The sequence below is a fragment of the Neolamprologus brichardi genome, chromosome 15 (genome assembly GCF_056152115.1).
Source record: "Neolamprologus brichardi isolate AB-2024 chromosome 15, ASM5615211v1, whole genome shotgun sequence".
NCBI classification, from domain to species: domain Eukaryota; kingdom Metazoa; phylum Chordata; class Actinopteri; order Cichliformes; family Cichlidae; genus Neolamprologus; species Neolamprologus brichardi.
In genome coordinates, this window is record NC_142118.1 from 13,382,279 (window position 1) to 13,518,588 (window position 136,310).

Sequence of the window (136,310 nt, forward strand, 5' to 3'; positions counted from 1 at the left end):
GGGACTGTTGTAGAGGGCTGCACCAAAAAGATTAACTCAGGTTTTCAAATGAATTCAAACTATTTCTAGGTCTTTAATTACCTGATAGCCTCTAGTGAAGAATTTCTGCCACTCCTCTTCATCGTGCGCTTTGAGTATTCTCAGATTTGGAAATGTAAAAAAACACAGTGGAAAGTTGATTGTCACTGAGAGGGGGTCTGTTTCTGGATTTGTTAAACTTCATTATTTCATGCATTTATTACTTCTGGGCTCAACACCTCTAATTCGGGTTTTTCTAAATGTTTCTTAAAAAGCCCTCAATTGATCAAGAATACTGTAGTGAGAGTAAAAAGAGACTAGAAAGGGACTAGACGGAGGGACCATATTTATCCCATATCAGCTTCTTGTCACTGGCTACCTGTTAAATCCAGAATTTGATTTAAACTTCTTGGCGATAGTCAGAAATAAAAGCTCCCTTTTAACAGGAAGAAACATGCAGCCACTATATGTGATTTCTTGTCTGAAAATACCGGCTAACTGTTTGCTAAGCAGTAGTGAAAATGTGAAAATGGAACGTAAAGTGCAAACAGAAATCTTTGATGTAAAGTTGCACATTTTGAGACATGTTGATAACTCTAATGGCAACCAATTTCACCTCGCAATGCCCTGCAACCATTGAGGCAATACAGGAAACCTAGAAACTTGTAGTTGCTAACAGGTTTCTAGATGCACCCTTATTATTTATGGACCCTTCAACTATGTTATAAGTTTCAATGTTGCAAACTTTGTCCACCAAAGAGCTGCAACATCCCAGTTGGCAGCAGATGTTTAAAACACCTCAAAGACAATTACCAGCTGATCCAAGCAGGTCCAGGAGAAGTGTGTCAGTATATCAGTCAATATACCAGATTTTTAAATTGCTAAATATCTGTGTTCAGTGTATCAGTTTTCAAAATCCTATATGAAGCATATATAACACATGGCCCTATAATTATCTTAATATTTCAGCTTTTTGGTTTTCATGCTAATAATGCAGAAATTCTTGCACATGGGAATATTTTATATCTTTTTTCTATATTCCGTAGTATGTGATAGATTTTGTCCTACCGCAGGGGTGGGCACCTCCAGGCCTCAAGGGCCGGTGTTCTGCAGGTTTTAGATCTCACCCTGGGTCAACACACCTGTATCACATGATTAGTTCATTACCAAGCCTCTGGAGAACTTCAGGACATGTTGAGGAGGTAATTTAACCATTTGAATCAGCTGTGATGGATCAAGGACACATCTAAAACCTGCAGGACACCGGCCCTTGAGGCCTGGAGTTGCCCACCCCTGTCCTACACGAATGGTTACCGATTATATGGACTGCAACATTCCATTACTCAAATTTTAGATTCAGCTACAGATGAGGACAGAATTGTCCACCCCTCCCCCCATTCTTTTTGCTGGATAACAATCTGCAGTCAATTGTTCTAGTTTTTAACAAATCTCACACACGTCTCCAGAGCAGTCCAAGCCCCTTCTTCTTTGGCGAATCTCTCAAACTACTCCAGATTTGATGGTATTCTGACATGAACTTTGATCTTCTGTTCACCCCACAGATTCTTATTAAATGTGCCTTCTGCACCACAAACAGGACTGTGGACCCTATTCGAACATCACATTTTGGAACCTTTAAATCCCTGCTTTAAAGATGGACATACAGTGGCCCTGAGAGGCCAAACGGACTGCAACTAAAGAAAACACCAGCAATAAGAAAAACGCTGCAAAAGCACACAAAACAAAAACAGAAATAGGAAAAACGACAACGGAATTAGGAAAAAAGAAAACACAAATAGGAAAAAGGAAAACAGAAACAGAAAAAAACTGGTTTCCAGAAGCACAAGGGAAGTGTTTCTGGGGAGACAATAACCCGACGGACCAGTTGCAGGAACCAAAATATGCTAAGAATTGCGCTGGGAGACACTTAAAAGAAGAGGAGGATCTATGGAGGAAAGAAAAGATGAGAGGTAAGTGTGTTAGCCTAACTATTAGCCTAAAAATACGTCATCAGTATTATATGAATCATAATAAAACACACCTACCATATTTTGGGTTCCTGCAACTGGTCCGTCGGGTTATTGTCTCCCCAGAAACACTTCCCTTGTGTTTTTTTTCCTATTTCTGCTTTCGTTTTTCCTATTTCTATTTGTTTTTTCCTATTTCCGTTGTCGTTTTTCCTATTTTTCAAAATATTCCCAGTTTATGTAAGTTAAAGGATATAAATAACAGCAGTAAGCAACCAGTTGTTGATGACATAAATAACCTATGTGTTAATGAGAGCAATGATAATAAAAGCTGACAACACAATCTTTGCCCACTACATCTTTATGAACAATGAGTTCTTCCTGCCTACTGTCACCGGTGTGCCTCTGAGGATTGCAATCTCTGGTACTTTTACACCCGGTATCAAGGTTGGACTGAAGATTACTCGTGACATGGTAATGCTCCATAAATATGTTTATATGTCACCTGTCATTTTTTCACCACATCATCACAGGTGTTAAATTCTGTTCCTGTTTCCATATAGATTAAAGAGACTTTCATGCCCTCTGCTGAGTTTGTAACTCAGATGGGTTCTCACACCCCTGAATATGTCAACCCTGGATTAGAAATGCAAACGAATGTTTTCCATGACAGTGGCCTCCATGCCAAGATCACCAGAGCAGTCATGAAATATAACAGAAGGAGGCATGTTATCACTGCTGACATCCAGATCCCTGACTACAATGTGGAGGCTGGAGTTAGGCTGGGTGTTGTAGATGAAAACACAAAGGGCAGAGGAACTCACTCCATCTCTCTTGATTTTATAAACAAAAATGTTTCTCAGTGCGCTCTGGTTGGTCGTGCCAAGTAAGAAAGCAGATTTTCCTGCCAGAGACACTATTCCTGAATACTTAAGTGCATGGTAAATATTTAAACAATCTAATCTTTATACCTCAACAACATAAACAATGCTTATTTCCCTATGTCTTTTGGAGGAAAGCCAACTTAAGAACTTAACTCCCCACCAGCTTTGACCACTCCAGACCTGTCTCTAAACCAGTATGGACTGGAAATCTCCTCAATGAAGATTCCCATCCCAGAGATTGTTATTCCTGAGAGCTTCACTGTGTCTATTCCTCTGTTTGGTAGAGCTGAGGTTTCAACAGATGAAAAACAACTTAATGACAAAGAGGCCTCTGTGGCTTTTGGCTAAGTTGGACATTAAAATAACCTCCCCAAATAAAATCCCAAAGCTTGAAGCTACACACTGATACATTTAAAATTAACTTGTAGTTAAAATGAGGAGCTGTTTTTATTTGAAGGATTTATTTGCGGTTTGTGACTTTGTTTCTTTTATAATGTTTTGGTAATGTACTTTAAATATCTACTAATAGATTTTGGTTGTATAAACTGTAACACTAATAACTCGAAAAAACTTGCTGCTGAGCTAAAGAGGCTCTTTTCATCCGTTGACTTAAAAGCTTATATTGAGGAACTAGTGAACTACGTTCTTAGAGAGATTCACACTGACACTGATTTCATTCGGAAAGTAATTCAGGGTCTTGACATTGTGAGTAAGATCAACATAAATTCCAAAATGAGAAAATGCTCAAGCAGTCTGAAAAATTGAATATTGACAGAATTATCAATTATGTAGTTTTATGAATGCCTTTAAGGATATCAACATGTGGAAACCACTAAGTATTGTTTTCATGTTCAACCTTGAGGCCAACTTTATTGCATTGTGTGTGCATTCATTTGAAAATCAGGGCCCCTCTGTTGGTCCTCTATGGGCTCTTGCTCTCTGGGGGGTCTCCTCCATGCTTGCTTCATGTCCTGGGGGCCAGGGCTATGGCTCCCGACAGTAGTGTGTGTTCACAGACACAGACTATATCTTTCTTGGCTGCTGCCTCAAAGCATACATTGCATTTTCAGCCTTGTGCTTAGTAGCTGCTTAGTAGCATTCAGTATTTATTATTTATTGTTTCTTATACTTATCTAGGTTGTTGCTGTGATCTCCCTACTGTGTTGTTCTCTTTTTGCTTGTTCTTTTTTTTCTTCCAGCGCATGAAGTATTTTTACTTGGTTATTTCTCACCTCTGCATATGAAGGTAGATCCAAGGAGAACCAACATCTTCTAACCATATCTCCTTATGTCTGGAAAGTTCTTATCTGTGAAGGAAGGATAAAAATGCAACAGTGATACTGACTTGAAGGATATTCTGGAACTCAAAGAAACCTACAGATGCACAAATGTAATGTCTATTTTCAACCAGAGGGGGTCACTTGAACCTTTTCTTCACAAAATATGTAAAAACAGTGCTACAAGGCTGTGATAGCTCATATGTTGTTGAATTAATGAGAACCAAAAATAAACTGGGCATTTGTCTTTTCATGGGTATGAGGTAGCATGCCGCGATACTCATTGTAAAAAACATAGTTAACTTATATATTAGTCACTCACAACATTTTTTTTAATTCTTAACATATTTTGGTAATTGAATTTTGTGTTAGAGTGAAAAAAATACATTTTAGATCTAAATAGGTAACATGAAAAGCTTGAAGCTCACAGGGTTGTTGATTTTTCTCAAATATATTTTACTCGTGTGAAAAAGAAAGTATACCTTCTTGTTCTTCAGTGTTCAGGTTGTACATATCAGGACATAATAAAAAAATTATCTGGTCAGGTCAGGTTATCAGGTTCTAAAATAACTGAAACACAATCACAAAAGAACAACAACAGAGAATTATTAAACTGTTTCATTATTTATTTAACAAAAATTAAGTCAAAATTAAAAAAAAAAAAAAACATGAAAAACTAAGTATACCCTTACTGCTCCCATAGGAGGGTAGGTATCAGCCCAGTGCTGCTAATCAAATACATTTAATTAACTGATTGTCAGCAAGTGTGAGCACCTCTATAAAAGCAGATGTTCGGGCAGTTTGCCTTCTGGTGTGTTAACACAGAGCCTTGTAGGAAAGACGTGGTCAGTAATCTTAAAGAAGCAATTGCTGCTGCCGATTAATCTGGCTAGGCTTATAATGTTATTTCTAAACAATCTAAAGTGCATCATTCTGCAGTGAGAAAGATTATTCACGTTCAAAACTGCTGTGTGGACATCCCAACAAATTGCAATGCAATAATCAGAGAAACTGCAAGAAAAAAACCAGGGGCTCTATTTTAATCTCTACAGGCCACAGTTAGCATCTTAAATGTTCAAGTTTACAACAGCAAAATTTAAAAAAGACTGTGGCTTTTTTTAGAAAGCTTCCCAGGAGAAATATTCTTCATACCAGAAAAGAACATTCAAGAATCAAGATGGCAACACAGCTCAGGTGTAAAAGGTTGTACCTGAACAAATCACAAGATTTCTGGAATAATATGTTTTGGGCAAACAAGACCAACATGAAGATGTTTGGTCATAAAGCACCACGTTTAGTAAAAATCAAACAGCAGATTTGTACCAGCAGATCAAATCCACTGTCAAACATGGGGGTGGATGAGGGATGATTTGAGTCCTTTATATACCCAAGTATTCTAGAGTCGAATGTGAGGCTATCCAGCCTACAGCTAAAGCTTGGTTGAAACTAGATCAAACAGGTCAATGATCCCAAGCACGACAGCAAATCTCCAACAGAATGACTAAAAAAAGAAAAGAACGAGGTGTTGCATTGGTCCAGTCAAAGTCCAGACCTCAACCTGACTAAAATGCTGTGGTGAGACCTTAAGAGAGCTGTACATAAATCAATGCCCACAATCCTCAATGAACTGAAGCAACATTATAAGTAGGCGAAAATTCTTCCGCAATGATGTAAGAGACTTATAATGTCATACGCAAAATGATTACTTCAGTTTATTGCTGCTAAAGGTTGCTCGAAAGCTACTGAATTATGGGGTGTACTTAGATTTTTGCACTTTTTGGCTTAATTTTTGTTAAATTCACAATTACACTGTGTAACATGTCTTGAGGTTTTTGTTCATCTGAGATCGGATTTAGATAACTGCTGAGGACCGTATGATTTTTGTTTTGTCCTCTTATACAAACTTTACAATTAAAAGAGGATATACCTTCTTTTTTCATATGTTTGTAATTAACAGAAACATAGTCTCTGTATTTATTTCATCACCGATGTACAAGACATTTTTTATATAAAATTAGCGTAAACAAGTCGTGGCAAACCAAGCACAGCTTCACCTCTGATAAAACTTTGAGGACCATTGCCAGAAACTGAAACCTTTGATCCATGACTGCCCTTCCATAGCAGTACAGGAACATGTTATCAAGTTCCTGAAGATAGTATAAGTTACTCGTCAGTGAGACCTAGGTCAGTGTTTTCCCAGTGCTCTCCTTAAACAGGACAGTAAGTTTCCAGATGCTAAACAAATCAAGCCTCTTCTTGACCATAAACACGTGAACAAACATTGTGAAATTTACACAAGCATTACATTATGCAACATTTTGCAATAAATTAAACATCTAGTAAACAATAGCTGCAATTGTTCATCATCTGGTGGGTTTAACATGTCTGTTGCACATCCCTATTTGGTTTTGTAAGACACATCCAAAGCCACCTTCCACAAGTTCAGTCTTGACCAAGGCAGAGAAACCTCAGATGCTCTCCTAAAGCTGCAACATCTGTAATATTCTTGTCTCTCAAGCTAAAGCAAGCTATAAAAACAAATATTGGATAACTGCTATTACCATGACTCAAATCCCTTTTGTTCAAACATACACGCAGTAGCTGTTCAGTCGCAGTGTGTGCGTGTGTGTTTGTTTTTTCTATTTTAGTTTGCTGCTTTCACTGTCTTACAGTGTTGTACACAGGTTTTTACATTTTTATTTTCCGTGTTAAACACATCAAGTTCACTTATAACTAAACGTAATATTTAAATAAAAATGCCTGGTTGGTGTTTGAAACCCAACTACACTGTATATAAAATGCTTGCCAAAGAAACACACAGACATTACTTAATAGTGACCAGCACTGTGTTGTTCATCAGCTGACAGGAATCAACATGTCTGCATTGCTTTACTTTGATTCACCTGTTGCACATCTTGATACAGTGTTGCAGAGGCCACCCAGAGCTTTTGTCTTTTGCTGCAGCTGCTCCAAAGTTGTGGAATGATCTGCCCTTGCACGTTAGGCAGGCCTCTTCTCTTTCTAAGTTTAAGACTCTTCTTAAAACGTATTTATTCGATGAAGCCTTTGGCACTGTTTAAGGGGGTTGACTCAGTTTGTTTTAACATGTTTTATTTTATTTCATTTATTTTGTTATTTATTTTGCTTTATTGTATTTGTTTATTTTGATTTTATTTTTACTTTGCTTATGCTATTTGTATATGTACAGCACTTTGTGAACCCTGGTTTTATGTTAAAGTGCTTTATAAATAAAGCAGGTATGGTACGGTATGGTAGTTCAGACCAAGTCAAAGAAACTGTAAAGATTTCTTCCTAAAGCTGGTTTATCTGCCACTATGTTGATTTTAAACTCTGACATAAGCGTGGCAAGCTACTTTATAGGCCCAGTACTAATGATGTCCAGTACTAAGAGATGCATTGGTCGTTTCAGCTTCATTGCTAGAGTCATGATTAGATTTATTTAAATGTACTTAAAATAACTTTTAAAACATTTTAAAGCAAGGATCATGCCAAAAATCATTCCATTCTCAGAAAGTACGCTTTAAACCTGAGTAATTAGGTTGATTTATTGTGCCTTTGAGGCAGTGATACATGAGCCAGTGTGATGAAACTTTCATCTGTTTTAAATCCTATAAAATGCGTTCAGTTTACAAGGCATAAAGCTTTGAAAGGAAGTTAAGAATTAAAGAAACCTGAGATCTGAGTCTTATTTGGTCTCTGCATTAGTTTTTAATCCAAGGATTTTGAAACGTAGTTCTTTTCTTGTTGCTTCAGAGAATTGTCTGACTTTTCCAGTTCACAATGATGAGTACAATATTCATCTTGTTATGCAAAAAAAACCCAAAAACATTTGTAAGTTATTTTAAGGCAGAATGACTAGCATGAAAATAAAGCACAGGGACGAGGTTAATTTGAGTGTAAAACTGAAACATGTTGTTTTACTGTCATTCTAAATGGTTAATGAGTTGGCACATTTGAGGGTGGTATACTCTTACCTGTGATTACACTTTGCTAGGACCCCTGTTTACCTTTAGATCTACCCTAATTCTTTCTGGCATAGATTCAACAAACTGCTGAAAACCTTCCTCTAAAGTTTTGCTCCATGTTGACATGATAACATTACACAGTTGCCGCAAAATTGTTAGTTGCACAACCATGTTGCACCATTCCACCATCCCACGATGCTCTACTGGATTGAGATTGAATGCAGTGAACTCATTGTCAATACTCTAGTAGCCTGTGGTAGGCAAACAATCCTCAGCTGGTGTGAAGGGGCACCACCACCTGAACACTTCATACAAAGCAGGATGATTTTTCCAATCTTTCCAATTTTGGTTAGTGCATATGAGCTGTAGCCTCACTTTCCTGCTCTTAGTTGTGTATTGGCTCATAATCTTTTATACTAAGTTATGTTCCTGATGTGTTGTCCATCAAATTCAAACTGAGCTCATATTTTTCTTAAATGGTATCATTTCTAAGTCAAACATTTCATATGTCGTCTGTGTTCAATTGTGGATAAAATGTGTGGTTTATGGTATTTTAATATCATTGAATTCTGTTTTTATGTACACAACAACCCAACTTGTGGAGAAATTATAGTATATTTTATTAATTTTAATATTTATCATGAAAATATATCAGAATTAAGGTTAAAGACAGTAAATCTTTAGTTATCCATTTGGTTATTGTGTTACATTTGACAGAAAATGCAAGATATTTCTATCTGCTTTGACTCTTCTCTGTATTTCAGTTATGTCATTATCACTCATGCCGGATCAACAACATACTATCACTACAGTATCAGAGGGGATTTTTCTGAGTGGATCTAAAGCAATGAAGTGTCTCCTTCCAACTAAAAACTGTAAGAGGACAGATATCATTCACGCCATGATCTCAGTCTTAAATCATATGTGTTAATTTTGTCTCCTTAATGACTTATATATACATGTTTGTTTACTGCTTTGTGGTTTTTAGCATTAATACTTTATACCTATTAACTAAATGTCCAGCACTGCCATTTCCCTCTTTTATCCACTAAACATCTGGTTCAAATGTATTAATCAGAGGTAATATGTTCACAATGGTTTTGATGAACAAAGGCGAGCACTTAAACCTGTTTAACCTTATTGATTTTGTAAGTTCTCCTTGTTTTCGGAGCTCAGCAGAAGATCAGCATCTCAGACTGAACTTTGACTTGAGCCCAAATGAAACAGGAGACAAACATCTTTTTTTATATTTATTTAGGAAACTTTCTTTATATTTAAAGTGATCATTTCATTTTTTTTTTCCTGATCAAATATTTAACCATAATACTGCGAGTGATTAAAATACATAAAAAAGCCAAGTAAAAAGGTTCAATGTATATTTCATATTACTCTTTTAAAAAGCCCACATTTTTCCATTAAACTAACTAATGATTGGTCACCTCATATCATCTTGTTCACTGCAACTGGCCTGTTGCTAAATTAGATGATCTGCTGTGTGGCAACTTGACTTTAGTCCAAAGATAGAATGGTAAAAAAAAAAAGATTTTACAATTTTTGTTATTATAGAGGTTTCTCCTTTTTCTCTGACATTAAAATGGAATCATTAATAGCAGAGGCAAAAGAAACAGCCATGTTAATAGGAGGTGTCGGTGAAAGGGCTTGTTTAAATAGCATTTTTAGTATTAGTCCCAAGAATTCACCATTTTCTCCTATATTCCCACCTATTAAGTCCACCTAGTCCATATAGTCTACATACTGTACTGTAATCCATTTGCACAGTGCTGATGTTACTCTTGTGCAACATCAGCTAGTCTCCTTGTGTCTGATTGACTTATCTTGAGTTCAGTTCTCCTGTAAGTCTTATCTAGAAGATTTCACAGGCTTTTCTTAGGAGGTGAAAGGTTAGCCATAAATACTGAGACACCACTGCTGAGATTTATTTGCATCCAGTCTGGTTCCCACTGGGAGTGACTAAAGCTCCAGGGGGCTCTGGCCTACAGGAAGCTATGAAACCTTGCCAAAGTTACATCTTTCACCCTGTTATTCTGAATGCACCACAACAAATGAGAAATCAAAGGGCAGGTTTATGGATTACTGGACCTTTAGCGATCTGAGAGGCACTGGTTATCATTCATTTAGCAGCTTCTGCACTTTACTACTTCAGGCCATTTGTCATATTATAATAATTACATTTTGCATGTGTTGCTGTGGGACATATTGCATAGTGCATATTGCAGTATAAGTAATTTCAGTCAAATTAGAATTAGCTAAAACTAAACTCTTCTTATTTTGTGAATAAACAGTTTAATACGCCATGTTTGAGGTTTAAGGCTATTACAAGACTACAAGAGTCTAGGGTGGATCCTAAAATGATGTTACACCCAAATGCAAGACATAACTATTGGAGTTGGGCTGAATATTTCCTGTTCAGGAAGATATGTTTTGAGTTTTCCATTCAGGTATTTCAGGTATTCCAACTTCTTCTGGACCAATCTCTTTGAAATCGAAATTCAGCGTCCTCCCACCATACCAAATCCCACTGATAGTGGAAACAGCTTATAAAAAGGGATGCAAGTTGAATTTGAGTGAAATAGCTTCAAGGTTTCATTTTAATTTTATTCTATAAGTGAAATTACTCATTATAATCACTTTCACTATGTATTTTTTCCCTGGATGTCCAAGTGCCACCCTAGAGATCCCTGCAGATGCACTGTACTTCTGATGACTGGTTAGGCCCATTAGAGTCCTATCTACCATGTGCATGTCATAAAGCACCTAATGCTTTGAGACGTGCTTTAATATATGCTGATAACTAACTTTAAGCAGGAGCACACCAGCAGCAGGCGATATAGGTTCACATACTTGAGCCATCTATAAGGCAAAGGTGAGGCGTTCGCATACTTGCAGTACATCATAGTGCCACATTTGTGTTATAAGCTATATTTTGAATCGTATGAACGTTCATGCAGTCATAAGTTTGAAACAAAGAAATGATACTCAGAAAATCTTTATTAATCCCAAAGGAAATTCTGTAAAATCAAAACTGAAACCTTTCTCAGTTTGAACTGATTGCCTCTTAGAATAATGGCACACAGCGTTGAAATGAAAGTCAATAAAATCCTGATACTACCAAATGTTTTTGTGACCTGAGCTTTGAATGCAACATACAAAGTTATTGATCCATGATGATTAGTACTTACACAACACTGATGATGGTTATTAAAAATGTTAGCTAGCAAGACTATATTAATGTTGTATTAAAATATAATGATATATGATAACACATAAACATTAGTATTATCCTAGTACCACAAAATCTATGTTGTACTGCACTATATTACTTACTAACACATAAAGTAGTACAGCACTAAATAATAAATTATCTGCTAGATATAAATTGTCGGGGGGTGGTGTTTTTTGGTTTTTTAACAATAAGCATTAGCATTCTATATTAATGACCTCAGGATGATCTCAAACCAGAAATAATAAAACAACAGTCATTTAAAATAATCACTGGCCACCCCCACCCAGTGCTGACAGACAGTCTTTTTACCTTTGACCTGCCACAAGGACTGCTCAGACTTTGGAACCAGGGCAACACATTTGCAAGTCCCTGCAATCACATACAGTATGTCTTGAAAGCTATAAAAGCCAAAAGGCGAAGGCACAAGAATTAGTCTTCAGAGAAAGAGGGGGACTCTTCTTACCTTAAGGCTTCCAGGAGCTCAACCCATGATGTTGGGTTACAAGCTCTGCCTTGTGCTGTTTCTGGGCACATGCACACTAGCCCGTGAGTACAATATTTTTTTCTATTTAAAGGCAGTGGACTTGGACCTGTATGTGACTTAAATCTGTTTGTTAAATGTTAAAAATATGTAACGAATGCTTTTTTTTTTTTTAGCTTTGTGAAAAGTTGGCAACTTGCTCTGAAATGGAACACATATTTCAAAAATTTGAGATGGTGATATTTGATACTCTTTATGTCTCTTATGTTTTTAAAATAGAGCAAAACAAATGTGTAACTATTTAATTAGACTTCAACATATAAAAATTTACAGTAAATATTGTTAGTTTGTGTTAAGTGTTTTGCAAGGCATTGACAAATAAAATTACTAATTTTTTTTATTAGTAGTATTTATTAATGTATTTAACGTGCAGCTTAAACGTTTACCAAACAAAAATCCCCAGTTTCCCCCCGGGTTGGAGACTCAAATTCCTTAGGGCTTACATAAGACAGCGTATTTGGCATAAAATCTGCCAAATCAAATGCGCAGAGACTCACGCTTGGAATAAGAGAGCAGCCAAAAGTGGCATAATTACTGTATTCAATCATTTGCAATTGTGTTGTTGCACTGTAATGGCAGCTTGTGCGTTTGTTTGGGGTTTTTTTGTTTTTCAGAGCAAGATGTTGGAAGTGTTGAGGAACCATCTCCAGCCTGCTTTTGTGAGTGTCTTTGTTGTCATTGTTTAAAAGTAAATATTTTACAATGTGTAATTTAATATTATAAAGCGGGAAAATCAAAATGGGAAGCTTGAAATATTTAATTTCCATTATACCTAGAACGTATATAGAGAACTACGCATTAAACATTTAGCTTCAGTTCCATAAGTCCTGGATGTAAAGCTTTGGTTTGAGTGGAGTTAGCCTTGAAGTTTTTATTTTAGTTTAGCATTTGATAAACTGGCTGTTGTTGTTCTAACTATTGCTGTAAATGCTTTAAATACTTTTCAGTGGCCAAAAGATACAGGCACTTCAGAAGATTTGTGTATGACTACGAAGCTGAGACCTTTAACACTGTGAATGGAGCTACAGACAATAAAAGCGGCCCCAAAGTCTCCTGCACAGTAAGTCTTCGAGCTTAGATCATTGCTGGGGGAAAGAAAACAGCAATCTCATGACCCTGAATGTAAAACAAGAAGTCCAAACAAACTGTTTATTCTGCTGCACAGGTTGAGGTTGATGTGCCCCAGACCTGTAGCTTCATCCTCCGCACAACAGACTGCTCTCTGAGCGAGGTTGTTGGCGTTGACGATGAGGGGAATCCACTGTATCGTCCTGCTGCTGGAGCTGAGGCTTTCAAAGCTGCCATGGAGAAGTGAGTCATCTTGTTTGTAGGAAAGATTTATATATTTCGTTAATTGCTCTCAGAAATTAGGATCCAGGGTAAATGAGGAAATCAAAGAGTGACCTGAATTGCAGGCTGTAAATGATGATCTGTCCACGTCAACAGAAACACTCTAAAGATCACAGTCGAAGGACAGACAGATGTCAGGCTGTACCCTGAGGACAATGAGCCCGTCAACATCCTCAACATCAAGAGAGGAATTGTCTCAGCTCTCATGGTGCCTGGGATGGAAGAGGAGAAGAACAATGAAATGGTAGCTCCCCTCACTTGTTTATTACTTGATTTCTTCTTTTTTGGGAATATTTTCATAGCTTCATAGTTGGCAATTAAATCACGCCAAGTAGAGCCTGATTCAGTTTGTTGTTTAGTCATGTACAGATAAGTTGCACAAGGTGCAGATAAGCTGGCCCAGTCAGAGGAGATAAATACACTGTTGTAACAGCATGTTCCAACAATGACAATTTTCAGCAACAGGTCAAAGTCCTAGATAACTTTATCTTGTTATTGACATGCGCTGCGCTCATAATGGAGGTAATCTTTAAGAATGATTGATTACCTGATTTAAGAGATAAGTTAAAGGAAGGAAAGCACGTCCATAGGTCCAGTTCTTACAGCTTGAATATTGAATTGTTTTGAACATCCTAATCATTTCCAGCCCACCGTGCACGGAGCGTGCTCCACCGACTTCACCATCAACAACAAACAGGACATTGCTACTGATGTGACAGTCAGCAGGGATCTGTCCAGATGTGACTGGTTCACTGCCCGCAGACAGGACACCAGTCCCCTGGCTCTCGTCTCTGGCATGGTAAGAGTTCAACAAAAATCTGACACTGCCATCACAAACTCAGGCCAAGAGTCAAAATATCAGCACTCAATCATCAGGAAAAAAATATGGTCTGATTACATTATTAAATGAACCCAAGCTATATTTTCATAGTATAAAACCACAAAGCAAACATCCATCCCTTTTTCTTCCAATGTCAAGCCACAAAGTACATCTACATTTCCAAGCATTCTACATTCTCCAAACTTCTGACAAAACATTAATTTTTTATTTATTTATTTATTTATTTATTTATTGCCTGTCAGAAAACCGGCCTGTCCAAGCTGATCAGGAGCACTCAGAGCTGTAACTACAGGTTTGACAACCAGAAGAAACACATGACCAGTGGAACCTGCACAGAGAAACACATCTTCCTGCCCCTGTCCCATGAGTAAGTTTTATTTTGACTATTTTTCATGAATAATTTTGTGAATTCTCTTTGAAATCTAACACACATTTGGGGATTTCTCTCTTCTGAAAAAAGAAACCAATATGGAATTTCTGCTATGGTGAAGCAGACTGTGACTCTGAGAGTGACTGCCAAGATCAATGACAGAATCTTTGATCACAGTGAGTGCTTCTGTTGTGTGAAAACAAATTTTGTAAAAATGGGGGGGAAAAAACAATATAAATATTTTATGTGTGTCACTAACATCTAGATTCTAATAGATTTTCCACTGCTTGTGATTTATTTCTGTACAGATGAGGACAATATTTGGAACTTGGCCATGGATGTTGTTGACGACAAATCCCCAGTGCAAACCATGGATGCTGTCGCTGCCACGATGCAGAAGCTGAACTCTCTGTCAGAAACCAACGAGGGCGAGAAGCGCGCCGGCCTTTTCCGCCAGCTGGTGTCAGAGTTTCGTGGCCTGAAGGGGGACATCCTGGACTCGGCTATTGTTGAGATGACAGACATTTCACCCTCTCTGACGTGGCAAGCTCTGGCTCAGTGTGGTACACCAGAATGCACTAGCGCCATGCTCAAGCTTCTCAGGACCTTTCATGAAGATGCTGTTGAGGTTGATGCTGTTGTCTACGCCCTGGGGCTGCTGCCCAACCCTTCACAGCAGATGGTGAAAGACTTGCTGGCAATGGCTCAGTACAAGCAGAGCAAACCCATCATGTATGCTTTGAGCAATGCAGCCAGGAAGTAAGTGAACATAAATATATGACATTCTGAAGGACGCTCTCCTCGATGCAGTAACACTGAATTGTGGTACCTGTTGTAAATTAATACATAATCCCTAATGTCTATCTTTATCCTCTAGACTGTATAAATCTGAGGGAGTCACTCCAGAGATCACAGCTGTCTACAACTATATTGCTTCTCTTCTGGGTGCAGACTGCCCTGGTGACAAAGACCTGACTTTCCTGACTTTAAGGGTAGGTAACAAGACGTGAATAAGAATACATTTTCATTCAAGAAAACTTTATTATATCGAGACAATACAGAGGGGAAAAAACACTGATCCCACATTTCCTAAGGACAAAGATAAAAAAGTTTTAAGGGGAACATTTAATTGCATGATTTATGATTTGGTTTAATATTCTGTCCAGGTTGTTGGCAACATGGGAGACGCAATGGAGGCCACCGATCCTGCTATTAAGACCACCCTGCTCAAGTGCATGAGACAGCCCGCAACCACTTTGTCCGTGCAGCTGGCCGCCATCCAGGCTTTCAGGCGCATGTCTGTGACAGATGAGGTAACTAACCACATTCCTCTTCTACATGAGCAGTCTCCTTGCTTCCCGGTTTTATAGTGGAGACAAACTGCAGCTACAAAGACCATTAAGTCACTGTTTTTTCAAATTGTTTTCCTGTCCAGATTCGTGCCAACCTCCAGAGGGTCAGCCAGTATCCCAAGGGCGCTGTGCAGAAACGTCTGGCAGCTTATCTGACACTGATGAGAAACCCCGAGGACAGTGACATTGAGGTGGTGATGAAGCTGCTTACCCAAGAGCAGAACGAGCAGATCAGGGCTTTTGTGTCCTCCCACATCTACAACATCATTTCCTCAACTGATTCAGAGACCAAAAAGTAAGAATAAAGCATTTTTCAGCTTAATGTGTTGTTCTATACATATATTTCGCCGATTTGGGCACCCATCTATTTACACTCAGCTAATAGTTTTACTTTTAATCTTCACTCCAGGCTCGGGGAGAAAATAATGGATGCCCTGCAGGACACAGAAGTTTCTACACACAGCGACTACACCACAAAATCTCGCAACTATGAGCTGGGAATGGCACATGAGAGCATGGCGGCCAAAATTCAAGGCAATGTCATTTTCGATCCCAGCAGCACGTTGCCAAGAGAAGTCTTGCTGGAAACTACCCTGAATGCTTTTGGTTACAGCATGGATATTTGGGAGGTATGTACAGTGCTTCTCACGCACAATTATTTATGCCATTTTTACACCTTTAACACTGAACTTTATTCATGGGGATTAATTTTATTTGATGGGACCTAACCCCAACAACTCCTGGTTCATTTTTGTATTCATATTATTATTATTTTTTTTTGGCAGGTTGGCATGGAAGGAAAAGGCTTTGAGCCAACCATTGAGGCTCTGTTTGGCAAGAATGGATTCTTCCCTGACACAGTGTCCAAGGCTCTGTACTGGGCTGAAGAACAGATGTCACCAAAGATCAAGGAAGTTCTGGAGAAATGGGTTGCTCCACTGAAAATAGAGGGGCAAAAGGTATATCACTCGCATAACTGTTTCTGTTAAACACTCTTATTCTTAGTGAACGTATCATTGTCACTCACACCAACGTATTTAACATGTTGGTCCCTTTTTCTTAAGGCTCCTGAAAACCTTGCAACAGAAATTGTCCGCAACCTCAACAAGCTGGTAAAAGACCTGCAGAACCGAGAGTCCCCAGAGGTCATGGCCTACCTGAGGCTAATGGGAGCTGAGCTTGGCTACATCAAGAGCAATGAACTGAAGTCTATTGCTGAAAATGCATTGATGTATGCAGACATTTTCATGAGGATAATACCAACAAAGGTAGTGTTCTGCAGTCATTAATATAGTGTCTATATAGATTTTTTTTCTTTGCAGCTGAAAAACTCTATTTGTTAACTGTATTTCTCCCTGTCAGGTCATGTCTAACCTGATTTCAAGCACTCGCAATGAGATTTTTGCCCATTACATCTTCATGGACAACAAATTCATGATGTCAACAGCATCTGGCTTGCCTCTGACATTTGCTCTGTCTGGCACCTTTGCTCCTGGTGCAAAAGGAGGTCTTCGCATGACTCCAAACATGGTAAAGTATTTAACCTGTGTTTAGCACCATACTAAAACAGCAATTGTTATTACAATGTTGCTGTTTTAATTGTTTGTTTCTGTGACATGTACGTAGAATTCTCAGTAATATTAATCCTGACTGTTGGTCATTTTTTCCCCACGCACTTCAATTTTTCTGTGATCCCCTTTGTTTCCAGGAGCTGGTGTTCATGCCCGCAATTGGAATTGAGTTCATGACTCAGATGGGAATCCATGTGCCTGAATTTGTTGTCTCTTCAGTTGAGATGCACACCAACATGTACCATGAGAGCTCTTTCAATGCCAAGATCACCATGGAGCAAAACCAAGTCAAACTTTCCATCCCTGCTCCACAGGGCACCATGAAATTCTTGAGAATCAGGTAAAAAAAAAAAAAAAAATCTGATAACTTACTTTGTGTAATACAAGTAAATGGTATTAATTGATATTGATTGAATAATTATAAAGAACACTACCAACAGGGAGCGTATTGCATTTCATATATTATGTATGCTTAATAATGTTGTTAGAAGTTGTAAAGTAATTTTGCTGTTCTTTGTTTGAAATAGCAACAAAGTTATGATTGTGGGTGCTGGACACGCTACAGTGATCCCACACAGACTAGCCGACTCCAGCTGCAGCCCACTCTTCTCTGGAGTCAAATACTGCACAAAAACAGTTCATGGTGACGCTCCTGGCAAGACGGCTGCTCCTTACTTCCCTCTGAACGGAGAGACTGAGTAAGATGTTCTTTAAAAAGTCAGGTTTTGCTTTGTTTCTTTGTTAAATAAGAAATGGAAATGCCTTAAATATGATCATGTAACATATTTCCATTTAATGCTGAATATTGTTTAGTATATTGTGGTACAGTTGAAAAGAAGATGGTTAAATACAGATAAGAATAGGTCAAGAATAGGTCAAGATTAAAAGATTTTAGCTCATCTCAGATGGTGGTTTTAGCTGGATATATGCACATGAGATTATAGATTTTATAGCTGCACAGTACCAAATTGCATTACAAGAAATAAAAATGTACTAAAGACTTTATTTTTACCCAAGGTTTGCTCTGGACATCGAGCCTACTAAAGAGGTCTCTGAGTACACAGCCAGTATCACCTATGGCGAAGAAAAGGACGGACGCCACAAGGTTAATTCTGTGAAGATGACCCTGAGAGCCGAAGGTATGAATATTGCTTTTTTTTAATCAAGAATTTTATTACATGTGCTGCCTCTTTCTTTTCTTTTCTTTTTCTTTTTTTGAGTTATACAGATAAGTGATTAACCTTTTTCTGACTCTGTGACGTCAGGTGCTCAGCCTACTGAGGCTACAGTCACCATGAAATACAACAGGAACAGAAATGTCTTCAGCACTCAGATCGACATACCTGACTTTGATGTTGAGGCGGGCGTCAAGCTCGGCATGACGGATAGCAATGCCAGAGGCAAATCTATTACTCTCGAGATCTCCAACAAGAACGTGCCTCAACTCACTCTGACTGGCCGTGCCAAGTGAGTAAACCCAGCAAAATATTTTCCTAAACTGTTCAATTACTTTACTATAATTACAGTGACCTCATTGCAGAAATTAACTGTTTTTTTATTATTAATTATAGGCTTCAGGCTATGACTGATGGCATGCTGCAGCTTCAGCTGTTAGTCCCCTCACTCAAGACAGATGCCACAGTCACTGCTACCATGAGCAAAGCCGACGGACTCACCATGGAGATCAGAAGTGATGTCAAGCTCCCAGAGATCTCCTCCATTCAGGCAGTCACCTTCAAATATGGTAATTTTGCTCAAGAAGAGTGGCAATGGAGCTCAAAGAATGGTCATATCAGGCACAGTTTAAAACACTGTGTTTTTACTGTCACAGGCGAAGAGCAGGCTGAGGTTCAGCTGACGTCCAACATGAATGCTGAAACAAAAGTCCCAGTGCATTACGCTAAGGTCATCCAGGCCTGGCTGAGGAAGACTGCAGAGGATGTTATGGACCAGCAGGTTATCAAGACTGATATGAAACTACGACACATCGTCAACAAAGGAATTGAGGTAAAAAGAATTTTATACTAACTGAATGTTTATTTCGTAGTTTTTAGTTTGTCCAGACTGAATCATAAGAAATATGATGTGTTTTAATCAGGCCAGCAATATCTGGATGGACAAAGTCTCAGCTGATTGTCTCTATATGGCGAGACTGAGGAACAGCTTAGCTATGATGGAAATGCCATCTGTGCCTGAAAACCTGTTCATGAACCTGTAAGTGAAGCAAAAACATTAACTAGTATCTTCATAATTGTTATTATAATGAAAAACTTTCAAACCTTATACTGAATAAATACAACATTTTAACATGTTCCCTACTTTCACCATTTCAACAGTGAAAGCACACTGAGATACCAGTTCAACCAGGACCGTCTGACTATCACCATCCCAGTTCCTTTTGGGGGCAAATCATCTGAGGAGCTGAGGATACCTCAAATGGTCACCACTCCACACATTTCCATGCCGAAGTTGGGCATAGATTTTGCCTCACGAGGAATCCAAATCCCAACTTTTAACATCCCATCTGACTATGATCTCACCCTGCCTCTGATGGGCATGGTGGAAATGGCTGCCAAGGTCGACACCAACTATTATAAGTGGGAGGCAACAGCGTCTGCTGGTAACAACACTGCAGAGTCTCCTAACTATGTGGCCAAATTCAACATTGTGGCTGACAGTCCGATCCAATTCCTCTCATTTTCAGCTGAGGGTAATTCTTTATTCTTTATTCTTATAAACTATACATTTGTTATTGAACAGTGCAGAAAAAACATAGACGCTGATACGAATTGTTAATTTTTTTTATTTGTCTGTTCTAAAGGAGCAACCAAAATCACTGACACGGAAGCGGAAACTATGGAATTCACTCTTGATGGTTCCCTGAAACACATGCTGATCATCACAGGTTTTAATGTTCAGGAAACCATTGCAGTCACAGACAGTTTGATGTCAACTGGCCGCTACAACGTGCATGCTTTTTCCCCTGAGGGTCTGGACACCTCCCTGACTATTACTACCCAGATGACCCTTGACTCTAAAAAGGTTTTTGGAAATGTTAACACAAATGGAAGTGTCACTGTTGGACTCATGACCGCTTCCACCACCTATCTCTACACCTTCTCGGTCGACCCAGCGAAGAAAGAAGCAATAATGCAGAGTTCACTGAATGTGAAGTCTGAAGACCTGAAGCTTGAAAACAAGATGAAGGCATCTTATGCAGAGGAAGAGCTTCTGTTTGACTCTAACACTAAAGTGAACAGTGACCCCATCGTGCACAACACTAAAATTAACCTTAGGTACAAGGATCTCAAGCTTACCATCCAGTCCAGCTCTGAGACACAGGCTGATGAGAGGATGCTTCGGAGCCAGATAGAGTTTGCTGCCTCTAGAGGACAGGCCAGTCTCAGAATAGAGAATCTAGCCGATGATACAAGCAACCGTATCTACTCACTGCTTACCGGTTCCCTTAATCCCTCTGGCATGGAGGTCAACACTGAGGCCTCCATGAACATCTTTTCAAGCATCGCCTCTCACAAGGCCGCCTTTTCCCTGAACACCAATGGCCTGACCACCAGCTGTACAACAACCGCCCAGCACAGTCCATTCACATTTGAGAATATTTTCCATGGTACAGTTGACACTTCAAGTGCCACCATGTCTCTCACAACAAAAGGAGGCATTAAAGAAAACAAAGCAGAGCTCACCATTGGAGGCAAGATTGCAACCACAGAAGTCTACTTTAACAGCAACTTTGAGGCTAACCTCTTTGATATTAACAGCAGGAACAGAGTGAACTTCAGAGTGAATGAAGATGGCTTGACTCTCTCTAACAACATGGTTGGATCTTTCAAGGAGATGAGGACTGAAAACACAAACGCACTGTCTCTTACACTGAGATCTTTTACCCTGCAGTCCAAGACTGACAACTTGCTTGACAGCAGCAACTCTTACAAGCATGACATCACAGTCAACATGGGCCGTTCTGCTGCCTCAGTTATTGTGAAAAATGACCTGAAGATAATGGAGGTTAGCTTCGTGAATGATGCCCAGTTCAAGGCAGAGCCCTACAACCTGGAGCTGACTGGAACAGTGATGGGAGCTTTCTCAGAGGAAGAGCTCAAACACACCTATGAAATCAAGTTTATTGACATGGTCCTGTCTGCAAAGTATAACACCAACGGTAAACTCCTGGGAACTCAAATGACGCATACCACTGATATCGAGGTTGCTGGCCTGACCATGAAGTTCAACAATGTGGCTAACTTCAACTCCCCATCTCTTCATCTGGACAGCAAAGTTGCAACTGTGGCTGCACCCTTCACCCTGAACATTGATTCCATTTTCAATTCAAATGGTGCAGTGAATCTGTATGGAAAGCAGAGTGGCGAATTATACAGCAAATTCCTCCTGAGAGCAGAACCCATGCTTTTCACACAGTCATTTGAGTACAGAGCTTCAACCACACATGAACTAGAAGGCAGACCAACCATTACAACAAATATGGACAACAAGTTCAGCAGCATGCTGAGCCTCCAAGAGCAAAGTGTCGCACTGAAGGTGACATCTAAAGTAAATGAGCACGCCTTTGAACAGGAAATGAGTGCCTACAACAATGCAGAAAGAATGGGTGTTGAAATGGCAGGAGCAGTCTCCACTCCCCTCTTCAGTGAGTCCATTCAAAATTATGCCATCTCTGGATTTGTGAAATATGACAAGAGCAGTGACAGTCACTCTCTCCAGATCCCATTTATTGAGCATCTGCCTGCATTCGTTGAAAAGATGAAGAGCACAGTGATGGTACTGATGGACAACAGCATTGAGATGCTAAAAGACATCAACAACAGGTATGAGATCAGTGCCAAGTTCCAGCTCAAGATGGCAGAACTAAAGGAGGCCATTAACAACTTTGACTTCAACCTGTTTATCCAAGACCTGAGAAAATTCATCAGCTCAATGGAAAACTTCATCACCAACCTGACACCCAAGCTCCCAACTGAAAAAGTCATTAACATACTGAAATCTATCAAAGACACCATAATGGTTTGGATGAAGAAACATGACATTGCGAACAAGTTCCAAGTGATTTATACCAAAATTGAAGAGATTCTCTCCAGCTTTGAAGTTGAAAAAATGATTGGAGCCTTCATGGATGAGATTGTTAAAATGATGAAGCAGTATCAGGTTAGAGAAAAGATTCAGCATGCATTTGATTCTCTCAGGTCAATTGACATTCAGCCTGTGATGAAAAACATAATGGTACCTGTTCAGGAGCTGTTGAATGAGCTATATGCCTTTGACTTCAAACAGCTAATTGATGACATGAGCAACTATTTCATCAGAATGATCCAGAAAGTAAGGTCCTTTGATTATGACACCCTCACCATGGAGCTGAAAGAGAAAGTGGCAGAAATGAGCAAGATCCCCTGTTTTGGAAAACTTTATGGAGAGTTCAGAGTTAATTCACCTCATTATAAACTCACAACCACTGCTGACCTGGAGAACACCACAACAATTTCTGACACACCAGAGTTCAAAATGAACCTCATCTCAAAGACTACATCTACTTTGCGAATCCTTGACTTCACTGTGGAAGCCAGTGCACATTTATCTGTGCCCAAGATGAGTCATTTGTCCATCTCTGAGCTCATCAAGGTTGATCAGTCGTCTTTTGAACTTGACCACAAGGGTCAAATGACCTTCTATGGTCTGACAGCTGAAGCTTCTGCTGATACTATTGCAGCAGCAAAAACCGAGCTCTACTCTGCAACCCTTGTTAACAATGCAGTCTTCAACATGGAAAATGGAATTTCAACCACCGCAGTCACTACGTACGTACATGACCTCAACATGCCTGCCCTTAACATCTTTAGTGAAATGGAGATTAAAGAAAATGTAGTTTTCCTGCTTAAAGATGGCTCCATCCAACTGACCTTTAACAATGTGGCCAGAGAAAAATATGCAATTCGGGACTTCTCAGATGAGGCACGCCACAAGAGCGACTTGTCAGTGGTCATGGATTTCCATAAAGCCAAAGTGAGTTTCACTGGAACAACAGACAGCAACTTTCTGAAAACGAATCAGAATGTTGGTGCTGAAATATGCATTTTCAGCCACGTAGTTGTTGATGCCAAGGCTGAGACTGAAACACCTTTCATTAAAAACAGCGTTGCAGAACTCAAATTCGAGGCAAAGGTTGAAGACATGAAAATTGATTTCTCTGCCTCTCACAGCGCACAGCTGGTTGGTCAGGTTGAAGGAACTCTCTCAAACTCAGCCCTTGCTCTGGTCACACCTAATGAGCTTAAGCTTGATACCAAGAACACAGCAAATACCAAAATTGCCCTTCCATTAAAGCTGTCTGGAAAGATAGATCTCCAGAATGACATTGCTTTCACCGTGAACACCGAAGTGCAGCAGGCTAGTTGGACAGGTCTGGCTAGATTCAACCAGTACAAATACTCCCATTACTTTGCTGTGGACAACAGAGAAACAGAAATTAACCTGTATTCCCAAATCAAAGGAGATGCCAATCTTGATGTATTGAAGCAGCCTATCACCATTCCTGAAATTACCTTGCCATTTGTTGACATGAAGACACCAAAAGTGGAAGACTACTCACTGTGGGAAGACACTGGTCTGGGCAATCTACTAATCACAACACAGCAAACATTTGATATGAGCTCCAAGCTGAAGTACACTAAGAACCATGAGTTGATCGCCATTAACATCAATATGGATCCAGTCATCAATGCGTTTAACACCAATTTCAAGACACTGCACAAGAAAATGATGAATGGCAAGGATAAGGCTGCTGCCATACTCGCTACATCATATGACAAAGCAAAGGAAGAGTATGAAAAATATAGCACTGAGTTGCCTAAAACTATTACTGTCCCTGCCTATAAGGTTCCCATGATGAACATTGAGACATCAACATTCACAATTCCCCTGCCTGACTTCACCCTCATCACAATGCCCACTCTGCGTGTGCCCTCTGCCCTGCGCAGGGTAACTCTTCCAAAAATCACCCTGCCCAAAATTCAGAGCATCAAGATCCCAGTTATGGGTGATATGACCTATGAGATCTCCATGAAGACACCAATGATCACTCTCAAGACTAACGCAAGCATCCTAAAGCAGGACAGCATCACCATCAAACTAGATGCTTCTTCAACATCTGAATTTGAGATCCTGAATGGAATGATTGAGGGCAAAACCAATGTGAACATGATGGGTGGATTTAAAATGGCCTCTCTCCTCAATGTGAAACATTCAATGCTAGAGGGACATCATGACAGCACCATCTTCCTAACTACTGAAAATGTAGCTATCACCATCACAAACACAGCAAAGGTCAACATTCTTGACCTGGCCATGGAAATCTATGAGGAGATTACTGGAAATCCAGAAGAAGGCCTTATTGTCTCAGTTTCCAATCCATCTGCAGGACTCATTGCAGTTCAGATGCAGGCTAAGCGACCGGCACAAGTGAAAGCAAGACTCTATGGTCGTTACCCGGTAAGATAATAGCCTACTATCGATGCACTTTCTAATAAAAGCTGTTTTTTTTTTCAACCTAAATGATGTATTATTTAAATAATTAACCTATTGGTTTTCATGTGTCCTGTTTAGTCTGAGCCATCCACAGACATTGATATCTTGGGTCTGAAGATGTCTGTGATCAACTCTGAGAAGCTGAACCTTCAAACAACCTGGAATATGGAAATACCATACGAGATGATGCTCGGAGCGAAGAAACAAGTGCCTGCGGTCATGGAAATAGTGTCTGAATCTGCTGTCATAACATACAAGGCGGTCAACAAACAAGTTAGAAGACTCGAAGGTTCCTTTGCACAGGCTAAAAAGCAGGGTAATGTGATGTTCAAGAGGGCTATTAACAGTCTTGATTCAGTAAAATCTTGCAAGATTGTGACCACTGTCACAGATAATACTGTTTTAATCCTCGAAAACTACCAGAAGAAAGTTGAAAAGTTCCTTGATGCTGTTGTTAAATTTCTGAGAGAGACTAGGTTCCAGATTCCCGGCTATAAAGAGAAGCTGTCTGGGCTTGAGGTCTATCAGAAATGTACTTCTTTTGTTGCTGATGTATCTGAAGAAGCAATCCATAAGATTCCAGAGTACCTTTCTTCCATGTTTGCAACGGCACTTGATTCTTTCCAAGCCACCGAATTCACCTTCCCAGGTTCTAATCGCATTGTCAGCGGAAAGGAAATTCTTGATGATATGTTGGTAGCTTTAAAGAAAATCCAGGGCCAAGTGGTTGTTACTGTGAGAAAATTTAGAGATATCCGGCTGGAGGACATTGTAAAGAAATTATCAGCAATCATGCAGTTTACCATCCAACAGAGTGAGAAGCTTCTCCAAACTCTGAAATCCCAGAATCTGGAGACACTTTCTGACTTTGTGAGTACTGCATACAACGATGCCATGAACTCTCCTGTTCTGGCTGGTGTTATCAAGCCGGTTGAAGAGGTCTGCAGAGTTGTTATGGAATATCTAAAAGCTGTGACTGCTAAACTCCAAAATATTTTGGCTGACATATCTAGTAAACAACTCACAGCTGACATCCAGTCCTGGATTAATTCAATGGTGAAAGGCGGTAATACTCTGCACAACAATGCCATTACATCCCTGAAGGAAAAAAGCAAAAATGTTGAAAAATATGTTAGAGTAAGTGACCAAAAAGTAGAGGTTGACATCCCTTTGCCATTTGTTGCCAAATTCAACTAAGCAACCATAGCTAACAATGATATAGGATTGACTTTCTGTGTTTTGTAACCAACGGTGCAATAGTGAATCTGTTTTCATAACAGCAAACCAAACTGAGCAATAAAAATTATGCCTGTATAATGCTTGTTCCTTTACTAGTTTTCAAATTGATAAATTTGTTTATTATTTCACAGCAGACGCCCAGTGCTCCCTTTATGTCTTGTACTATTTAAAACAAAAACACTGTCTGAGTATCAATAAATACAGTTTGTACTGCATTCATGTCTGTGCATTCTTTACATAAAGTTTAACATGACTGGTTAAAAAGATTGGAAGCTAATGGACTATAAATATTTCTTCATGTAGTTTTATGTTTTCCTGTACAGATTTAAAACAATAAAAAGCTTATCCTCTGGTCTAATTTTAGATCGGACACAAATAGTTTCTGTGATACACACACACACATTTCTTATAATAAAACAATCACAATAAATATAGAAACAGAGTCACTTTGACCTGCCCCTTTGGAATAATGGCATTATTTTGTCTGGGGACAGCTACAGGCTATGTGTCATCATGAGAAGTGGTGAAATAAGTATACAGCTTATTGACTCGTGTAACGTGATAAATAAGTCATTAGAAGTATAAACAAACTTAAATCTTTAAAGGGTTTGCAAATAATATGAGAACGAGTAAACTATGAGACTGTTAAAAGTAAACATATTCATAATAATGGGAACACGACTCAGTACACTGTATACAGTGCTTAACAAATTTATCAGACTGTCTGTCATAAAAACAAGAAAATGCAAAAAAAAAATTTTAATCTATCAAAAATATATTTATAACTAAAACAAATGATGCTGTTATTTATTATTTATTAGGCAAATGAAAAACTGAATCCAATGTTTTCTTACCCAAATATGAACAAGTACACTGGACTTCACTGAGAACTCAAATATGAACCAAACATAACATTCAAACACTAAAATGGAATTTTCTATTCAGGAATGTTTGTAAATAACTGGAGTAAAAATAATAATAATGCGCTTTAAATATTTTTTCAGCTTTTCTGTAAAATGGTAAAAGTGGAAATTCATGGATAACAACAATAATTATATTTTAGCAGTTAAAATATTTATTTTTAACATATTGTAATATTAACAAAAAAGATTTTTACAATTACCAGTACTGTTAATTTTGGGCATTTGGGTCATAAATCTGTATAGTGGGGCATAATTATTCATTTTCGTATTAAAGAGCAGGTATTTTGAACTAGCATAAATTTCTTTCAGCAAAACATACAAAAGTAAGATAACTGCAAATACACAAGTACATTAGATTTACTCTTGTTTCAAAGGCCTGAATCAAAGTGATGGTTCAGTGGATCCTAATTAAAGCAAATAAAGAAAGAAATACTAATAGAGTGAATTTTCTAAATTTACCAGCAGGTTCCAACTATTTTATCAGTATACATAATGTTTCTTTGTACGATCAAAGGAAAGAAAGCTGTGTGTCAGGAAAATGCGACAAGAGTGGAAAAGTGCAGTCAGTGAAACACATTGATTTTTTTTTATTGACTTTCCCAGAACAGTACCACTTGTTCCCTTACATTCTGTTTTTTTTCCCCTCACAAAATTTCCACTCTTTTAATTGTACCATTCTTCCACAGAAAGCATTGTGTAATTACACCAATGGCATCAAATAAACTCTTACAAAGAGATAGGTTTGGCATATTCCACAATTTCCTTTTGTGTGAGGAGACGCAAACTGTACCGTCTTATCACAAATACTAACCTAAAATCATTGCAAATCAGAGGCACATGAGGGGGACCGGTGTGGGAAATTAACCAGTCCAGCACAATGCATTCCTGTGCTGTATGTCAGCAAAAAAAAAAAAAAAAAAGACAGCAACAGACAGCAGACAGGAGGAATGTGACTTTTAAATGCCACTGTAACTTCGGCTGGATTTTTTTTTTTTTACAACAAAACAAAAAAAAAAAAAAGTATTTTTAAACACAGATGTGCCTGCAGCGCAGTTTCTTAGTAAAACACAGACAAAGTAAGTGTTTAAAGCAAAAAATCCATATTTTTTTGTTTCCAAAAACAAGTAAAAGAGCAAAACATGAACAGTAAGAGTTTCACCCTTAACAACAGTCTCTGTAACTAATGTTCACAGTCATATGAACACACACTCCCACCATCATGCAAGAGGACAGTTACACAACACTTGAAAAACACTGAAAAAAAAACAAACAAAAAAAACTATCTTAATCCTTTTCACAAGAATGAAAAAAAAAGTCAGCTCAAAATACACTGATTTTAGCTTTCAGTAACATTTTTTGACAACATAAATTTAAGGTACATTCACTGTCATAATGGAAGACATTGAGATTTTAAGAAAAAGGGAAAAAAGAAAAAACTTTCTCTTTCTCAACTGTATTTAATTCAGTTTAACAGCTCTATAATCATTAGTACTTCACATTTACCGTTTTCTCATGTTTTAATAATCAAAGGGAAGCCCTTTAGTTTAAGAGTGTGTCACTATTACATAAGTGTTCTACTAATAGAATTGCATGAAACACTTCCAATAAAGTGTTGCCATCAGATGGCTTAATCCCACATGAGCGTGTGCTGTTGGGTCATAAACAGCAGTTTCATGACACTTTGAGAAAACGCCCTTCACCGAGCAAGGCCATCACATGCCACACCGTCTCAAGTGTTTAATTGTCTCTGGGAAATATCCTCCGTGCCACTCTAAATGAAGCTGTGCCCAAACAGAAAATTTCAAGCTGTTTTTCCCCCAATGTGTTTGAAAGAACAGAGACAGCTGGATGGAAATGGGATTATATACTACTGTATGTGCTTGAAAAGATGCTGTTCTGATGTGCTGTACAGAAATATATGTACAGAGGACAATGTGTTTGTATAAATTAGTCAAAATGAGTTAAAACTTGTGTAAAAGCATGCTTAGCAACATAAAAAACTAAAGTTGTAAAACGTGACTCCCACTTAATACTAACAGAGTTTCTGCCTGAAAACCTGCAAAACTACAGGACATTGTGGTTAGCCCTTTTCAAGACTGGTCCAGGTGTAGTCTTGTAAACCTTGAATCAAACCTAACCTGCTGCATAATTTGAAGGGAAAAAAGACATTTAATACTGTGGAATCAAAATTATACGTTATTTTTTAGCCGTGCTCCGAACTAACAAACTCTAAAAACATAAATAACCAATCACAACCTTGATCTATGAAATGTCTTTGCAAAAGTGCCCTAAAATATCACAAAGAAAAACCAAAAACAACAAGTTGGCAATGACTTGTAGTTTTAACAAGCTTTCTTTCTATGCGTTGCTGTAGCATCCTGGTCTTGTGCAAGATCAAACTTCAATTACCTCATATTAAAAATAACAGTGCATTTGTTCTTTTTGCTTTGCTTGTTACACAGTATAACCTTGGCAATAAGGCTTGTGGCCTATGCAAACTTTAAAACACAAAAAAAGAGAGCAGAGTCATCTCGACTCTCCAGCAGGCCTTCTCGTCTACACGAGAAGATGCAGAAGGGGATTGAAAAGTCGCCCACTGAAATCAAACGCTTTGTGATTTTTTTCAGTCAGACTGGGCTCATGTGACCCCAAAAAGAACACGCCAACATGCCATAACCAGTGTATTTCCCCCCCACCCCCCTCATTACACCCGCCATCAGATGATATTCGTGTGTGTTCCAATCAGCTCCGTTTGCAGTCATCGGTTTTGGTTCAAGCAAAGGCATCCGACTTCGAGGGAGTGTCTGAACAATGGTCACTGCCCTCACATGTCCAGACACGGACCCCAACGCAGGAAACGTCTGTTCTTGCGCGTCCCAGTAGCCCCCCGCCCAAGCCAGAGTCAGTTCACATCAAAACACAGCATTTGAAACAGCCACCTCGGGTTGTTTGTCGTTTCTGTAAAGCTGCCCGTGTTGCCGTTTCAAATACTTCCCAGATCCCCTCCTTGGTTTTAGCTGAGCACTCCAAATAGTCATATGCGCCAATGCGCGTGGCCATGGCCCGGCCATCCTCTGTTTTCACTGGCTCCAGCTTCAACCGAGACAGCTCATTCTTCACGTTCTCGTCGTTGCGGAGATCCCTCTTGTTGGCCACTAATATGATGGGTACGTTCGGGCAAAAGTGTTTCACTTCAGGGACCCACTTTTCAGGGATGTTTTCCAACGAGTCCGGGCTGTCCACCGAGAAGCACATCAGAATGACGTCGGTGTCCGGATAGGAGAGCGGCCGCAGCCGGTCGTAGTCCTCTTGTCCGGCTGTGTCCCACAAAGCCAGCTGGACTTGCTTGTTATCCACTTCTATGTCCGCCACGTACGTCTCAAACACAGTCGGGACATACACTTCTGGAAACTCGTCTTTGCTGAATACTATCAGTAGACATGTTTTCCCACATGCACCGTCGCCCACCACGACAAGTTTCTTTCGTATGTCTGCCATTGCTGCCTCTCCCAGTTCTCGCTCTCAAACGCGGCTCAGTCCAAAGTCGGCAGTTGTAAATGTTTAGTCGTGTCAACTCCAGTAGCTTTCAAACTCTAAGCAGATACTGGTCAAACTCGTCCCTCAAGTCAGTCCTTTCCACTAACTCCGGAGCCTTTTGCCACAAACTACAGCAATCTCTTTATAAAGCGTAAGGCGTTTTCCTAAATATAGCAATCCAATCGGAAATGGGGAGGTGAGATCACCGTCTGTAAAGGAAAAGGTGATTGGGTCCCGTCGGGTTTTTCTCGCGTTGGAGGAGGGAGGGGTCACTGACCACGAGGATCCACCCGACTGAGAATCAGGCGAAATCAACTAAAATCACAGCACGATGACGATAAATATACACGTACTTCTTCTTTGAAACCTCCCTTTCAAATAAGCTTCCCGGACATATTGCCTTGCTACTTTTATTACTGAGTCAGCATTGTTGTTCACAAAATGACATGAGCCGGCTGTCTAATGAGGATTCATTCAAACTAAGCCAGTTTATCCTATGAAATGTGAGAGTGATTTTGGGTGGGGAAGTGTCTCTGAGACTAATTTCTATGATACCACATATTAGGTTGCCTAACACAGGGGGTTTGGTGCTCAAAAGGCACGATGGGAAGGCAAATTGACACTGACATTGTTATACGCATGTCTACGTAGTTCACGCTATTTACAGGGAGGGGGCACTAGCGTAGAGAAACTGTTAGCTTTGACTACCAAGCTTTGCTAAATCACCGCTCTCTCTCCAAGGAAACAAAACAATATAGAATCGGGTTGACGGCGTGCAACAAGCACAGATCCTCTCTCGACACGACAACGCGTGAGTATGCCCTCACATCTGTTCACAACCGAATCCAAAGCTGTGTAAGGGGACTGCTTTGGAAGCGGTTGCCGCCGTGCGAGTATTTCCCCTTTTGTTTAGCGGTTAAGGCCCCTCTGTTTGGAACTTGAAGGGGGGCCATGTTGTTTAGCCACTGAGTGTTTGGCTGATGTTTTAGCTAACAACAGCAACATGGCTATTAGCGTTTGTTAGCTCTCGGAGATGGCCGTAACGTGTTGTGTACAGTGAATATCGGATAATAAGTCGAGAAAATGTGTTCTATTAAACATGCAAAGCCACCCGCTGACTATAAAACAGCAGTGAATTAAGCAAATTTCTTTGATGTCTCACCAATAATAAACACAACGGGCCCTTTGCGGTTAGCACTAGCTAGTTAGCTCCAGAGAACCAATGGTTAGCTTTAATCATGTTCGATTTCCACTAGCAGAAATACATGAGGGGGTGGAAGTAAACAATCAAAAGAAGCGAGGCAACAAACCACAAAGCAAACACAATCTAATAAATAAATAAACATTTACGCAAATCCCAGCTGAAAGTCGTTAAGGTAGCTTCCTTATTATTAGAGCGGCTTGCTTGCTGCTGGCTAGGCTAGCTAGCCAAGCTGCTAATTGGTGTGCCACAATGAACAGTTTCAAATTTGAATACGTTGTTGCAAGCTCGTTACATCATCTCAGAAATCAGTCGTGGCTATCGCTGAATATTTGCATTTATTCGTGTATGTCTGTGTGGTAGCCGAAGCTTTATTGCTGGTATCCCCAGTCTTATGGTCACCAGCTAGTATTTGGCTAACGACAACGTTACCGAGCGGTGTTGCTCTTATAAGCCACCAACATCGATGTCAGTCGCTTGTTTTGTTCTTGGCCCGATCTTTTTAATTTAACAAAACATTACTAACCTGTTGTAGCACAAATAGTTAAGCAGAATTAGACAACGATATCCCTGGCGTGTTGTTAGCAGCTCGGGAATTAGTCTTGTCCCAGCGAGGAAAATTAAAAGCATTAGTTATCATTATATTATTCTTTTGGATGATTCTTTAATGGGATTTAAAAGCTGATTTTTGTCTGAAAGCTCAAGGAGGATTTAATAAGTCCACGATGGTCGCATTATAATAGCATGGGCTTTCATAAAAGCCAATTATGATGCCGTAAACACCACATTGTAATGGGTGCTACATTACATTGTATAATGAAATTAAAATCATATCTGAGCCATTTATATCCTAGTGTTTCTTATTGGTCATTTATATGTAATTATACAGGACACACAGAGAGACTATATCCTCTAATAAGATTTCTTTCAATTTTATGCAAGTGAAATTAAAATAAGAAAATATACATTCCAGTGAGTAAATCTTACTTTGTCTGTTTGTTTTGTTTTTTAGGCTTTCCCGTGGAATGAGCATTCCATGCAGCATCCTAGGTATGAATGACGTGGCCTGGCAGGAGACGAGAGGTGGGATGCTGCATGCAAATGGTGCTCCTGAGTCTGGGGGTGTCCGAGTTCATGGCGGAGGGCCCCTAGCCACAGTTGGCGGAGCTGGTCAGGCTCCTGGAGGGCCACACATACAGGGCATGGACAGGGTTCCTAACCCTACCCCAGGTACCCCACAGCCTCCGCTGAGCGGGAGGTCTCAGGATGACGCCACAGTAGGATACTTCTTTCAGAGGCAGCCTGGGGAGCAGCTTGTAAGTTGCACACCTAGCAAGCATCGCTGGCCTACTGGGGATGCCAATCATGTCGATCAGGTAAAGAGTTGGTTTGTTTTTTGTTTTATTGAGCTAAGGCATGCGGTGATGTGCAGTTTAGTATAATTACCAGACAGAACAAGTCCTCAATTTTCACTGATTATTATATTGGTATAAACAGCAAGTAAACAATCTGTTGTTTATTATTTAAATGTAGTACTTTGTCATTATTGGAGTTACAGACAGGTCTATCCACAGCCGTTTGCCCAGTCAAACGTGAGGTGAAGGTTGGAGTGCAGATTTCAGAGATCACCAGTCTGTTACTACAAGTATTAAAAAGCCATAGCACTGCTTCTGATTTACAACAGACATCAGCAAGATTATAGTTTTGGCCATTGTGTCAGCACAACAGGGGTGTGAGTCTCACCATGTTGACTGAGCCAGAGTTGTAATAGAAAGTGTGGTTATTAAATAATGAAATAAATGCTGCAATTAAACTTTAATGAAGAAAGCTTGTCTTTTAATTCTGTTCCCCTTCAAATTATTCCCCTTCTGCACCTACAGACTGCTGCACTCGGGGCTTTCAGTGATCAAAGCAGCGTAGTAAGTCTTCTTCCATTAGTGGTCTAAGAGGCTTCATGGTTTTATTCTACACTGTTGGATCAGACTTGGAGGTGCTTCTCTAAAACGCAAATGTGATTTTGAAGGAAAATAAATAAAGTTGCGTGGTAGTTGGATCAGATTAATAAGGAGTATTGACATGTAGTTGGCCAGAAATGGCTTCACTAGGACAGCTCAGCATACTGATATGGATGGAGATATTTTCCCACAGCTGTGGCTTCTTTTTTGCTGACCATATATTGAGAAATGTCTATAATCTGTCTGTAGTAATGTTAAGCCAATGGTGCACTGGAAACCAATCCTCTTTTAATTTCAAAACCTGTCTTTGTGTTGTCATTTAATAGCCACACCTCACATCCTGTCTCAACAGTAGTTTAAGCTGCTCTGCAGCTTTTTTTGTTGCTACATACAAAGCCCCGTCTCGTGTTTAGGTTATTTAATTTTTTTTTTCTTTCAAACTTCATTCAAACTATTCTGTTTCATGCAAGCAAGTCATTGTGCCCTGCAGAAGAGCGAGTGTAACCGCCTCTCTTTATAAATCATGTGTAGTCTGTGCAAATGTTTTTTTGTGTTTAGCTCTGCATAGGTCCTAGTCTAAAAATGTTTTTTTTTTAAAAGGTCCTTCTCAGATTTTTATTTTCAGTTTTCCTTAACACATCATGTATAGTGGGACGGGGGGCGGTCATGCAATAACCAAAGCTAAATGATCATGTCAGATACCTTAACATAAGTCGAACAGTCAGGACTAATTGCTTTGGGATTTCATGTAAGAGAACTTTATTAAACAACAGTCTCTTATTGGCTTAACGGCATATTCAAAATGCTGTGTAAGTCATAATTCATGTCTGGCTTATTTCACAAAACCGGAATGTTACGTAATGTAAAAACAATTGCACAGATTAAAGAATAAATGTTAGGTTTTTGTTATGAATGTTTATGTATTCTATTGAATTGTCACATATTCTTACAACAAGCACTCTTTAGCATTGCAGGTACAATTTTACAGTTTTGTTAAATCAGTGCTGTTTAATTTAAAATGTTCATGAAAAACCTTTTTTCCTTTTTTAAATCTGTCTCAGGTCCGTGCAGTGGATGAAATGAACTATGATTTTCAAGCTCTTGCTTTGGAGTCGAGGGGGATGGGAGAGGTAAGAACAGTTTTTGTCTGCATATCGTTCATTCTCCTCACTCTTATACAGTTTTCTGTGATTATTATTTAATTATTTTATTCTTTCCCCGCCGCTCTAGTAGAGCAGGGCGATATGACCAAAAATATTTATCATGATATACATTTGAAAATTTGCGATAACAATATAACTGACGATATAATTGACACTAGACAAAATACTTTACAACTCCACAACTTTATTAGTGCAAAAAATCCCATCAATGTATTTTCACTTAAACAAGCAGCTGTTTTTTATGTGCATTAAAGTTATATATAAATGTAACAGTGCAAATTCCTTGCTGACAGTTTAACCAAAAGGCATTTCCAGTGGAAATTGGCTGACATATCCTCAGCATAACCATGTATAATATCCACAAAACTTAAAAAGAGGTTATATACACACACAATACGGTAATATTATGTTGAAGCACAGTACGTATCACTCCGCGAGGCGCCTGCCTAATGCCGTAATGCTCTGACAATCCATCAAGCGGTGCGGGTTCGTAGCTTAGCAAAGTCGTACTAAAACATTTGACAGATTTTTGAGCGCCGTGTATGACAAAATCGTTTTGAGGTCAGTAAACACAACCAGAATTCATACATAAGGCACACGGGATAATAAGGGGCACTGTCGATTTTCAGAAAAATCAAAGGATTGATTTTAAGTGTGCCGTATTTTCCAAACAACACGGTAATAACGACGGCCCGCTAGCATGCTCTACCAAAAATAGTGCTTTGTTGTGTATCTGACAGACGAAAGCTAAACCAGTTTCACACCACTGAAGTTGCAGCATTTTTACAAACCAATTCTGGTTCATCTGTTTTATTCAACGATCCACTTTCGCTCATTCTCATTCTTTACATACGCCATGTGCGTATGTAAACATAAGCACTGCGCATGCGCATTTAACCCATATTCTATTGCGATATTTCATTTTCCTATCGTTGCCCAAAATTACACCGGTATTACTGTGAACGGTATGATATAGCCCAGCCCTACGCTCTAGAATTGAAAAGTGACTGTACACATCCGTAGGTTGCTATTTTACAGAGGCCAGATTTAAGTATGTCTATCTTCAGTCCTGTGAAACATGTCTAGAGAAACTATAGAAATGCTGAACTATTTTTAAAGCATCAATGTTTGCACCACCACCACCGAGTCTTTAAAATACAGATTTATTGTAAACTAGTTCATCTTACCTTTGATTGAAATCCATTAAACCCTCACCTGTCCCTGTCTTATTGTCAGCAAGCATATGCACAATACAGAAACAACTGAACAACACTAAATGTTTGTTTTCCTAATAAAGGGTTTTCTGAAAGCTTTTTGACTTAACGCTATTACAAATCATTTTTTATAAACGATAAACACCTTGTGCTCCTCTCTGCTACACTGACGTAGTTACATTTTCTCATATTTTATGTCTCAGACCCCCCACCCCCCAGGCTGCTGCATGTAAATCTATGTGCAGTCCTCTACAGTGATGGTAAAACTGTGTTGTATAGGAGTGTTTTTCTCATTTTATGAAACAAGAAGACTAAAATAGCCGGTTCACTTAAGCAAATAAATTGTTCACTTGGTGTTTGGTTAAAGCATCAGTTGCAGCATTGACTTTCTTACTAATGAAAAATCTTGTTAACAATGGTCATAAAACTTGGCACGGCTTTCCTAGAAATCTTTAAGCTCAACCAGCCTTTTTTCCTGGCAGTGTGGATTGGGTCATTGACTTGTTTGCCTCGCCGGTGCACTCTAGGGGGAAAAAAGATTCCAGTTAGAATTTAATCTGTTTTAAGAGGAGTCTGAAGCAGAAAACCTGTACGGATTCTTTAGAAAAGCATTATTGAACTGACTTGAAGTTAACCGAGAGTTGCTCAGGTCTTGAGTGTAATAGCCCCAATTATAGGTAGTTGGTGTCTATAATGGGTAATTAGGTCCAACTTACACTAAATAATTAACATTTGAATCCTATGTCAATAAAAAATTCTTATGAATTGGTAGTCAGTCACTCCCCATGTCTGTATACAAATACAGTCTAAACCGTTATTGCAGCTTGTTCAATTAAGTGATTTTTCCTGATATCTTCCAATTATGCCAATTAATTATTAGTGAGTTTAACTTGGCCTCAAAACATTCTGTTCTCAAACATCTCATTCACATACGGAGTCGAAAATACGTCTCCCTTTGCATTCGCAGTTTGGAATCATAAATGCAAATGCTTTTCTACACCATTCAGAAACGCTGTTCATGTTTTTTCTTAGCTTTTGCCAGCAAAAAAGCTCTGGGATTCTGATGAGCTGGCCAAAGATGGCAGGAAAGGAATGCTTCTTGGAGAAGAGTGGAGAGACAATGCATGGGGATCATCTCGTGAGTGTCTTTTAAAATTTGTCTTTTCTCTAATTAATTAATTATTACATATGTAGTTAAGATATCTGTTCCAGTCATGTGTTTGGGAATGGAATATCTCAGTTTTCACAGGTGCCTGCCAGCTATAACGTTTTAATATAAATACTATTAGAACAATATAAATACAGTGGCAAGAAAAAGTAAGTGAACCCTTTGGAATTTGTCTTAAAATCAGGTCAGATCTTCATCTGAGTTACAATTATAAACAAACCAGGTTTTTTTTCTGCTTTTTTTTTTTTGTTGAAATTGCGCACACACACAATTATTTTTACATATATCATGGTGCATTTTTAGTTCTCCTTTTTTTTTTTTTTTTTTTTTTTTATTGTCCAAAGGCTATGTTAGAAAATGGTAAACATCTCCCTTCACGAATACCATCTGTAAATCATTCCTAGTTAGGACAGCAAGGACTGATTTAGACTTCTGCAGTGAGTGTTTGTAGAGCCTGTGGTGTAGCCTGTGTAAGTGCCTGACTTCATTGGCGGCATTTACGCTTGTGCAAAATACATTCTGTGCGGATTACCTCGTGGTTATGTCCTGGTCATTTGTATGCGGAGTCATCCAATAGAAACCAATAAAATGGTGGGGCTTTTTGTCCCGTCTTTAATTCCCACTCAAGTTTTTTTTTTTTTTTTTTTTTTTTTTCCCCCACTTGCTGCATTCCCTCACATCTATTCTGATAGGTTCAACAACCTGCCTGCAGGAATTTGCAGACATTTGTGAATCCTTACATTGATGCTATGATCATTATTCCTTATATTGAAGTGATGACAGTTATTCTCTCACTGTAGAAACTACAGCAAAAAAGCAGCTGGACATGCACTGGAAGAATCGGCAGTACTGAACAGGCCAATCACAATTGTTGCAGGCTGCGTGGACATGATGGGTAGTTAAATCGCTGGTTAGAACGCCACTGCTGTCCATAAAACCTTGCCTGATATTTGCTAAAGGAGTACTTTGATCCTTCACAGCACTACTGCAGTACTGAATGATGTAGCTAAACTGCAAAGTAAAGCCTGTGCTTCCTTTGCCTGAGTTCAAATTATGCTTCATTTATCTCATTTGTCCCTTTTACCCAACATTTATCTGATTGGTTGTCCCTCGTAAACGGAAGGTTAGAACAGCAGGTGAGTGGAGCTGCTGAGCTTGCAGCCAGATATGTGTGCATGAGATGACCATATTAAGCACATCTGCTCTAAGGCTACGTTCACACTGCAGGCGAAAGCGCATCAAATCCGATTTTTTTTTTTTTACCCTATGCGACCCATATCCGATCATGCTATGACAGTGTGAACGGCACAAATCCGATATTTTCAAATCCGATCTGGGTCACTTTCGTATGTGGTACTGAATCCGATACATATCCGATGTTTTAGAAAGCGACTGCTGTGTGAATGGTCAAGTCGCATTAAATCCGTCTTTTACGTCACTGACGTCTTTTACTTGTGACACAAGACAGACGCCGATTATCAGCGCCAGAGAAGCGCCAGAGAAGCGCCAGAGAAGCGCCCGAGAAGACATCGTGAACGCTTCCTGGCCATCCGGTGAAACTGCTGGGAAGACAACGTTGGAGAAACGTGAACATTTTATTTGTACTGTATAATCTGCAGATTCTGACAGAAATCTGCAACTATCCTTTGAAGCACCGCTCCTCTAAAACAGCAATAAGGATAATTATTAGGTTATCTACATTATTATGTAAATAACAAAATAACTTAAAGCAAAAATTGGGAAACGTGAAGTCCGAAGTCTTTATATTAAGGGCCATCAGTCAAATAATATTGTTTGCTCTGGGTCTAAACAGAGCGCGTTGTGTGTGTGTGTGTGACATCTTCTTTTGCGCATGTGGGCCGCTTTGAGCGTTCACACTAGAGCGCGTTTGCTGCCGCATTTTATTTGTAGTGTGAACGAGCAGACACAAAAAAAGGATTTGATCAAAAAATTGGAATTGAGCATTAAGACCTGCAGTGTGAACGTAGCCTAAGTGACCTCACACAGAGCTAAGAGTAGGGAAAAAAATGAAATTAACCATTTAGAACAGTCTGAATCCTGAGCGTATGGCATTAAGGGATTACTTACTAACCGTAGCTGATTATTTGAAATAGCCATGTTTATTATGAGCATTGACCATTGTGCCCATTCACATATGGCTGAAAATGAGCTAAAGTATAATGGGGTCCTTTTACAAGAAGAAGGTCTAACGGTTCAGCCAGAGCCCAGTTTCTTAATCTAATAGAGGTGCTGAAGAATGACCTCGAGGATAATTCACGCCAGAGATTCATTTCTGACAACATGGCTGAAGTGAGACGATTCTAGAAGAATGACTCAAACTTCCTCCTGATTGTGGCTGCAGAAAACCTTTGAGATCACTGCTGCCACAGGAGGTTCAGTCACTTGTCAAATCCAAGGGTTCCCTTACTTTTTCTACCAGCAATCGAAAGTTTTAAGAAAGACATAAGAGATTGTTTGGGTCAAACATCACGTTTGTGTTTACTTGTGACTCAGATGTATGCTCAGGTGGCAGAGCAGGTCAGCCACTAATCAGAAGGTCAGTGGTTCGATCCCAGGCTGCCTCCTGGCTGGATGCCAAATATCCTTGGGCAAGATACTAACCCCATGTTTGCCTACTGGTGGTGGTCAGAGGGCCCGGTGGCGCCTGTGTCCGGCAGCCTCGCCTCTGTCAGTGTGCCCCAGGGCAGCTGTGGCTACAATGTAGCTTGCCATCGCCAGTGTGTGTGTGAATGGGTGAATGACTGAATGTAGTGTAAAGCGCTTTGGGGTCCTTAAGGACTAGAAAAGCGCTATACAAATGCAAATACAAATTTGATCTTCATTTAGATGAAGATCAAATCAGATTTTCTGACCAGTGAACGCAGAAGAACATGTAATTCCACGGGTTCACTTCGCTTGCCACTGTATTTGATTACGACTTTTCGTTCAGATCATTCAGTGTCTCAGCCAATCATGGTGCAGCGACGGCCAGGCCAGGGTTTCCATGGCAATGGTGATGCCAATTCTGTGCTTTCACCTCGCTCAGAAGGCGGAGGTCTCGGCGTGAGCATGGTGGAGTACGTCCTGAGTTCGTCCCCTGGTGACAAGATGGATGGCCGCTACAGGAATGGAGGCTATGTAAGCCGAACTCTTGCATCTCATCGATCTTACCAAAAGTGGAGATTGCATTTCTTTGTCTAAATGTTTTTCTGTCTTTCGTATTTACACAGGGTGCAGGAGATGCTGACCAAGATGGGAGAGAGAAAAGTGATGCGCAAGAGAAGGTGTCGCCTTTTGAAGACGACAAAAGCCCCGAGATGAAGGTGGGAGAGGAGAGTGATCCTACTAAAGCCAATGGAAGAGGTCTGCTGAACGGCATGGACAGAGACTGTAAAGACTTCAAGTAGGTTTTCCTTTTACAGTGATACAAGTTAACCAGTAGAAAATGGAAAAAAAAAAAGTTATTTCTAATATAGTATATATAGCTTTTCAGTTAAAAACTAAATCTAAAATACCAGACTGTGTAAATATGAACATTTATAAGTTGATTTGAGGGTTTTTAGACTTTTGTTTCGCCCCAAAATAACAGTTGTGTATAAATATGGCGGTCCGTTTTAAACGTAACTTGTTTTTTTTTGTTCTTTTAGCCCAACTCCTGGAAGCCGTCAAGCTTCTCCCACTGAGGCTGTGGAGAGGATGGGTCCCAGTCAGACAGGTTTGGAGATGATGGGGCAGCACCACCACCCTCATGCTCTCCAACAGCAGAACCCCTCCCAAAACAAGGTCCAAGCTGAGGATTTCCAGAACCAGGAGGCCCAGAACATGGGCGGTATGGAGCAGCAAGCTGGTGTGGAGTCCTTACAATTTGACTATGCTGGTAATCAGATTCAGGTGGACTCTTCAGGGACTCCAGTTGGATTGTTTGACTACAACTCTCAGCAGCAGGTCTGTTAAATGCACAAAGTCTGTTTGGTAGTTTGCTCTGCAGGTTGTGAGCAGTTTGTTGATTTTTATTTATTTATTTTTTTGCAGTTGTTCCAGAGGTCTAATCCATTGACTGTTCAACAGCTCACTGCAGCTCAGCAGCAACAATATGCACTGGCTGCAGCCCAGCAGCAGCATCTTGGTGAGACAGATTCTTTTGCAGTATTGTTTAACTGCTTTGTCTCTCAGGTTGTCTCTGTTTGAGTTGCATAGACTTTTGAATGAGAATTATATTGCTGTTCTTCCTCATATTACTCAGCTGGCCTTGCTCCTGCATTTGTGCCAAACCCTTACATCATTAATGCTGCCCCACCTGGAGCTGATCCCTACACTGCTGCTGGGTTGGCAGCAGCAGCAACGCTTGCAGGTGATCACATGGCACATGTTCATCCGCAAGTTCTCATTGAAATCCAACAGATCATTATTATTTTATTTTTCTTTTACTCTTGATTATCTGCTGCCCAGATCCAATAACTTATATAACTTCAGAAGTGTTTTTTTTCTCTCTCCCCTCCTCCAGGCCCCACAGTTGTTCCACCACAGTACTACGGCGTCCCTTGGGGTGTGTACCCAGCTAATCTTTTCCAGCAGCAGCCTGCATCTACTGCCAATCACTCGGCCAATCAGCAAGCATCCAGTCAAGGGCCAGGGCCAGGGCAACCACAGGTAGGAATAATTTCTCTAACCAGTATTAATTCCCTACTTCATTGGCCTCGTATGATTGTATGAAAAATGTGCTTCAGGATTTGGTTTCAGTCATCTGTCTGTGACCAGTTATCGTGTGCAGAATGTTTATGATGACCCTGAAAATGAGTCATCCATGAAGACCTGCTGTTAAAATTTAGAAAAGTTAAAAGTGGGCGGGGCTTCTGCGATCCATCAGTTGTGCATTTGATTCAGAACTGTCCTGGAGTTGGTTGTTTATGTTTCCAAGCAACTCGTGACGTCTGATCAAACCACACAGTCGTGGTAAAACACGTTAGCTATACTTTAGCTGTTCCTCATTTAGTCACTTGTTTATTTTTTGTTGTGACGACCAGTTGAGATTGCTTCCCTTTCAGTACAAAGCCAGTAACAGTATTTTTAACCGTTTCTGCCAGGTGATGCGCACTGGAACCAACCAGCGACCTCTTACACCTGGGCAAGGCCAGCAAAGCCAGCAGGAATCCTTAGCTGCAGCAGCTGCTGCAAACCCTGCGTTGGCATACACAGGAATGCCTGGTTGGTCTACCATTTCATACTTATGCTATACTGCAATTTAGCCAAAGACACTCACAACCAAATACATCTTTTTTCCTTTATTGGTTCACATTAAGTGTACACAGTGTGTGAGTAGTAGTAGTTACAAAATACTGAAACAGTGTTTCTAACAACACTCCAAGTATGTTGTGTAGTAGTAGTAAACTGTAATTACTAACTCTCCTCTTTGTGTGTCTTGTTTCTTCCTCAGGTTATCAGGTTTTGGCCCCTGCAGCTTACTATGACCAGACTGGAGCTTTGGTAATGGGCCCTGGTGCCCGCACCGGTCTGGGTGGGCCTGTTCGTCTAGTCCAAACCCCACTTCTCATCAACCATGCAGCGGCGCAAGCTGGTAAGAATTTTTTAAAACATTTGTTTTAATTAAGGAATTCTTTCCTCTCTGGTGTCACCAACTGTTTGCTCAGAGGGGATCTGTGGATGGTTTGTTGTAGGGTTTTTACATTGCATTCAAGTGCCTTGGGGTAACTGTTGTGATTTGGCACTATATAACTCAAATTTAGCTAATCTAATTGCATTAGAGATGATTATTTGGAATTCGGTGACTGTATTTTATCTGATTCAAATCTCAAAAAAGATCACTCTCCATCTCCTGTGGACTATGTCTCCTATTTTGTCCACTGACACATTCTTCAAAAAACCAAATGTGACGTTGATCAGATAAGCAGATCACATAGTTTGGTTTAAATCTGGTCTGTTCGCAGTGTTTGTCTCCTGCAGTTACCACTGCTGTCTCCACTCTGCGTGTGGTGAGAACACACACTGAGCAATGTTTCATTTGGCTATTTTAGTGAATAAATTCATTACTTTAATACGTTCCCAAGCCTCTTACCCCGAGTTTAATCACCACACATAAGCAGTAACCTTTAAATATAGGTGGAAAAAATGATTCAGCCAACAAGTCCCAGCTTCTACAAAGTGTGTTCACGCTGATGGTTTAAAATGCAAAAGTGGCTCTCCCAAAAATAGCTGAATATGTTTATGTTTAATTCTGCTTTTTATTATTTGTTTATATTTGAGCTTGTCATTTGTGTTTATCTATTGTAAAATGACTTCACCCACTTAGCAGTTCTCTAGCAATCTGCCAGATCTGCTGTTTTGAGTAGGCACAGTTGCATGCGCACATGTAGCGATCTGATTTGTATAGATGTCCTCTTCTCAAAATGATAACTTAATGAGTGCTTCTGTATGGTGTGTTGTGCAAATGATATGTGTGTGTATTATTAATAGAGATGGGATTTTTTTTTTTCTTCTTAGATATGCCTACTATAATGTCTGTCCCGCACACCCACTTCTTTCTATTCTTACTTGATTAGTACCACTCATGTGACCTTTCCTCACCTTTGACCTCTCACAACAACCTCTCTTCATCAGCAGCAGCAGTGTCTGCATCTGGCTCCGGTAACAACATGTCTGGTCCTCCAGCCAATGGACTGTACCGCTCCATGCCTCAGCCTCAACCTCAGCCGCAGCAGCAGCAGGCTCCTCCACCCAGCAGCGGCCTGCCCTCCAGCTCATTCTACGGATCTGGATCAGTCCCCAACACCTCTCAGAGCAGCTCTCTTTTCTCTCACACCTCCGCTGCCCCACCACCCCCAAGCTCCTCCCTGGGCTTCAGCAGCACCGGCGGATCTCTTGGCGTTGGCCTGGGCTCTGCTCTTGGGGGTTTTGGCTCTTCTGGTCAGTGGCTAAACAACGTGCTGCTTGGAGAGAAAAATGGTCTTGTGTTAAATTTAAGTTTTGTGTTCTAAAAGTGCTTTGATTATGATTTTTCAGTATCCAGCTCGACCAGTAGCAGTGTATCCCGCAGGGATTCCCTGTTGGCAAGTTCTGACCTATACAAACGAGGTGGCAGCAGTTTAACTCCCATTGGGCAGCCGTTTTATAACAGCCTGGGTTACTCCTCTTCACCCAGCCCCATTGGCCTTACACCAGGTCATTCCCCACTCACTCCTCCACCATCTTTGCCCTCTTCCCATGGATCCTCTTCCAGCCTTCACCTAGGTAAGCCTAAAGAAGGGATGTTTACCTTTTGGTCGAATGTTGCTTTTGCGGTAGAAAATAAAGAAGCATTTGAGCCTGTTCTTAAGTGAGGATGTGACTTAAATAGAATAGAACTTTAAGTTGTCATCCCCTGTTAGGGGCACCCTCAGTGAAATTGATGCTTGTAAATGAAATATTAAAAACTGTCTTATTTAATCCTAGGTGGCCTGACAAATGGCAGTGGCCGTTACATTTCTGCAGCTCCCGGAGCTGAGGCCAAATACCGGAGCACAGGCGGCACGTCCAGTCTGTTCAATTCCAGCAGCCAGTTGTTCCCTCCCTCACGGCCCCGCTACAGCCGCTCTGATGTCATGCCATCTGGACGCAGCCGCCTATTGGAAGACTTCAGGAACAACCGTTTTCCAAACCTCCAGCTCCGTGACTTGCCTGGACACATGGTGGAGTTCTCTCAAGACCAGCACGGATCCAGGTGATGGACCTAATTTAATGCTTGAAAATGCCACCGCAAAATTAAATATATAGGCTTTTGGGAAATAATGAATTTCTTTTAGGTCTCGTAAATTTAAGCCTTAGCCAAAAAAGAAAACATGCAAAAAACTGCATTGCAGTGTTACACTTTTTATAATGAGTCCACTCTTTGAAGTGTCTTTTTAATCGTTCCCTGCTTTCTCCAATCTAGATTTATCCAGCAGAAGCTAGAGAGGGCCACTCCTGCTGAGAGACAGATGGTGTTTGGAGAGATTTTGCAAGCAGCATACCAACTGATGACTGATGTATTTGGGAATTATGTCATCCAAAAGTTCTTTGAGGTTGGGAGTGTTAAAGTTCATCCATGTGTCTTTTGAGTAACTGCACAGTATAAACTAAACTCAGTTCCATTTATAATAAATTACTCTCATATTGTAATAGATTCCGGTATATATAATATATTTTTTATGTTGTCTCAGTTTGGAAGTGCAGAACAGAAACTTGCTTTAGCGACCCGTATCCGCGGACACGTTCTTCCCCTGGCATTGCAGATGTATGGTTGCAGGGTCATTCAGAAAGCCCTGGAGTCAATTTCCTCAGACCAGCAGGTAATTGTAAGTGAGATTTCACTTCTTTATAACAGTTTTATTTTCTATTGAAAAGCATTTTGTTCGTCCTTCATATTAAATACTTTGATTTAAACGGTCTTTTTTACGATATAATTTGATATCATTTTTCTTCCATTTAGAGCGACATTGTCCGTGAGCTTGATGGCCATGTGCTGAAGTGTGTGAAAGACCAGAATGGGAACCATGTGGTACAGAAGTGCATTGAATGTGTCCAGCCTCAGGCTCTTCAGTTCATTATTGATGCCTTCCAGGGACAGGTGGGTTTTTTTTTTTTTTTTTTTTTTTTTAGTTTTTGTTGTTTTTGTTTTTTAGAATAGCTGCCATATAATAAGCTGCTTTATAACGTAACTACCTTTCAGTATGGTTTATTTTTTGTAGACTCATGTGAGCTGTAGGGTTGCATTAATATCTAAATCCTCTGATGTTCTTTCACTACATGGTACAATAAGCACTGTTTTTATTTTCTAGGTTTTTGTACTTTCCACACACCCCTATGGCTGCAGAGTTATCCAAAGGATCTTGGAGCACTGCACCCAGGAGCAAACTCTGCCCATCCTGGAAGAGCTTCATCAGCACTCTGAACAGCTGGGCCAGGTGTGCACATCAGTTTCCTCTCTGTCCCATTTTAAACTTCACGCTGACTACCTTATTTTTGCTAGCTGCGACTGATCGTTGTTGACATTTATCATTTTATGTCACGTATTTGCATGCGTCCTTCATGTTTGAACATTTCATATTTTTAGCCTGTCATTGTTCCTGTGTAGTTGTGGTCTGCTAAGTGTAAGGATGAATGTAATTGTGCTGTTAGCTGACATTACATCTGACATATGTGATTATTTAAACATCCACCCTGCCCCCCTCACTTATTCCATCTAGAAATATCAAGGCGTTTCATTGGAGATGACACCCAAAACATATTATACAGTGTCCCGTGATGCACTGTTCAAGGTCAGAGCAATTTGCCTCTATCGCGGATGTCCCTGTGCTCACTTCCTTTTTCCCTCTTTATTTTTTTTTAATCTTTTCTTCTGTAAAGAATCTAATTTAACATTTAGACTCCCAACCCTTATGGTCCTTTCCTAACCCACTGAGCTGCCTGTTCTTCCTTTTTCCTCCCTTCTTGCTTTATGCCAGAGGATTTAGGGACATGCTAATCTGCTGTCTGATGATCCCTCTTTTGCCTGCAGCATTTTTTGATCAGTCTGTTTTTCCCTTTTTTTTTTTTAAATTCTCATTTAGCTAAAATTATAATTGTTTGATTCAAATCTAGGAGTTTGAAACTCTTTTATAACCAAATAGTTCACAAATGGTGTTTTAAAACCAACATAATGCAAGTTCATGTTAAAACAGATTGACAGAAAATGGTTTGGGAGGCAAATACTTCAAATTTAAAGGTGGAGATCGCATTACCTACTCAACAAATTACCACTTTAACAAGCTTGGCAGTTGAGTGGCGTTATTTGTTGTTTGGTCAGTTCATTTTTTTTGTCTCCATCTTGCCGCACTAAAATTACACCCGTAACTGTCTATCACCCGTTTCTGAAGGGGCAAAGATGCTATTGGTTGTGTTGCCTGGTCAGCAACACAAACCAGCAGCATCTGTTTTGTCTGACCTTCCGCAGTGATGACGTAAGGGTATTCGAAATACTACAAATGGGGGTGTCGCTCATTCATCGGCCAATCATTGTAGAGTTGCATGATTACCCTATCAATCGAGGCCAATGGGGGGGAAAAGTAGTGCATGAGTATCAATCATGTTCAGTTGTATCTCACAGTTTGTTTGTTTTTTGTTGTTGTGATTAATCTTGTTGGGATGACTTTGCCTTGTCCTTACACCTCTGTTGCCTCCTGCAGGATCAGTACGGTAACTACGTCATTCAGCATGTTTTGGAGCATGGCAGACCAGAAGATAAGAGCAAGATAGTGGCAGAGGTGCGCGGGAAGGTTCTTGTCCTGAGCCAGCATAAATTTGCAAGGTAAGCTAAGCAGTCTGTATGGATTAAGAGTGGGCTGTATATTGTTTGCGGATTTTGACATTAACTGGGCAGACGGTGAATATTCTAAAGTTCATTTCGTTTGAAATGATTGTGAAAATAAATAAATATTCTGTTGTGGGAGGGAAAGCACTCACATTACTGTCAATATTAGAGCAGCTGTGTTTCTTCACACCTCTGCTGGTGTGAGGACAGAGATGTGAGTGATTTGCACTAGCATAACTAAGGAACATAAGTTGATGCATATCATCTGAAGATCAGTCGATACGCTGTTGTTGTTCTGCTACATCTTTCGAGTGTTTACATTTGTAAAAACCGGTCAATAGTAGGTTTATAACATGCAGGTTAACGACTCACGTTTGGGCCTGATAAGAGATAATTTAGGCAGTTCATAACCTAGATCTTTCTTGAGTCGAGTAGGATGGGAATGCTGAATTTTAGGTTTCTTTGTTTTCAAAGCAGAGATTGTCCAGAGCAAGTGTCCATTTGCTTAGCTTTGAGTAAATTCTTTTGTAATATATAGGCGGTGGCATGATTTTACAGTGGTTACTGCTATCACCTCACAACAAGAATGTTCGTAGTTTGAATCTCCGGTTTGGCTCAGGCCTCGCTGTATGGAGTTTGTAAGTTCACCCTGTGCTTACATGGGTTTCCTCGAGCTTCCTCTCACACTCTGAAGATATTCATTTTAGGCAGGTGCAGTGCTTGAAGTGTATAGCATAAAATTATGATTGAATGCTTCGTTAAGATGAGATATGCAGTGAAGTGCCTTGAGTGGTCCATAAGAATAGAAAAGTGCTTTCTTAATACGAGTACATTAGGCAAGTAGATATTTTAAAAGACAAGTCTATGTTGAACTAAATGTGTCTGCACGAGTTGTTATGGCGGTCATATTGGTTTTTGCGCTTGTGGATGTGATCTGTTTGTCAGTGAGCAAACATGACTTTAGGCCGACTTTGGACCTTTAATTTATTTAAGTTTGAGTTATTTACCGTATTTCCCAGACTACAAAGCGCACCTGAATATTAGCCGCACAAGTTAAAATCAGGGGAAAATCCTGTTTTGTACATACATTAGCCGTACCTGACTAAAAGCCGCAGGTGTTTCAATGTTGACTTATCATATGTAAGAGAATATGCACAAAGCGAATTGTCAGGAAAGAGATGGCTGTTTGGAGACATACCCCTTTTATTAATATTTTGAAAAACAAGTTATGGGTACATATTTGCATAACTTTTTAGGTATATGTACAAGCAGTGGTAATTACAAGTACGAAACATGTACTGTGCTTCATAAATGAGTAACAAATGTAGTAGTACATAACAATAACCTACAGCACACCAGAAAAATAGATTCGGCCTACCTTTTAGGCTCAGGTGCAGTGACACGGCTTTAACAAGAAGAAAAGTCAGTCATTCACCACCATCTTTCTCTTCTTCCTGCGCACTAAAACCACAAGTCCTCTTCTCCAGTGTCGGAAACGAACAGGCTCAGGATGGCTTCGTCATCCACTCTCAGCTTCTCTCCTTCGTTGTCACTTTCAAAACCAAAGAAATCCTCGTTGTCAGTGTCAGAGTCGAACACCCTCTGAAGGGCCGTGGCGGTGTCCTCCTCTCCATCATGCAGCAGTCCAGCCCTTCGAAATCCGTTGGTGATCGTGGATGTTTTCACACTTTTACACGCTGTCAGAATCCACTGGTGGAGTTGGGCATAACTTGCTTTTCGCAAGTTTATCGCCGCTCATCATCCACGCCTCCCGCTGAACGCGTAGCGCTACTTTGAAGTTTGTTTTTCGCGGCACTACGTTGCCTGGCGGACAGACATGTGACCAACATACCACTCTTGAACCCCGATCCTTCCGCCAGGCAACGTAGTGCCGTACAACAGCGGAACAAACAAAACAAATCCTCTTATGATATCACAAAAATCATGGACAATCCATAGAAAAGCCGCACCTGACTAAAAGCCGCAGGGTTCAAAGCTTGTGCAAAAAGTAGCGGCTTATAGCCCGACAATTACGGTAATTACATGACTCACAATAATTGTGAATATGTGGGACAAAGGATGGAGGCAGATGATCCACTGTGGGGATCTTTAAAGGGAGATGCCAAAAGATGAGGACAAATCCTCTACTGGGAGCCAGTACCACAAAACGACTTCCACGTTCAGTTCCTGTAGTTAAACAAAAGTGGTTATCTACTTGTTTCGTAATACAAGGTTTTCCAGTCTTGCTACCATTAAAAATGGTGGTGTGTGCAGCCAATTTGTAAAAATACACGTCTGCTGGCAGCAGAGTGGTATATTTTATACATTTAATAGATGAGCTGTAATATTAGGAAAAAATAAGATGCTCACAAACTTAACATAACTGCTGCAATTAAACAGCACTATACAAGTGTGTGAGTGTTTGACGGGAAAAATGATCCTTGTAACTTTAGAAAAGCGCTGTAAGAATGTGTAAATGACTAATATCCTCTGTAGTGTAACATGGAACAGTCGGTAAGACTGTCTCAGTGGGCCATCATTGCATATGTTTAGAGTTTTGTGTTTCATAAAGTTCTTTGGAAAAAGTGGATTTCAAATCAATAAATGTTCTCAGCTTTAGGAATAAATTGCTGTGTAACTCTAAAATTGATCCTGTTAGCCAACAGGAAAAAAAAATTAAGCTGGGAATAGTGGTCCCCTCTCCTAAAAACCTGTCTCTGGTAGATTGTAAGCTGATAGACAAAGGGCTTAGACCAGGGATGGGCAATTCCAGGCCCCGAGGGCCGGTGTCCTGCAGGTTTTAGATCTCACCTTGTGTTATTGGGATGGTCCAGTGGAGGAGGATTATCTGGAATTTTTTATAGTCAGTAGGTGGTAATGTTGTACATGTTGTTTTCTTATCAAACATAACCTGTTCCTGCACGTGTCAGGTGTAAAACTAGGTCATAGTAATCCTCCTTTATATTTCCCAAATTCAAGTTTACCCCATTAACAACCAGCCCTTGCCTCACAGTTGGGGTCAGCAAAACCTTAAACTAATTGAGCTGTTTGAACACTTGTCCAGTCCACTGTGCCTAATAATTACAGTTTGCTAACACACATGCATACATACCAGGTGATGCCAAAAACAAAAGAAAATGATTCTATATGCTGGCATCTCTCTGCTTCCATCTGTTCAGTTATAAACTTGAGTAACAGTAGCTTATTTTTCCCTCAGTAATGTGGTGGAGAAGTGTGTGATCCACTCCTCGCGTGCAGAGAGAGCTCTGCTGATAGATGAAGTGTGCTGCCAGAAAGACGGGCCCCACAGCGCCTTGTACACCATGATGAAAGACCAGTACGCCAACTACGTTGTCCAAAGAATGATCGACATGGCAGAACCTGCTCAGCGTAAAATCATCATGCACAAGGTGAGTCGCCTACTAAATGTGCTCATGTTAGCGTTAATGATAGTGGGTGGATCGTAGTCCATTTGATCCAGTGAATTCTATCAGTGTTCTGTAAGGTTTAGCAAAGCTTAAAAACTCTAATCTGTTTATGTCCATAGTTTCTGACAAGTGGTCAAATCGACTTGGCTGGTAAAAGTTTAACTGTTAAGTTTTATCAGTGGTATCCAGGGCGTTGCACAGCTCATTCAGATCATGAAACAGCCCAAGTTAAAACAAGTGCCTGCATTGGTGCTTTCAAGGACCCTTGATATGTGAAATATGACCAGAAAGACCTGTTTTTAGTCATGTTATCAGTGCCATTATGTGTACAGCGATTGTATTTTGCATGAAAACAAAGTAATAACTAGGGCGTGCACTTCCATATCCATCTGCCAGCATTGTGTCCATTGTTTACATATTTTACATTACTCTTTTTGTACATCAGTGCAGGCTTTTGTCAAGGCGCTTGTGTTGACATCAAACTAGTTAGTGCTGTTTTTGTTTTTTTAAGAACAGTATAGCGTGGGTGTCAAACATTTGTCAAAATATCTGCATTCTTTCTGCTGGCCAACAGGGGGCGACTCCTGTGGTTCCAAAAATAAGAAATTTTTGTAGACTACTGCAAGAAAATCACTTAACTCATTCACTAACCCTTTTACATACACAATCTCCATCAGCAGTTTCAAGACTTACTTAATGTAACATGATATGCATTTTGTAAATTATGCTACCCATAATTAAAAAGCATGCTCATTCTTTACCCCTACTTCCAAATTTAAAATCATTTGAGCTTCTTCAGATTTTAAATGCATTTATCTTCTTCTCTTCTTTATTTAGATCCGGCCTCACATTGCCACTTTGCGTAAGTACACCTATGGGAAGCACATTCTAGCCAAGCTAGAGAAGTACTACATGAAGAGTGGATCTGAACTGGGTCCAATCGGCGGTCCCGCGAATGGTCTGATGTAGTCACGTACACATCCCAGGTCCCCTGAACAAGTGGAGGAGTAGGAGCCCCAAACCCCCCCGTTCTGTCTGAGATGTGCTCCTTAGCCATAGGGGTTAGCCTTTGACGCCCTCTGTTATCCCATCATTTGGGGGGGCAAGTTACCAAAAAAACAAGACAAGTCAACTTCACCTAAGAACGCTGTGACAACTGACCCCTGCCACTCTGCCACCCCTGGTGCAGGTCCCCAGCATGGCCCCCAGGGGGCGCACAGTCAGCAGGCTGTTTATTCTTTTTGTTTTTCTTTTGTTTTCCTTCTTTTTTTTTTCTTTTTTTTTCCCTGGGTAAAGCACAAGCCCATTGTTAATGATGTAATTGATGTATTTGACTGGTTTTCATATTATCTTGTACATTTAGTTTTTTACCTTGTAAATTCTCTGTAGAAAAAGAAATTATTACACATTTGCTGAAATTTACAGTTCTTACAATTAACACCAGCAAGTGACTTTATAAAGGCTAAACTGAGTGATCCTTTTAAAACACGATTCCATTTGTTTTTGTAAACAGACAGCTGTTCTTATTAAGCTTAGGCAATTTATTATAATATTTGTATATTATCCCACACACAGTTTAAAAAAAAAAAAGAAAGAAAAAGGAAAAAAAAGTGTTTTCCCATGCCAAAGCAGCTGATGGATTAGTTTTCAATAGCATCACATAGTATGGATGGACAGAAATCCTTCCATCCACAAGCGAGTACTATGCGTCACGTGCCACAGTCACCCAGAGGTCTTTGAGGCCGCTTTGCCAGCTCGGGGTTTGGAGATTGGTGCTTTACTCTAGGGTAGCGTTTGCCAGTGGTGTTTTTTTTTTTCTTGCCTCGTTTTTTCTTTTGTTTGTTTTTTCCCCCCACCCTTTGCAGGAGTGTGTGCGTGTTTGGTTACTCCAGCAGCTCGTGGCCTGCATTATGTTTTGGTACTGACAGACTGAGCTGCTACATCCACCGAGCACCATTTGAGCCGTCTTACTCTCCCCTCATGCAGGCGATCACTTGATTTATTTTTTTTTATGCAGGAGGAAGTAAAACGCTACCATTTAACTTAAAGAAGCAGAGCATGAGGTTTGGTTGTACAGCGGGCGTATGACCTGGTTTAATATTAACATAAAATGACCATAGCTTTGGGTGGGGTGGGGTGGGGTGGGGCTTTTTGCAGGGATAGCAGGGTGGGAGTGGGGTACGCGTTGGCATGCTGTAATAGGTTTTAATCCTTAGAATGATTTTTTTTCCTTTATGTTTTGCGTAACATCTTATCTGTCTTGTAGTTTGAGATGAACACTGCCCTAGAAAACAGTATCTTTATGTACTGAATAATCATCTCTTGTGTAGAAGTAGTTGAGCAATGTATAGCATCTTTATGTATGAGAAAATTGTTGCTCTTTTTTTGGTTGAGGGGCTTGCAGCAGTGATGGGAACCCCCACCGCCTGAAGGTCAGAGCAGTCCAAGAAATTATTATTATTTTATTTCTGGAATTTGGTCAGTTTTGTACATCTGAGGTGAAATAAATTAGACGTAGCTGAAGAAAGGGATGCTTAAAGAACCTTTTTCTTTTTTTTCTTTGGGTATGTAAGTGGATTGGCGGAGGCCGGTGGGGCCATCAAAAGCTATACAATTCACCTGTAACGCTCGTAGTGACGGCTTCTTTGCTTCATATGAATTGTAGAATAAATGTAGTATATGTGCAGTTAATAAGTGTAAGATTATTAGTTTCACTAAAAAAAAGTCTAGTTGTGGTGTTTGACAGGCCTTGCTCTAAATTTGTAGTGATGCTTTTATTTGTCTGTACAGTTGTACATTTGTAAACGTTTATGCTGTAAATGGGATGTCTTTTACACTTCTTTTTTTTTTTTTCTTTGGAGGGGGGAGAAAAAGGCTAATGTGCATTTAGATGTGTGTATATTCATCACTCCTTTCCCCTTGAATATAATGTATACAGGTTTTATTTGATCAAGTGTTATTTTAAAGGAAATGAAAACTTAATGGCTTCACAATCTGGCATGGTTTTTGTTTTTAAATCTGTTCTGGGCCAGCCTCTATTTGTACTGAAGCTGTAACATCCACTGTTGATAGTCTTTCTGATGTGTGACAGTTTAAAAAAAAAAAAAAGAAAAAGGAAAAAAAGAAACACTCTGTACTAAAATCGAGGCTGCATTTAGTCCTCTCTGCTACCATGGAAACTTCACAGGATATGACGAGAATTATTTTTGTACAGAAGAGTGCTGTATTTTGAAACAGCTACTACCTTGTAAGCAAAAGCAATGTAAAATATTGTCAATTATATAAATATGAACATATGAGTTTTGTCACACTGTCAAAGTCATGTACATTTTCAGGTGGCCTTATGTACATTTCCAGATGTTAGATGAAGAAAACGAACTCCTTTTTCGAAGCAGAATTGTGACATTGTATGATTAAACTGTTCTTCTAACATTTGACCTTAATTATTGCCGAGTTTTTTTCTTTTCCAACCTCATATGTTAATGATTTCTTAATCATTTCAAGACACTGGATTTTAAACTAATGGTGAAATAAGTGTCTAAAAGTTGGTTTACATCCATCCATCCATCCATCCATTTGCTTCCGCTTATCCTTTTCAGGGTCGCAGGGGTTGCTGGAGCCTATCCCAGCTGTTATAGAGGCGGGGTACGCCCTCATCCACTTGTATCAGTATGTGCCAGACTGTGTTGGAAAGATTAACATTAATTTCTGCTTTCCAAAACAATTAAAAAGCTTTCACTTCACTGAAAACGCAGCAGCTGGAACAGAAGTTAAAAGGGAACTTGTACCTCTCCTGTATTTTTCTTCATCAGCTTTGTGGTAAATCAAAAATTACATTTGTTCCTCCTCACATATGAAGTGCTGAATGACTTAAAGATATCTTGGCATTTATCTCAGTTTCCAGCCTTGGTCTTAGTTCCTACAGTTGCAAGTCTTTAGGTTCTTTTTATGTAGAACAGCTCCCACTCTGAATCCGGTGACCCTGAACAGTCCCTTAGTTATGCTGCTATAGTCTCAGATTGCTTATGGACTTCCTATGAAGCACTGAGCACCTCTTTTCTGAGGTGGATTGATGCTGGGGCAGCTGTAGCTAGGTAGAGAAGAGTCTACTATTTAGTGTCCCTGGCCTGGACACTCAATGCATTCATCATTTAAGAGCACATGAATGTTTGACAAGGAGTTTAGGCATGAAATAACAGAATAAATGATGCGTGGAAGTACAACCCCAGGCCCCAAAATGTTTAGATGTTGTGTAAATTAAAGTAGAATGCAATGGTTTGCAAATCTCATAAAGCCATGTGTTATTAATATTAACTGGAAACATGTCAGTTACATGATTGAGTATAAAAATCAATCAACGAAGAGTTTCTCAGAAAGGAATCTGAGCCGAAACTCGGTGTAAAATTGTCAAAGTCTAAGAAAAGTTTAGGTAAAGTAGAGGTATTACTGTAAAAGTCTTCTGAAAGCAGGTGACTCATAGTGTGTCATAGTATTTACAGCAAACATGTTTTTCAGTGACTCATTAGGACTCATTGTAATCAATGTTTTTAACAAACAGACAGATAGGAAAAGTAGCGATGTTTCCCTTACATTTTTATTTTATTTTAGTTCGTTTTTCGAGTTCAAAAAATCATTTGTTTTTTTTTTTTTCAAATTTCTTCTTATTACTACCATTTTAGTTAACTAAAATGTTTTTTTGTTTTTTCGTCTTTTACATCTAGTTTTAGTTTTAAGTTTAGTTTTGGTTAAATAGATTATTTCTTTATACAAAGTCAACAGGATCCTCACGCGATATGATATAGATAAAAATATAGTTTTAAGGGTCAAACTACAGCAAGAATAAACAAATTACGGTTTTGCTTTTATTTCCTCCTACGGTAAGTTAATTTATTAATTAACTTTTTATCCATTTATTTGCTCTTACCCAGGGGTCTGACTTATGTACAAACTCCAGCTTATGAGCCCTGCCACCTGTTATTAGCTACAGTTAACGCGTGTTTTATTGGTGGGCGGGATTTGGACACCGTGACACCTGGAGAGGTTGGAAGTTCAATAAAGACACCTTCGCAGCTCCGGAGAAGAGCAAAGCGGACACCAGCTCAGCTGAAGCATGCGGCTATCTTTGGCAGCTTCTTTATTTCTCTCTGTGGGATTAATACATCCGGTGTGGATGTCGGTAAGTCATTTTTATCTTGTTCAACACTTTTAAAAAGCCATGCGAGACACTAAAGATCTCGCGCTCACCTTTCTCACTTCCTGAAGTTAACCGGGCTGCATTAGACTTTCGAGCAAGAGATGTTAATGTGTACATTTTCAGCTAAGAGTGTCTTGTGGTTTGTTTATATTTTTAGGAAAAGTCAACTGAAGATAATACCAATTAAAGACCAGTTTCTGTCTTTTGTAGAGTCACGTGACTGCAAAAAACAATAGCACACACCTATTATCCACCATATTTTTATCGGTAGCAGTGATCAAGTAGTCTAATTCTTTTAATCAAAGCTGAAATTCTTAACTATAAAAAACAACATAGAAATAATCAAAAGTATAAGGAGGCTTCTCGCTTGTTTATAATGATGCATGGTGTAATGTAAAGGCCGTAAAAATCAGATTATTGCATCTGGAAAGCAGGTTTCAATAAATTGTTCAAACCTAAGAAGCCGAAAATATTAATTAATTATACAAAAAAACGTTTTTGAATCAGTCGAAATTTCTTTATGAGATATGGTTTGATCTTTTCATGTAAGCCTCGTTAAAAGGCAAACTTGTGTCTTCTTCAAGGTTTCGATTGGAGCCTTTAATCCTCCCTGAAACATACACGATGTATGATCTATGAGGCCTGTTATTTCTAAGGCTATAAGCTTAAGTTGGGTTAGCGTCACGACTCTGATTTGGCCTCCATAGCATTAGTTTTCTTCTTGTGCAACCATTCTGTTGTTGATTTACTTGTGTTCATTATGTCTGGTTTCAACATCCAGCCTCTCCTGACCTCAGGGCATATACACCTGCTGTGACACATGACTGAAACATATTTTGATGCAGTCTTAAAATTAATTATGATCTCAGTGATTGAAAGCCCTCCAGGCCCTGAGCACCTATTGTGCTTTAGCAGGATTGTAAGACTGGTTCTTATACAGTGCTTTCCTACTCCAGTTGAGCACTCAAAGCACTTCCTTCTATTTTTAGGTGTATGCAAGCATCGGGAGCACTTTGGGGTTCAGTATCTTGCCTGATCACGCAGACAGGGATCAAACCATGAAACCTTCTGATTAGTAAACAGATCCACTTCCTGAGCCACAGCCAGAAAAGATGGCTTTTCTTTTTGCCAAAATGTTAAACATTAGTGTCATTTCTTCATGAGCATTGTCATAATGGTGGTGTAGAGGCTTCAACAAGTATTTTCTCATAACCTCGAGTTCTGTTTACCGCCTTCTTGAAGGGCATCCACAATCTGGGAGAGCATCAAGGGTTCTGATTCCATCCATAATAATACTGTCTGTCATACTCAAGTCATTGAAAATGGTTTATTCGGTGAATGTTGTTCATGGTTCAACCAATTTTCTTGAGAAAAGCAAACTTTCCCAGTACAGACTCTATATGGTGGGTCATGTTTACAACCCACGTTCCATATCTCATCTCTAAAACTGGAACACATGAATTCAAGTAGCTTTTGGAGGCTGTGTTATGACTCAGTGGAGCCTCGGTTTATTGGCTTAGTATGACTGTGTTTGCCTGTAACTGTAACAGAGCACATTTTATTGGTGATAATGCAGAATACCGGTCAAAGAGTACACAAACTCTTTCTTGCAGCTGTAGAATGGCTTCCTTATGAGGCCTGTATCTGTTCGTTACACATAAACAACAGATTGTATATGTTTTATTGTACTTTGGGTTCTGAATTAACTGATTATGAGGACTATACATTCCCATCTGATTGTTCTAGCTAAAGAATTAAACTAAATGTCACCTGTATTTATTATTACTCCATGAAGTTGTATTTTGTTAAGTTTAATTACTTGCCAAATGGGTGGAGTTGTATTCCTGCTTAAAGTCATCTACTTGACACTACATGCCAGTAACAATCTAATCACTTGTGCCATTATGGGCTTGTCAGCCACAGTGTGTGTGTTTCAGGTTATTTATTTTTTTGTGGGACTTTGTATCCTGGACATGATTCATGTCTTTATTGGCTTCTTAAGGAAAGTACCTTCGTTAGCTTCCTTCACCTCTTGTATGTTTTCATATCTAACAATATAACAGGAAGCAGTCAGCATGTTTAAATACCCTCTTGTGTTTTTTTTTCCCCATGATTAGCTTTCTGTCCCTCCAGAGGAATTGGAGGGATCAGGCTATGACCTGGATGGTTCTGGTTCCGGTTCTGGAGATGGGTCAGAGGAGGGTAATTCTTCATCTATAAAATGTTAATGACCCATTTTACATAATGTACATGACCACTGTATGTTTCATCCTCTCTAACTGCACTCTTGCCAGGTGTAACTGAAGATCAGCACAACAGCAAAGACGGCAGAATTCTGGCAGAAACCAGAGACGAGACCAAGATTACTTTCCATGTATGACTTACTTCAATCAGTCCCATGATTTCTTCACCTGTTGATGTTGGTGGTGTAACAGGAAGTGATCGTGTGTAACTGTCTTGTCTTTTGCTTTAGGGCTTTTCAGACAAGACGTTTGGCAACACGCACAGGTCAGCAGCAGACGATGACTCTGGACATGTTGTTATAGCAAACAGCAGGAGCTACTTTGAGAATAGTGAATTCCTTGCAGGTACTTTGCAATATGGCGCAATGAGAAAGCTATAAGCTGCAAATTTCTAATATAGCTCACCTAGGTTTATGTTTACAGGTGTTATTGCAGGGGGAGTAACGGGATTGGCTCTCGCAGCAACTTTGGCAGGAATATTAATCTACAAATGGCAGAAGAAAGAGGAGGAGGACAGTCTGGGCCCAGAGAAGGCTTTAGATCATAATTATCAGAAACCAAACAGGGAAAAAGTATTCCTTGTTTAACCACACCTGCATCTGATAACTGTAAAGCCGTTGTTTGATAAGTTGATGCTACTTGGCAAATTGTGTACCTCAAAATCTACTGTAAATGCATACTTTACTCGTGGTCTCTGGAAGGAGGGTGGGGTTCATTTTTCTTATGCACTTAAAGTGAGATATGTCTATTGTTGTTGAATGTATTTATATTTAAGATAAAACATGAAGGATTTTTTTAGTCGATGATCTTCCAGGTGTCCGTCTTTTAAAAATAATTGTGATTCTTTCATCGTACACTGAGTAGCTGTAGCACTGGGGTCGTATCCTCTGAGTTTTGGGTGATGTGGGATTTTGTTACGATGTGTAATTTTAATTGCCTTCAGTGTGTTTGGTTGAATGAAGGTAAAGCAAAGATGCACCGTTTAATATGTAATTAGTTATCATTATATGAAAGTTTCTGTTTAATTGTTTTGAAGAGGTAGCTTATTGTAGCATTTATATTTTTCTTTAAATGGGCAAAAAAAATATCTACTGCACTTCTAAAGAAAATGGAGTGAAGCAGGCCTGTCCACCAGACATTTTGACAAATCACAATGCAATAATAAAACACATAAAGGCAGGCAAATTAACATTTTTTGTAGAAACTTGGCTACTCTGTCATGTTTTACAGGGATGGGTGAATAAATAAGAATCATTGTTAAGTTGCCAGAAAGTGATAATTAAAATTTCTGTAATGTGGTGACCATTGATAGGCAGGAAAATCTCTGTCGTTCACCATTACTTTAAGCTATGTGACCCATGTGATATAAGATATGAATTGAAGGGGCAGCTCATTTAAGAGTGCATAACACTGCTATAGCTGCTGTAATGCAACATGTTTTATGTTGCGTATATGTATGTCTATATTTGTATGTAATAATCAATAATAAAATAACTTTGTAACAATTAAAATCAGATTTTTTTTTATGTTTTCTGTGCAGAGGTGGTTTCTTTGAACCACACAGTTTGCTTATATGTGCATATGACTGAGAGTTTGTGCATTTTATTGCATGGCATATGTTACTACTCAAAGATGATCAGAACTGCAGAGCCTTGTTTAAGTAGAAGGTTGTTTTATACACTGTATCCTGTAGGCTCAATATGAACTGAAAGGCTTTAAATTGTAATACCCTAATGGGTAAATATTATCTGTAAGATATTTTGTGTTAGTGAGCTTCCTTATTTGCAGCATGGTATTATTATTATTTTTTGTTATTATTATTATCGAAGATATAAGAGCGACAGTGACAGTAGTGTGGTGTGCAGTAGTAGTGATTTAATTTACAATGGAGATGGACTGTGGACTATGATGTTTTCAGATGACAGAGACCAGGTAAAAGAGAGCGTGGGAAGGTGGGGATTTGCTCTGGAGAAAAGAGGAATGACAGTCAGTAGAGGAAAGTCAGAATATGTCTTTGGAGGGGGAAGATGAAGGTAGATGAGTTTAAAAACCTGTGGTCAACCTTCCAAAGTGAAGAAAAGAACGCAGGCAGAATGGAGCGGATGGAGATGTGCGTTAGGGATAGCAGCAAGTCTAAAAGGTAAGGTTTACAAGATGTTAGTGAAACCTATCATGTATGGTTTTGAGACACTGGTAGGACTGGCAAAAACACGTGAGGTAGAGCTGGAGGTGGCAGAGTTAAACATGCTGAGAATTTCAATGTGAGTGACGAGGATGGGCAGGATCGGAAATATGTGCATCCGAGGGACAGCTCAGGTCGAGGAGTTGGGAGACAAAGTTAGAGAGGTAAGACTGAGATGGGTTGGAAATGTACAGAGGAAAGTTATTGGATCTTCAAGATCGAGCTGGGAGGTAGGAGGTTTATGGATGTAGTGAACGAGGATATACAGGGGTTGGTATGGCAGAGGAGGATGCAAGGGGAAAAAGTGAGGTGCGTGCAGATGAAATACAAATAACAATTTATAAACATTTTTGCGTTGCGGAATATTCAGTAAAGCAAATCTATTTTGGCCTATTTTTTTTTTTAATTTCTTTGCGGCCAATGGTTGAACCCTCTGTCAATCAAACCTTGGTGTCCCTGCCTTTTCCTGCCCGTCAGAGGGTTTGTTTTCATGCGCGCTGCGTGCAGGCCGTCAGGGAAGTGGTGGGCGTTCCTCTTCATTCGCTCGTTGACTGTTGATGCTGAGAAGAATTTCTCCTCCGCAATCAGCTCTTCAGATGTTTCTCCCTACGCTTGTAGAGGACATGCATCATTTTAAACCCAGTCGAGACAGACTGTACACCACCAGGTGTTGCGGATGTTGCCACGTCCGAACGGGGACGATCATCCTGGGAACATGGTACATGGTACGTACTGTGGTTCGCAATGATAGGGGTCAGTAAGCTAACGTTAGCTAGCACTTTACCAGTTCCGTTAAGTTCCCCAAAGTAGGAAGTTATGCAACGAAGGATGTTAATACAAGGTGAAAATGGCTCTGAGAATTTGTTGCAGTAGTTTTTAGGGACTAAAATATGAAGTAGCTGTTACTCTGGACTCTTTATTCGTCGAGTTAATGTTAACAGAAAACTAGGGTTAGCAATAACCCGCTACCGCTGTCATGTCGGATTTTGCTTTCTGTTAGTCTCAAACTCGCACAAGTTTGAAAAAAAAAAAATCGGTTAGAAAACTAAAACAGAGAACACGTAGTGGTTCATCATTTTTTCGAATTCATCAGCAGCTGGTTGGTTATTATGCGTATTAAAATACATGAAATTTGACTTGCGTAGCTGACATTTCGCTAACTTGCTAACATAGCGTTTATCAAATAGTGGCCATAATAGCAACCCAAAAAAGCAAAAACGCGCATTTAACACAATGACTACTTATTGTGTCTCACATATGTGGTGATGGTGATGGCAGTTCTATTAAAGTAGTCAAAAGTAAAGTAATTGGGCATGCCCACGTAGCTAAGGTTAGCTAACTGTTTTTTGCGCATCTAGTTGCTGCAGCTCTGCTGGCTGGTTAGAGTTAAATCGCTCACTGAATTAATCCCCTTTTCCTTTGCCCACACCACGTAGCAGATGTTGCATGCTTTGGTTGCGTATGTAAATCCCGTTTTGCTTTTTTTATCCCTCTGCAGCTGCACAAAATTTGCCTGGTTTAATCACGTGAACTGCGACTCCCAAAGCACTCGGTCGTGTCCATAATGCTCTCTACTGCAGTCGGATAAATGAGTAACAGTCGTAATCGACCGGGGTGTCATTTTTACATTATTAAATCCCACCGTTAAAACGTATCAGATGAATGTCTGGTAGATAAATAAATACTAGCAGTTACACACATTATACCAAGCTTATTTTCTCAAATTAATATCCATAAATACTTCGATGGAGTTTATAAAGTTAAGCCCTCCACTCTTTCCTTTGTTGTTTTGTTATTGTTTTGTTTTTGGGTTGTTGTTGTTTTTAGCCCAGCTCAAGCCGTACATTTATATGTTTGGTATTGCTCACTTTTTCGGGTGGGTGATATAGCCTCAATATTATGTCGCAGCATTTCAAGAAAATTTGCAATAATTATATTTCTGACAATATAGAAAAAAAATACAAAACAGTGTGTTTTTTATATTTGCAGGCAGCTGTTTGTAAGTTGATGACCCATTTTCTAATTTAAGGTGTGAATCAAATAAAACAAGACGCAAACAGCAGGATTATAGTTCAACAGTTGTAATATATCTGGTGACAGCATATATCAAATGTCAGCACAAAAGTAGCCCAGGTAGTTTTCTCTTGGGATATTTCAAGTAAAAATAGAAAATGTCTGCTTAACACTTTAGTTTAAATACAGTAGTTTAACCTTATAATACTACAAGAGCTGTACAATATTGTCAGCAAAAAAAAATCTACCTGAGATGTTGTATCTTGGCTTGAGCTTTTTAACCAGCTGTTGAAGCCCTACTACAAGGTTAACCACACGAGTAATTTCCAGCCACTGTTTGCTCTTCCTGTAATGTGTAGCGCATCTAACAAGTTGCAGTGGTGCTTGGTGGAGTCATTTGTTTATATTTACGTTGAACTTCACCAGCTGTTAGTATCTCCTCCTTTCCAGAAATTTGATTCCGTTCATTTGGATTTTAGTAGGTGAAATGTTTAGTCACTCATCCAAGTGAGTGGATATTATTCATCCTTACCCGGATGATTAAGCTAGCATCAAGACATATATCCTGCCTTGTAGCCTGGTTGTACTCGACTGTGTATTTTTTATTTTTTTTATTTTTTTCTTTTGAAACAAGTTTGTTGTTTCCACCTTTAGCAGGACCATTTTTTCTAGCAAGTACTGCACTTTGTTGGAGGATGTTGAAGTAGCTTCCTTTTTGAGTAATACACTATCATTGGACCCGTGGCTCTTGCTTTCATGTTCAAGCTTGTATCCTTGTTGCACACTGGGGAACTTTAACACATGATGTTGCTATAGCAGTGATATTGTGATATGACACTTTTATAACACGTGGTAAAAATTATCATGGCTGTTATAATACGGCACAGCCCTACTCAGTGTGCATTCAGACAGCGCTACACAACAGCAGGCTCTGTAATTTTCTCAGAGTATGTACTAACATGGTCTTTAATGTGGTCTAGGCGTCTCAGGCTTGTTTGTTGTTACCATTAATGTCAAAAGCGGAAGTAGAGTTCCTGAGAGAGGCGACATGAAGACGTACCTACTAGCTGGGGACTTTATTATAGTTGATGCAGCATGGTGGTGCAGCAGTTAACAGTGTTGCTTCAGCCAGAAGGTTCCTGTTCTGAATCTGCTGGCCAGCTGGGGCTTTTCTGTGTTTAGTCTGCAAGTTGTCCTTTTGCTCGTTTGGATTTTCTCCAGGTGTACAGACTTCCTCCTACAGTCATGCACGTTAGGTTAACGGATCCTAAATTGCATGCATGCTGGTGTCAGCAATGATAGAATGATTTAAACTAAATATTCACCTCTTTGTCAGTAATTTTGATCTAGAAAATTTAAATATTGTGTCTCAGATGTGTCAGAGTCACTTAGTCTTAGCAATAGATACATTACAGATTTTAATTATTGAAAGGTGTACTTAGTTTTTTGTAGTGTTTCTTTTTTAACAATTTTGAACAGTTTCTGCTTAAATTGTGCTACTTTAGAATGTTTGGGGATATTTTTTTACTTTCAAGCTACAATTTTCTCAAGTGCTTATCCAGCTGGGGCTCCCAGTTGTCAAATAGCAGGTGGAGTTTATAAAAAACAGGTTGCATGTCCATGATAAAGTCAAACTAGTTGAAAATGACTTTGATAACTTTAAGATAAGGAGAGTGTTTTCCTGTTTCACTGTCCACAAATGAGTCACCAAAAACATTTTTAAAATAGTGTTTGGTTTAACCTGTCAGTATTTGGGCTGGTTTTTCAAAGGCACCGGGTCAGAACTGGTCCCGTGGCCCATTTGTGGGAAGTCGATAATGGTGTGTAGCAGTGATTAATTCGGGCATCCACGTTTGGCATAAAAATGATTTTTCAAGCAGATGATATCAAAGGAGAATTTGAAGGCTACATAACAGAGACCCAGTGTAGGTTTTATTTATGTCAGTGAGTAATTGGAGCATAAGTTGAAGGGCACAGGTGTAAGGGGGCTTCCAGATTAGGTTCACTTAATGTCTTTGGGCTTAAACAGTATGTGCTAGACTCCTAATTTTGAAAGCATTAAAAAAACAAAAAAACAGAACAGTTTCTGAAAGATATTGTTGTGCCTTCTTGAATCATGGAACAAGATGAATACCCAGATAAGGCAAAGAAGAAGGTTTTGCAATCTTGTTTTGATCTTTATCTGATCATACAAGTTTACTTCTCTTCCTTTTACGTAACCAGTGGTTTCAGTTTATCTTTTTCAACAATAAACCTGTTGCTGTGCCTTTCAGCTTCAGTGTTGGCATGTTTCTGGAATCTAAAATGTGTCCTGGTAATTGTATGTTCATCTACTTTTGGTGAAGGAATACATATCTATGTATTTTAAAGCCCATTTTAACCTTCTCTTTCCTCCACTCAGGTAGTGAACCTGTTGATGGGCATCCTGCTCACTGTCGCTGTGACCCACCCAGAGAACGTCCCCACTATCGACCTGCAGTATGAGGTCATTGACCACTATTTTGCTTCTGACCGGATGTCTGGTAAGTAAAAACAAATTGTCATAAAACTAATTTCATAACAAAAAAAACCTGGATTGTATTCTGGTTAGTGGATCATACACCAGTATTAACTTTCAAAGGTTGGTCTTTGAATTGTGCTGTGTCCTATGACAGTAAGGGCTTGTGCTCTGAGGTAGAATGAGTGAAACATTAGTTCACTCCATTGGAATAAATAGTGGAGCCATGCCTTTTCTTTTCAGTGCTTTTCACTAACTCATGAGTCGCTTTTATTCTGTGGTTGATCATGTGATTCATTTTCCACTGGGAGATCAGCTCCACACTGACTGCAAAACAAAATTCACAAGGACAGCAGAACACTGTTAAGTTGTTTACGTGTCATCTTAAAATGTAGTTTGGGGTGTGGTGCCACTGGTGCTACTTCCTTTGTGACTCCTCGGTGATTTATGTTTGTTTAGATATTTGTGTGTGCGCGACAGGGCAGGGCTGGCAGGACTGAGTGCGCGTTCTGTTTAGCTGGCAGTTGTTTTGTTGGTTGGCTTGGTGAAGGCCTCTTCATTTTTCTAAAACAGTGACTCAGCGAGAGAGGAGGGGCCACATCGGCCATGGGGTGACCTTCCCATAACAGGCTTGTGCCAGCACACAGGACATTGGAGGATGTCCACTGCTTGTAAAGGCAATCTTAATATTCAGATGGGTTAAGTTGTTAAAAGTCATGGCCATTAGGGCAGCTTCATCAGCCTCCACTCATTCAGCAGTTGAAGTCATTTTAAAACGTTGTGCAGCTGATAGAAAGAACAGGTGAAAGTGGCTCTGTGGGTTTGAGGTTAAGGTCATTTCTTTAAATACTCCTTTTAGATATGCTGGTATAAATAGGAAATCCTGTGTTAATAATATCAGAATTATGAGTTGATGAAATTTTAGCTGTTCGTCTTCCTGCTTTAAAAAATATATTATAATATATTATTGCGGTGCGTGCATTTGCCCCTATCAAATTTATTTTTCTTGAGCGGCAGTCCCCTGTCAGGTTCATGCATCAGTGAACATGTTGTTCTGCCTGAGCTACTGAATAACGGAAGATTTTGTCTGGACCGCATTGCTGTAGTTGCTCACTCACAGCATCTCCAGTGCAACAGGCAGAAGAGTTCAGTATGAGAGAGACTGAGTAAGTGATGAGGAGGATATGAAAGGCAGACCTTTTAATTATCCCAGACTGAGTTTCATTATGTCTTTACTGACCGAAAGCGAGAGGCTTAATGCTCCCCAGAGCTGGCCTTTAAAATGGAGTGAGCTGGAAAGAGAGAATCCCTGGAGACTGTTCACTTAACACTGAATGCAGCTGCCTCAAAGACCACAGGCAAAAATCCATTCTTCCTCACTTACTGTATGTTTAACAACAAAGCCAGTGCTGTAATAAAATGTAAAATCTTTAACTGTATTCATTCAGTGTATTCCTTCTGTCTTTTTCCTCATACAGAAAATGCCTGTGTTGGATTTGCCATCTCTCTCTTGATGCTCACTATCAGTGCCATGATGGTGTACGGAGCTATTACTGTAAGTGTGCACTGTAAATAATCTTTTTTTTTCTTTTTAAATCTCTTTGACAGCATGTAATATATTTAAAGTGTTGTCGTGTTTTTTTTTTTTTAAATGCAAAAATGTAATCCCAAATGTCGTGTTTAAAAGTGTAAAAGAAAAAGAAGCAGGATAAGAGGTAACCAAAGGAGAAAAACACGCCAAATAGCCCTGATGTCATGGGGCTGAAGCACACAATGCTGTGATCTTATTGCCTGTCGTCTTTACCTCACAGGCTTGCCTGATGGCATCAAGACTGACAGGTTTGATAGCGTTTTGACGTGGACCTGTATTTAGCTGCTAGTATGGATGACTGCACAGTTAAAAGTATGACACCCATCTGCAGGCTGGGTATACTGTGCATGCTGATTACTGTGCAGGTAGAAACCCAGAGACAAATGTGGCAGATACCCTTTTCCACTGTAGTATACCAGGTACCCCTTTTAGATGCCACCCTCCCCATTTTAATAAGTATTTAATTATAGTGTACCCAACCCAAATTCCTACTTAATGTTAGCAGTGAAGAAGATTTTTGTCAGAACCTGAGTACACTGTGCTTTGGTAGAAAGAAAATGTATCAGAAAGGACTGTTTTGCTGATTTAAACCATCTCTATATATATTTATGATAATGCCTGTTTATATCGATGGGTGCTCATTGTTAGCTGTTTGTGTTTTGTTTACCTCAAAGCACATCTGATATTTCAATCTGAGCAGTGGAAAATCTCAGAATCGTTACGTTTAAAACTTGGAAGAAGACTTCTTAAGAAATGAGTAGTGCACCCACAGCTGTAAGATTTGTAGATCTAAATAAACTCTAAACATATTAATGTTATCATAACATTCATAATGTTATCTTAACTAAGACAAGTGTTTAGAGATAAGGTTTGAATCTGCACTATGGTTCTTCCAAAATTATAAAAGATCTGCCCAAGTGATTCATTTTTTTAATCTTCTTTCTTTCTTTCTTTCTTTCTTTCTTTCTTTCTTTCTTCCTTTTTTAGCATCGTGAGGGCTGGCTCATCCCATTTTTCTGCTACCAGCTGTTTGACTTTGCTCTGAGCTGCCTGGTGGCCATCAGTTCTCTCACGTACCTACCCAGGATCAGAGACTACCTGGACCAGCTGGTCAGTTCAAAGTCCGATGTTATTTTTCACAATATCTCAATCTGACTACACCCTTTCCATGACAGTATCTTTACAACTTCTCACTTGGCCCTCATCCAGTATCGCCCTCTTTGCTCTCTCTAAAGATTTAGTGATTCACACCATGCCCAGCTGGAAACTGAGATTTTGGACACTTATTAGTCATCATTTTCCATAAGTGTTGTTGCATAAATGCAAAAGTTGTTAAGGAGGTAGTATACTTTTGTGTCACACTGGAAGTCTCATGGACACTACAGCGTATAAATGTAACTGGCTCTCTTCCACAGTCTGTCTTTTAACCTGTCTTCCTCCCATCACCCCCAACCGGTCGCGGCAGATGGCTGTCGCTCCATGAGTTTTTCCTCCCCACTGTCGCCAAGTGCCTCTTCAAAGAGCGTTGTTCGATTTTCTCTCCATTATTGTAGCGTCTTTACCTTACCATATAAAGTGCCTTGTGGCATCTGTTTTTGTGATTTGGTGCTATATAAATAAAACTGAGTAAATGTGCACATTTATACATCAAACACTCAATTAGTAAACAGTCAGTATTTATAGGGAGTCCTTTCAGATGCAGCCATGACCAATGAAGCAACAGTAAACAGTCACTGTATCCACAACCTAAGCTTTTCATGCTTCTAACGATAATAAGAGAGAGAATTCTGATTTTACCATACGATTTATCTCTACACGTACAGAGATTATTTCCTAGAGGGAAAAAAATGTAAGAAAACAGATGAGCTCATTGTTATTCTTTCAGTAAGGGTGCTTCAGAAGAAAAAAAAGAAAACGATAGTAGTCTTTTTACATTTCGAGTGTGGAAATGCTGACAGTAAAGTGAGTAAGAATCAACATTTTGTCTGCTTTTCTTCCTCAGCCGGATTTCCCATACAAGGATAACCTCCTCTATATGAACTCCAGCTGCCTGCTGCTCGTTGTGCTGGTCTTCTTTGCCTTCCTCATCATTCTCAAGGTGAATCTATCAATTATTCACAGTCACACACAGTTATATTAGTATGTTTGTTTGGTTTTGGCATATGTGTTCATTTAGGAGGAGGAGACGGGAAGCTGTCGACTGTAACGATACAAATAGTTTTCCCTCTGCTTTCCAGGCTTATTTGATCAACTGTGTGTGGAACTGCTACAAGTATATTAACAACAGGAACATGCCAGAGATCGCTGTGTACCCTGCCTTTGAAACCCCTCCCCAGGTATGCAGGCCGCCTCAGCATCTATGAACAGAAAGTATTGAGACACTGGCACCGTGATGCTGTAGTTGAGGCAGCAGGCGACACGGTGTCTCCACACTGAAAGCTGACCTGCTGAGAGGATAGTCTCACTCCAGATATTCTTTACGCCATCTTTAAAGAAACATTTAATATTAGTTATTGTTTATGTTGCACTATAACATGCTTCTACTATGGTAAAATTAATTCATAACTCGGGCTAAAATCAACAATATAAATGATTTAGTTTGCCGGTTACCTTCTCAGTTATTAGACTGAAAATGTGTCTGTAGACAAACAGAAGTTGCCAGCATTCACATTTAAAAAGCTCCGATTCACTTTGTGCATTTTCCTTTATTTTTGATTGAGTTTCAGAATAATTTCAAACTAATTTTAACTTCACTGATTCTGCTTTGCTCAGAATGTGCTGAATACTGCAGATGGGAGTTCTGATGTCATCACAGCTTAATTTAATTTATTGATGTTGAATTCAACAAAGGAACTGAGAGTCACAGAACATGACTCTCAATTCTTTTTTTCAGAGACATGCTTGGTTGGGTTTTTGGTTTCATGTTGTCTTTTTCCCCCTCCCTGTACAATGAGCCCTCACTACTTTAAATGTTTCTCTCTCTTCTTTAGTACATCTTGCCTACTTACGAGATGGCCATGAAGATGCCAGAGAAGGAGCCGCCTCCTCCTTACATGCCAGCCTAAACACCAGCCCTGTTGCCAAAACACACACGCACACGCACACACAGCCATCATATGCATTCCTTCTTGCCCTCACCTCATCCTGACCCCTCTGACCTGTTGTGTAAGTGTAAGACCACTGAAGATGTTTAGTTCAACCCTCCCACCCGCCCTCAGCCGCTGTATTTCTATAGTGTCTATAGAGAGCGTTCTGGAGATGAGAGGAGAAAGGTGGCAAATGAGAGCATGACTGAAAATAGATGAATGAATGAATGTGTTTAAAAAGAGGCACAAGTGTATCCCTGTCCCACCCCCAACTTCTGCCATCATTTTTTTTGGTGTCTTAGTAAAAGGGATATATGTGAAAGTTCAACTGCTTGAAATGCTCTTATCAATCCAGCACATCCCATTAATAGATTGATATATGAAGTTTAAAAGAAAAACAAACTGACAATCCACTTATTATAGCACTTATTGTTGCATTGTGTTACAGTTTTCCCCTCAATCATTAAGAAGTAAATGATTCTATCTCAGTCTTGAATGGAGTCTGTAGCATTTTTTTGTCTGTTATTTATTTAGCTTCACTGTAATTAAGTTTTACCCCCACCTTAGACATCATCACGACTCTCTGCTGCCCCTATGTGTTGGCTAAGGTAGTAAACTGTGTTCCAGCTAAGATAAACAGTGTGGGGGCAGAGGGCACTGATGGTGGATCATTTTCTCTGCTTTTTCTTTTTAACTTTTACCTGGTACCTGTAGAAAACGGCTAGTCTTGTGAAAATTAGTTGTTGCATGCTTATCGGCAAACCTTACCCTCGTTCCTATATTGGTCATATGATTTATCCTAGTAGAAATACATTTGACTTCAATAAACCTTTCAAAACTATTACATCTAAGTTCTCGTCTTTTTTTTTCTCATTATAAATAAACTGAAGGAAAATCGGGAGATATTAAAAAGAAGGAGCTCTCACTACAAGTCTTGAAATAGCGTTAAGGACAAAAAAACAACCACATCGTCTCATAGACTCATATGCTGGTGATTGATAATACTCATACGCCATCTAGTGTCTGCAGGTAGTAATACAGTTAGTGTTTAGGGACGACCTCAACCCAGCCCTTATTTCTTTATTTTGTTTCCAAGTAGCCAGACTTTCTATTAATTTTTGAAAGTGGTCTTAAACAGTAATTCTTCAGAATTTTTTAAGGTAATGTATTATTGTCTATAGCTCCACAGGTTTTATATTAAGTTATTCAAACTCTGGACTTTGTTGGTAGAGTGTATTTCAGACAGCATGTTTAGATCAACAAAATCACATATTTACCACTTTATTGTCCCAAATGTTTTTTTATTATGTTAAATCAAGATTTGCATATTTGCAGCACTGTTGCAAAACATTGAAAAAATAAGAACAAAGAAACATTTTTGGCTCTTCTATACACCTTCTCCTGAAGTTCATGACCCACCTTTTTGGGGCAGACACTTTGACGTGTCTCACTCAGGTCTCCTCCTACTCAGTGGCGGTTTGACCCCCTGATCCTCACAGACAAAGTATTCAGAGAGGTCAGACCACAGAAGGCGCTCTGCACACTGAAATGATGAAGGCTTTTCACTGGATCCTCCTGTACTGCGCTGCACCCCTGCTGTCTGATGTACAGGGCACATACCACCTCATGGCAGGGGATCCCGAGCTAATGGCTGCTCAGAGTTACGCTCAAACCAGAAATAATGGGCGCCCACCGCTCAGGACCCTGAATCCAGAAAGTAAGTCTTTAATTTTTAGTATTCTGGTTTTACACAAAAGTCTAGCAGTGGTGGAATAGGTAGGCTAGGAAAAGAAATACAGCAGCTTAAAAACATTTAAGAGATTTAAAATATCAGAGAGCAGAGCAACTAGAATTTGACTCCCAAGTTTAGTGGAGTTGACAAAGTACAAGATACTTGAGTGAGCATACTTTGTCCACCGCTCCTTTCTAGCAGTATTGTTTTGCTTTTTTCCACAAAAAAGTAATGTACATTTTTTGTAGTTAAAATCATTCATTTTTAATATTACAGATATTTCATTCATAAAAACTCATTCTAACAAATAAATTTTACACTCTTCTCAAACACATCCTGCATGAATTCTCAGATCTTGGCTGGGGGTTTCACAAGCTCTGTGCAGACTATAGTAGAAGCTTGTCTGAAACAGCCCAGATGGCTGAATGCACATACTAATAATTTGTCTGTGATCCTAAGTAAACAAAAGAGATTATTGCACAGTATATTTTACTTACTACACAATGTCAACTTACACAACTTTCCTGTTTACCTTCTACCAACCTACTAATGTTCTCATCACTTTTCCTTTCTGGTGGCCTCGTAGTTCACAGAAGTGACTACACGTATAGAGGAAGGTATCACTACCACTACCAGCCACCAAGGATCCCTCCACCGGTAGTGTATCACCCCATTCCTCTATCTCCACCAGTGACTTACCACAGACCCCCAGTCCCCATATCACCTTTTCACCACACATTCAAAGGCCCACATATGCATCACATACACATACCACCACTGGTTCGTCATCCCCAACATGGGATCAAAGACCCGTTCCCTTACAAAGTGAAAGGTCTCTGCCCCTCACCTGTGGTACGCCCTCCAACTGAACCAGAACCGACAATTCTATCAACCCTGCCAGCGAGTACAGTGCCACCGGTGACCGCTGTGCCGCCAGGGAAGACCACCACTCCTGTGACGCTACCGGTCAGTACCCAAAGCGGCTTCATCACCACCGTCAGTCCTGTGCCGACAGGTAGAATATTACCAGTCAGGTTTGCTTTCCAAACCAACCAATGCTCTTTTTTCAGGTCAGATATTTTAGTTCCATTTCATCAGTGATGTTTATGTAAAGAGGTAAACACTCCAGAAATGATCTAGTTTAATGTATGTGTGTAAAACCGGACTGGCAGGGATTCTAACTGCCATTGACATGCCATTTTTCATGTGTTGGGCATAGGGCATCCTTTTCATTCAGGAAAATGACATGAAAGGATAAAGCATGTCTCTGATGGACTGTTGAATCCCTGAAATGATGCATAGTATGTCAAATAGCATACAGTATCATTTTAGAGGAACCACCGCGGCGATGCTCAATTGTTTCATTGAGTGCATCCCAAAGTATTCTTTCTTCTTTTGTGGATGAATAACTACATAATGACCTCAGAGAAAGTACAAATGTTTGTCTGAATAACGAACTGGATTTTTTTTGTATTATATCGATTTAATCCTGCCATGGTTTGATCACAGAGACAGACTCTCAGTGCAGAAGCCGTTCCCTGGACCTGGTCTTCATCATTGACAGCTCTCGCAGCGTGCGTCAAGGAGAGTTTGAGAAGGTTAAAATCTTTCTGGCCAACATGGTCGACACCCTCGAAGTGAGCTCAGATTCCACCAGGGTGGCTGTGGTCAACTACGCCAGCACGGTCAAGACAGAATTCCTGCTCAAAGACTATTTTAGCAAACTAGACTTGAAGAAAGCCATCTCCCGCATTGAGCCTTTGGCGACTGGCACCATGACCGGCCTCGCCATCAAAACTGCAGCGAATGAAGCTTTCACCGAGCAGTCCGGAGCCCGGCCTCGTTCTAGGAATATCTCCAAGGTGGCCATCATCGTGACAGACGGGAGACCTCAAGACCAGGTGGAAGAAGTGTCTGCTGCAGCCCGGGGAAAGGGTATCGAGATCTACGCTGTCGGGGTGGACCGTGCAGACATGCGATCCCTGCAGCTGATGGCCAGCACCCCTCTGGAGGACCACGTCTTCTACGTGGAGACCTACGGCGTCATCGAGAAGCTCACGTCCAAGTTCAGAGAGACCCTGTGCGGTAGGACAAAGAGGGCCTGCAAGACCTTTTTCCATCATTAAGTCTGGTTCTAGTTCCTCAGTAAGGGGCACCTACAGTCCACAAGGGGGAGGCTTTTGTGGGTCATTGACAGCTATTGGTAAAAATGTGAAAAAAGTATTAGAACAGATGGTCTCAGCCCCCGTATGGACTGCAGATGTCGGCTCTAGAACGTGCTTGTAGTCGCCAATTTAAACCCACGGAAAGTCTTAAGACTGTCAGCTTCTCTTTAAAAAGCAAAAAAGTTTATATGGTGATCATAGATTGATTATTTTTGCAATCAAAGCATCCTGATTCTCTGAATTTTTCCTTAGTCTGTGTTGAAAATAATTCAAACGTAGAGTAAAACCTCTCTACAAAACTTTTAAACATTTGGAAAACTGATTAGAAAGCATTCAGATGAACATAACATGATAAGTGAAATCCATCCATATAAGCTGATTTTATTCTTTTTGAAACGTCAGCTTGAATAATAGAAACATCGAATTTTCAAAGTAAATTTATCAGACACAATGATCAACAATCAAAAAAACAGTTTGCTAACTTGTGTGACTGCTCTTCAATTACGTTCGTGTACTAAAAGACAGATGTTGAAGGTTTGAAATGGATGTTTTGCTGTATTGTTTCTCCATATGTGTGAATTTGTGTGCGTCTGTTCGTTAACTGTCCAAACTGATGTGCTTTGTTATGTTACCTCAGTTGTCCAACACACAGCAGTTCACAGATGCGGTGAAGGTGTTTCCGCCATATGTGTGGTCAACTACAAATATCTTCGAAAAGTTTCCAGTCATACTTTTTTAACTCATGCATGCAGAAAAAAATCGTAAAATTCCAAAATGTGAAGTAAAAAATAGCTTCTATCTTTTTTAGCATAGTCTTACGTTTCACAAGCTACCCACCTTGCTTGCACGCAGAAAACTGTACCCATGCTGCCATCCCTTAATCCTGGCTTATTCTAGGTGTGGACCCCTGCTCCATGGGACACGACTGCGAACACATTTGTGTCAACAGCAACGCCTCGTATTACTGCAAGTGCCGGAAAGGTTATATCTTGAATGTGGACAAGAAAACATGTTCCCTGAAACGTAAGAACATACTGTGTGGATTTCTGCAGCTCTTTGGTGTCATACTAATGCTGCTCAACAGTTTAAAGACATGTGTAGATACCCAGCTTGGATTCTGGTCACGGCTTCATAACACTGCAAAAATCCTGAATCTGTAGCAGATGGTTTTGTTTTTTTGGACAGTTGACATGAAATTTGTAATTTTCTGCCTTAAAAAGCTTCCATTGATTTAAGCTTTGTTTTGTTCTCCATCAGCAGTTTAGTGGGGGAAAGTGGCGTGGGTGGCGCTCTGTGTGCTTTTTCACTCTCTGCGTGATCTGTTACCCTGATGTGAAATTTGCTTTCTCCCGGCAAAGAGGTGAAGGTCGAGGTGGTGGAGGATCCCTGCAAATGCGAGGCTAGACTGGCTTTCCAGAAGCAGACGCAGGCAGCCATCCAACAGCTCACAGCCAAGCATATCCAGTCTGTTGTTTCAGATGGACGACAGTTTATTATGAACAGTCTCTGCAGCTGACATCTGATGGTTTCTTCGTGTTATTATTGTGTCTGGTGTTATTGCTCCATTGTATAATTGTCAAATAAAAGTCCTTGACTCCTCAAACTTGCTGACGTGACTGGGAGAATAGAGCGTCTTGAGAACACGGTGGGCCGTGCCTGAAACTTTGCACGTAAGTAAGAGTCAGTGGCTTTTTCCTCCATGATTGGTAGTAAAAGGTTCCCACCCATTGGGAGCAATCTGACCTCCTGATTATTTATTTTCTGCAGAGCCAGATGACTTTTGTTGCTCCCACAGACTACTGCATCATGGGGAGGAACTTCCTGTGATCCACTCTAACTTCAACCACAGACTGAGAGAAGTGATGACTCACAAATCAACCCCCCAGGTTACTGACTGCTGAGCAACAATGTCTACAAATAAACTTTATTTTAACTTTTTATTGATGATTTTTTTCCCCCAAATCTACTGTAAATGTTACTTAAACTAAACCCCCAGGAGCATATTAAAATATATAGTAATCAACATCTTTTTTTTCCTATTTTGTATAAATGAATATTGTATATATTAGCCTCATGCTGAATTAAACGTAGCCTTAATAAATGTGTAACTTGAATTCAACTAAAAATACAGAATAATGAATATTTTCCCATTTATCGGGTGGTGACACAAACATGTATCGTACCATATATATAGTAAAAAATTCCATTAAAATTTAATCTAATCTCATATTTGCACATTTGTTGTTGTATTATTTTTGAAATAATATTACATGACACACTCTATAAAATACATATTTAAAAAAAATACAATTACTGTCTAAAGATGTAACAGCATTATAGTAAATTCTTTAAGTAGTAAAATTCTAGCTGATTGACTGAAATATGGCATTTATTTTGTGAAAATATTTAGGATTATAACTGCATTCCAGAATTGTTACAGTTTTTGTATTTTATTTTTTTAGTTTAGTGTAATTGTATTTACTTTTCAGTGTATTTTTCTTGTTTAAGCGAAGCTTTTATTGTTTGGAAATGATTAGTTCCATTGGTTTTAATGTTAGTTTTAGTCTTTTGTAGATGTTACTGTATGGAGGGAATATGCTAGATGTAGGAAAATGAACACAAATGTTACCAAAAAACCCCAGAATTTCTTTGAAAGCAGGTATCTTCATTAAACGTGTCTGTTTAAGCCTCACTGCCCACTGCTTACCCAAAAAGATTACTGTAAATGAAGCCTGGCGCTCAATGATTTTTCAAGTTTAAATAAAATTAAAATTAAATGTATCAAACTGTCTCGGCAACTCTTCTAAAATTCATTCCAAGTCCTCTCAATGAACATCTATCTTCAAAAACTTGAAGGTATTTGGGAAAACATGTCTGCAGATACAAAAGAGTCTCTTACATAACTGTACATTTTTATGGCATACACGTATTTCTATGTCAACTTAGAAAGGCAAATATGAAGGTAAAGCTCTAACATTTCTGTTTACAGTGCGCTGTAACACCGTTTGGCTTCACAGAACGGTAAAGACGTGTGGGGTCACGGGGAAATCAGTTTTTAAACCTGTATTTTTTTCACTCAGAAACATCTTTGATAGTAACACAACATAAAGCACGATTAAAGTCTACAGTTTACTTCTCTGACTGCTCTGAGTTGAAAACTTTCGGGTTTTGTACCCTGCTATCTTTTACGCTTTGGCTGGTGCCAGAAAAACAACAGACAGAGGTCACCGTGTCACCTCTGGAATGACTTGGCAGCACAGACAACAGAGCTTCTCTGTCTGCACTGTCTGTGTGAGTCAACATGCCAACGTTTACCTCAGGTCTGCTCTGGATCCTCTCCCTCCCTCCTTTAAGCAGACAGCTGTTTTAGGTTTGTTTGCTATTTCAGTTCATAGTTACCACACACACAGGCACAGAGAGGTGAGCCCACCAGTGTTTCGGGGGGAAAAAGATAAATGGGACTCACATGCAACCGAGAAGAAAAGACACTACAACGGATGTCTCTTCAGGAGGTTTAAGTAGCAGAATCTTCTGCTTACATTCATTGATTACTCTGTTACTTTAACAGCTGCACATGTCCTCATTGAAATGCTTTTCTCTTGTCTTCTTATAATAAACCGTTTACCGTTTCTCACAAGTGTTAAGCTGGGGATGGTTTAAAGTAACCATATGTGCTCGTCAGAGGTGCAAAGCAGTGAACTTCCTGCTAGGTTTTTATTTTGGAAAGGGAAGTGTGAGGCCACTCATATCTACACACTAAATATTAAACAGCTTAGTATAAAACCTGGAAACAGGAAGAGAAGTGAAAATGACCATAATTTTCATGACCGAAAACATTTGCCATCTGTCTCAGGCTCCAGAAATCAAATCGGCCTCATGGAATATTTCTTATAATCACTAATCCAGACAAAAACTGTTTTGTCATTGGAGCAATAAAATAGAAAATGTACTTTGACTTGAGTAACAGCCAAATCTCATGATAAACAGTCTGTTCTGTAATTGCGATCGATGTATCTGAATGTATCACAGTGCAGCTTGAGAGTTTTACATCAGTTGCACTTCACATGAGCTCCACATTGTCAGCGTTTTTCATCAGACAATTTATTTTAAATCTACATTTCCATATAATGTTTGTGTTGTATGATGCGCGCACAGAAAGGTTTATTTTTATGTTGTTTGTTGCCACGGTTGCATTCATTTCTACTTAATTGAAAAATGTGTAAATTACTCATAAAAGTGTAGACAGCTATATGTACGAATGGCACATATGATTTACCTTCAGAGCGACTCTGTGCTGTAGTTCACCTTCAATAGGACCCTCTTATTGAAGGTGTGTCTTTCCTGGTTCTGTCATTTCACAGTGATCTTGGATGTTTTGTGTTAATTCTCTCAGCAAACAGCAACATTTTGGGTGATGAGACTCAGCGCTGTTGAGATTTCTGAACATTATGTTTTCTTCATGATATTGGCGTCGAAATAAAACAGTTAAATCTTAAATAAAATGTGACAATTTAACACATAACCGCAAAGCCGACTTCTTCCTCTTGGATTCCTGTCATGTAATAATTTACAGTCACACTGACGTGAAAATTTGTATATTATATCCGTTTTCTCAGTAGTGTCAACAGACAGTGGCCTACATGCCCTTCCTCTGGTCAAAACTGTCTCTGTTTGATCCGTTTCAACTCGTCCACACAGTCTGGAGATAAATGGGTTGTAAAAGGGAAGTGCACAGCCTCTGAATGACCTTTAGCTCTTAGGGTGTAATTTTTTTTCAGCAAGACAGTTGACTTCTTCACCCTGGACATTCCAGAGAGTTCCCATTGTCTTGTTACCGGTGTTTGGGGTGATTAATAAGCAGGTTTTTTTTCTTTAAAATATGAAAAAATGTCTTTAAAGATATGAAGCCTCTTGTTGGATTTACTACTCAGATGCTTTTTATAGATATAATCAATATTATTTGCACTAACTGCATCATTTACTTTTTAAATCAAATCTAAGTCAAGTCTGACACCTGCTGTTAGAAAAAGAAAGCACAGTTTGGTTTTCACTCACATGGTGTTTTGTCTTCTGTAACATCCATCCATTTTCTGCAACATATCCAATTTAGGTTCACATTAGGGCTCGAGTGTATCCCAGCTGACATCACGGAAGAGGCCGGGTGTATCCAGGACAGGTTTCAAATCTATTGCAGAGCTATACATAGAGACAGACAACGACTCACACCTACAGTCAATTTAGACATACCAATAAAATCTAACAAGCATGTTTTTGGACTGTGTGCGAAAGCCAGAGTTCCTGTAGAGAAGTCATGGAGACAAAGAGAACATGGAAACTCCACACAGCCAGCTGGTGGATTCAAACCCAGGACCTTCTTGTTATTAGGCGATGGTGCGGGTAGATAGTTTGCCCCCTAAGAGGCACAGTAAAACAATAAGAAGATAATCTCTCTTCCACAAATGTGTGTACACATGAAAAATCAAGAAAAACAGAGAAAGCTGGGAGATGCTTGATGTAGTTTAGTAGTTATTATGAGCAAAGAAAATAATGTAGGAAAGGTGCATTTCTACAACAACTAAATGAAGAAAATGGGAGAGAGAGGAGAACAGATGGAGAAAGGTTAGTAAGGAGGGATGGAAAGGGGACAGGCAGGTGGTCCTGATGGCACACCAGTGGATTTTTAACAGGTTGTTTAATGCAATTATTGGGAGAGATCGGATGCCTGAGGAATGAGGAAGGTGTACTGGGACCAGTTTTCAAGAACAGGGATGATGTGTAGAGCTGTAGTAACTGCAGAGGGATAAATGAGCCATACCATGAAGACATGGCAAAGTATTATTAAAGGTATGGTAATATGGTTTCATGCTGAGAACGAGCACTACGGATGCAACGTTTGTTTTGAGAATGTGATGGAGACATACAGAGATGGTGCTTCACTGTGGCTTTGTGGCTCTAAAGAAAGCATGTCATGGGGCGCCAAGAGATGAGCTGCGGTACTAGATGAGGAATTCAGGAGTGACAGATAAGTATGTCAGAGTGGTACAGGACATGTATGAGGACAGTGAGACTGTGGTGGGATGTGCAGTAGGACAGACAGGTTCAAGGTGGGGGTGGTATTACATGAGGGAGATGCTCTGAGAAGCTTCCCAAAGTGGTGATGGACAGGCTGACAGATGAGGTCAGGCAGGAGTCTTTGTGGAGAGTATCTATTCTGTAAAATAGTCAGATGTCTATTCATATTAATGTACAGAATTCACCTGCTTGCTGCTACTGCTGCACATTCACCCAATGTATATACTATATATATATATATATATAATGTTCTTCCTCTACCCCCCCCCCCCCCCCCCCCCCCACACACACACACACACACACACATATACACACACATTTTTGCACATGTCGAGGAGCATGTCAGGCTACATTTCACTGTGTGTTATACTTGTATAGCTATGCATGTGATAAATAAAGAACCTTGAACCTTGAACCTTGAGTAGGGAAGAAGAGAGAAGAGGAATGAAAGTCAAGCAGAAGACCTGTTTGTGAATGAGAGAGAAGAGACACCGAAAGTAAATGAGTTTCTATACCTTGGATCAACCGTCCAAAGCAATTATTAGTGCACAAGACAGACAAAGTTGATGGTTTGGACATGTATAGAAGATAGAGATTAGATGAAGGATGTTGGCTTTATAAGGAGCTGCCAGGCAGGAGGGAAAGAGGAAGACCATAGAGAATGGTGCTTCGTAGTATTCAAAACAATAAAAACGAATTTTTATTTTATTTTTTCTTACTAATAAAGGTTTTAAAACTTTATTCGTGTTTAGTACCATGAACCCTCACTGATCTACGTCGACATGTGAACCACGCTATGATTGGACAGTTTATAGCGCAACGTCACATCCGCAGGTGAAAAACGAGAAAACCTTTCGCACACATGGAGGAGAATAATTCCCAGATACTCGAAAACGCCCACGCTGAATTTAAAAGGGAGAATTTTAAAATGGCAGAAGAGCTGTACACAAAGTTTATTTCTTCCTGCTTACAGTCCAGGTATCGTCATTTTATTCTGGAGACGCTAAAGGCTAGCTGTTGTCGTTTATAACATGGTGGTGTTGCGACACATTCTGTTACACATTAAATTTTGTGACCCGTTGTCGCTAACTGCTAGCTAATTTCAGTTCCCTTCCTCTCTCTCATGTTCACATTTAACTGTAGCCATGATTTTAAAAGGGGGTTTTAAACTGTGTTATATTTGAACAGGGAATGTGAAGCAAGCAGTTTAGCAACCGCTTATAACAACCGCGGGCAGATAAAGTACCTCCGGGTGGACTTTCGTGAAGCGGTGGATGACTACACCTCTGCGACACAAGCTGACAGCCAGTTTGAAGTGCCTTTCTACAACAGAGGACTAATTCATTATAGATTAGGTAAGAAAAAGCAACAATTAAGCGACAGACACAGCTCGCAGCAGCAAGCCAGTTCACATCAACAGCCAAAAAACAACCCACCTCAGCTTCCGCCCATTACCTTCAAAATAAATGTTTTTTTCTCTGCTTCGTTTTTATTAACCTCTGTAGGTCCTATTTGAAAACAGTCCACTAAAATGTAAATAAGAATCACAAATGAATAATGACAGAAGTAATTCACCCATTGTATACCATATAAAGAAATATAAGCACACACTGTGTATTTATATGTGTGAGGTCAACATATAGGTTGAACATCTCCATTATAGCAGACTTGCCTGTGTTTCCTCATAATCATAATCTGAAACACAGATGATACTATGTCTATTAGAAGAATGACATTACTCCTTCCAATTGCGTTGAAAAGGTGTTTTAAACTATTTTGGCTAGACAGTATTTATGATACAAGTACAAGTCAGGTTTTTAGATCCAATCATAGCACAGAAACAGCTGTTATCAAGACTCACAGAGAGTTTTGTGTTTCAGGTAGTACATTTAGATCTGCAAAAATAAAAGCTCGGAGGTTCCTCCGTTCTTGGTCCATTATTCTGACATGCTCCTGCTTGGTACTATCATGAAGGATCATTATATATCCTATCACTTTTATGCATATGATACACAGCTGTACCTACCTATTTATCACCATTTTCTCTGAAACACTTTGAAAAAGACAGGAGCCATGTTATCATTTTGATCTCAGTTTTGATCGTTAATTAGCATAATGTGCTTTCTACGTTTAAATATATATCAATATATCAATAGTTATATATCAACTGACTCTTAGAAATGGGTCCGTGCATTCCTATCGAGGAGGTTCGACTACTATAACGGTCTATTTGTAGGATTATCCAAATCGGGCAGGGAAAATCATCGCAGACCCCTCACACCCTGGTCACAGACTTTTTGATCTGCTGCCCTCTGGCAGACGGTACAGAAGCCTGCAGACCAGGACCACCCGACATAGGAACAGTTTCTTTCCCCTCGTCATCTCCCTTCTAAACCGTTGACCTGTCACACTGCTCCCACTGCCAGACTGCAACTGCACCTTATGTACATTCTGTAGTATTCATTCCACCTCATTTCATTTCTGTATTTTATGTATATAAGTTTAGATTAGTTATTTATAGTTGGTTTACACAGCGTTGTGTATGTATGTGTATGTATGTGTAATGTGTATTTATAGACACGTGTGTGTGTGTGTGTGTGTGTGTGTGTGTGTGTGTGTGTGTGATTTACATTGCTGTGCTTGAGAGCCACCATCTACCGGAACCAAATTCCTTGTATGTGTCTGCACATATACTTGGCCAATAAACACAATTCTGATTCTGATTCTGATCATTAGTAGGACAACATAAACTCATTCAGAATCTGGCAGCCAGAACCCTTACACGTATACACAAATTTTAACATATTGTCACAAAATGTGGCTTAAAAAGAGATGTGATGATCTTTGGATGGCTGCACCTCCACTGAAAACTAAAGATGATTACAAGAAAGGACAAAGACAGCAAAGACAAAAGACATTGTATATAAGAATAAATGCAAGACAGTAGAATCAGTAAAGGCTTCTGAAATCGTCAACTGTTATTCTGTAACTGTTTGGTGCTTTCTTTTCTATGACACTAGATGGAGCTGTGTATTTGCAGTCAAACTTGCCACAACCCTTGTGCTTTTACTGCCCAACAACTGCTGACTCTTTAAAATCCAGCCTAGAAGTTTATTATAAAAGATACCCTTATATTTAATATGTATTTACAATTTTTATTATCTTACAGGCTTTTTTGACGATGCCAAGAGCGATTTCCAGCAGGCATTAAAGCTCAACCCGGATTTTGAAGATGCCAAAGTGAGCCTTCAACAGACACTTCTGGACCGGGAGCACAAGATAAACAGGGGATACTGACAGCTTCTGAACCTACATGTCATGTGTAACCTCTAATCCTGCTGATAACAAAATGTACAACAGTGCACTTAATATCAATAATTGTCCAACTGTTTTTATTCGCTTGTCATTTTTTTGTTTTTAAATATAAAGTCATTTGCACAAAGAAAGACAGAGCTGAAAATCAAAGGATAATTGATCAGATGAAGCAGACGTCCCACTGGATCAGGGGCCACAGTTGATGGATTTTTTTAAAGAAGAGCATTAATATTCTTTTTTTACACCGACTCAAGCTCCTCTCAGTTAGTGAAAAATTGATATCCCTTCATAAAGGGCCGTATAAGACTGTGACTGGACACTGCAGACTTATCGACCCATCAGGTGAAAGCCTGATAAATGTTGGAGCCCCCTGTTGAAGGTTGTAGGAGAGGCTTTGCGACGTTAAATGAACCCTAATCAGAAGCTGACATAAAATAATAATGAGGAATGTCTCAGCTGCATAAAGCACACTTTGTGTCCTAAATTGAAGCTCAGACACAGCTTAAGTTTTAATACAACAAGGTGATGTGGTTTTAAAGGAAGGAAGTCAGCAAATATAGAAACAACAAACATACACAGAAGACAATGTAAATATAATATAGACAAATGTAAATAGAATCACAAATCAATGACAATAAATTATTTAATGACACATGTCTGTCTCGCGCTTGCTTATTCACACAAATACAGATTTTGTGATGTCCTACGAGAAGCAAAGGCATCATAAGTGGAGCCTCCCCACAGTGAGTGAGGCAGGAAGCATCACTGATGCGTTTCACCTGTGCAGAGGTGATTACCTGCTGTATAAAACAGCTGCTGACGCCTGAGTGAAGCAGTCAGCTCTTTTGTGTCGGAGCTGGTTGCTGGGGGTTTCAATGCCAAGCTCTGGTTGGGTTCAGTAAATTTTTTTGTTTTTGCATGGTTACATTGACACTGCAACATGTGGCGGCTTAAAAACATGTAAGTTTAAGTTTAGTCTTGTTTAGTTTTCTGACGGTTACTCTAATTTTTCTAAAATGTGCATTTTTTTTTTTTTTTTCCCCCCTTCCCTCTTCAAGTTTATTATGGAACTTGATGGCTGCAGTAATTGTTTTGGGTCAAGCATGGCCAAATACGAAGCTCGCTTCACAGTCAAGTAAGACTAACTCATGTTAAATTACTCCAGATCAAATTAAGTGAGGCTACACTACCTGACCATCGTCTTCTTTCACAGGCAGTGGTTTAAAGGCAGACTGTTTAGGAAATCTAATGAGGCTGTCAATGGATGAGGCTCTAGCAGTGGGGAACCAGCTTGTAGTGGAAGCCATCAGTGAGTTAAAGGGCTAATTAGGAACAGGCTGTGTCATTGCTTTGAGATGTGATCCCTCATGTTTGCATGTAACCTCCAGATGGCACCCAGCGTGTCTTGTTGACACCCACCTTGGCTGCTCAGTGTGGGTACAGCATGGAGTCTGACCCCTGGGGTAACACAAGAATCTACACGTCTCTAATGGGCTGCTTTGTGGACAACAAGGTATGTTGAGCTGAGGTGGAACTTTTTTTTTTTTTTTTTCTTTCCAAACTTTACAAATTTAAGTATCACCTAGATTTTACTTCAACCTTCCATTTAATAGAAACCTTAATTTTAGGTCTGCAAGTCTTGCAATTAAATTTGCAAATGAGTACAGGTAATAGTGTGTCAGGAACAGACTTTCAGGGGGAACTAACTGCTTAAACTCTTCTCTTATAGGATGATGCAACATTTAACATTGGCTTGAAACTCCAAATGTACAGCCAGAGGCCATCAGATGTGGTAACTCATGAAGTGAGTCAGACGTGCAGCTACACTCGCTGGGCCCCTAAAGAGGTTCTCTGTGAAAGGAACTACATGGAAGTAGGTTACTTCATACTGCCAGGTTTACTTTAATCCTTATGCGCTTCAAACTCTTCAATTAGCTTTGTCTTGTCTTCTAGGTGTCAAACTACTTGATGAAAGCTAATCCACAAACTAAGCGGCCGGCTCACGATCAAAACGTTGACTCATATCTGCTTGAGGTGCCTAGATTATAGAGATAAGAAAATTACTAAATGCAATTCAATGAAGGCTCAAAATGTTCCATTTTGCTGCAGGACTCTGGTGCATCACATGGTATCTGGAAGATGACATTTTTCACCCCTGAACCAGTGGTAATGGTGCCGAGGGAGGCTGAACAAGCTGGCTACAGTGCAATGACTACCTCTAACAGACTGATTATGCGAAGCCCTTACAATACACCAGAGACCTTCTCAGAGGATGTAAGGATTACTTCATAATGGATAATTATTTCTGGTAATTAAAAATGACAGTAAAGTCCATATTTTTTTATTATTTTTCCTTAAGGTGGCTGGAATCCCCATGGAAGTCTTCAAGGTGAGCGTCTACAACAAGGCAGAAAGTGGTCTGGGTATCGTGAACTTGGCGGCAGCTTGTCCCACAGGTGAGCATCAACCCTTCTTCACAGTAAGCATTAAAGTGTAGAATTGTCAATAAGTTGCTTCCTCTCTTCTAGGGGGCGTACTCTTCACTGAGAGTGTGATCTCTTGGTACATCCCTCGCCGCATGACCCCTCTAATGGACGGCACATTCAGAATTGTAGAGATGCACATGGGCATCAATGGGCAGAGGCTGGATAGGTCTCAGATGGCTGCGAGAGGGTACACACTATCCACCACAGACTTTCACATTGTTGCCGAGATCCCAGTGGGCTCACCCGATGGTTACTACAAGGTCTGGAAATCTACCTAAACATGCAACTTGTTTGTATGTACGTTTTATTAAAATGCTATAAATGATTGCAGAGTCATGCCCCAGAATACCAGTACCATGTCACCTACACTGTGGAGCCGATGCTTGAGGTACTCTGGAGGGCAGATGGGACCCAAGATGATATAAAATACAAGGTTTTGTTCCCCATTACAACGCCTCTGATGCCCAGACTTCCCCATGTGGAAGATTGTAAGTCCCACTTAATGGTAAAGAACTGAAAGTCGAGGCTTTAGAAAAGGACTAAACGCATGGCTTGTTCCTCAGATACGGTTCCAGAGGACGGTGTGTTTAGCGTCAGGTTGGGGGACTTCTTTTATGATGTGGAGCTGAAGAACATCACCTTCGTTACTGGTGTTCTCACTGTGGAGGAGAGCAATGCCAGAGGCCTCATTGTCCAGGAGCACATCTACACCAATGGCACAAAGGGCTTCTCTTTAAAAGTGGCCTTCGATGCCGATGTCGTTCTGAAGACCGTATGTGGCCAACTATTGGAAATTGCATTCAAGATTGTACTCCAACTGCCAACATGACTTTTTTTTTTTTTTTTTTTTTCCTCAAGAATCCCGAACCCTTGGTTACAACCTACTCTCTCCCTTTGACCATTGGGTTGCTCATCCTGCCTGATGGAACTTCCTTTGCTCATGAGGTGACACTGCAGGCGTCTCTGCAGGATGTTGGTGAGACTCTTTTCTAGAATTGAACATTGAGCTTTGAACTCCAGATGGTTGACTTTTCTTTCCCTCGCAGTGCTGCCTGCACTTACTGGCACCTGTGATCAGAAGCACTTTTACATCAGGGTGAAATATGGCAGTCAAGGCCGTAATTTTGAGACCACGGTTGGAACGCGACAGCTAACCCCCGACCTGGATAAAGCCTACAAGGTGCAGGAAAACCGCACACACTTGCACCTCAGAGTGCCCTACAATGCCCAAGACTCAAACTTTGAGGTGTGTATAATATAACTCTTTGAAAACCTTCCAAGCATAGACAGGAAAAGCCCTGTAAATGCCACTCTCCTCAGGATCAGAATTAAATGTGCTCTGAACATCTTCTTGCAGCTGGTTTCCTCAGTTTCCATCCAAGCCAGACTTGACATCGTGCTCTGGGAACCAAACAATCAGTGGGTGCTTGGTGACCTCTCCCTGGCCTGCAGCTTCCCCTTGATGACGACTAGTAAGATTTGATCACTTAAACTACTCATTAAAGTAACAAACAAAATCATAATAATGTCTACTTTCTTCAGAATGCTATCCTAATGGAACAATAACAGCAGTGGCTGTGAAGCTGGAATCTGTGCCCAGTCTCGTCCCAAGTCAGCTAACTTTGAAGGACCGGTCTTGTAGACCAGTTTTCAGCAACGATCGCTTTGCCCACTTTTCTTTCTCTGCAGATTCATGTGGAACAAGTAGAACAGTACGTTTACAGACCTTTATCAGTTGAAAGTGCCTTTTGGGAAATGTGTTAATCAACTTGTGTTTGGTTTTTTTGTTTAAGTTCTTTGACAACTACATGCTTTATCAAAATGAGATCGGCCTTTATCATAAGGTGACAGCAAAAACATCACCTGCCGAACCTGGGTACAAGTAGGTAGACTTGACCAGTGAGTTATCCTGATGAACTGCTGAGTCAAAGTTTAAAATGTTTTTGGTTTTTTTTTCCCATCCTGTTTAGGCAAACAATCTACTGCTACTACATGGTCAACAAAACACAAACTGTTGCATTCAGTCACAAACCAAGGAGCTATGATCCTAAAGCAGAAATTGGGACAGGGCTGCTAATGGTGCAAATGAGGCAAGCCCAGGGTAAGTCTGACAGTCGGTTTGCTAAAAGGTGGAGAATTTGACGTCTGTTCTCTTTAGGTGTATACACCGCCTTAGAGTTCTAATTGAGCTTCTCTTTCAGATGCTGCTTATCAGCACTTTTACAAAGCTGAAGATTATCCACTGAAGAAATACCTGAGAGACCCCCTGTTTTTCGAGGTGGTGCTGATGCAGTCAACAGACCCCCAGTTGGAGCTCATTGTGGAAAACTGCTGGGCTACTCTTCAAGAAGAAAGGACATCTGTACCCCAATGGGACATCATTGTGAACAGGTGATGGCATTAAGTATACCATCTCCAATACTTCAACTATGTAGTCCAGCTAACTTTGCCATAGTCTAGAGTGGGTGGTTAATTACTTGGAAAATGAGTCTTCATGGTACATTAAAAAAATCTTTTCCTCACTAGTTGTGAGAATCGCGATGACACCCATGTGACAGTCTTCCATCCAGTTAAGGATAATATTGCCATGCCATCCCACGTCAAACGCTTCTCTATGAGGATGTTCACCTTCACCAATGACAACGAAGTTCTGAGAGATCAGGTGATTCAGGCAATCTAGTCATAGGGCTGTCTAATGCAATACTGTATCAATGTGTGCTTAACCTTCCAGTCTCCCCACAGATCTATGTGCACTGTGATGCAGTGATTTGTAATACAAATGGCCCACCAGATGGCATCTGCAGAGGCCAGTGTGTGCATCCCACAGGCGCAAAGGGCACTAAATTTCAAGGGCTAAAAGGTGCTAAAAGGGGTACGTGTTAATGGTGTAAGTAAGACTGGGACAAGCTTCAAGTTTGAAGTGCAGTTGGTGACTTTTTTTTTTTCTTTCCCATTTGCAGAGCAAAGAAGTACAGAGTCAACCCACCAATGGCAGCTCTCCTCTGGACCCATCCTACTTTCAAATTGATCTTTCAATAAAAAAATCTTAAGCTATATGGTGTCTAAGATTTTCAATTTGTAAGTTGGGTCATGACTGTAATATAGATGCCGGCCTCAAGTTCTAAACTGTTCTGGTTGACATCTTTAACTGGCTATAACGAGGCCTCAAATGTAAACATCAGTTTAATTAAAATAATGCCACTTGAATTTGCATAATGCACTTGTCTGAACACTGGGTTCAGACAACAGGGCATTGACATGTGAAGTAAACTGCATGGTGTAGAGTCATAGGCTGAGCTTCACATGAAGCATTAGGCTTAAATTACTTGTACAACATTGCTAAAACTTTCAAAAGGGCGTCGTGACTGTTTATAAATGCAATACTCTGTGGATGGGGCTCAATTCACAACCCAGTGTGGCTGAGTAAACTTTGTCTTTGTAGCTGACATCTTGCTTTTTGCCAAGGCTCGTAAATGCTGAGTGATTCTTAGTGGCTGTGAAAATGGTACTGACTGTGGTTAATGCAGAACTAAGTATTCAAATTAAATGTCTATTCTGGTTTATACATGTAACTTGATACTCTAAAAACAATTTGTGCTACTATGGCAAATTACAGAACTTCTGTAGTTGAGCAAGTTTATCTAACAGACTACTCACAGAATTGCTTCTCGTCATATTTTAGTGACAATGAATTTGTGCACCTTCATAGCTTTTAATTTGTCTGTGCAAACTTCTATACTTTAAACTAATCACCTGTAAATTATTATGGCAATTTAGCTACAATTTTGTGGTTCAATTTTTTTTTTTTTTTTTTTTTCTAGTCTGTTTAATCCTAGTTTAAGTGGCTTGGAGGGGTAAAAAATATAAGAGATCTTTAATCACAGATCTTAGTGAAATTGCTCTTGATATTCACTAATTTGAGAATCAACTCTTCAAGGATTAAAATTGCACCACAAATCAAACTGGTTTCATTTTTATAATCCAGTTTTCACAAAAGGCAGCTTATGGTTGCCACAGATCAGATTGTCCTAGCCCTTTAATTTATGTAGTCTTGTATAGATGCACTATAAAATCACACCCTCACCCATAAACTTCCAATTGAAATGTCAGTGTATAGAGCACATCTCAAAATGCATGTGGAATAAGGACAATCACTGGCTACAGGGAAAGCCATAAATCACTTTGACAAAACTTTCATGGACAAACTAAAGTACTTTGCTTGCTCTGACTGCCAGAAAGTGGAGTCAGCATCCATCTTGTGCTTCCAGGGAAGAAGGAGACGACACATTTACAGCAACACCGGCTCAGACTCCCCCCACAGAAGTGGCTTGAGCAGATGGAGATAATAAATGAGTGCTGAAGGAAAGCATCTTCTTTAACCTCTCACTAAGGCAGGCAGCCGTTCTCACCTGGCTCAAGTCCGCCACGATTGTCCCAATTCCCAAGAAAATGGCAGGCAGCTGGATAAATACTAATAACCCAGTCCGCCCATCATCGCCAAGTGTTTTCCATACTCCTTCAAACCCACATCAAGGCTGCTATTTCTACTGCATATCAGACTAACACCCCTCCGTACATCTCTTACACACCTGGATCAACTAGAAAGCATATGTAATGCTGTGATTTATGTTATGATGTTACAGTAGCTCTACATTCCCTAAGAAACAGACCCCCAAATGTCAGACCTCAACATGGTGTCTAACCAGATATTTTCTCTGGATGACATTACCGTGGCCTCTAGTAACACTGAGGAATCTTTTGACCAGATATGTCCTTCAACATGCATATCAAACAAATATGTAGGACTGCTTTCTTGCATTTGTGCAATATCTCTAAAATTAGAAACATCCTGTCTTAGAGTGATTCTGAAGACCTAGTTCATGCATTTGTTACTTCTAGGTGGGACTACGGTAATTGATATTATAAGGCTAAAAACTAACAGAAAAGCCTTTGGTTGATTCCAAATGCTTCTGTGAGAGCATATTTCTCTCATATTAGCTCTTATTAATTGATCCTTCAGCTTTCCAGCTTTTCTCTTCTGTGGAATGCTCTCTCTACTTTTAAGATTGGGTTTAAAACTTTCTTTTAAAGCATATAGTTAGGATGGGTTCAGGTGACTCCGAATCCTCCATTAGTTACATTGCTAATGACCTGGGCTTCTGGGGGCATCCCATGATGCTCTGAGTATTTGTTCTTCGCTCTGTGTGTTTATACGACACTTTGCATTTAATCATTAGTTATTAATCTCTGGCCCTCTTCCACAGTGCGTCTTTCATCCCGTCTCCCTCCCCTCTGACCCCCCCCCCGGTAACGACAGATAGCTGCCACTCCCCTAAGGCTGGTTCTGCCAGGGGTTTCTTCCAGTTAAAAGGGAGTTTTTCCTTCTCAGTGTCACCAAAGTGCTGGCTCATTGGGGATTGTTTGACTGTTGGAGTTTTCTATTGTTGTAGGTCTTTACCTTACAATATACAGCACCTTAAGGCCACTGTTGTGATTTGGCACTGTATCAATAACACTGAATCAACTCCAATCCTTCTGTTGTTCCACCATTGAGAGCCTCTTGATAGCACAAGATCAGAAAGATGTGCAGAGGACGGCAAAAGTGGCCTCATTGGAACTACACTACTATGGAAAGACACACTGGTTGACTGCTCGAGAAAGCAGAGTACTCCATTTAGTACATTTGATTTAATTAGCTTCATTTACCATTCAGGAGCTGCTGAATGTCATTTAAAAATAAAATAAAAATCCAAAGTATCCTATTTATGAAGAAATATTTTGAAGTGGAAAAATGCACCCACCACACTACAGAAATCCCAGTTAATGCATCTGAAAATGTGTGGAAATTGTTCCTGTGGGCTGTAAAATGAGTCACTTCATACTGATGCATTTTGAAGAAAACTACAAATATTTATTGGGCTTTCTACTAAAGCACAAACGCAACCTTAAATTATTAAGATTCTAATCAGTCTTTTGGCTGATCTTTCATTTGCATCCTCTGTCATACAAGAACAAACCTTCTGGTCTTCCTCCTGCCTGACAGAGCAATTTGTCTCCAAGCTAAGCTGTCCTCCAATCATGTCTAGTCTGGCACCCCCCAATGAAAATATTGGCACCTTCATTTCTCCAGCTTTGACTGCGGTTTTTGCGAGTGCGACCTTCTCAAAACCACACGTCTCTCCATATCATAAACCTTACATTTGTCTTTTAAGACACATGGTCACTAGTATTCCTCTTGTGAATGCACACTCACCTCTGCAAGAGTCCTTAACCCAAAGAGGTACATTGAATTATGACTTTTCACATAATTTCATAGGTGAGGCAACATAACTGACTACATACTCAGAATTAGGTGGAAAACTCAAATTTCCACATGTAGCAAATCAGAGGAACAGACAATAAAGGTGAATTTTAAAAAGAAAAATAAATCTTTATTGTATCAACTCATAATTACTGGTCCAAATGTCACAAAGGATTTTGAACTTTGTTCCTCTGAGATATGTCTTTTACCTGTGGAGAGAAGAGAATGAGGAAAGTTAACAGTAATCAATTTCAACAGGCTGAAAAGAAAATTAGTCTGAGACAGAAGTACTATGGCACACCATGTTCTCTTCTTTTTCTGGGTCAAACCCTTGAAACAAAGTTTTCCATTATAAAGGACCTCATACTATACCTTTTCTGTACTCTGGGTCTGAACATTGCCCATTACAAATGCCACCTAATGGATTTCTGGAATCACAGATCACAACGTCACAGTGGACGAAGACCTAGAAGATGCAAGGGTTTTTATGAGTACTGATTTACATGTGCAGTTTTCTGAACCATGGACTTTTTTTTTTTTTTTTTTTTTTTAAAAAACAGGCCGAGTTACCTGAGGACTTAGATCCTCTTCATTTTCAGTAAAGGCAAACATCTGGACCTCAAAGCGCTTAAAGTGAGAGGGATACTGAACCCTAGCATCAGTCCACACTGGATGGAAGACCACATTGTGTGGGTCTGTGTGTGGACAGCTGGACAATTTCAAAGATATGTTAAAAGAAATTAAATTTTGTCCCCCTACCCCATCCTTGCATCAGTATGAAGAGCTTATGCTAATACGTTAACACCAGCTTGGGCGTTACCCGTTTATGATCAGAGCCCATCTGGGTTGGGACGTCTTGTCCTCATCCAATGTTGCCCAGCAGTTCTCCAGCTCCAGTGATACTTGATTTGTTGCACTCATGAGCTCCACCTCAAAATAAAGCGGCTGCTGGAGATATTTCATGATGGAAGAGTCCTCGAGTCTGTAAAACTCTCTGAAGGAGTCGTCTAAGTGCAGAGAGACAGCATGGAATGACATAATGACAGGAGGCTTTGAACAATATAATCAGCTCATGACATTGAGGTTTTTCCCTCTCACAAGTGACATTTGCCTTCTCACAAATGCTGCATATACACCAGCCAATTATGGCCATGCACGGACCTACTTACTTGGGAGCTGCCAGCTCCCAGAACAAATTCCTGATTTGCTTCTCGCATAAAGCTCAATAACCAAATTTTTTGAGATGTTAGAATAAAAACTCAGATTTAGTGAAGGCTTAGCTACTTTAATAAGAGCTGCGCCTAGGGATGAAATTCAAAGTAGAATGACAAAAACGATACATTTAATACCAACTCCTTACACGCAATAAACAAGGCATTTTAGATTATAGGAGCTCCTGGAGTAAAAACTGTTGGAAGCTGATGGTCAACATTAAGCAGGAAAAATTAGCCACATGCTGATGACAGCAACCTTTAAAGTCTGAACCATCTAGTTGCCAGAAATTTTTTAAATGTTTTCAAAAACTATTAGATCTTCTAGCGATAAAGCAGGTTTAGTTAGTAAAGGTAGTTAAAGATTAATTTAAAATTGCTTAATGATTTGAGGATGATTTCCAGTTTAAGGGAGTTTTTGGGAGAAGAATCTTAAATCTCTCCACAGTGCTGAAGTTGTATTTGTGTTGTGAAGGGGAAAAATGAAATGATGCCAACTTCTTACCCAAAGAAAGTCTCATTGCCACTTGCAGCTGGCCTTTTGCATTTTCAGCATATGGTTCACTCCTGCGAGGTCTGGTGTGGAAGGACACAGCGTGGGTTGTGTTGAGGTCGTAGTAACATGAAACCTTTAGCCTAGAAGATAAGCCATGAGATTTGAATGCAGTCAGAGGTGCAAAGACCAGAGAGAAAATTCCTACAGACATTCATCTTTGTCTCAGTATCAAAGATTGATTAAGAGATAACGCAAAGCTGAAGGAGTCCATTTAGTCCAGAGATTCAAGTTACTTTTAAAAACTTTAGTCTCCTAATTTTCCCCAATAACAATCAGACACTCACGCAAATTCTGCTTCCTCAGAGTCTGATGTACTTTGTGTTTCGAGGTCATGTGGCACAGAGATGTCATTTTCGTAGAGCATTGCATTGGGCAAAAACTAAGGGAACAAAGTTAAAGACAGTCAGATCAGCCTCAGCATTAATAGTCTGTATTAGTCATCAAGTTGTGCAGTGACAATACCCTTCTGGTAGTCCCACAGGAGTTAGCAGTGAAGACAAAGTAAGCGTAGCGGTCATCACTGTAGACTGGACCGCAGGTGGGGTCGAGCAGCGTGAGCTCACTGGGGTTCAGGCTGGGAACAGACTCCAGTTTCACAGCCAGAGTGGTTATGGTACCATTAGGGTAACACTCTGAAAAGAAAAGTTTAAACACTAGACTCGAACTCTCCAAGGAAAAGTTATTTAAACAACAAGAAACCCAAACCAACCAGTGAGCGGTGAGAAGAAATTGCAAGCCATCGAGAAGTCACTGATGGGCACGTTAGATTCTGGATCCTTCAGGATCACGTCAATTCTGGTCCTAATGGAAGTTGGTGTAATAGCCTGAAACATTGTTCAAGTTAGCACAAGCAGGACGTTAAACAGAAGATTCTCATCGACAGCAAAGCATAAAATACCTCAAACTCAACATCAGGGGCTGCAAACGGCACAACAAAATTGAAGTGAGTTCCATTCTCCATGTAGCCATACTGCTGAGCCAAACCTGGTGTCAGCAGTCGCTTTCCCACCATGGTCTGAAAGTTGAAGTGTGAGGTTCCATGTTTCACAAGGACATAAAAGTTCTGGTAATCACAGCTTCCAGAGACCGAAGGAGGAACTGCAGAGATTAAAAATGCATCAAGAACCCTGGCCTGCAGCTGGTGCAAGGTCATGACAAACATTTTAGGCTTGTGTTTACATTTGTATATAAACATCCATACAGACCCCTGTCTTCCAGTGTGGCTTCCAGGTAAGCCGTGTGAGAAAATGGAGCAAACTCATTCAGCACCAGCAAACCAAAGGTCAGGTGAAGAGAGTAGACTATAAATCCCATTCCCCTCTGTAGGGAAATGGAAAGATTAGCAGTCAAATTAAATATGCATTAATATTCTGCCCTCAAGCTGAAATTAAATCTTACCGATTGTAGCACGGCAGGGTCTGTGAAGGGCACTTCAAGTGTAAAGACTTTCAAGCTGCTGTTAGGGGACAATTGCTCTCTGATGTTAAAGCCTCTGGCATGCCACTGTGCTATAGTCAAAACCTCAGAGGGGAAGGTGATGTTCATCAGCGCCACGTCAGGAGCAAAATGCCCAAGCACCAGTTTAAACACTTGCTGCTTCGGAACAGTCTCTGTAGGGATGAGAGAAGAGGAATTCAGTGAGCTTGCACTTTACACAAATAATCATAATATATGATAAGTGGGATGGTGAGACTCGCCGTCAAAAACTTGAAGATTCAGTGACAACAAAGGCGTCGTGATGGGAAACAAGACTTTGTATCTTGTGTCTTCTCCATCTTCAGTCCAGAACAACTCCAGCATGGGTTCGATTGTGTAGGAGAGGAGATACCGATTTCCCTGGATATGGCTCTGTTTATCATTTTACAACCAAGAATTTGTCATTATGACTACTCCTAATGGAACATATCTAAAAGCAGAACAAAAGTTGTAATTCTTTATAAGATTCCCGCTTTAATGCTTGTAGAGCAACTCTTTTGGAGGCTCTGCTTTGGAAAGGAAGCCATTTATCAGTATATACTTGATACAAATCTTGATTTCTTATAAAAACAACTGCCTTTCACCTTAAAGTATCCACCGTCAGCCCCAACAGGAATCTGAACAATGATGTACGAGTCGTCGGCAGACAGCTTGGCCGGCATCTGAGTAGGATCGAGCCTCTGACCGTTGATTCCTAAGTACACCTCCAAGAGCTGAACCCGCCCAGAGGACATTAAGGGGTCAATGCGTTGGGGCAGGCGCCAAGTGATCATGGTGGGCGTGAAGGAAACACTATGACCTGCACAAAAGGCACAGAGGCCAAAACAGACACTCTAGAGGATTTAGAGGCTACAAGGTCTGCTGACAGACAACTTTGTTAACAGCTTAGCATTTCTAAACCACACATGCATATAAGTCTTCATCTTAAACCTGGGACAGACAACAAGTTAATATTTCTAAATGTCCAAATTAGGGATGCAACGATACCAATTTTTTCAAACCGATACGATACCAATACTTGGATCTGAGTACAAAAAAAAAAGAAAAAACGATACTTCTACCACACACACAATTGGAAGACAAGTTTTATTATATTCCCTGCCGATAAAAAAATAAAATCTTAATATAAATGACCACAAAAAAATTTCAAGTGAAAAATAAGCACTTCTGTTAAATTATTGCAGAGTCTCCACATTGTAATTTTACAAAATATCACTGAACTATTGGCACTGTCTCGAGCTTTCAGAATAATAAATAAACACTTCTGTTTGGAATGAAATAAATACAAATTAGGTTTGCGAATAAATTAAACTTAAATTATTGCAGAGTGTCCATATTGTAAACAAACAAAATCATTATTAAATAAATAATAAAATATAAAAAATTATAAAATAATTGGCCCCCTAGTGGCCAATCTAAAACACTACAACTGAGATGACATGCCACCCTCTGATTAATGAAATAAGTTGGTATTGGTTCATGGTATCTGTTAACTTTTACGAGTATGAGTACACACACATTTTACAGTATCGGCCCCGATACCAGTATTGATATATCCCTAGTCCAAATGCATCACCACCCTAGGAATCATTAATGGAGAAGACTAGAAAAAACAAAAAAAAAAAAACACAAATTTGCAGGTTTAACTGCTAAAGCCTTCAGGTTTTAAACACTAGATGACACGAGTTCCCTGCAACTTTCACATGGTTAGAGTTTAATTACCGTCCAGCACTGGACAAGCAGCTACAGCATCAACTCGAGCAGTCAGCCACTGCTTCTCAAAGATAGTCGAGGTTTTGAACACCTTCATGGGCACCCCTGCTACCTGCAGGGTGAGAACCATTTAATACATTGAAGAAAAAGCGTGTGTGCAAAAGAGCAGTTTGTTAGCACGTGGAAATGCAGGCTAATGGGCCATATGTACTTTATCTTGTCAAATCGCTGTGAGACCGTAACAAGTTTAAAAAGGTAGTCTGATCATATGATTTAATCTAAATCCAATTGGTTACTGACTGCAAGTGTGAGCCATCTAATGGGCTGCAAGTACTTTAACCAGAGGCTGTCTGTAAACAAGATGCCAGGTCATGTCAGGCATGTATGAAAAGCATGCGATCTGCAGTTTACTCACAGTTTGGGTGTACGTTGCCAGTGCAGACTTTGAACTCCGGAGAATCACCCTAGTGGGAGTGTTTCCTACCCCGTACCCCCTTTGGTGGGCCTCAGTCGCCTTCATGATCCTCTCCTCAGGTGTGAAGAACACAACTGTTGTGATTATGTATCCTGCGTCTATGGGGCGTTTCTGTAAGGCAAACACCAAATCGTGACTTTACATGTAGAGATGGTTTCTGAGAATAGACGAGAGGCCAAACGAGCTCCTCTAACCTCTGCGGCTCGTCGAGTATAAGCAAACTCTGGACTGCCCTGTTGCTCGGAATATGCAGGAAGGCCGTAATCATCTGCAGCTGCCCTCTTCACAGACACCTAGAAACAAGACCCTTCGGGTCAATGATAAGCCATCTCTCACCTCTCCAAGAACTGTTTTAGCCTTGATGCTCTTATGGGCTATAGCGCCACTATCATATAGATGGGAATATGACCAGAGAAGGTTTTGCTGCAGTCACTTGCCTCCATATAGTTGTGGTCACAGATGATTTCCCTGAAGGCCCAGGGAGTGTAGCGACAGGTTTTAACCACCTGGTACACCTCGTCTTCAAACAACTGGTTTCCATGCAGTCGAAGATGCAAAGCAGTGGTGAATTCTTTATCATCCTACAAAAAAAATAAATTTAAAAAAAGTTAACACTAGAAGCATAGGACACACATTGGGTGCTTTGAAAAAAAGAAAACACAACAACAACCTCTAATAATTCTGTCTTTATCTTTGTTACGTTACCACATTGTGAACAAAACAGTTTTGAAGAGAGGCATAAATCAAGGCGTTTCCCAGCAGATCAATCTTCACACTGATGCCACACTGCGAGGCTAAACTTGGCGTAAGAGGAATTGCAGTGTTATCTGAGGAGATAAGGAACACAAAAAAAAAAAAAAAAAAAAAAAGTGAGAAAAATTAAGCTTTAAGAGGCAAGAAGCCAAAGAAAAATAATTTTCAGCTTACTCATGATGGCAGTAATTTTCATAAGATTTCCTCCAAGTGGACCAACATCCACACGCATCACATTTCCCAGACACTGAGCGGTGATATCTGGAAATAAACATTTATGTGAGTAAGTAAGCAGTAGTTTGATTAAGTGACATTTTTAGGAAAAACTATAAAAAAATAAATAAAACTTACTTAAAGGGGGCCTCTTTTGAGCCTCTGTGTTCATAACAACTATCAAAAGAATGAACCACCTGAAAAACAACTCAATCAGTTAAAGACAAAAATCTGAAAGTTTAACTGAAAAGGTTCTTAGAAAAATAAAGCTACAAACCCCAATCCTAATGAGTGACCCATGGCACAATAGGTGGGGAAGTGGTAATCTTAGCGTCTCTGTTTTTGACGTTTTTAAAGAAGTTTGTAGAGGACCTAAAGGCTCCTCTTTGGGTAAGATGAGGGAGGTTGCAGCCACACAGGTGGATCTCGTTGGAGCCTGATGAGGTTGATTGGGTGGAAGTGAGCTGCAAAAATGCTGACGGCACTTGTACTGGAATTAAATTCAAATATGCTTGTCCAACCAAGTGAACTGTTGTAAAGTAAATAATTAATAAAATGAAGCATGTGTGTTTGTTTTGTTTTATTATATACTGAGAATTCATCCAAACTCTGGACAGCATTTAAAAATTAAAAGTTATAGTACAAAACCAAAGCAGAAATGAATTTAAAAAAGGCAGCAGTGTTTTTTACTATTGCTAATAATTGCTGGTTTTACGTTCTTCAGTTGAGGGAGCAAGTCTATGTGAATAAAGTAAAATAAAAATGAAGGTGTGAGATTTTTCATACAATCTTCCAATAACCCACCTAAGTTGAAATGAGTGGTGTAAATTCAAAAATGTCACAAATTCACAGTAAAACCAATTAGAAAAAGTCAAAATGAAGTTGGGGTCTTGAGAGGTGCCACTGGGGTCAGAAGATATCAATAGAATAACTATCAACAACCCTTGTGTAGCCCTGAAGATTTGTACACACATTTATTCAGAAAGGACATAGATATTAAAATGGCAAATTGAGTTTTTAAGTCCTAAAGAGCAGGAAGCACTCAGGAAATCCCCTGTGCTTTTAGGAAGTGAAGACATAGATTCTATGGAGGGTCAAAACTGCTAAAAATCAAAAATTAAAACAAACAAAGATACTTCAGACAAATTATCATCAAATGCACCATAAAATATTATTATAGTTAATTTAGAAAGCATGAAGTAATTTCATATTTCTGTATTATTTAGGTTTTCATCAATCCCCCTATTTATTGTTTAGTTCATTTTATTTTATTATTTATTTTTCCTCAACTAAAACATTATTAATTAAACTTTAAAAAAAAATACAACATACCTTAAGTAAATACTTATACAATCCAGCAATAAAAGTAAACAAAATAAATTATATCAGTATATACATTTATTTTGTCAAATTTTTTGTGCTTCTTAAGCTTGGCCGTTTTGGTCTTCCGTATAGCACACAGAAGTTGTGGGAGATGCTGAGGTTTCTTTCTTTGAGGGGATAAAAACACGGAGTTTGGTAAGTTATAAAACCTGATTTATAAACGTTGAACAGCAGCTGTTTGATGAGTAGCGTTTTAGAGTGTGGTTTGGCAGTTCGCCTCCCGGCAGCGCTTTCTCAAAGTGGATTCAAATGTCATTTATTAGTTACTTCGCTCTCTGCAGCCAGTGCGCTGTCTCCGCGCTGGTTCAACTGCAGCTGTTTCAACTGCAGCTGTTTCACTCAAATACAGAACAAGTGAGGTTTGTAAGGGACATTGAGCACATCTGAAGTGACATTTAAAGAGGGAGTAAGTGATAGCCCAGGACAGAAACATAATCATTTTGGAGGCTCTTTTAAAATAAAGCGACTAGGTTACATACGTTATAAATTTCTCAAGAGGTGTTCCCAGTCTCTCGCTGCCCTCTCCTCTCCTCCCTAGCCCCTCCCTGTTCCCTAGAAAAGGGAACAAACTGCCTCCGTGCTTCTGTCCCGCCTCCAGCTCTTCTTGTCCCGTCCGGGGAGCTGCGGCGCCTCACTCCCTCCGCTGACCTGCTCTGTGCGGCATTTCAGGAGAAGATGAAAAGCAAAACGACAGGATAAAAGTTCTTTTTCATGGAAAGAAACGCTCCAAATACAGGTATGTTTTTCAACCTTTGCATCAAGACCCTATAATTAACAGACTTATCAGGTCCTTATTAACCAATTTAAAAAAAAACAAAAAACTTTAATTTGAAAAACTCAGCTTCACTTAAACCAGCTTAGTGTCTAGAATTCAACTGTTTAAAAATATCTACACAAAAATGTAGACGAGGGCTGGAAATCAGTTTGTAAAATGATATTTTTCTAGTGGTAATCCTGTACATGTGACAGCACCTCATGCCTCTCTGCTCTCTCAGTATAAGCCATTTCCTGTGTGTGCGGTATTGATCCCCCTCCCTCCTTCCGAAGACTAATGTATTCTACAAACAGTGCAGTCAAATGTGTCTTGATAGAAACCATTCATTTAAACGTTACGGTTACTCTTCACTGGGAAATCCTTGTGGACATTTTAGTTGTCATAAAAAAAAAGACACAAAAAGTCTGCTAGAATGAACTGACTTCACTGTGAATGTGTTTTCAGGATCATGGGGTATGGGCAAATCCTCCACCGGCGAGGGGATGAGGAGGACCAGGTCCACCTCAATGTGGGAGGGGTACGGCATGAACTGGATCCTGATATGGTGCTCCGCTTTCCTCACACGCGTTTGGCTCGTCTGCTGTGCTGCCAGAGCGAGGCGGCAATCCTGGAGCTGTGTGATGACTACAGCCCGGCTGAGAAGGAGTACTACTTTGACAGGAATCCTCGGGTTTTCCTCTGCGTGCTTAACTTTTACCACACGGGACAAATCCACATGATGGAAGAGTTGTGCGTTTTTTCTTTCTGCCAAGAGATTGAGTACTGGGGTATCAAGGAGCTCCACCTCAGCCCCTGCTGCAGCAACTGGTACCACGAGAGGAAGGAGTACATCGAGGACAGAGACTGGGACGTCAGGAGCGAAGACCAGCAGGAGCCGAGCTTCGACTCCTCGTTTGAAGAGCTCTCTGCTCTCGATAAAGACCTCGCCAAGTTTAAAGGTGCCTGGTGTGCAGAAATTCGCAGCTACGTGTGGCTCAGACTGGAGGATCCGGGTCACTCGAGAGCCTCGAAGATCATTGCTGTGGCTTCCCTCAGCGTGGTGTTGACCTCCATCGTTGCCATGTGTGTTCACAGCATGCCAGAGTTTCAGCGTGTGGATGACAGTGACAGGCCCATCGAGGACCCCGTGCTCACTAGACTGGAGGCGGTTTGCATCGTCTGCTTCTCCGCAGAGTTCATAATCAGGTTAATCGTCGCGCCCTCCCGACGGAAGTTTCTCGGAAACCCCTTGAACATAATCGACGCCGCTTCGATTTTGCCATTTTATGCCACCTTAGCTCTGGAGACCGGCGATGAGGATAGCGCAGAGGAGAACGAGGACCTAGAAAACGTGGGGAAAGTGGTGCAGGTTCTGCGCCTCATGAGGGTTCTCAGAATCCTCAAACTGGCTCGCCACTCCATCGGACTGCGAGCGCTGGGGGCCACCGTCCGCCACAGCTACCAGGAGGTGGGCCTGCTCCTTCTCTTCCTCTCAGTGGGAATCTCCATCTTTTCTGCTCTCATCTACTTCGCGGAGAAGGAAGAGGACACCGATTTGGGGACAATACCTTCAGGTTGGTGGTGGGCCACAATCACCATGACCACAGTCGGCTACGGGGACACCTGCCCCGTGACGGTGGCGGGGAAGATTGTGGCCACCGTGTGTATCATCTGTGGCCTGCTAGTGGTGGCTCTTCCCATCACCATCATCTTTAACAAGTTTTCAAAGTACTATCAAAGAAACAAAGCCATGGAGGGACAGTGCATCACCAAGCCCGAAAGACAAGACCCAGAACTCCCTCATTACAACATCAGAGAACTGTTAACGGGAAGCGTGTACCCCTTTATAGGAAGCATTGCCTTTAGGAACAGTGGGAGCAGCGGAGGGGACGATACGGACGCCTCCAGTCTCCAGGACATCGAGGTGTACGATAATGACGCTTGTGAAAATGGAGCAGCCAAATGAGATTCCTTCCATTTCACCGTGCATCACTCCCTTTATGACTGCGATTCAGTCTCTGCCTCTCGGGGCAGAGTGCTCCATCACTGACCCTGCCTTCCTACATTGTCTTCCCCCTGCAATTTGACAGAGAAATATTGTGGCCATGAAGTTTTTTCCCTCCTCTATCTCTCTCTCTTTCTCTCGCTCTCTGTCTACAGGGGGAATAGCTGTGGCTGAAATATACAGCGTCGCTAAAACCGGGAAATCTAAAGGGAATTATCTGAACCTTGCTCAGAGGTTTGAAAGCCCATTTTCTGCTTGAGAAAACTGCAATGATGCATGTAGGAGGCCATAATGTTAATGTTTTTCAAAGTAATGTCCTTTATTGATTTCCTGCTTGCTGAAAAGTTCAGACAGAGAGTTTGCCAAATGCAAAAGTCTAGGATGACAACAGCACAGTTTGATGTTTAAAAATGGCGTTATAGATCTCAACGTTGGCTGCATGACCAAAAATAAGTGCATTTTGAAAGAGAGTAATAAAAATAGTAGAATTAGGCACAAAAATTGATGAAGAGAGGTGTCACATTCCTCTCAGAGCACTGTGGAAGTCGCTGATGTGCCGGGTTTTTATTTCGTTTTTGTTCATTTTGGACAGTTCTGGCATCTCGGGGAAAGGGGAACTCATGTGGACATGAAATAAAACTCACAAGACAGGTGCTGCTCATTTGTGCCTGTTCAGATAAGCTTAAGATTCAGGCGTTTGCATTTATTTCTTCTCGCGAGTTTAAACTCACATCAGGTAATCGATGTGCCGAATGTACTTTTTGAGGAGTGCAACACTTTGAAAATGCAAAGAAACCTTCTTTTTTGTGGTATTCTTCAGCCTTATCTCTCCCTGAATGTATTGATCTCCTGTCCCCTGTTATAATTTCTGCTTGGATGGACGCTGCCCTACCAAACTTTTCTCTGCAGGCGTCTAAAGGTGCTCATGCAGCTGACCGGAAACAATTCAAACATGAATTTGATGGCGGTTGAGGAAAAAACATTTAAAAGCACCTTAAAAGGCTGCACAAGAAGCTGGTTTCTGTTCAAACACACAGACTAATTGAGGCTTAACCTGAACAGATAAACGCCATTACCGTCTGATTATTCCTTAGAAGTAACAAATGAGTTTCGATCACTTGGTTTCGTGTATCAGGTGTGCTCAGTAACCAGATTAGCATATTGCTTATTATACACTTTGGGTTTATTGCCTTTGTCAGTTGCATTTTATTGTAATGACAGAACTGGCGCAGACACCTACTGATTATCAATAAATTTACATGCACAAGTGAAGAGCACAGTTGATGGCATACAGTACGTGACGGTGATTTTGCAGGCATGCATGCAGTGTGCATCTTTCCAGAGGCACGACTGTCCGTATTTGTCAGGATATCTTTCTAAAAAACAAACAAAAAAAATAAAACATGTGAGGAGTCACCACATGAATAAAGGGAAATATTGGACAATTTCTGCTCTCCATTCAATTCTTGTTTGAACTGCTCGCACCTCATGCCCTTCACTGAGAGGTCACAGTCAGACATCATTCACGTTGAGGCCCCGAAGCATCCGCTGCAACAAAATGAAAGGAAGTAACGATCTCATACATTTGAGGCACTGTTAGAATAATGGTTACAATAAAATGGTAGTGCTGCTTGTCTGAAATGTAGATTGCTGTGAATATGTGATAATAATAAGGCACAACACCTCTCAACAGAGTAAAATACTAAAGTCGAGGTTCCGTTATTCGGCCACGATACCATTTTTTATGACTTCTTGATGCAGATAAAAATGAACATCAAAAGAACACTAAAAGTTTTTGTAAAAAATACTTTTTATACGACTGAAAAACCTGTACACACTCATACATGTCTTTACACTTAGTCAGTGAGGACAATATTTAATTGAAAACCAAATCTGTAATCTTTATTCAATGTATGTGTGAACATTTATATCTCTGTATGTGTTAAGAAATCTGCCCCAGGACATTCAGCTGACAATGCAACACAGTTGGCAACAGATAACTGCACAGATATCTGTTCCTCACCAGTACTCACAGCCCTGTGGCTCCTTGGGCTTTGGTTTTGAAGAGGGAAGTGGATTTCAATATCTTGTATAGGCTTCCTATATAGCCCATTTCCCATAGCAGGTGGTGTCTCTTATCTATTTATTCTTATTGTAGCTGTTAGATTTAAGTTTGCACTGTAGCATGACAACAGTTGCACCTAGGTTCAAATGTTTAGTTGATGTTGCTCTTACGTTGCACATATTCCTGCAAGCATTTCCATTTCCAGTCCTCAAATAATTCAAATATTACAGTTTTTTTATTTTAGTGTAAATACCCAGATGCCAGAAAGTTTCACAAGAAAGAACCAGCTGCCAGAAGCCAAACAGTTTATTATTCGGCACCTGTCTCGTAACTGTTTGCAGATGCTTCCATTTTTTTTTATGTAGACCTTTATACTTCTGTATTACTATTTGGACTTCTTCCCTCAAAGGTCAACACAGTAAAGATGAACAGTTATAGAGACAGAGTGCAGTGGAGTCATGGCTTCTACTGGAGGAGAAAATTGCATGTGCTGGTAAAAAATGATGGATACCTCAAAACTTCTGTGTGGTGAGATCAACTAAAAACAGTGAAAAGAACATGGAATTAATTGTTTATAAGCTGCTGAACAGAAAAAGGAAGCCTTTCATGAGGTGACATCGGGTGATTTTCAGGTGGGATTCAGAGGGATTCTGATCTACTGGATTGCTACTGATTGTGTAGCAGAAAGCATTTTATCCTCAATAAGCCAAAAATGAAAATTTGTTAAAAGTGCCTTAGTTAACTACAATAGTAATAATATGTTTCATATATATAGTTGGATGTCAGCTAACTATATATGAAGGGTGAAAACAGACTGGCAGCAATGTGGTGATGAGAAATTTCAATGAAATTCAGCAACTTATAGCAATGACAGACAAAACAACTGACCGACAGACTTAGTATAAGGTGGATATATCAGCCATCAGTTAGTGCAGACCTGTCATGAAGCCGTGACCTGAGTGCTTTTGGTGTTTTGAAACCAAAGGATGGATTCATGAGTGCCAACCCTGGCTATTCCTCCTTTCTGACTCGTCATGATATAAAAAAGGAACATCATGCTTTATTCAGTATGACCTGAAGGTAGCGACTGAGCCTGTAAAGTTACTGATATCACAGAGCAAGAGAGCTGCAGACGTCTATACAAGTGGAAGTCTTTCTGCAATTAGAGCAGTCGAACTCTTCTGGCCATTGTTAGGTGGTTGCTCAGCAACGTGATGATAATACGTCATGCATATTTCAAATTTTGTGGATATAAATTAGATGTTAGTGTTGTGACTATAGTACATGCTTAGAAGCTACGAATGGGTCATTTTAGCCTGTTGGTTGGTGGTCGTTTATGCTGCCTATCCTGTGAGGTGAGCTGGTGAGGCTACTACCACTGGGAGCAAGGAGAACCATTGACTGACATATGATGGCGTGCTGAATATTAGAGTTGAATTTGATGATCATTAGTGGCTATATGATATATGTTGATAAGCACTTTGCTTTATAAATGCTTTGTGAGCTATAGGCTCACAAAGCAAAACATATTTTTTAGCCTGTTAAAAGGTTTGTTTGGGGTTTTTTTTTTTTGGTTAGAATATGAGCCCTCGTTTCTGAAACTTGCGGCTCTCACTCTGTCTGTTTTGTTAGTTAATCTTCGGCTGTGATTCGATCCCTAGCTGCTCTAGTCTGTGTGCCAAAGTATTCTTGGGCAAAATACTGAACCCAATGCACTCATTGCATTGAGTGAATGCGTGTGAATGTTAGATAAAAAGCACTTAGGCATAGGGGGAAAGTGCTTGTATGAATATGTGTGTGTAAGTGGGTGAATAAGACATGTTGCATAGAGTCCTTTAAGTGATCAAGCAGGGTACAAAAAAAAAAAACTACAGAAGAAGCAGTCCATTTACCATTTACAAGAACAATCTATGGTGATCTGTTATTCTCATGGAATCAAATAAATCAATACAACTTTATTTTGGTATTTAAGTATGCCTACAGCTCACTTATTTTAAACCGCCTTGGCAGGTTTTTTTTTTATAACTGGCACTGCATCCAGCCATTAAGTAAACCTTGAATAGATGTAACTGTGTTACTTTCACTCCAGCAGAACTCTCTAACAGGTACTAAAATTCTCCACTGCATGCAAAAATGCATTTACTACAGGAACATGTCATTTTACAGGACAGGGTGACGTTGGTCAGGGTGTTGCTGGTGTAAATAATAAATGCACTTACCTGTTAAGGTCACATCGAATGTGTCAGCAGAAATGTCACAGTGAGTTTCAGGGAGTTCCTGACTTCCCCGTTAGGCTTTTCTTTTTTTTAATTTTAAATGAAACAACCACCTTCATTACATTAAGGCTGAAGTGAAACTGCTTACTACAATACTTCTGTTGGGCCAAATAAAACCTTAATCCGAGTTGATGTAGAGTATTAACATACTGGGATAAAAGGTGTCACTGGACAATTGAACTCCTGTCAGAAACACTGTGACTACTTTCATGAGCTGAAAAATAAAAGCAAATCAATAAAATGTATTTAAGGAGCTTTCCCCCCTCCTCTGGATTTATGGCCATAATCGCCAGTCAGCACTTTGATGTTAATTTGAAGTGAGTTGTTTGTGCGCAGTAGAGACAGTGATGTCTTTCAGCTGGCAGTGCTGTCAGGAGGGGATACTTCAGCAGCGTCTGGTGGACATTAATGTTAAACAAAAGTCACCGAAAAGAATGATGGAGGGGGGAAAGAAGCATTGCAGGCTTTCACGCTTATCCATCTGTGTGGCTTCAGTGTGTTTTGATATTTCAAAGAGAAAAACAGAAATCTACACTTGAAATATCTGACATTTGTTTTCAGGTATGAGTTTAAATCTGTATATTTTAAAAACCCTCTGGGTCTATAACAGCATCTGTCAGTGAACCTCTCACATGAGGAAAAGGTCATTGCATGCAGTGATGAATGTGCAAGAGGCAAAGGGGACTTTTTATGTGGTGAGAAATTCTGCTGAGGCATGCTGCACCAGCCCACCAAGCATTAAAGTTAGCCTAGTATAGAAGTGTTATAATATATATAACAGTGTTATAATATAAATAACAGTGAGTTAAGACTTAATGAAAGATGGTAGACGTGCATGTGGGCTTCAAATTAAAAGAAAGTCCAGATTTGTAGATCCTAACATGTTCACAGATGATGTCCTTAAAAAATTAAGTACATCCTGTAATTCAGTAGTTCATAGAACCACCTTTAACAGGAATAACTTGAAGTAATCATTTTCTGTATGATAATAACAAAACATGAGCTGCTTATTTGGCTGATATAAGTCCCAAATTACAAATACAAAACAGAGCCAAAGAGACCCCCGAAATACAGAGTAACAAAATCCAGGTGGCTCGTGAAGCACACGAGGAAACAGTACAATGCAATAAAGAAAACAAATAAAACTGAAGTTTTAAATACACATAGAAACACAGAGGGCAATCAGAGAGGAGTGGAAACACCTAGATAACAGAAAACAGCTAAAACGAATCAAAAACAGTGAGCTAGGGGAAGTAAAACTACATGACACAGTGACTGTCAAAATAAAACAGGAAGAGACGAATACTTAAAATTTTGTGGAAGACACTGGGACGACTTTTAAAGTACAAGGGATCAAAAATATAAACAATACCAAACACTAACGGAAACCAGGTAAAAATAAAAAACCATAGTAATAGGTGCCAGTTGAACTACCTCCAGATCAACACTAATAAAACCAAGGAGCTGGTGGTAGACTTCCACAGGCACAAACATCCTACACTGGATGTTACATCCTACACTGAACATCCAAGGTATGGACACTGATGCTGTGGACAGCTACAGATACCTTGGTGTTCATCTGAACAACAAACTGGATTGGACTCATAATTCAGACACCCTCTACAGGAAAGGTCAGAGCAGACTGTACCTGCTGCGGAGACTCAGGTCTTTTGGAGTGAAGGGCCCACTCCTGAAGACCTTCTGTGACTCTGTGGTGGCCTCAGCCATCTTTTATGGTGTGGTCTGCTGGAGCGGCAACATCTCTGCCGGGCACAGTAAGAGACAGAACAGGCTGATCCGCAGGGCCAGCTCTGTTCTAGGATGCCCTCTGGACCCAGTGGAGGTGGTGAGTGACAGGAGAATGGTGGCTAAGCTGTCATCCCTGTTGGACAACATCTCCCACCCCATGCAGGAGACTCTGACAGCACTGAGCAGCTCCTTCAGTAGCAGGCTGCGGCACCCACGGTGTGGGACGGAGAGATTTCACAGGTCTTTCCTCCCCACTGCTGTCAGACTCTACAACAGACTTTTGCAGCTGATCAAACACACACAAACTCACACATGTGCAATAAGACTAAGTGCAATACTTTTTTTCTGACAAAGTTGTATTTTTACTCAGTTGTATATAGCATTTGTATTCTATTTATATCCTATTGTATATTTTATTTTATTCTATTCTATTCTGTGCAGTTGTGTACAGTATATTATTATTATTGTATTCCAGTGTTCTCTAATTTTTGCTATATAACTTTGCACTGTCCACTTTCTGCTGTGACAAAACAAATTTCCCACGTGTGGGACTAATAAAGGTTATCTTATCTTATCTTATCTTATCGTATCGTATCTTATCTTATCTTATCTTATCTTAAGAAGACTAAATATGGAGAAATTATTAAATTAAAGAAAAGCCTGAAAGTAAAAAACTAGAAAATTTTAAAGAAACGTTTCAGTGACCTGTTCCTGTAGGGATCTAACTGGATTCTAATCATGGCAGCAAAATGTCCCTCGAAGCATAAAAGAGCCACTGAATTTCCTCAGTGTAGGCGTTGAGGGTTCTTGCTTTCCCATTTGTCATCCCTTCTTTATTTTGTCACTTTATCAAAGTGCTGCTCATAGCAAGGTTAACAATGACTTTACACTACAATTTACAGGAAAATAAAAGTAGTGCACAAACTGTAATCATTATGGTTGTAGCTATTAGATCAATTCATCAAGTTGGCATTATATTTCATTGTCCCAGGGCTTGTTCTTGTCTTCCAGAAACTTTTTTAATATTATTGATTGTTTTGTTGTAGTTATTCTAGTTCTGAGCTTGTTTTTCTATGGTACAATTGTTTCTTGATTTTATTATTCTCCTCCTATCCAAGCTGCCATAAGGCAACAGGTTGCCAGTTTGTCTTAGGGCTAACATAGAGAGACAGACAACCAGTCATACTCACAATTAAGAATCACCAGTTAACCTAACTCCGCTGTCTTTGGAAATCTTAGTATCAACCAGGCCAGATGGTGGATTTGAACCCAAGACCTTCTTACCCTCCCTGACATTATGACATTATTAATAATGCACACAAATGTTTTTTTTTTTGTAGAGGTTAGGAGTCCTGTGGTAGGAATGTTAACTGTTGTGCAGCTAATAGAAGTAAATTATTCATTCATATCAGTTTAGTTATGAACACATTAATAAACCTTGTATAGTGACAAAAATGCTCTGACAATGTGACAGAACATCCATTATGTCACGTTCCTGGGTCTGTTGACCCATCGTTTTAAGTTTTAGTTTATTTGGATGTTTATGTTTATGTTGAACTTCTTTAGGTTAGCTAATTTCATTTGTTTATTAGATTCCCATTTGTCTTTTCTACCCCTGTATTTAAGTTTCCCTCACCTTTTATGTGTTTCATGCTGCGTCTTATGCTGTCAAGTTTGTGTTGTCATGTCTGCATTCCATGCTGTTTCCTGTTTTATTGTGAAATTCCCTGTCCTATGTTCAGTGTGTCTGGTTTTGCTTCCCCTTGTCTCATTAGGTCTGATTTGTCCCAGACTGTGACACATTCATCCATGTATTATCTTATCTGACTCATCTAAAGTGTTAAAATAGTCAACAAAAATAGTTTTTATATTGATCTTACATTAATTTTGTGTCTCTCATATAAAGGTCTTACACCTGTTGTACCTTATATAAATTCAAGCCAAGCTTTAGTTTCTAAAGCTTTATAAATTGTGCCAAAAGATGGGCTACACAGGGGGAAAGGGGTTTTATTTCTGGTCCTCCATATTTATTCAATGTTTTTTCAAACAGCTTAAATCTCAAATTGCAGGTTTATGTTGGCTGATTTAGCCAAAATGGATTATATCCATTAGTGGTCTGTAATACATTTGATTACACTCTCATAAATGAATTTTTAAATTTGAATGGGAGTGTACTAAAAGAAATTCAAATTTAAGAAAAACAATTGCAGTGATAAAACGTCCCAAATTTACAACGAATTATCCACTTAGGTTGTTACTGGCCTTCTAAAACTGAGGAACAGCTGTTCACAAACTGGATTCACTGGTACATTTCTGCATTTACTAATGAAAACATTACATTTAAATCTGTTTAAGAACATTTGTAATTGGTAGTGTTTACTAACAAAAAATCAGCTTGAATGCTGTTTACCCTGCAGGTCGATAGCCAATTATAAAAATCTATATGGGGAAAGAGATATTAGAGAGGCAAAGCTGAGGTGGTTGGGAGAAAGACACTCATTGGAGAAAGAGTGTTGACGATGGAGCTGCTAGGCAGGAGTAAAAGAGAAAGACCACAGAGAAGTGGACTTGCAGAGAGGGATGGAGTGAAAGCCAGCGATAGGATGAAATGGAGGCAGATGATCCACCGTGGCGAGAGCAGCCGAGAGAAGAAGAATGTAATAGAAGTGTAATTTTTGGATTCGGTGGTATAGTTTAATGCAGTAACTTGGGCAACAACACCATAATGAGCCAACTCTAAAATAAATATATGACTTTAATGTTTCCACATTTGTGAAATGTTAATGAGCCAGAACATGATTTTGTCAAGAGGGAAATGAAGAGAGAAGTAGAAGAGTTTTTTTTTTTCCTTTTTCAGTTCCTCGTGTGAATCAGAAACTGCAGAGACGACAGCTTGGAAAAACTGTTTTAATACTTCCATTAGCCCTTGCACTTAAATGTATATATAATGTTTTGATCAATCATTACATGGTACAGCCAGCCACAGGGTACAGCCACATCACATTCACTCTGCGGCAGCAGTGGTTCCGGCTAAGGTCACAGAAACACTTTTGTTTATATTTCTCTCCTGCTTTCCCCTCTTGTGCAGGTTTACTGAGACTGAGTGAAAGTATTATGTAAGTCTATAATCATTTATTACACTGACAGAGGTTTAGTTTTTAACACCAAGACCCATAAATCTTCAGCAGTTTATTCAAAAAACAACTGAGGGGTTTTTTGGGGTTGTTTTTTTTTTTTTTATCTTCAGTTACATAAATAACCATAGTTTCCTAAACCCACTTAATTCCAGAGTTAGAAAACCTTTATTGTAAACCACAAAAACAAACATTTTTACTTGATTATTATTTAAAGAGTTTCCATACCATGTCTCTTTTCCATCTTTTATTATAAATTTATTAGTCACCACCTGACAAATCTCTTTTAAATAGAGTGTAAAATAATCCAAGCGATTTGGGTCACAGATTCTTTCTGCTGATCTCCTGATTAGTTTTAAAAAATGAATTCTTCGACACATTCCCTCAGCCAATAGTTAGATTCATGCTTTATTCACTTAGTGCTGCAGTTCCTCGAAGCAATCAGTGCTGTTATGTTAATACCATTGGCGGATGTAGTTTGCTAAGCTGACATGAAGATGATGACTTTGAGGTCAGTCATTATTAATTTAGTCGCCATTAATAATTCACCCTAATGTCCATATTCAAACCCTACATGAATTTGAAATTGTTGAGCATTATAAATACTTTGAGCTCTGTCTGGATACTAGACTCGGTTTGAGACCAATGTGGAGTAATGTTATGGGCAGCTGAAAATATATACTGGGCTCTCTGCATAGCTGACCCTTTCCTCAGTCAGCTCTTCTTTTGGTGACAGGTAAACTCACCTGTCACGTCATATGTTTCGACATAGACTTAGACATTTCTCTATCATACCTTCTTGTTGCTGTTTCTCACATGGGTACATGTTATTTATCGATTGTTTTATTTGTTCTATTGTTTGTTAAAATTCTCTTTTGCACAAGTGGCACCTCTTACACTGGGTTCAAATAGTTTCCTGTCTAAATATAGAATGAGTGTTTTTTTATTATTTCACTGGAAGGTTTTATAAGTAAGTAAGTGAGCTTCCTGGCAATAAATCTTATTTTGTTAAAAAGCCTATTTATTTCCCCTCAAATAGTACCACATTTGTAAGGAAATGCATTTGTGGGTTGAGCAGCAGAATTGAGTATGTGAGTTCCATCCATGAAAAACTGTGAGTGTAGAAAATTTGCATTCAACCAAGACTAGATGCCAGTCAAACAGGAAGCTGAACATCATCTGCATAAAAATAGTAAAACATGTTGTTTTTTTTAAAAAAAAACAACTAAAAAAGCAATTGAAAGTTAAAGACATACAATATATAGGTTAAAGTTTATGGGTCCCAAAATTGTTCCCTGTGGAACTCCACAGGACTAGACAGCTTCTGACAAGAAATACTACTGCTACTACTAACAATAATAATAATACTAAGGAAGCTGCAAATGGTGAAGTAGAAGATCTTCATGACTCAACAAGCTTCCTTAACAGCTATATTAAACTTGTAAGCAAATATGAACACAACTTTTTTTTTTAATCATCAGGCATGTAAAATTGTATTTCACATGGTCCTGGGTTCTTGTTTAGTTTGTCTTTAAATTTTATTGATATTTTCTTTAATGTTTTTAACATTTTCTTGTTCCTGGTATTCCTGTCTTGTTTATGTCTGCATGTCCCAGTGTTACTATTTTGTCTTCTGGCTAGTTTCTGTTTCTGTTTCAATTCAATTCAATTAAAATGTATTTATATAGCTCCAAATCAGAACAACAGTTACCTCAAGATGCTTTATATTTTAAGGTAAAGACCCTCCAATAATACAAGGAAAACAGAGAAAAACCTGACAATCATATGACCCCCTACGAGCAAGCACTTTGGCAACAGTGGGAAGGAAAAACTCTCTTTTAACACGAAGAACCTCCAGAAGAACCAGGTTCAGGGATGGGTGGCCATCTGCTATTAATAGTTTCCATCTGTGTCCTCTCCCCAGCTCTTTGTCACATGTTTGTACTCTCCTGAAAGGTATGATGAAATAAGTTCTGCATAAGTCTATCAATGCTTAAAACCCCAGTCAGAGATAATGGGTATCATGATAGTGGTTCTCACCTGTCTTTGTTAACTCAGGCGTTCTGCTTCAGACTATGTGCTCTCATGAAAGGGGGTGCTGAACATGCCATTTGACTCTTCTTAAACAGGAAATGGAGCAATTGAGCAATCCTTACTTAAGACCGAAACATTATTAGATGACCAGGTGATAAAGATCTTTAGAGAGCATAAAGAAAAATATTGCAGTATAATGTATTACTTTTGCTGCCAAGAAGACAAGAGCAGTTCTGTAGAAGATCATTAATCTTGTGAATTCATGATCATCACAAGCACAGCAAGGGAAAAAAGAGAAAGATATTATCTCACATTACATTTTTTTAGGGCTTTGGACGCTCTCTGTGCGGCTTCACATTAGAGATCTGAAACTTTTTGATACATTTAAACATTAAAAATTACTCAGTGTGTTAAGGTGTGACACTCACATAGCCTAATAAAGGAGATGTGGACATCACTTAAGTTTGTCACCAGATCAAAGTGGAATTAATCATAATGATTAACTGAATAAGTGTTTAATCCAATTGCAGTCATATAAAAACAGGGTGTTTGGCAGAAGAAGGGAGCCGAACAAAAACTTTTATTTTCCAGACCATTTGAATACATGTTAATTCCTGTGACAATGTGCGCATAGTTTGTGCTGCTGTAACTTTCATCATTCATTTGATGGTTTTTATGGTTGATTATTTTAAAGCAAAATTCTGAACATAACCTGCTCTTGATGTAATATACCACTTCAGATCAATTCATGCTTATTTTGGGCTCCTGTCCCATTTTATTGATTTATTTATGTTTTACATGAAGCGTATACGAACGTTCAATAAGGAAAATCTGCATTCAGCCATCTGCCTGCTTTCCTGGGTGTTAGGTTGCTATTCTGTTCTTTACATCACTACCACTTTCCCACGCTGTCAATCTCAATGCTGTCATCGTTACTCTAGTCCAATAATCTTCCTGCACTCCTTCTTTGAGCCAAAAAGCCTCCACTTTGTGTGGTTTAAATCTGTGCTCGCTGACATTCTCCATTTCAAATACTCATTTGAGAAACTCAACCTCGCAGACACCTCAGTTAGAGCTCCATCCAAGCTTCAATCTTTACCTTCACCACCACCAGCTTTTAGACTCCGGGGTGTCCTGTCCCAAATCTTAAAAATGCCTGGAGTCTAATTGCCAAATACATGGATTTCTGTATCTCAATAAGTAATTTTCAATTCTTCCAAGTAATTTATCCTTATTAAAATATAGTATATCCAATGTAGGCTTGCTTTTCCTGTTATACTTGTTTCCTGTGTTCTACATTTGGGTTCTACACTATCATTAGGATGCTTTTCCCACTCTGTTCACTACTTTTGCCTGTTTTTTTTACATTGTGGATGTCAAATCAATCCAAAACCTAATGTGTTGTTTCCTCATTTTCTAATATAGATTTTTTAAACTTACAATACTTTGATATTGGCTGAGCTTTGGAGGAAAATCACTCAATATAGAGCTTTTACACAGCAGCAGACTTGTAACTTGTATGCAAACAGAAGCGATGCTGACACCCATAAAAAAACAGAACTTTTATTATTGCACTCAGCATGACCTAATATCAATAAGAAGAATATTGAGTTAAATATCAAGCAAGTGACTAAGATATTACCTTCCTGTGTCATGACTGAACTGAATTTAATCATTAAAAAAATATATGGATTCTTAGCCACAGACGAACTCCCCTTCACCTCATCTCAGTCACTGCAGTGTGACTTATCCTATTTAGAGGTCGAGGAGACTGAAGCATTTCAGTAAGCCTTTTTGGTCATGCCTCGACTTCTCTACCCTTTCACTCATACCCAGGAAACCCTCAGTAATTACGAATGCAGAGATAAGCAGATAATCCAGAGTCCCATGTGCAGCCTGCTGTCCGTCTCAGAGGGGCCTGACCTCAGTCCTCAGCTCCAGTTTAGCCCTCGCAGTGACAGTATTTGCTCCTCCAGGACCTGTGGTATTTGCCTTTGCACGCAGATACAATTTCTGTTTGTTTAGACAAGTTACCTGAGGTCAAAACCTAAACGCTGCAAGGTTGCTTCATAGCTTGAATCACCGTGATGCTCAGATGCACAGAACAGATTGTAATTTCAATCTAACCATAGGTTGCAGATTTCCCTTTTTTATTTCAACTTTTGAGATTTCAAGACTGTTCAAATAATCTTGTTCCACATTGTCTGCCAATATAATACATTTATTCTGCATTTGGCTTGTTTAGGTCCTTTGATGAGGGAATATAATTATAACAGAGTTGCAATTTTTATTTTAGACCAACACTTGACCTCATGTGACTGATAAAGGTTTGTCTGCACAGCATAAGTTTGTAATGCTGATTATTATACTAAGTTTTTCTTTAGCCAAAATCGAGTTAAGAAAATTGTTACTCATCTAAAATGCAGTTTTACTCTCACAGTGCTTTGGCATTTTGTCATCCTCCCAATCAGCTACTCTGCCTTGCTTCTGCTTAGGATTTAAACGACTGGTTGGTGTGCTCAGGAATGTCCCACCGCTAATCACTCACAGCAGTTGAAACTAGCTCTGCAACAATGCACAATTACTCCTGAATTTGTTTTTATGGGGCACTATTACCAGTGGTCTAACTTCATTAATTACTCTAGTAAAAAAAAAAGTGCCCTTTTAAACAAATATTTCTTTCTCTGATTTTCTTCTACTGCAGGAAAAATGGGCATAATATAATTACTTATGAGTTTAGGACATAGTGTATTTCTTGTGCTGTTAATCACGGGCTCACGAGCATTATAAGAATTAAATTTACATTCCATTTATGCAGTCCAGCGCGACAGAGAGCCGAGCCGGGACGAGCTGGGCCAGGCCCCAGCAAAGATAAAGTTAGGATGAAAATGTCAACAACGTGGCTGCAGCGCTTAGCCTGGATGATGAAGTGATCCACTCACGATCGGTGGAGAGCTGCAATGAGGAGAGCGAGGATTTAATGGAGGCAGTAAAAGAAAGCAGGTGAGCTCTGAGTCGTGGTAATGAATCAGTGGAAGAGAGAGGGAGAGAAGAGTAGCATTTTCACCCGAAATACCCAGAACTTTTAGTTTCAGGTGATGAAAGACATGAAAGCAAGTTCTGCAGAGATGAACTGATCCTCAGTCTACTACAATCTGGTACAAAAAGCCAGAGTTTGTATATTTGTACAAAACTTACCTGTTTAAACTGTTTTACAGCTGTGTGTCAGGAAGTGATTTGTTCTTTCATTTTGTTGCTGATCTTTGGTTCCCAGTGTTTGACTCATTACTCAATGAAAGAAATATACTACTACTGTAGAAACATGTACAGCTAGGTGTGGTGGCTAAAATGCTCCAAGTCTGTGTCCCTTGTATTCCCATTCTTGTATCCCATTGCATATCACAGTGACTATTTCTGCAAGGAAACTGGATTCATTAAAGTCTAGACTACAATTTCTTCCTCAGTGTTAATTGTATGCAACCGGTACGGCAATGCGTTTACAGTTTAGTGCTTTGTTTTAGTTTTATGCATATTCACCCAACTTGATAAATTTAAGTTCCTGCTGTGAAACTTTGCTCAGATTTTCTGAACAAATACATATAAACAGCATTTAAAACACAGAAAATCCACAGTACCAATTTCACATGATATAAAAATAAATCCAGCTAAAGTACTGAGGAATCTGCCCACACATGAATTTATAATTTTATTACTTGTAGCCCATAATCATAAAACGCAACGATGCACTACTAAAATCTCTCAGGACTGAGGCTGAAAGTTACTGCAGTGTGATATTCTTTCCCACGACTGTTGAAGCCAGCTGCCTGGACTTATACAATGCAAGTGCTTTATAATTATGTCTACTCAGCCTTTCAGCACATCAATAAATGTCTGAAAATTAAAAATCAATGGAAACCTATACCTTAATAGAATTCTATTGTAGCTTTTGCTGAGTTTGGAGTTAAGTTTAATCTCTTTCTAATCACCTGTGTTATTTATTGAGCTCTATATTTGGATTTGTATTTGTCTGTATTAAGGATGCACCGATACCATTTTTTTGGAAACGAGTACGGGTACTTGCATTTCAGTACTCGCCGATACCGATACCGAGTACTTAATAAAAACATGATTTAAATTTACAGGTAACAGCTTTAGTCCTATAATTTAACAAAAACAAAACAAAACAAAACAAGGGACTAGTTTGGAATTAAGAACATTTATTTAAAATGAAAAGCATGTTGTATGCAACATATTACAGAGTAAATAATTATGAAAAAAAAAATTTAAACAGTGACAGTGCAACTCAAGTATTTTTTTCAGTTTATTGTAAACTCTGCCGCTTTGGACAACACAAGGGGCATTAATAAACATCTTTGCTATTTATTGCACAATATTTGAATAAACTAACAACATCCACCGACATAGAACTGTGGCAGTCAGTGCAACTGAGGTAGGTATTAACATCAAGTCTAAGATGACTCACTTAATGGAGAGAAAAAGTGAGTGGCAGGGTTTTTTTTAAGAAAAGTAGCTTTTCTGCATTATCAGCAGTCAGACTGTTTCTGTTTTCATCTATCATGTGTGACACTGAGCTAAAAAGCCTTTCACTTTCCACACTGCTACATGGGGCTAAGAGGTATTTACGGGCTATTTTAGCCAAAGTGGGGAACCTGATTTTGTTGACACCCCAGCAGTGTTGGGTAAGTTACTTTAAAATAGTAACTTAGTTACATTACTAGTTACTTCTATCAAAAGTAACTCAGTTACTTCAAGTTACTCGTTACTTTCAAAGTAACTAGTTACTAGGGAAAGTAACTTTGGTTTTACTCAGAATTCTCTTGTAAATGTGTTGCTTCCATAACTTTGCCAGTCTTCTAGCTTGCTTACTTGCCACAAGTGCACTGTGCCACCTACCAATAGAAAGGAAAAGATAATGTGCATATTTCCACGAGAGAAATCGCACGCCTGGACCGTCATTGACTGCTGCCATGATTCTAGCCTATGTCACAGCGTCATGTGCGCCTTTTACATCCAACACAAAAACTGCAGTCGTGATGCTTTCAATTGTACTCAGAACTCGGAAATTCTGCCTTCTGAATAGGAAGATGTAGGTAACACCAGACTGCAGATGAGCTGCATACAGGGCTGGACGGGGACAAAAAATCGGCCCGGGCATTTTGACTAGAGACCAGCCCGCCATTATAGGAAAAATCATAAAGCCTTTGAATGAAAACAAACACTGTTGTGACAGTGATGTTCACTGTTTTGTTGGTATATGTGCATCAATCTATCAATCCTTTGTTGTAAGATTCAGATAATTATTTTTTAAAAGCTAGACATTTTAAATGAGAATAAGAAAGAAAAGTATTTCTTTGTGCCCACCTCTCCCTGTTAATGCCCTACCTGGCCCCCCTGGCAAAACTTTGCTAGATCCGCCCCTGCACAGTTACCAGCTGTCAGTTACCTAAAAAAGGATCCTGGGGTTATCTGTCTCTCAGAAACAGTTCATAACTTCCCTTCAACTCATTCATGTCACCTAAAAGGTAAACCTGTTTCTCCATCACCTGTTCAGCTCTGATGATTCAGTAAGGACATCTCCTGTTTCATCTACATGTTTCCCTCTCACCAGATAACCAAACCGATATCATGACCAGCAGCTTTTTTGCAGCTGTGGCTCCAGCAAACATCAGCTGATACTAGAAAGTAATATTAAATAAATTCTAACAACAGCTGATCAAGCTTAAATGTGCTGCTGTTGTTTAACGCGACATCGGCTGGTTTCCTCTTTCTGGCGCAAAGTGGGCGATAAGCAAACAAGAGAGCCGATCAGCTGATCATTGATCAGTTTTCATGATTGAAGCAGAAACGGGAGAGGGAGGGGGGAGAATGAAAGAAGAAGAGGCAGCTGTGCAGCAAAGACACAGAATAACTCCAGCTTTGTGTCTTTTTCAATGTAGCTGAAGTCCGGGACAAACTGTTCCTTTTCACCTCAATAATAAGAAACGCTAACATTTTCTCTGAATACCAGACGGGACGGTTGGCAACTCTAATAACTTATGAACAAAATAAAGTTCAACATCATTAACTTCATAGCACCCACCCAGCTGTATAGAAACTCCGTCATGCTAGCTAGTACGCAGTACGGAAAAAGTCAGAATAAACAAAATAAAATCCACCTAAACTTGGTTTATATCTGACCCAGATAGACTGCAGGTCATAACTTCTTACCTGAAGTTCAGTTCACACTTGGACCGGCGGCCGCCTCGGGTCTCTTTTCCTTCTGCGTCCCCTTTCCCTCATCCACCTGCTGGCTTCCACCACTTGCTAATGTTACAGAATCTGTGGAAGCTCCGCGATAGCCACCACACGAAGTAACGAGTAAAGACCCTATCTAAATCCCAGTAACGACTAACGCGTTCCTGATTTTGGCATAATAACTAGTTACCGTGCTCGTTACCACAATAATAACGTAGTTACTGTAACGCGTTACTTAATAACGCGTTAGTCCCAACACTGCACCCCAGTACTTCAGAGGACTGTCTTCACGAGGGCTTGGGGCCTCTCCGAGGTATGTGTCGAGCTCAATGGCAGCACCTGCTGCCAGCGGCTGTGCTGCCTGGGGCTGCTCCTTAGCGATTTCGTCAAATACAGTGTCCAGACTGCTGCTAGTGCTGGCCTGGGCCTTGAGGAACAATTTAGCAGGAGGTTCTGCAGCTTCTGCCCGACTCCCCTCTGCCTCAGCTCTGGACATCATCTGCAGCTCCTGCTTCAGGTGCAGCTTGGCCTCTGGAGCAGCGTTGTTGGAGAAGAAGCGATCTTTATACCTGCACAAAATTCATAAATGTATTAATATGTGGAAAAATAGGACTGGTTTTAGTTTCCCCTAAACCACTGTGACAAATGCCAGCCATTTGACTTTCTGGTAATAATAAGGGAAATGTATTTCATATTATATATATTGCATACATTTGTATTTGTGTATTTTAGTTACAAATATATAATATTTCAGATGTAAAATAATCTTACATTTAGTACTGCTATACTCATTGAATATCTATAGCACACAGACTTTACCTTGGGTCGAGTATGGTGGAGATGAAGTACAGTGGGTTGGTCTCGACGTCACTGAAGCGCTTCTTGACAGCTGCCAGTAAGGTTGCTTTCATTGTCTTGACGCCGTGGTCCTCGTCTGTTTCTCTGTTTAGAAGTCTCACTAGCGCAGTCACAGCTGGGATGACATCAGAGGCTAGTGCGTCGTAGCTGCTCACTTTTTTAGTTAGTTCCTCAAAGGGGGCGAGGATGGCAACAGTCGTCTCCATAAGAGCCCATTGGTGAGCTGTGAGATAGTCAGGGAGTTTGTGCTCGGACACATACACGCCAAGCTCTCGCTTTTGCTCAAAGAGGGACTGGAGCATGCTGTTCCAGCGCGTCTGTACGTCCTGCTGCAGTCTCTTTATTGGCTGGTTGAGCTGTCCCTGAATGTCCTCGAGGCGGGAGTAGGTTAAGGCGGAATGTTTAAAATGCCCAACTATTTTCTGTCCCACTGCTATAGCATCAGCTATGCTCCTCTGTGCTAATAAGCATGGGTAAATAAGCGTGGGTAAACTCTTTGTACTCGTTGTCGTGTTGGGATTTTAGGTGCTTGATTAAATTACTTGTGTTAAATGCGCTACCTTTTGTGCCTCCTCTGGACAATTTCGCTGAGCACAATTTGCAGTCCGCCTTTGTTTTCGCGTCTTCGTTCACTTTGAAATAGTTCCACACAGCTGACTTGTACAGCTGTTACAGCTTCCAAATAAAGTCTTAACAATTCTTTAATAATTAATTCATTTGATAGTTTTAATAAAGGCAGTTAACCTGATGGATTTTAACATTTAGCCTATTAACTTTTAGTACTTAGCAACTGCCCTCACTGAAAAGAAAATCTAAAAGATTAGTTTTGAATGGAGGCAAAGTTAAATTATACATATCTGTTCAGTTTCTTGTTAATGCAAGTATCTGATCAGCCAATCACATAGCAGGATATCTGTGCATTTAGGCATGTTGAAGTGGTCGAGATGACCTGGTGAAGTTTAAGATATGGCAAGTTCAGTTACTCTGATTTTCTTATATTTAGCATTTACAGAGAATGAAGAAGACAAAATATTCAGAGAATGGAGAACTGTTAGACTGCGTTAGACTGACTTGACCTAAAACAGTGACCGGAGCCCTGAATTGCAACAGGGAACTAATCCCCACCCAGGATTACTCCAAAAACAAGAAAGGCAAAATAATAAACGGGTGCCTGAAGGAACAACTTAAAAAGCTCAGATGGACACTCACCTAACTTAACTGGGAAGGTGTATTTCCTTTCTTCTCAAAAGGGAACATGACCGCTACATAAAAGCAAAAAAAACAAAAAACAAACGCCACTAATTCCAAACTCCCTTCTCAATCATCCCGGACAAGCCCCCACTGGTTACGTTCCCCTGAAAGGGTCCAGGAGATGAGGGAAAGTAACATGTTACCAACATGGCTCTCTGGCACTAGAGCTCACCTTTCTCTGGCCTTAAATACCTTTAACAGAAACTCAAATAACCCCTTGTTACAACCAAGACATGCAGAAGAGCATCTCTGAACACACAAATTACTTCCAGCCTTGAAGCAGATGGGCTGCAGCAGCAGAAGACCACACAGGTTGCGACTGTTAGCTAAGAACAGGAAACTGAGGCTATAAGTCACGCAAACTCACCAAAATTAGACAACAGAACGCTGTGAAAATGTTGCCTCGTCTGATGAGGCTTCATTCTTGCTGCCACATTTGGATGGTAGAGTAATTTGATGTGAAGGACATAAAAACATGGATACATCCTGCCTTGTATCAATGACTCAGGTTGCCAGTGGTGGTGTAATGGTGTGGGGGATATTTTCTTATCACACTGAGGGCCTTTAAGTACCAGCTGAGCATTATTCAATTGCCTGAGCCTACACGAGTATTGTTGCTGACCATGTCCATCCCTTTATAACACAGTGTATTCATCTTCTGATGGCTGCTTCTAGCTGGGTAAAACATCATATCACAAAGCTCAAGTTTCTTGAATGTGACAATGAGTTTACTGTGTCCAAATGGCTCTACAGTCACTAGATCTCAATCCAATAAAGACCTTTGGGAGTTGGTGTAACAGGAGATTTGCATCCATCAAATTTGCAGGAACTCTGTGATGCTATCATGTGAATATGGACCAACACCCTGACGAATGTTTCCAGAAGCCTTTTTAGTCAGTCCATGAAGAATTAAGGCTGTAATAGCAAGGCATAGCTAAAAAAAAAGTGGCTGACAAGTGTAGGTTTATTCCATGGAAAAAGACAGCTCTACTGTTACTGAATGATAAATGTTGCACAATGAAAAAAACACCCTACAAATTACACAGCAACAATGCAAAAGTTCATTTACCTGACCATTTTAATGGTGACAAACTATATGATACATCTGCTGCATCGCCACATGCACTTACCACATTAAGAAAAAGGGTGAATGGGGGTGAAATGTCCCATTATTTCCAAAAGTTTAGCCTCTGAATTACAATCTACTTTGCTCTCGCTTCCTTTTGTGCTGAGTGTTACGACACAGCCCTTTGCTCGTTTCAGGTTTCGGTGTGTCAGTAGTATTAGTATCTTTGCGTTGTCAATTTGGCATTAAAATGGAAATCGATTGTGCCGTGCTGTGAGATCCAAAGCACTTACCAAACACGGAAGACATTATTCAGCGAATAATTGGCTGCTGCACTGCCAAGCAGAATCGTGCCCAAGTGATTGCTCTGATTAGCCGAAGATGACCCTGTGGATAATTGATTTACTTATTGTAGAAAGATTAATGCAAATATTAATTGTCTTACAAAGTAGAAAGTTCATCTTAATCCTGGTGAGAAATTGTGTCTCTTTTAAATGTAGCTCTCTTTACTTTTGTGCACTTTAAAGATATTTGTAATTTTTCTTTTTTTTAGTAGATTTAATCTTTTAGCCTAAGGTAATGAAAACAGCAATGTCATTTAAACTAAAGTATGGGCTTCGTAGACTCCTTTTCTGGCCTGATGATCCATTAAATTATTTTGGGAGATCTTGCCCGAGTGATTAATCAGAGAGGTCCTGCATTTTTTTAAAGATAGAGCCTGAAATTTAAAGCAGCTAGCCCGCATCTTCTTGGGTAATCTGATCAATTTATAAAAGTTTCCAATGAAAAACTTACAGCCAGATTTGAGGAAAGTGTAACTGAAATGAACAAGAATGAACTTTTTACCCCATAAAATTTGAGTTTACCATATCTTCCCTGTACAGGAAAGAACTTCCTATAGTAGACAGCCTCTTACTGTTGTTTATTATAATGAAATGTGTCAGGCATTTAATCATGAAGACAGTTAAAGATGTTGCTGGAATTGTGCAGATCGTTTCATGTCATCCTCACAGCATTAATAGCGTGTTACATAACATGTTTGCAGAAATCTATACAAAGATACAAGCACAAATCTGTGATAGCTGCGGAGAAGGAGCATCATTGTTTATGTTGGCGAGCAGATGTGGACATTACCGGAGTTGTCAGTTCGATTTAAATAAGTGCCCAAGGAGCTGAAGAACAATCTCTGTGTGTAATGGACAGCGACAGTGTATTTACCTGAATATGTAAACAGAGAAAGCAGTCTTGGCCGAAGCAATTGTCTTGTCTAATAACACACAGGGTTCAAAATGTAGCCACCACACAGAGAGTGAAATAACAGCCTTATGCAGAGTCATTAAGAGACGATAAGTCTGATTTAGATCGTTCCCAGACACCAGAGAGAATGTTCCTATTGATCGATTGCACAATAAAGTGCAACCAAAAGAAGATTTATGTGATGTTTTCTTCATTTCTGCATGCAAATGTGGCAAAAATAAAGAGATCAACAGTGCTTATGAGCGGAATGGTGGGCAATCAGTAAACTCCTGTCAAAATGTTATCCGTTACTTGGGGTGTTTATTGATTTTTAGTCCAGTGCAGCTCTTCTTTTTACCTTTGTGAAGCCACAAACTGACAACTCTGTGCTGCAGTGTTGTAAACCTTCCCAGCCCTGTCATGAGAAATTAGTTCAGCACAAGTTTCCAGCAACAGTTTCAGAAAACACAACAAAGGGTACATTGCCCTTAAAATTGTCTGTCAAGCATTTGTGGGCTGTCACTGAAAAACAAGTTTGATTCATGGAGGGCCTGCAGGTATACCAGTCTGCAGGTATCCTGCACCACCCCTTTGAGTTCATCATTCAAAAGGTCAGAGCAGTTTCAGTGAAACAAGGCAGATCTATGCAATATTAATGCAGCTACTTAATGCTGTGGCTAGATTTTATAAATGCATGTACTATCCTATTGGAATTTTTACCTTTTAATAAAACAGGAAAAGCCCATATATAATTTAATAAAGGCATAATGCTACAGTAGAATACTGTACTGTGCTTATGCTTATATAAACAATGATGCAGACATTATTGTCAAATTGAGGAAAGTCCCTCTGAAACAGCAGTGGTGCCTGATTTAAATCCCATCATGTAGCTCTTAGTACAGCATGTCCACTAATGGAGCTTTGGCTGGATGCCTTGATCGATCACAAGACCGCAATGCTGAAGATGTCCTGATTTCGACAAATCGGGACCCATCTTCCAGTTTATGTCCTGCTGACACTCCAGCACTCAGGATGCAGAAGACCTGCTTAATCATGGTTGCTGTGGGCTGGGGGGGTGGTGCAGGACAGGTGCAGGCGAGATGGACAGGACAGGGAATCACGCGATGCATGCGTCACTGACATAAATCTGAACATCTTGGCTACTACATCACCTCCCCTGTGAGAGGAGAAGGCTGAATGTTGATGACTTTCTGATGGATGACTGATTCAGGAGCCATCGGATCCGATGATGGATCACAGCCAGACTGAACAGGTCATTGGCCACGCTAAAACTGTCAGCTCAGGGGTTTGAGGGAAACGTCGCCATGCAGAAGGAAAACATGCTGATGCAGTTTGTGCATATTAACTGTGAGTTCAGTGGAGCATCGGGTTTTCTTGGAGAATTTCTTTTTCATATTTCTCATTTGACAAATATCTTTAAAATAGAATAGGACGTAAACGCCCCTGGAAGCAGAGGTTCATTCGCCATACATTAAATTTTGACAACACATAAACCACCTGAATTCTGCCCAACCAGCATTTCAATTTTCAGGCTTCCAGAGTTTTATTAGCAATTTAACAGCAGCTTCAAGGAGAATGTTTTTATGGTATCACAGTGGTTATCCATCAGTAATCATCAGTGGGAGGAAGATTAAGAGGACAAGAAAGCCTATTTCTTTCAATGTATTTCATAAACAAATCTAAATCACCCCTCCAGTTACAATTTCTTAAGGAAATACAGTTCCTTTTTTGTGTCACATATAAAGTCACATCTGAGTTTTTGGGATTTCCTTATTAGAAAGATTCTCTACCTTAAGCAGCTCAAAGCACTATAACAAAATATACTGCAAGGTCACTATACTTTATGGGATTATTGGTAATTTTTTTTACTAATTTCAAGAGAAGTAATGCTGTTTTATTGCAGCGTGGGCAATAAATAGCGCCCTAAAAGGCTGTCATTGTTAAAGCCTGGACTTTGTGAGGATGGGCCAAAATCTCTTGTTCTCTCATGGGGAGACTGGCAGGAGTCGGGAAATGAGGACTGAATCAAGAGCACTTACACTGAGCGAGTGAATTTGGCAGGACTATAGCTGCCACTTTACTCACAGATCATTTCAAATTTCAGCAAGGTGGCCTCCCAAGCTGATCCTTTTTTGCAGAGTCAGGCTGAAGGAAAACTCAGTAATAAACAAGAAATGGCTTTATTATAGAGTACAGCGCAAAAAGGCAGCCCCATCTTCGTATTATTACAGCAGCAATTTATAGCAAATCACTCCTTTTTAAATGTGCCCCACTATTCAGGCTAGATTAAATTCTTATTTCCCTGTAAGATCTGCATATCTTCACCTTTTATTGCCACTGTCTACCTCAGCGATGTCATATTTAATGGATTATTCTGACATTTTTATAAAACAGCCCTATTTCCTTTTTTATCCCAAAGAGGTAGGTCAGGAAATTGATGCCACTTTAATAGCGATGGGGTAGTTAAGCTTAGCACATAGATAAAGATGGACATAACAAGGTGTGATGTCACTGACTGGTTTATAGAGACAGTATAAAAGATGCATTTAGCTTCTAGACCTTAAAAGTGAAGGTGATGTACAAGAATTTAAAAGGCTGCTCACCTAATCTATGTCCTTAGTAACTGTTGTCATAAGTAGTTTATGTTCTAGTTGCTGGTCTAAAACCTTATGGTCCCTTTTAGAACGAGAATAAAGGAGTAAGTAACTGTTCTATCAAGTCTTGGCAATTAGGGAACAAAGAAAATCATCATTTTCACTCACAAGTTTTGCAAAAAATTCTGATTTGGCCTTGATGATTCATGGTTCATTTATTTCTGCAGTCAGTGCTTGTAGAGTTTATGATGCAGCCTGAACTGTTGCTAGCATCTATACCTGCAGGCTGCAATGACTGCATAGGTTACTGCACAGGGTTTCAGAAAGCATCAAGGCTCTTAGAAAGACACATTCTGCACAATAAAGCAGATTTTTTAGGAACTACTTTGTAAATATGTCTTAGTGTATTTATGAACTATTAAACGTGTTGAAAGTCTGGGGAAAAGAAAATCTCCAGAGAGGCTGTCATGCTACACTTACAGTAAGTACATGTGCTCCTCTACGTATCTGTTTACTCCATTTGTTTAACCCAGGGGTCGGCAACCTGTGGCTTTAGTCATCTTTAGTCCTTATAGTGCGGCTCCGCGTGGTTTGGGAAAATAAATTTTATTTATGTTAGTTCTTTTTTAACTTGTAGTTCTAAATTGGAAGATTATTGTGATATTGAAATATAAAAAATATATATATTTTATTATTTTTTCATTATTCAAAATAAGCATCATACTCGCGGAAGCCGGTGTACCCGCCGAAATGCCATGCATTTATCGAGACTTTCAACCCCAGGTAGGCCAATTATGGATCTTCGGATCCACATTATGTCAGCAGCTATTCTCCTCCGTGAACTATGTTAAAAACAAACACCGCTCACGCCTCACAGATGACAGCTTACAGTCCTGCGTAAAGATGAAAGTGACTTCGTACAGCCAATTTGCAGACGCTGTGCGCAGAGGTTCAGGAGCAGAAGTTTTTTTCCAATTATCTTTTAAAAGTCAGGTCAAGGCTCCAAAAGCCCAAAGGCGATATAAGGGTGGCGGCTCACAACAGTTTTTGTTTGCTACATTGATCATTTTAGTTCAGCTGGGTGTCTTTCCTTTTGTTATATTTCTTTAAGAGTTCAAAATGTCTTCATCACATAAATGTAATTTTCTCTGTAGCACTTCATGGATTTAAGCAACACACCTTAGTTGTTCACACAAAGCATAAAAGTAAAAAACAATATATACAGTGTTATCTTCATTTTAGATGTCAAAAAGTATTTGCGGCTCCCAGTGTTTTCTTTTGCATGGAAACCGGGTCCAAATGGCTCTTTGGGTGTTAAAGGTTGCTGACCCCTGGTTTAACCAAAACCCTCAAAGTTATCTTTGAGTGTTTTTAAAAAATCTTTTTAAAAAAATTTAAAAGATTTTTAAAAGATTTGATTTGAATTTGTAATACTTTACTTGAATCTCTTCATCATAGATAAAATCCAACTATAATAAGAAGTAAAAATTACTTTCTTACTTATGGTGTAACTTTTTATTAGTTAGTTTGTTCGTGGCATTACAATAGCTTTGCCCGTCTTTCATATACAGTCTATGGTTTGCACTAGTTTATACTGGCAGTTTAAAGCCTGCCTGCACTTGGGGTAAAGTAAGCTGCTTTGGCTTGACTGGGGGGATAGAGCACATATCGTCATTAAATACAGACTTGTCAAATATTGCATGACAGCGTCCTGTTGGGTCTTTGTGTGTATTTTACATGAACACGAGCTGCCAAAGTCTTAGACAGAGGGAGTTCAGGGGAGAGCAGCCAACTGACAATCAGCACTGTGGCTATTCTCCAGAGAGTAGGTGGAGCTTTCTGACTGGGAATCAATTTTTTTTTTTTTTGCTTAGCATAATGAGTGAAATCATAGTATAAATATCTAGCCTGGCTCTGTCACAAGGTTAAGAATTACTCCATCAGAACCTCGAGAACTCACTATTTATAGAGTGTATTAGTACGCTTGTGAAAGTCTAGAAGGTTTAATGTGGTTAGTATACTCTCAGAACACCAAGCCTTACCATTTCCTTCTCTTTATTTATGGCTGGTGTTTCCAATCTTCCCATCTAACTTCTCACAAGAAAGTAAATTCACATATTTACAAATGCAGAGCTTTTTGTTAAAGATATTAAAGCACGAAATATAAGGATTAAAATGTAAAAATATGAAAATGAGAAGGGCCTCAAGCAACAGAAGCAACAACACACGATGCTGTTTGAAGGTCCAGTCTATCTTTTCTATTAATCAGTCACAGACACCTCATAGCTTTAATGCACCAGATCTCAGTTGCACTGGAGACGAATGGAGTCCAGTCAAAGACCATTTACATAACCGAGTGAGTAACGCTGCTGACTCTTGCTAAAATACAGACAGATGGGTTTAATTCCATTAAGTGAGCTACTGTGTGAGAGTGGAGTAGCAGCTGATCTACAGCATAGTACGAGGCTCTAGACTGTAAAACGAAGCCGAGCTTTAGGTGGAGATGACACGGGTGCAGGCAATCAAAGTGAGAGATGACACAGGGCAGAAGGTCAGCTAAGCAGATTACATCTCTCAAGGCCACTGACCAAATTTCCACTGAGTGGTTTGTCAGTTATATGGTCAATACGGTCATTACATGAAGCAATTTCGTTTCAGCATCAAGGGCAGCTGGATGTAAGCAATGCTGCAGAGATTATGTGTAGTACATAGATCATAGCTTCAGAGGAAGCTGGAGGCACACGCTCCATCATCATGAACAAGCTGATTTATAAATGCTTCAAATTATTTAATGGAATCTTTCGGAGTGTTTTCAAGCAAAATACAATAAATCAATGTACTCTACAGCTTTCTGCTTAATAACATGCACTTCCAACTTAACTTTTTTTGGTCCATTTTCTGATGAGATGCTCTGTTTACCAAATGTGTAAGTTGTAACTAATGAATTGAGTCATAAATCGTTTAAGCAACTTGAACTTTTCCATTTGTAGGCTCTGAATAATATCCTTGGCTAACATCAGTGTGACCACACACCTGCAAAAGACACTAATTAATGGTGATTAGCTGACATTAGTATGCTTATGAATCTTTAGTAGAGCAAACCTTTAGGTTTTAGATGTGTCATTAATCCAACACAGCTGATTTAAATGGCTGAATTTCATCCTCAACTTGTCTTGAAGTTCTCCAGAGTCCTAGTAATGAACTAATGGTAAAGAACATTTGATTCAGGTGTGTTGACCCGGGGTGATATCTAAACCCTGCAGGACACCTTGAGACCTGGAGTTCTCCACCAAAGAACCACCGTCCTTTCTGACCATGCTCTGCAAAAATAACTACAAAATTACTTGAACTTAGGTTGGTAATGGGGAGGGGCTACTCCAAGGAAACCACTGATCATTTGCAACTATTTCTTTCCAACTGAAATAACTCCAATTTACACAACAACAACGTTAAGTCCTAAAATCTCTGTGACCCTATCTGTGCGATAGGCTCCAGGCCCAGACAATCCTGAATCGAATAAGCTGAAGAAAACTGAAGCATGCATGTGCTATTGAAACACACAAGAGATAAATTGGATTCTGGTTTGGAAAGTTTTGAAGCAAACTGTAATTTTATAAAGTCTGTTAATACTAACCAACGTCTTGGCTTTTTAGGTAAAACATAATCACGATAATCCGAATAACTCGTCTTCAACAATCCGTTGAAACTGAATGCTGATTTTTTTTTTTAGGGAACAGGTTTTAAATGTGTAGCCAAAATTTTGCACGTACAGATTTTCTTTTCTTTTTACCTTTTTGCCTTCATTTAAAAGGAGCAGTAGAGAATAGAGAAACAGTAGACATCATTCATCTGTCCTTTCATTGATGGATCAGAGTGACAGTAAGGGAAGTGGAGCCTGTACTTTTATTTTTCATACCTATCTTACCCTTCTCATTGTTACCCATCTTTGTCAACTAATATATTTACTTTCATAACTTTATTTGGATTATTTTCACTTTATATATTCGCTGGTCACTATTTAATTGGGCCCACTTTTTCAGTCAGAGCTGACATGATTCTTCATGGCATAGATTCAATAAAGTGCTGCAAGCATTCCTCAGAGACTTCGGTCCATATCGCCATGACAGCATCACACAGTTGCTGCAGATTTGTTAGCCGCACATCCATGATGCAAATCTCCTATTCCACCACATCCCAAACGGGTCTGTCTACTGGACTGAGATCTGGTGACTGTGGAGGTCATTTGAGTACAGTGAACTCAGTGTCACATCTGAGAAACCAGTTTCACTTTAAATAAAGCTCGGTTGATAGTAAGGAGCCTAAACTTTGATACAGGTCAGGATGGATCCATACTTTCATTTTTTTTAAGCCAGATTTTGACCTTACCATCTAAATGTGAGAGCAGAAACTCTGACGCGTCAGACGAGGTAACATTTTTCCAATAATCTTTTGGAAAAACGTCAAATTTTGGTGAACTTGTGTGAATTATCACCTCAGCTTCCTGTTCTTAGTTGAGGCTGCAGGTGTGGTCTTCTGCTGCTGCAGTCCATTTGTTTCATAGTTCAGTGCTTTTTAAGTGGTTGATTAAATATTTGTCATGATGAGCACTGTTATCACAGACAGCAAACAAGATTTGATGTCTTTTAATGATGAAAAATCATATCATTAATATTGAAAGCTTTTGCCTGTTAAGGAACCACAATTTGAAATACTGCCTGCTGCATGGTACATCATCTATAAGGAGTTTCTTTTTGAGCATGCTATACACTTTGGCCTTGGTTTCCTTCCATATAGCTACCACAAGAATGAAACTGACCTAGGAAGACCAACAAAGGGGCAGCCGCGCAACTATCCCAGAAAGAGCTGAGGAGAGCCCCAGATGAGGGGTCACTCAGCAGCAGCGGAGCAGAAGCCAGGGGGAGTTGCAGTGACGTGCCCGTGAGCTCCGCCGGCAGCCAGCTGTGCCAGAGTGACCGAGCCCCAGGCCGGCCCGAGCGAGCCCCAGGCCCCAGGCTCCAGGCCCCGACAAGCAGCCACCAAGGAGTGAGCCGGTGTGTACCTGGACGCCCACCCCCGGACACAAAGAACCACCAACACACCGATGTCTGAGGGCGTCTGCCACTGGCAGGGGAAGTGGTGGGGGGAGATAGGCCTCCGTATCTTGGAGGGCCTGAGATGTCCCTAGAGAGGTGGCGTCTGATACCCAACCTGACATATAGACACAGACAAACAGGCACACACAGATACAGACATCCATTCCCACCCTCAAGCTCTCATATGCAATTACTCAGCACTCACCCAACGTGGAGACGGACACAAAGAGACACTGTACACACAATCACACTCCTCAAGCGTATTCTATACCCCGGGTCTAGGTACCCTTGCCCCTGGAGGGGGAAACTGCACCCAGACCCAGGTAGTGTTACCCTTTTCCCTGGGATGGAGAGAAGCAGACTGGCCCGACTCGGCAGCAGCAGGGAGGCCCCACTTTCCAGACCCCAATTGGACGGCCAACTCCTCCTCCCAGACCCCCCGCTCCAGCAGGCTGCAGAGAATGGGGGTGTGTGAAGTCTTCCTTGGTCTCTTGTGTTCTGGGGGCCTCTGGATGTCTGGAGTTTTGATCTCCTCTATACCTGCTTCATGCCCTGGAGGACAGGGCTGTGGCTCCCCACAACCTCTAGCAGATCATTACATGAAGGAACCTTTTAATTCAAGCGCGCTCATGCTCACAGGCGTATACACGGGTGCTCACACACACAAACTACACCCTTTTTGGCTCCTACCTCAAAGCACACTGTGAGCTGTCGATCTTACGTGCTGCACAATAATGTTTAATATTTAGTATTAACTGTTATATTCCCATAGATCATCGTGAATTTGTTTATTATGTTGCTCTTTTTTCTTTCTCAACAGGTGATCCAGGTGATTGATATATGTATTTTTTGTCTGCTTATTTTGTTGGTTTTTGTTTTTTGCTCTTTATCCCCGTCCCTCTTCCCCGCTGTTTTTCTTTCCCTCTTTCTTTATCCCCTTTCTTTTCCCCAGTCAAATCTGTCCCATATTTAGCAAGTGAAAATAAAATAAAATAAACAATAAAAGGTGAATCAAATAGACCATTACGGCAAGGCTGGGATGGTCCATTTGGTAAAGAAAATCCGTTGGGCATCTTTCTTCGCCTTTAGACAATAATTCTGATGGCAAAAGAGCCAGACAGGACAGGCAAAAAAAAAAAAGAATGAAACTGACCTGCAGCCGCACAGGTCAAACCCTGAAAATATTTTCTGGCTCACTGGCTGAACATTAATAATCTCTCTGCTTTGCATCAGATTTAACCTTGGCCCTGCTGGTTGAGAGCCACAGATCCCCGCATTCGTCTTCCAGACATTTAATGACATTGATTTAGCATTTAGCCTTTGTCTCCACTGTGCCACTCCGGTCTGAATTGTAATATCTTCATCTTCTACGCCCCAACCTATTTTATTGCATCCATATAACTGGGTTTCTAATGGAGCTTTATTAGCAGGCCCTGTGCTCAGGGAAGACATTTGATCCTCACTGTAAACCCAGTAATACTCTGTCACTTGCACGGCAAAACAAGTCCTCAGGACAGTGAGTACACCACACTATCGGCTGCATTTCATTGCATACACACACATAGCCACACTTTTAAACTGTTAATCAGATATTTCCTAAGTTGCGCACTTTAAAAAGCTTAATGATCTTAAGAAGAAACGTTTTAGGGTTTTATAAGGAAATATGTTACTTAGTGTATCCTTCATGTTTCATATTTTGTCTGTCTTTCAGAATCCAAAGTGGTCCCAGAAATTATTCATCTACAAGAAATGAACTGCTTACTTTTTATGTCCCATCATCACAGTGCAAAATTTATGCTTATGCCACAGGTGATCCACATGGAGCAGATGATGTGATTAGATTTTAGAGCATCTTTCTGCATAAATCTGCATGAGATAAAACTGATTTATTAAAAAATTCTCCCAATTTGTAATGAGAAATCTCTCCTGCGAGGATACACCGGTAATCTGTCACTGCACTGGTCACGCAGTCTGTTTTCATCCAATAAAGCAATTCCATCTGGGATACAGTTGACATTCTCCAGTGAGCTATTTCTTTACATTTGTGTAACCTAAATCCGAATTCCCAAGGTAGTTTTCGGCACCATCTTTACACAGATCCTGATTTTAAATCTGCCCATGTGGATTTGCGCAATCGTAAACATGCTTTACCAAGCATGTTTAGCTCCCAGTAATCAGCTAATTTAATTGCATGTACACACAGGCAAAGACAATAAAGCAATGATTGCACCTCTTGCTTTAATCAACTGTTAGAAAAGGGCCGGGTAGTTACAGATAGCTTTAATGTCATGTGGTGGTTTATCATTTTTTGACTCACTTTCTCACATCAGCTAGTAATCTGCAAGATGAATATATCAGGATTAACTTGATATTACAAAGAGGGAATGTGTGTTGTATGTCAAATTCTTTTGAACCTTCTCTTTTTGTTTATTGGATCTAAGCGGAGCTTTTAAAAAAAACTTTTAGATGATATATTATAACACGAGGATTATCCTTCTCCAAATATACAGAGACTTTTCAGCAACACCTAGGAAGAAGAAATGGGTAACCAAATATAGCAGAAACCCACAGAGGAGCTATCATGTGCAAATGTCTAATGCCATGTGGGCCTGCATGGCAAACAGACTAGTTTATTCAACTTCTGTCACACTGTGAGATAAAACAGAGAAGTGTGAATGAACCTTGAATTTCACAAGATGATGTAACAACAACTTGTGACAGTAGCCGACATTCTTCAAAGGCTGTGGCGTTTGAAATTTTATTGATTGCCATTAATATTCCTCAAACAAATGCAAAAGAAACAGCCTGGACTTTTGAGAAAGGACAGGGCAAATTTGTACTAAGGTTGTGGTCTTATGCTGTTGTAACTCATCAGCCTATGTGTTGGATATATTCTTCATTGTGCTTTTTGGCTAATTTCAGTTATGAGACTGGTGATCTTTAGTTACCATACCCATTTTCTTTAGCTCCAAATCAGGTTGGCTGTTCAGCTTTATCATCAACATTGTTTTTTTTGTTTGTTTGTTTGTTTTGTGGTCTCAGAAGGGTCCGTTTCAGAAATCCTGCCTTTACTGATGTGTCATAGTTCCTGGCCTCTATCTCCAGGATTTTATCTTACATACTGCCTTGCCCCATGCCCTATGCTGCTTTACAACTGCACCGTGCCGTAATCACATGATTAAGCATGTGTAGAGGTGTTCTTATTCATCTTCTTGAAGTGCCCAATGAGTTTGTCATGTGCAACCCTCATCTTTTTCATTTTCGTTGTAAAGTCATTACATTTGGCCTGGTTTTGTGGCAGGGTGGTGTTGAGAGGGCCATCAGTAATGAAAAATTATACAGTGCAAACTGCAAGTCAGCATTTTGATTTCTACATCTTCTGCAGTAGAGGCATTAGCAGGATTTTTTTTTAATGGGGTGGACCAGGAGTGGCAAGAACACAGCATGGGAACACAGTGAGGGGACCTACAACACATGAATGAGACCAGAAATGTAAGGTTTATGTCACAGCTGCCTGAAATGTTTCTGTAATATTTAATCCACAGGTATGTGCAAGCGCTTTAGCTGGAATCATATTTATTGTTTTACAAAAAAGCAAAAACATGATCTTAAAGCATATGATTATTTTTCAATTAAGATGCCATATTACAGCTATTTACTTCCATTTCTGAACAGAGAAATTAGTTTTAGTGGTTAAATATTTGATTAATTTCTGATTTCTCAGAGAAGTCTAATGTGATGGTTTAAATTCAGGTATAAAAAACATGAATTCAATTTGTTATTTACCTAATAACTAATGTTAAACTTGATTATCCAGCATACAGTGGAGTAAAAGGAAAATGTAGTATAAGATGGAAACAGTAAAATAAAGCACAAATACATTAAAGCTCAGCAAAGCATTAATTTGGGTTAGCTGCTATTAGCCTCAGCTAACAGATTAGCTTCGCTTAGCTGTTTTTAGCTTGCATTAGTGAATCTTTCTTTAAATAGAACAACATTGTTGAACTTGGACACTTGCCGAATAAACTGTCTTATGATGTGAGCATGTAATCAAATGATCAAAATTAAGTCAGAGGAAAACTGTGGGGTTTTTTTTAGGACATTTTATATTAGGTATAATGTTAGCTTAAAACTAGCTCCTGTTGTTATTTAGCTGGC

At 39.8% G+C, this 136,310-nt stretch overlaps 9 protein-coding genes and 1 pseudogene across 20 annotated transcripts; 7 read left to right on the top strand and 3 right to left on the bottom strand.

Annotated features, from left to right (window-relative positions):
- Positions 1 to 11,712: 11,712 nt before the first annotated feature.
- On the top strand, positions 11,713 to 26,409 carry LOC102797644 (apolipoprotein B-100-like). Its single transcript, XM_006792531.3, has 26 exons — positions 11,713 to 11,922; positions 12,532 to 12,576; positions 12,865 to 12,977; positions 13,083 to 13,228; positions 13,364 to 13,511; positions 13,914 to 14,066; positions 14,351 to 14,475; positions 14,569 to 14,654; positions 14,787 to 15,237; positions 15,356 to 15,470; positions 15,645 to 15,791; positions 15,914 to 16,125; positions 16,240 to 16,459; positions 16,616 to 16,789; positions 16,895 to 17,098; positions 17,193 to 17,360; positions 17,539 to 17,741; positions 17,929 to 18,099; positions 18,419 to 18,540; positions 18,667 to 18,868; positions 18,973 to 19,145; positions 19,233 to 19,408; positions 19,500 to 19,615; positions 19,738 to 20,111; positions 20,223 to 24,919; positions 25,034 to 26,409. The coding sequence occupies exons 1-26, from the start codon at positions 11,865 to 11,867 to the stop codon at positions 26,150 to 26,152; spliced, it is 9,918 nt and encodes a 3,305-aa protein (XP_006792594.2). The 5' UTR covers positions 11,713 to 11,864; the 3' UTR covers positions 26,153 to 26,409.
- Positions 26,410 to 27,689: 1,280 nt separating this feature from the next.
- On the bottom strand, positions 27,690 to 30,852 carry LOC102797946 (rho-related GTP-binding protein RhoB). The gene has a single exon (XM_006792532.3). It carries the CDS (start codon positions 30,613 to 30,615, stop codon positions 30,025 to 30,027), a length of 591 nt encoding a protein of 196 aa, XP_006792595.1. The 5' UTR covers positions 30,616 to 30,852; the 3' UTR covers positions 27,690 to 30,024.
- Positions 30,853 to 31,306: 454 nt separating this feature from the next.
- On the top strand, positions 31,307 to 54,547 carry pum2 (pumilio RNA-binding family member 2). Of its 8 annotated transcripts, none has more exons than XM_006792533.3 (24): positions 31,307 to 31,465; positions 32,868 to 33,231; positions 33,736 to 33,774; positions 34,872 to 34,940; positions 37,220 to 37,325; positions 40,306 to 40,493; positions 40,586 to 40,758; positions 41,003 to 41,300; positions 41,388 to 41,481; positions 41,599 to 41,706; positions 41,860 to 42,005; positions 42,440 to 42,560; positions 42,790 to 42,930; positions 43,971 to 44,276; positions 44,373 to 44,600; positions 44,802 to 45,069; positions 45,280 to 45,409; positions 45,548 to 45,682; positions 45,817 to 45,954; positions 46,166 to 46,291; positions 46,574 to 46,645; positions 47,552 to 47,673; positions 50,894 to 51,086; positions 51,942 to 54,547. In XM_006792533.3, exons 2-24 carry the CDS (start codon positions 32,881 to 32,883, stop codon positions 52,071 to 52,073), a joined length of 3,684 nt encoding a protein of 1,227 aa, XP_006792596.1. In that variant the 5' UTR covers positions 31,307 to 31,465; positions 32,868 to 32,880; the 3' UTR covers positions 52,074 to 54,547. The 8 variants fall into 8 exon arrangements, with proteins under 8 accessions (XP_006792596.1, XP_006792597.1, XP_035764325.1 ...); XM_006792534.3 differs by having other exon boundaries at positions 45,548 to 45,676; XM_035908432.2 differs by having other exon boundaries at positions 43,974 to 44,276.
- A 1,592-nt stretch (positions 54,548 to 56,139) lies between these two features.
- Positions 56,140 to 59,946, top strand: LOC118454295 (uncharacterized). The gene is made up of 5 exons (XM_035908512.2): positions 56,140 to 56,280; positions 58,416 to 58,500; positions 58,593 to 58,672; positions 58,772 to 58,886; positions 58,965 to 59,946. The coding sequence occupies exons 1-5, from the start codon at positions 56,215 to 56,217 to the stop codon at positions 59,126 to 59,128; spliced, it is 510 nt and encodes a 169-aa protein (XP_035764405.2). The 5' UTR covers positions 56,140 to 56,214; the 3' UTR covers positions 59,129 to 59,946.
- A 1,268-nt stretch (positions 59,947 to 61,214) lies between these two features.
- On the top strand, positions 61,215 to 70,751 carry laptm4a (lysosomal protein transmembrane 4 alpha). Its single transcript, XM_006792542.2, has 7 exons — positions 61,215 to 61,448; positions 65,138 to 65,258; positions 66,712 to 66,788; positions 67,812 to 67,934; positions 68,827 to 68,922; positions 69,062 to 69,160; positions 69,815 to 70,751. Exons 1-7 carry the CDS (start codon positions 61,281 to 61,283, stop codon positions 69,887 to 69,889), a joined length of 759 nt encoding a protein of 252 aa, XP_006792605.1. The 5' UTR covers positions 61,215 to 61,280; the 3' UTR covers positions 69,890 to 70,751.
- A 680-nt stretch (positions 70,752 to 71,431) lies between these two features.
- matn3a (matrilin 3a) lies at positions 71,432 to 76,545 on the top strand. Of its 2 annotated transcripts, XM_087852038.1 has the most exons (7): positions 71,432 to 71,627; positions 72,229 to 72,657; positions 73,152 to 73,727; positions 74,705 to 74,830; positions 75,166 to 75,263; positions 75,411 to 75,477; positions 75,575 to 76,545. In XM_087852038.1, the coding sequence occupies exons 1-6, from the start codon at positions 71,459 to 71,461 to the stop codon at positions 75,465 to 75,467; spliced, it is 1,455 nt and encodes a 484-aa protein (XP_087708164.1). In that variant the 5' UTR covers positions 71,432 to 71,458; the 3' UTR covers positions 75,468 to 75,477; positions 75,575 to 76,545. The 2 variants fall into 2 exon arrangements, with proteins under 2 accessions (XP_087708164.1, XP_087708165.1); XM_087852039.1 differs by lacking the exon at positions 72,229 to 72,657.
- Positions 76,546 to 80,708: 4,163 nt separating this feature from the next.
- zpax1 (zona pellucida protein AX 1) lies at positions 80,709 to 88,728 on the top strand. Of its 3 annotated transcripts, XM_087852334.1 has the most exons (21): positions 80,709 to 80,857; positions 81,068 to 81,234; positions 84,408 to 84,503; positions 84,583 to 84,707; positions 84,924 to 85,067; positions 85,148 to 85,228; positions 85,304 to 85,468; positions 85,554 to 85,650; positions 85,723 to 85,940; positions 86,012 to 86,168; positions 86,244 to 86,452; positions 86,539 to 86,656; positions 86,727 to 86,926; positions 87,038 to 87,152; positions 87,223 to 87,392; positions 87,474 to 87,562; positions 87,651 to 87,781; positions 87,882 to 88,071; positions 88,207 to 88,342; positions 88,423 to 88,552; positions 88,641 to 88,728. In XM_087852334.1, the coding sequence occupies exons 1-21, from the start codon at positions 80,742 to 80,744 to the stop codon at positions 88,706 to 88,708; spliced, it is 2,922 nt and encodes a 973-aa protein (XP_087708460.1). In that variant the 5' UTR covers positions 80,709 to 80,741; the 3' UTR covers positions 88,709 to 88,728. The 3 variants fall into 3 exon arrangements, with proteins under 3 accessions (XP_087708460.1, XP_087708459.1, XP_087708461.1); XM_087852335.1 differs by lacking the exons at positions 80,709 to 80,857; positions 81,068 to 81,234 and adding an exon at positions 84,135 to 84,329; XM_087852333.1 differs by lacking the exons at positions 84,408 to 84,503; positions 84,583 to 84,707; positions 84,924 to 85,067; ... (14 more) ...; positions 88,423 to 88,552; positions 88,641 to 88,728 and adding an exon at positions 83,049 to 84,050.
- Positions 88,729 to 92,119: 3,391 nt separating this feature from the next.
- On the bottom strand, positions 92,120 to 98,678 carry LOC102781752 (uncharacterized). 2 transcript variants are annotated; one of them, XM_087851920.1, is made up of 21 exons: positions 98,656 to 98,678; positions 98,517 to 98,575; positions 98,340 to 98,426; positions 98,118 to 98,239; positions 97,850 to 97,993; positions 97,607 to 97,705; positions 97,353 to 97,523; positions 96,947 to 97,049; positions 95,809 to 96,023; positions 95,446 to 95,596; positions 95,147 to 95,358; positions 94,954 to 95,068; positions 94,647 to 94,846; positions 94,458 to 94,572; positions 94,211 to 94,380; positions 94,033 to 94,127; positions 93,698 to 93,828; positions 92,802 to 92,988; positions 92,552 to 92,690; positions 92,354 to 92,447; positions 92,120 to 92,190 (listed from the first exon to the last, which is right to left on the bottom strand). In XM_087851920.1, exons 1-21 carry the CDS (start codon positions 98,676 to 98,678, stop codon positions 92,120 to 92,122), a joined length of 2,703 nt encoding a protein of 900 aa, XP_087708046.1. The 2 variants fall into 2 exon arrangements, with proteins under 2 accessions (XP_087708046.1, XP_087708045.1); XM_087851919.1 differs by having other exon boundaries at positions 97,589 to 97,705.
- A 1,715-nt stretch (positions 98,679 to 100,393) lies between these two features.
- On the top strand, positions 100,394 to 103,957 carry LOC102776196 (delayed-rectifier potassium channel regulatory subunit KCNS3-like). Its single transcript, XM_006792545.3, has 2 exons — positions 100,394 to 100,497; positions 100,981 to 103,957. The coding sequence occupies exon 2, from the start codon at positions 100,985 to 100,987 to the stop codon at positions 102,479 to 102,481; it is 1,497 nt and encodes a 498-aa protein (XP_006792608.2). The 5' UTR covers positions 100,394 to 100,497; positions 100,981 to 100,984; the 3' UTR covers positions 102,482 to 103,957.
- A 14,258-nt stretch (positions 103,958 to 118,215) lies between these two features.
- On the bottom strand, positions 118,216 to 121,208 carry LOC148098424 (zinc finger BED domain-containing protein 4-like; annotated as a pseudogene).
- Positions 121,209 to 136,310: the final 15,102 nt, after the last annotated feature.

Coding starts and splice junctions, on each gene's coding strand:
- matn3a (XM_087852038.1), top strand. CDS start 71,459: ATGATGAAGGCTTTTCACTGGATCCTCCTGTACTGCGCTGCACCCCTG. Junction 71,628..72,228: donor CAGGACCCTGAATCCAGAAA/GTAAGTCTTTAA, acceptor GTGGCCTCGTAG/TTCACAGAAGTGACTACACG. Junction 75,264..75,410: donor TCCAACAGCTCACAGCCAAG/CATATCCAGTCT, acceptor TGACTCCTCAAA/CTTGCTGACGTGACTGGGAG.
- LOC102797644 (XM_006792531.3), top strand. CDS start 11,865: ATGATGTTGGGTTACAAGCTCTGCCTTGTGCTGTTTCTGGGCACATGC. Junction 14,476..14,568: donor TTCCTGCCCCTGTCCCATGA/GTAAGTTTTATT, acceptor TTCTGAAAAAAG/AAACCAATATGGAATTTCTG. Junction 17,742..17,928: donor ATGAAATTCTTGAGAATCAG/GTAAAAAAAAAA, acceptor TGTTTGAAATAG/CAACAAAGTTATGATTGTGG.
- LOC102797946 (XM_006792532.3), bottom strand. CDS start 30,615: ATGGCAGACATACGAAAGAAACTTGTCGTGGTGGGCGACGGTGCATGT.
- laptm4a (XM_006792542.2), top strand. CDS start 61,281: ATGCTGAGAAGAATTTCTCCTCCGCAATCAGCTCTTCAGATGTTTCTC. Junction 67,935..68,826: donor GAGACTACCTGGACCAGCTG/GTCAGTTCAAAG, acceptor TTTCTTCCTCAG/CCGGATTTCCCATACAAGGA. Junction 69,161..69,814: donor CCTTTGAAACCCCTCCCCAG/GTATGCAGGCCG, acceptor TCTCTTCTTTAG/TACATCTTGCCTACTTACGA.
- LOC102781752 (XM_087851919.1), bottom strand. CDS start 98,678: ATGGGTCACTCATTAGGATTGGG. Junction 97,524..97,588: donor AGGTTAGAGGAGCTCGTTTG/GCCTCTCGTCTA, acceptor TTTGCCTTACAG/AAACGCCCCATAGACGCAGG. Junction 95,359..95,445: donor GAATCTTCAAGTTTTTGACG/GCGAGTCTCACC, acceptor TCATCCCTACAG/AGACTGTTCCGAAGCAGCAA.
- pum2 (XM_006792533.3), top strand. CDS start 32,881: ATGAGCATTCCATGCAGCATCCTAGGTATGAATGACGTGGCCTGGCAG. Junction 46,646..47,551: donor CCCGTGATGCACTGTTCAAG/GTCAGAGCAATT, acceptor TGCCTCCTGCAG/GATCAGTACGGTAACTACGT. Junction 51,087..51,941: donor GTAAAATCATCATGCACAAG/GTGAGTCGCCTA, acceptor TTCTTTATTTAG/ATCCGGCCTCACATTGCCAC.
- zpax1 (XM_087852334.1), top strand. CDS start 80,742: ATGGAGGAGAATAATTCCCAGATACTCGAAAACGCCCACGCTGAATTT. Junction 80,858..81,067: donor TCTTCCTGCTTACAGTCCAG/GTATCGTCATTT, acceptor ATATTTGAACAG/GGAATGTGAAGCAAGCAGTT. Junction 86,169..86,243: donor ACTTCCCCATGTGGAAGATT/GTAAGTCCCACT, acceptor CTTGTTCCTCAG/ATACGGTTCCAGAGGACGGT.
- LOC118454295 (XM_035908512.2), top strand. CDS start 56,215: ATGCGGCTATCTTTGGCAGCTTCTTTATTTCTCTCTGTGGGATTAATA. Junction 56,281..58,415: donor TACATCCGGTGTGGATGTCG/GTAAGTCATTTT, acceptor CCCCATGATTAG/CTTTCTGTCCCTCCAGAGGA. Junction 58,673..58,771: donor AGACCAAGATTACTTTCCAT/GTATGACTTACT, acceptor CTTTTGCTTTAG/GGCTTTTCAGACAAGACGTT.
- LOC102776196 (XM_006792545.3), top strand. CDS start 100,985: ATGGGGTATGGGCAAATCCTCCACCGGCGAGGGGATGAGGAGGACCAG.